General features: G+C 41.2%; 2 protein-coding genes across 2 annotated transcripts; one reads left to right on the forward strand and one right to left on the reverse strand.

The window, feature by feature from the left end:
• The first annotated feature begins 8,921 nt into the window (after positions 1–8,921).
• Positions 8,922–95,837, forward strand: LOC119742552 (girdin-like). The gene is made up of 26 exons (XM_038218587.1): positions 8,922–9,632; positions 10,609–10,688; positions 12,854–12,892; positions 27,239–27,347; positions 48,854–49,066; positions 50,260–50,394; positions 54,974–55,213; positions 64,115–64,273; positions 66,876–67,161; positions 68,137–69,521; positions 69,913–70,040; positions 70,981–71,070; positions 71,913–72,041; positions 72,729–72,804; positions 73,419–74,071; positions 74,897–75,002; positions 75,321–75,466; positions 76,860–76,946; positions 77,260–77,302; positions 78,474–78,651; positions 79,172–79,309; positions 80,341–80,451; positions 80,912–80,998; positions 82,757–82,912; positions 86,236–86,492; positions 93,322–95,837. The coding sequence occupies exons 1-26, from the start codon at positions 9,579–9,581 to the stop codon at positions 94,135–94,137; spliced, it is 5,901 nt and encodes a 1,966-aa protein (XP_038074515.1). The 5' UTR covers positions 8,922–9,578; the 3' UTR covers positions 94,138–95,837.
• A 6,040-nt stretch (positions 95,838–101,877) lies between these two features.
• On the reverse strand, positions 101,878–112,027 carry LOC119742553 (D-glutamate cyclase, mitochondrial-like). Its single transcript, XM_038218603.1, has 10 exons — positions 111,808–112,027; positions 106,928–107,084; positions 106,491–106,689; positions 105,984–106,134; positions 105,055–105,177; positions 104,628–104,810; positions 104,187–104,447; positions 103,403–103,630; positions 102,802–103,064; positions 101,878–102,262 (listed from the first exon to the last, which is right to left on the reverse strand). The coding sequence occupies exons 1-10, from the start codon at positions 111,914–111,916 to the stop codon at positions 102,122–102,124; spliced, it is 1,815 nt and encodes a 604-aa protein (XP_038074531.1). The 5' UTR covers positions 111,917–112,027; the 3' UTR covers positions 101,878–102,121.
• Between the last annotated feature and the right edge of the window lie 6,707 nt (positions 112,028–118,734).

Raw genomic sequence — 118,734 nt, forward strand, 5'->3', positions numbered from 1 at the left:
CGTGATCCAAACTAGCCTGAATAAATCTAAAATTCATCAGATGTAGGTAGTTCAATATTTGCGTCGTTATCATTTTCGTGCTCACACAAGTACAAGTACGCGGTTGTGAAAACAGACGTGATCAAACAAGGAGACCTAGGTACGAAAATATGTCGTAAGTAAAATTCGTTTTTACCCATTTCCAACCAACTTATTTCTCATCAATTCCGAGGCAATTTTGTCAGTGTGTTTAATAAACAGATCTGATAATTTAACCCTGTAAAACAGTTGATAAAGTCATACACAAATCGATACAGGTTTGCTTTCTGAATTTCATGATTGATTTCTTCCTGTTCTTTCATCTTTGCCGTATCCCAATATTTTTTTCGAATTTTACAAGCCCGCCGCTGTTTTGACTAGCATTTGGCTAGCGGGCTACCGCTAATTTCGATACCTGCTTGTGAGCTTCGAGCTTGTGAAGCGTCGGACCTGTGATACGGCCCCTTCTTGATAATAACAAAGCATACCGAGAATTGGGAGATGAGTCATTATATGTTTGTTTACAAAGCTTGTTTTAAACTCTAAGGGTTTTTTTTTTTTTTAGATTAAAGGCGCATTAGGCCTATTGCCTTACTGCAAAACTTACGCAAATGATTTGATTTTAACACTGTCTTAAAGCCTTCCGTTCGGAGATCATCAAGCTTAGTTTACCTGCCACAATGGGCTGGGTGACAGAAAAGCAACATAATGTCTCACACCGAGAATACTGAAAATCCCCGTCTGTTTCAAATAAATTTCAATCGCTTTTTTTAAGCCAAACTGTCAACATAACACAGGCGCCGCGTAAAACATGCATATCACGTAAGTAACAATTCACTGAACGTTAAGTAACACACATAATGATCCTTTTGATAAGAAATATCATTGTAACTGGATTGACGACTATAGCTCTCCAACGGCGTGACTTTTGAGGTCCAAATGCTGTACCTTGGAATTTGTCCACGCGATAGCTGCATAGAAACCGTCAACATTCAGGGTTCTATTGCATTATACTAATACTTGTCAGAGTAAGTAGTACGATTTTGTGTAAAATAAAATGCCTTTTAGAGCGCAAAAAAGCGCATTCCACACGAAAATTCAGTGTTTAGACTGTTTTGATATACTCGCATTGTTACTAGAGTGGTAGAATAGATGTTGTTGTTTTTTTGACAAGTGATAGGCCTGTCCCAGTCGGCTAAGTAAGTTACTCAAGTTAAGTCACAGTTAACTGTTTACCGACGTTTGGTGAAACAAACATACATTGTACTAACTACATGTACAGATTTAATTATTGGCTCAGCACAACTTCATTTTCTTTGAGCGGAATGGTGTGATTTTGTCTGACTCCATGTTGTAATTTTGCATTTAAAAAAGTGTGATTGTAATCGATGGGTGTTGATGATTGCACAACATGGGCCCTATTTTCGTCATTCAGATATTTCTTGGCTCTCAAATAATTTTTGATAGTTTCCTTTCACTGGCTAGTTGTTAAGCTCAGACAGCCAATCTAAATCTGGCAAAATCAACTTCAACTTAAAGAAAGATCAACCATTAGTGTTAGTTTTAAGCTACCGTAAGAACAGCATCCATTGGATTGGTTACTTTTCATTAATCAGTAAAATTTAAACATATATATTAATTTGGGGCCTACAAAGATATCATACTTTTGTCAATATTAAAAAAAAAACAGTGAGAAGTCTTTTCTTTGTAAGCGGGGCTGTAAAGAGGATTGAGATTTTCAATTTCATCAGCATACTTTTCCACTGCAAAAATATTACCACTCAATAAGTCCATGTTTACACTCTGACATCTGAAAAGTTCATGCCCTGAATTCTTAAATTATGAAGTGTTAATAAATTAAATATGAAATTAACCATTGAAATACAATTTCCATTCGTTTAGATGCGGTATAGACGAGTTTCGAGATTTATCAGCAAAGCCGAGACCCCCCAATGCAAATTAATCTATTGTATGGGACTCGTTCGCCCATAACTTGTTTTATTTTTCTATCGGATGAGGGATGGTGTTATCAATAAATGATCCACACTGATCGACCGGCTGAGGGCGCCATCTCGTCTCAACGGTTGAGCTTCGATTCACGTGATTAAGGCATCAGGTCACAAAAGGCATTGTTCATAAATATGTAATTTGTTTGTGCCTTTAATTAATTTGTGCCTTTAATAAGAAAAAAATCGGCCGAAGACAGTTCATTGCCCCTTTCGCCGCGCACCAACTTATTCCTAGCCTGTGCGTTGACTTGGTCTACGCCTGGAATGGGACCAATCAGGGACCTAGAAACTTGCGCCAGGTGTCCAAGTGGTATCGAGTTGCTCAACTGTCAATCAAGCCATAAAAAGGCAAACCCAGCCATACGCGAGCCAGACAATACACGAGTCTACGAAAGCCCTGTAGTGCCATCAAGTATATATTTTGTCCAAGTTCGTTTTTATGAGATACATTTTCTCGAAGTTCGTTTTTATGAGATACATTTTCCCCAAAGTTCGTTTTTATGAGATACATTTTAGCGAAGTTCGTTTTTGTGAGATACATTTTGTCGAAGTTCGTTTTTATGAGATACATTTTCCCCAAAGTTCGTTTTTATGAGATACATTTTAGCGAAGTTCGTTTTTATGAGATACATTTTCTCGAAGTTCGTTTTTATGAGATACATTTTAGCGAAGTTCGTTTTTATGAGATACATTTTGTCGAAGTTCGTTTTTATGAGATACATTTTCCCCAAAGTTCGTTTTTATGAGATAAATTTTAGCGAAGTTCGTTTTTATGAGATACATTTTGTCGAAGTTCGTTTTTATGAGATACATTTTGTGTAGAAGTTCGTTTTTATGAGATATATTTTACGGAGTTATGGAGTTTTATGAAGTTACGGAGCCCCTAAAGGGACATCCAAAATTATTTTTTTATCTCGTGCGCACGACATAATATCTCGTGCGCACAAGATAATTATCACGTGCACACGACATATATCTCGTGCGCACGACATATATCTCGTGCGCATGAGATAATTATCACGTGCGCACGACATATATCTCGTGCGCACGAGATAATTATCATGTGCGCACGACATATATCTCGTGCACACGACATATATCTCGTGCGCATGAGATATATGTCGTGCACACGAGATAATTATGTCGTGCGCACGAGATATATCTCGTGCGCACGAGATAATTATGTCGTGCGCACGAGATATTATGTCCTGCGCACGAGATATTATGTCGTGCGCACGAGATAAGAAAATAATTTTGGATGTCCCTTTAGGGGCTCCGTAACTTCATAAAACTCCGTAACTCCGTAAAGTATATCTCATAAAAACGAACTTCTACAAAATGTATCTCATAAAAACGAACTTCGACAAAATGTATCTCATAAAAACGAACTTCGAGAAAATGTATCTCATAAAAACGAACTTCGCTAAAATGTATCTCATAAAAACGAACTTTGGGGAAAATGTATCTCATAAAAACGAACTTCGACAAAATGTATCTCATAAAAACGAACTTGGACAAAATATATACTTGATGGCACTACAGGGCTTTCGTACGAGTCAGACAAAACCGAGCCAGACAAACGCGACCCAGACAAAGATAATGCAGACAGGGAGTGCTCAAATATGTGAGTTTAGGATCCAAAAGGTTTTTTTTTAATAATACCCATGACAGTTCGTCGGCCCTCTCGCTAAGCATTCACATATTCCTAGCCTATACGTTGACCCTGGTCTAGGCCAGGAATGGGGCCAATCAGGGACATAGAGATTTGCGCCAGGTGTCCAAGTGGGATCCAGTTGCTCAACTGTCAATCAATCCATACAAAGGCAAACCCAGACATACGCGAGCCAGACAATAGACGAGTCAGACAAAAGCGAGCCAGACAAACATGACCCGGACAAAGAAAATGCAGACAGGAGTTCCAGAAATACGTGAATCAAAGATCCACAAGCTAATTTATAAGACCCATGACAGTTCGTCGACGCGACCCTTCCACTAAGCATTCACTTATTCCTAGCCTATACGTTGATCCTGGTCTGTCCCTGGAATGGGACCGATCAGGAACCTAGAAACTTGCGCCAGGTGTCCGAGTGGGACCGAGGTGCTCAACTGTCAATCAAGCCATACAAATGCGAACCCAGACATACGCGAGCCAGACAATAGACGAGTCAGACAAAAGCGAGACAGGCAAACGCGACCTAGACGAAGAAGAGGAACACAGAAAATCTTTTTTTTTTTTTTTTTTTAAATAAAACCCGTGACAGTTCGTCAACTGTCCTGCTAAGTATTCACTTATTCCTAGACGTTGACCTGGCCTGGGTGTCCAAACGGGCACGATATTTTCACTTGTGAATCAAGCCACACAAAAGCGTGCTAGACATACGAGCCAGACAATTGGTGGGTTAAACAAAAGCGAGGCAGACAAACGCGAGCAAGACAAAAAAAGAGGCAGCCATGGAGGTTTAGAAATGATGAGTAAAATTTCCGATGGATTTGAAACGCCTATTGTGATGCTTGCTTAATTGCTATCTTGGGCACGTCGTACATTGCTAAACCGATTGTTTGGACTTTTACATTAGTGGGCCCGGGAAGGGGGGTGGGAGGGGGACAAAGGGAGCGGGAAATCAGTGTACATGTGAGGAAAGAAGGGGACCTAAGTTTATTTTATGTTAAGGGGAAGTATTGACAGTTAGGGGAAAGAATTGACAGTTTGGGGGAATTACCAACAGTGGAGAATGTTGAATGTACAAATTTTTGGCCGCTGTAGAAGTTGCCACAATTTTCCATTAACTGGAAACGATATTCATTGTTTTGCACACATAGAAAACGATGCAAACGTTTTTGCAAATAACCGAACTTGCAGATCACCAGAGATGCCTTTTGAAATACTTTTTCTGACATTTCCCCGAGATTTTTGAAGTGAGAAACAAAAATGATGCCGATTTCGGGATTATCTAGTAACTTTTCAACAGTTCAAATTGATTGAATAGTTTTGAAAATGTAAATAATGTGTGTGGGTTTTTTAATGTAAGTTTAAGTAACTTAAGCGCGCAAGTTTGCATTACATGTACATTTGTATCTTGAACAGCGCCCCCTAATGCCACGTGGTGTCACCCTCTCCCTCCTCCGCTTTTCGAATTTCCACGGCCGGGCAATTTGAGGTTTTTGGCATTTTGGTCACCCTCCATCCCCTATGCTCCAACATGGATTTACGCCACTGACTATGTATGTGGAATGACTCGGGGAGAAGGGCAAGTGAACCAAAAGCCGTTTGGGGACTCTACATATTATTGTGATGGACACTTAAGCACGACACAATAACGGCTTGGGTTTCAGTAATTTCAATTCGAGCATTTTCTCGAAACTTTAAAATGGACTCATTAATTCAAATTCTTAAAAAAAGAAAAAAAGAGTGACTTTCAACAAGAAAAGTCACAATTTGCTCGAAATATATAAAAAAAATTATAAAAATAGCCCAGTCAGTTATACTTCCCTCGTACTGTGGGCAGTTTAGGGACCGGCACATAATTTGCATGAGCGACGCCGTTGGTTCGCGTTGGAGCTGTCCGGAGGTGATTGTTTCATCACCGAGTGGTTATTAGCGAAGCCATAACGTACTGAGAAAAGAAAAGAATCGTAACTCGCGCGGTCTATGCATGTTGAGAAAGCAGGGTAGCCTAGAATAACTCGGGGGAGAGAATCAAAACAAGTTGAAAGGCGTTAGGGGACTCCACATATTATTGTGATGGACATGAGGACGACACAACAACGGGTTGGGTTTCCCCAATTTCAATCAAGCAATTTCTCCAAACTTTTAAATGGACTCATTTGAAATTCTAATCATGTTATCGGAACTTTTAGATATGAAAACTGACGCAGCTTGGGAAGCTCTATGTGATGAAACCGGGGAATGAACTTAGATTTATTAGGTTTAGAAATCGGTGGAAAAACAATTGTATGGATGCATTGAGCTAAATCCCAAATGTTATGGAAAATGTTGGACTGCTGATGTTTAAATGACTCACCAGTGAACAAAACAGCATGTTTTGCAAAATGATTGTCTCCAAATGTCTCCAAGGCAACAAGACAGGATAATTATCATTTGATGTACCGGCATATCCTAGCCTTACACACTGCAAGCCATAGTTTTAAGTGTGTGTGGGAATGATAAATGTGCGCACCTACATAGTATGCACCATTTACGCCCGACTTTGTAAATTAGTGATAAAAACGCGCAAATAGAGATGTTGACAATGGTGAAGGTTTATGCTTAAAGTTAAGGTCGCCTGCACTTTTCCGTCACTGAAGAGGAGCGATGTGGAGTTACTACTTAAAGGGACTTTGCTGACTGGTAAGCCAGTATATCAATGACAATGGTAAGTAGCTCATATTTCAGATATTTTGTTCAGAAAAAGTCAGACTTGTGGGTTTTATAATTATTTATGCACCAATAATGAATTGTAGATTAAGACAGTATAACCACAATCTTGAAAGGACCGCGTCAGGTTCGACCCGGAATCCTTGTCACTTTGACCTTACCATCATCTGGGTCAAAATAACAATTTCGTGTAAAAATGTAACTTTTCTCGGTCGACACTATTTTTTATTTTTATTTTTAGATCGAATGACCCGGAAAAGTGACCCAGAGAAGTGTCATTTTGACCCGAAAAGGTGTCTGGTCAAATCGGGGTCCGCTTAGAAGTCCGACGCCTCATAAGTCCGAAATTTCGGACTTATGAGGCGTCGGACGTACTATGAGGCGTCGGACTTATTATGAGGCATAAATTCCGCATCATATAGGTAGGTCCGACGCCGCATAAGTCCGACGCTTCATAGCTCCGACGCCTCATAAGTCCGAAACAGCGTTTGTCCATTGTCGGACTTATGAGGCGTCGGACTTATAATACGGCCCCGTCAAATCAGACCCGTATTATTTTCTGACCAATATAATAACCTCTACGAGCGCTGCAAATGATCCCTGAACGGTGACAAATTCTTCAAGGAAATAGGCTTTTGTTTTGCCAGAAAAGAAGCGCGCCATTATGCATAAAACAACAGCAGCTTCTTCCCCATCCGCGATGATGGAAGCGGATAACGGTCCGTTAAAAAAAATTCTAAATTCATTTCAAATGAGGTTCCGGTCTAGTTGTCTTCTGATGGGGTTAAGAGAGTGTTTGGGCTTAAAACGCAGATCGGCTCCATGGAATAAATTTGACGCACGATATTTTATTCAGTGCGAGTGTTAAAGGGGTCATGAGATCTTGGAGCGTGGATGACAAATGTATTTAACAATTTGAAATTCTGGACTTAAACATCTAGAGAGAGAGACTTCAGCATCTAATAATCTGTACGGCCGTAATTTGGAGAAATGATGTATCTCGCATTAATTTGTGGCCAAAAGTCTTTTTTTTGTGTAATGTAAGGGTGCGCTTTTCATTTGTACAAGATTCAAGTTAAATGGGTGAACCGTTTAGAATATCAAATGATGTATCCTGCGAGTAAAAAACTAGTCCCTCTGAGCTTGTTTACTCGATAGAATAACGTATGTCCCACAATTATAGCATACATAATGTACCAAAATCTCATAACGTTAAAGCAATGAAATGCTGTATCTCCAACATGCACTACTTTACCAATCAAACTATTCTGCCATATACAAGATTTCTTCAAAAAAATAACCCCACTTATTGTTTCCAACACGTTCACCATACGATAATTGTTTTCCCCTGTTGGATTGAAATGCCAAGATTTTAATTGTGCAGGCCTCAAAACCTCCAATTGGTTTCAAGGTTAGAGAACAATGGCCCGGACAATGACGAGTGTGCTCCTGATGATGAAGTTGACTAAACTCTTCAAAATAGCAGTTATGTCTCAAGCAATTGCGCTCACAGGCATTTTTGTTTTGAGTGTGATTCTGTTGATGTTTGGGCTTTCCATGCCAAATTAAAATAGGCTTCTTACAAACCATATTTGAATCCAATTACACCAGTAGGCCCTGAGTTCTTCACCTATCGCACGGACGAAGACGGTGTTGCTCCTCGGGAAGTTGACTTCAAAATTGCGCTCACAGGAATTTGTTTTGAGTGTGATTTCAAAATGAAATAGGCTTCTTACAGACTTATAGACCAATCAGCCAGCCGTATTTGAGCTAAACTACACCGTCCGGAGAAAGAAATGTTGCTCCACAAGGAATTAAAGGTGCCAGTAATTACTAGCAAATCATCGATAGAGGGCGCATTACAACTTATGCGGTGGGGTGGGGTACTGGGGTACAAGTGAAGTACATGAAGTAGATACCTAAGTCCAGTTCGGGGAAGATGTGTAAAACATCATTGTAGTCCTAATCATAATATCATGAAATTTAAGATAATTGTGGGGAAAAGACGTCTTCTCGAGATACAGTTTCATTGGACAGGCGTCATACGCAAGGATATTGAAGGCTTGGAACCGTTACGGTCTTAATTGTCTCCTTAGGCCTATTCTATCTTTCCGTAATCCCCCCCCCCTTCCCTCAACCTCCCCCTCCCCCCTTCCCAACGCCGAACGTCGAACAATGACCCTCTAGGGTCGGATCTGGCCTTGGCTGGGGGGGGGGGTTAGATCTCAAGGGAGGTTTACAGACATGGGCTACTTATTTTCTGCAACTTCCTTCTGCAAGTTAAAAATTATTTTATAGCGGCCCGAGTGGGGGGGGGTAGATCCGCCACTGCCCTCGTGTCGTAAAATGGATAATGGTCTGTTACTCTGTAAACCGTAGATTTAAAGCGAAGGATGTTAAATCCGGACAAGGCTCTGGTAATTTTTCTGGTTCTGATATGTAGTTCTAGAATAACTGTCAAATATAAATAGCGCCCTCTATGTGATAATTTAAACCGAAGCGGCAGTCGGATGCCCTTGCATTTATAACAAAGATCACCGTAAGTAAACACGGCCAATCGGTCTAGGTGCCGATATAGCCAATACATAACACACAGAACTCCGTTCCCGATACTTTCGGTTTTTATGACACTGAAATCCGGACAAATGTTTTAATTTTTGATTCGACAATCAGGAAAAGCAGTTGTTTTGTTTCCCAAGAGAAGCTTTGCGTCTTCGGTACTGTACAGATGGAGGAGTTAGTGGCTTGTAGGTGCCGGAAACCTGTTCGATTTGTCTGACCACCACCCACCGCCCAGCCCGCAGCGTACGTTGACGGTTAGTCATACAGTCACACACGGCGGCCAGCTGCAGCCATCGGCACGGCCGAGTGTGTGAGACCAGACCGTGTTTATTGTCGATGATTCATTATGTTCAGCAGTTGTTCAGCACCATGTAATTAGTTCTTCGCCTGTTGTTGGTGCATGGATGGTGGCAAAACAGTGTTTGGCTGTTTGTTGTGACACGCAAGGGGAATATTGTAATTTTTAATAATGAATTAGGTGTAGTTGAGTTGATGAAAAACATTGACTAACAACTGTGGACTGTGTAGTGCAACCCAAATGATCGATTTTTAAGTCTGTGATACTGCGATGTCAACTTCAACTTCAACAACAGAAATGTATACAATCTGAGACAATGTCAACCATGGCAGCATTAGAGGAATTCATGTCCCACCCTCTGGTTGTGTGGGTAAGTAGATTTCTTATTTAAATCAATTATTTTTATTATTTCAAAAATAATAAAGGGATGTCATCATGGTCATTGTGTCTAGTGTTGCAACCTGACGCCACTTTTTTCTTCATATATCATCTCAATAAAGGTCTGTCATTGCAAAAGCTAATGTGACGTCAGGACACTACATTCTTTCCATGTACCGTAGAAATTAAAATGTTGAGTTTAACTATTTCTGTACACTTTTTGACTTTCTGAATTGTAAAAGCAAAGAAAACGTCAATGTTGATTACAGTTAACATGATTAATTTAAGACTTGGTTTAAAAATATTGCATATGTTCATCTACATGTACGTCATCCGATGAAAACATCTTTCATTTGCACACCATTCATTGGTTGCTAGGTGTAATGCTGTTTAGCATGCAGACTCAAGTACCATTGAGTTTCAAGAACATTGAGGTCTGGGAGCTAGACAAGCCAATGTAAAAGTAAAAAAAAAAGGCAGATGTCCGCACCCGCATATACTGATATAGCAATGGCCCAGTATAGTTGTGGCAAAACACTAACAGCTAAATTGATAATTTTTGTCCGATGGAATTGCGTCGGGGAGATGTAAATTTTATCGTAATGGTTGTCATTACAGCAGCCGTAACGCGTGTTTCATCTGCTATCTTACATCTGAGTATCTTTGTGTTTTTCTTTTAATAGTTTCATAAATATTAAAAATCCTACTTTTTATGGAATTAGATTTCAGTAATCCATGGCTATGAAGGATTTTTTTTTTTAAAGGAAAATGAAGTCCGAGAACCATTCGGTTGATAGTCTGGTTCCAAGTGCCAAAGATCTTGAAGTTGAATACTATCAGGTCAGGGAACCAAATGGTCAACTGCCCTAATAGTAGCCAATGCGACATGTTATACATGTATGTCGGCAAAGGGGAAAAACCAAGTGTAAAATTGAGATTGGTAATGTTTGTCTTTACTTCTCACACAGGTGACGACATTTAAAGATGGCAGTTTGGATTATATGGATCTCGTGGATGGCATCTTCCTGAATGATGTCATGGCCCAGATGTGAGTATCAGTAATACATCTTCAGTGATCTTCCGATCCTAAATTGCGATTTCGTTTTTATTTTTTTTATTTTTTGGCTGTACTGAAAGTCTGGCTCGTATGTATGCAAGAATTAAAGTTTTACGAACATTTCAAATGATTTTGAAGTTTAGCCAAGTTTATTCCATATAGATATTCCTAAATGTACAAAATGTATAGGCCTACTGTCCAATATTTCCAAAACAAAAATGTTTACCATAATTTCATCCAATTTGTTTTTGTTTAATCGATTGGGCAGTTTTCAGTTAATCACTTACAAAGTTACATGTGCCGGTAGTATGCCATGCATGTATAATACATGTACTTATGAATGTTTTTGTAAACAGTTGATGTATTCTTATCTTTTTGTTTATCATCTCAATACCAAGATCTCGGAATTGAACTTTAAGCTACCCATTTCGAACCCCTGAGTAAATTTCTTGTAAAACATGACCCCAGTATAAACTTAGTTTTTCACTTCAGTTGTGCGAAAGGAGGGCAGAACAGAAAGCAAAACATCAAGGCAACCTTGACCTCCAGGTGCAAACATAGAATTGCTTGCATATTTGCTGTCATTGGCCAAATGTGAACAAACTTTAGCAACAACCTTGTGTTGTGGTACACTGTCCTCTTTCTGATGAACTGTGTTTCATAGGGCTGTATTAAAAATGCCAAATTTCCGAGCATTCGGTTTATCACCAAACTTCCAAATAGCATTTTACCAACTAGAAATGTGAGGCGTTCTATCAAAATGAGAAGGAAGTGGGCACAGGTCTTAATTAATAGTGGAGAAAAATATTGTAAATTTTTTTTAAATGCGTGTAATTTTTTGTCTTCAATTTTCAGATTTCAGATTGATTGATATTTGTAATCGTTGATACGTGTATGCCTACTACACATATTTATAGAAATAGTATAAAAATTGTGGAATAAAAGGGTTTTTTAACCCTAATTTCCAGAGGCATTTTTGCTAGGATGCAACCTCAATCCTGCAAAATCCTCCAACTGCCTCCATGTCAAAATTGCATAGAGCCTCAATCCTGCAAAATCCTCCGTTATTTCTTGAATGTGGTCCTTGGAGGGGTGACCACTGCCTCAATCCTGCATAATCCTCCAGCAATCACTGTCAATATGTTGAGACAGAGCCAGTGACATACTGGACAAGTGCGGAGGATTAAAAGTATAAAGGCCTAAATTTGTGCTTAAAGCAAAAATAATGCAAGATCCTGCCCAAGACCACACGGTGCATCCTCCAAAATCAGCCGCACCTTTTGCCGTATACATGTAGCCTCAATCCTGCAAAATCCTCCATTTTGCAACTAGGATTTGGGAAGGTTAGGGTTTAAGGAAAAAACGGAAAGATTTCCATATACGAAGTTCACTCAACACCCTGTGTACAAACCCTATGAGATTGGACTGAACAATTCTAAGTGTTTTCTAAGAAAATGCTTGTATTTTCTCACTGCTCAAATTGACTTTGATGACATGAAATTGCTATCTGGGGGCTTGTTAGTCAATACAGAGGAAAATTAGTGAACTTCGTATATGGAAATCTTTCCGGAAAAACAATCTGCATCTTCCATTTTCAAGAATACAAAACTCGCGTTTTTCTCAGTATTTTACTTTTTTGACATGTTGATTAATGTGAAATTTACACAGCAAAACTTGTCTTTGGAATGTCTGATGTGCAATAAACAGTATAGAATTTTTATCTCTTATATAATACCCCCAAACCCTCATTTCGACCTCTGCCCAGTTCCGTCTCATTTTGCCAGAACGCCTCACATACCTGAAGAATGTGACCCATCTCGAAAAGATGACCAAAAACTGTTCAGGATGTAACTTTATTGGTATACAATTCAGTGGTTTTTAAAGCCCAAATTTGATCTTTAATATTTGTCCAACATCAGCTAGTCACCTAATTGATACGTCCACGATATTCATTTAAAGTTTTCTCATCAATGTCAAAGTTTGATTGTATTCGAATATTCAATCGAATCCAAGTCCCAACGATCGAATACTAAAACACAGCACTATAAAATTGGGTCGTGAGGGTGGCCCACTGCGGTTTCCCCAGATCCACCGCCCACTCCTCAATTAACCTCCCAAGAACCTCACAGTGGTCTTGTGGCTTTTATTCGGTTCAGCTTGCGAGGCCACGTCGTTATGGGAAAAGTGTTTGTCAGGTACGTACATTTGTACATAAGGCGGCGACCTGAGGATTCTTTATTTTGTTGCCCCGTTCCCCCAAAATTGCCTGACTGCACCACTTATCATAGCGCTCACTGGTGGTGGTAGTGGTGGTAGTGGTGGTAGTGGTTATAGGTTCAACGTTTTTTTTCATTTCAGTAAAACATGTTGCGCACTTGTTACGGTATGAGTTTTGGCATTGTACATGTAGCGGTTCGGTATCATGACCTAGAAAATGAGAACTTAGAGGTAATATGCAACATTTTGCTTTTGCTGTAATTTTCAGAAATGGATGGATTTGGGGGTTAGCATTTTATAGCAAATATTGGTACACTGAACTGTTTAAAGTTTTGTGTTCATAGACGCTGGAAAAACCAAGAAGAAAAAAATACTGTTGTGGTAGTCTGGTTCCCTGAAAACGAAACGGAGCAATTTATACGTGTAGATGTTGGGGAATTGTCGGTTCAGGGAACCAGGCTAGCTGGGTTGCACCCGTCCACTGATGTTGCAAACAAAATGTGGAGTAACTAAATTTGGGGCAGTATTTGGAAAAGTCAGTCGGCTGACCATCGTTGGAAGTTGATACAGATATTCCAGTTTACAGCACGCCAGGTACATGTACCATGATCTCACAGGATGCTTGAGGCTGTTATTCACTTACAGTGAAGCAACGTACAATGTACAACATGTATTTTTTTTCATAATAATTTGGTAGTTTTGTTTTTGATGTGTGCAAATGTTGAATATTACCTTTAAAAGGGGGTTTCCTTTGGCAGAGCATACATGTTGTACATACTTGCGTAGCTTTACCACCTGTTCACCACAATTGCACTCAACACAAGAGTCCCCTACCCTTTTCCATTAGTTATCCATATTCGAAAGAATGATTAGATTTAGGAGTAGAACACTTCCTGGGTAGTTTACAGTAGCGTACACGTGTTGTCTACATACTGTATGTACATGTACACATGTCCTTTTGATTACCACTAGCCATTCACTCAGTAGGGTAACATGTTGTTTTCTGTTGAGTAAACTTACGAATGGCCACAGTATCTCAAGATTTCATATTGAACACATACAGAATGACTGGAGGGCGGAGGCCTTGGTTTTCGGTAAAAAAATGTAGTCATGGGGTGTCCAGCGTAAAAGCACCAAGAACAGTGTCTGTAATTCTATAACTTGGGAAAATAGTTCCTCTGTATGGGGTCTACATGTCTAGTTTCCTGCTTGTGCCAAGAAAATCCCAGTTATGGCATGCACTACTGTTGCACAAGTTGAACCACATGTATAGTGCAAGCGTACATGTAGAAGCATGCAATGATTTTATTGAAAGCCTAGCCTGCAGTGTACTTTAGGCCAAGTAAAAAAAATACACCAGTTTCTTGTCCCCGCCAGCTTCCTTTTTTCCTGCCGCCTCCTTTTGTTTTTTGTTTTCTTCTTTTTTTAATTCATACATTTATATAGTTTGCACATTTTGTCCTTTATTTGTTTCCAACAAAATTGTAGCTACATTTACATTGTATGTAGAAAGGGTAAATGGCTCTTTTGGACAGCAAAATAGTTGAGAAAATTGAAGAAGTACATGTATGGCTAGTATGTACAACAAATCATACCAGCATTTTGTGCGCAGAAATTTGTCCTTGACAGTAAGATGTCAGTAAAATGGAAAATTAATTTAACAGCTGTGACTAATAAGGGATGGACTGCATATTACAGAACGTCAAAAACATTTAAACTATGCATAACAAGCCGATGATGTAAATTTTATCTAGTGTGCTCAATTTAACACGACACTATCAACATATTGACATTTTGTGGTATTGACTATTGCCTGTTTTGTGCGTCACAAAAATAGAAAGTCAAGTTTTTCTACACTGCTCGTTTGAAATTGAGAATTGCATGAAAAGACCATTCCTCCCCATATTTGTTGAATGCAAGAAAGTAAAGATTGCTGCATGTTCATTGCTAGATTTGTTCATGAAATTTCTGCATGAATTTGGGGAATGCATGTTTTGTGCACGTATTGGATTAAATTTTTGTCTAATTTTATACTTGTAGCATGGTTATGATTGTTGAACATAATGACTGGTCAGCTTGTGGTTTTACATCCTGGATACCTTTACGGATTAACAGGAATGAGTAAAGAATCAATACACAGATTATGAAAGACACTTCCCACTGTCAACATCATAAGTACAATAAACAAGGATTATAGCACTAATTGTCAGGCTTAGACAAAGCTTTTGTGGTTGATACTCATTCTTGACTTAAGCTCCTTACCTTAGTTTTTATACCATGGTAAAATACAGCCATACAGTAAGATCATGTGCATGTATCCATGTACAGACTACAGACACTGTACATGTAGCCCTTTTCACACCAGACAACCCTGGTTGAAATTCTTGCCAGGGTTCAAAACAGTAGTGACTGAGCATTATAAGCGGGATTTGCATGAAACAAGTGTGCAACGATGCGGGGTTGAAAAATCAAAAACTCAACCCGGGGCAGCACTGGGTTCGCCCAGGGTTGAGTTCAACCCGGGTTGAGAGGCTCTTGTGTGAAAAGGGCACCACAGTATTGGGGATGTTAGAAATGGTAAGTGTACCTGATACGTATGCATTTTAGAAAAAGTTGCTTGTTAAATCACCATTTTGCTGCTTATCTCGTCTGGCACACTGTGGACAATGTGTATTTCACATCAAAATTATGGGTTTGATGAAAAAACCACACAAAATGGCAATATAACCAGCAAGTTTTTCGGAGCCGCTTACGTATTCTGTACCCACGCAGTTTCTAATGGTCCCTTTTGTATGCCTTTACGTGTACATTTACACTGCACTCACATGTCTACCGGTATGTGTTAGGCCTACAAGTTCATCCGTGTAGATTTGAACACAGGTTTACAGCTTGGGCATCTGACATTTACTGCCTAAAAATAAATCTAAATTAGTAAAGAGTCACATGACATTCACTGAAATTAATTCCACCTTCATTTACTTTAGTGATCAATAGGCCTACTATTTGATTTGAATACAAAAATCCAAAAACCGATTTATCAAAACTTCAATTGCAAGATATCCTCTGAACTGCTGATCGTTTCAGTGTACACACATGTATACGCAAAAACAGTTCATGGTGTGTTTACACAAATCACACACACACACAAAATGTCGCTCTGGATACTGAACTACCCCAAGCTAAGGCAGTGCACACTTTGTTGTTTCTGAGCAACAGGAAAGGATTATAATCCAACCAAGATAAGATCTGTGCATTTGGTCCGACCATTTATAACTCTTGCCCTATGGTAGTTTGACAAAACAAATCCAAACACACAATCAGCTTGACATGTACCGTAAAGTATTATCGGCTAGTTAGGTTCACTTTTGTAGATGATCATTGAAGTTTGTTGTGATTGGGCCAACCACCCACCCTGTCCTAATACAAAATTGACGCAAATGTCAAATGTTCATGTACATATGCATGTGAGGTCCGTAAGGACTTGAATATATTGAACACCACACAATATGGTTATTAAGAATGCTTTCAAAATACTGTAGCGGACTTTACCAGGCGGCGTCTGCCGCTGACTAAATAATGGGCTTCGGCCTCCACGACGAGCGGTAACCGCAGAGGCCTGAGGGGCGGACTCGTTTGGGGGAAGTCTACCTCCAGGCGCCTAGGTCTGCACACCACGCACACACGCTCACCACACAAGGGTAGACACGTCAAGGATTATGCACCACACCAGGCTTATATACTTGAACTGGTTGATTTATTCAAAGTAATGCACAGGTTCCTATATAGGCGCTAATTACAGGGTTGATTCGTACACCAATGATGATTATCTCTTGGGGACTTTATAATTAAGAATCACAAACAATCACCAATCGGGTAACTACAATAGACATCGGGACCGATAAGCCTAAGACGCAGCTACTCACCCCGCAACTAGGGTTCACGGGGTACAGCCTAATCCCACCAATCCAACAGCCAGCGAGCAACGGCAGAGCGTACTTGCTTTCGTCCGCACGGAGCAAGAGCAAGCAGCGGAAAGACGCCCGCGACGCACGTGCAGCGCGCTTATATACACTGCACGCAGAGCACCAGCGACGCGCACTGCCGCACGGAACGCAGCCTGCGCACCAGCGCTCAGCAGCTACGGAAGCCCAGTGCGCGAAGCAATATTTCGTTACACAGCCGCACCTCAAGGCTGGTCAGTCCCCTTGACCATTCAGCTTAGCAAAACTTTAAAAGAAATATTGCGCCTTAAGTAAGGTGTCCTAAAGTCTCTTAGGTGTTTGTTTAAACAAGAACAATACTGACCTAATTTCAAAAAGTCTTTAAACTTCAGAAAACTACGTAAGGCTTTCTTATACAAAAATAAAAGGCTACAAATCTCTTTCATAAAACTTTAGGTAAAACAACAATAAGACCCTATCCTCAAGAGCCTATACAGGTTAAATTTTAAACCTAAGGTTTTTTTACAAAAACTCTTTCATAAAACTTTAGTCAAACAACATTAAGACCTTATCCTTGTAAGAGCCTTTACAGGTTTGACTTTAAACCTGAGATCTTTTCTTAGAAACATTGACGCCTAACGCTAAAATGCCTAGAAGGTCGAACTCGGCAACACAAAAAAGGTCCTTCAAGGTATTAACATCAATCTTATAAGTTTAAACGTCCCTGTACAGCTATGGTTTTCTGTTCACTGCAACTCCCGCCTGGAAACTGCAGTCGAAGACCCGCTTTGTCTTGTCCTTCGTTACTCTCTCTCCATCCACGTAGACTTCCCGTACGTCAGTCTCTGCCACCCGCTGAACATTGCCGATCATGGCGTCAACTAGGTCGTTATCCTTGTAGGGTGCTCCTGCTTGGTCACCCTCCGTCCTCACCAGCCTGCACAGGTGTCGACTCTGACCAGGTGGTGCGATGCCCGGCTCTTTCCCCTTGGACTCCACTTGCTCAGCATAGGGCCGTAAGTAAACAACATCGAATTCTCGAGACGTTTCACCTTTGATTACCTTGTCGTCGCCCTTGTATAGGTAGGTCTCCTTTACCTCCCTCCAGCGGACCATTTGTCCAGGCAGCAGCTTGTTGATCTGGAAGGGTGTGGATGGCATGCGCAGGCCCTCCGTCTCTGCGGCGCCTTCCTCGGGATTTTCTCCCAGACCACGAATCAACCTCATCATGCTTAACGGTTTTCCTCCTGGCCTGACAGGTCGCCATTCTCGCTGTGGGCTCCCGGACCCCTCATTCTCCCACATACTCGGTGATGCAGACACCATTATCTCCGGCACACTCTCATCCTCACCATCCGCTGCAGTTGTGGGTATCTCGACCTCTGTGGCCGCTTGTGGCACGTCTGTGCCCAACAAATCACCTCCTGAGGTGTTTCCTGCTGCTACAGATACCACCACCTGTGTAGGTGACTCAGCTTTCTCCTTTGCTTTCTCAGAGCTGGAGAGCTCCATCGCCTCGTCGTCGGGGGCACGAGAGATCGTGGAAGGAGCCTTCACCCTGCGCGCCCTTGTGGCCGGTCGCTCCTCCTCAACCTGGCGTTCATTTGGTGCTCTTGACACTGTTGCTGGGGCACTTTCACCTCGAAGGCGCTTCTTTGATGGCTTGTCCCCGGCATCAGTCGCTCGGCTACGCTTTCTCTCGTTGTTACCGGCGTCCGGGTGGTCACTGCCCCGTCCAGAAGAGCCTGACTTTGTCTCTGCCTTGCGTCTGGCTTCATTATCCCTCTCGGCTGTGGTAGGGTGGTCCTCGTGAGAGCGGTGGCCTGACTCTTCGATGTTAGAGCGCCTAGCACGCTCTCTGGATTCGTACGTCTCAGCTCTAATCTGGCTTACTTCTCTCTGTGCCGATGGGTGACAGTCGCGATAGTGGGCCCGTAGGTTATCCCGTCTGTTGTTTCTGTGCTCACATTGCCCACACCAATAATATTCTTGCGGGCCATGCTCCACCTTGATGTGTCGCTCCAAACTGCGCTTGTGCAGAAACACATCATGGCAGGTGGGGCACTCCACTGTCGCTGCTTCATCAAGGTCCCTTGGTGTCTTCTTCGGCGGTGATTTTCTCATGATGATGACTCTGTCGACAAATTACAGAATGAAATTACGGTTAATCCTCACTGCTATCTTAAACCTTTAGGGTGTCTACTTTTCACAACTCATTCACTCTCTTCTCACACATCCACGCCTCAGAGGAGGTGATTCCCTGGGTTAACCCTACGTAGGTCCCTCTTTCTATGTGTGATGTTACAAGTAACGTTGTGGTTTACGGCGATGCCTAGGTGGATTTCTTCTCCCGGCTACAGGTTCTAGAGTCTCTCTTTGGCTTTCTTCTTGCACTTCTAGGGTTTCTGGTATTTCTTGCAATGGTTCACTAAGCTCCCTAGCTTCTTCCGCTTCCACTCCCTCATATAGAGTCTCTTCTAACGCCTCAGCGTTTTCCACTCCTACTATCTCTGATTCTCCTTCTTGTCTCTGTGGTTGACGAGGTGTTCCATGTGGTTCTGTCCCATCCCAAGGCACGAGTGGGCGACCTTCATAGGGCTTTAGTCTGTCGAAATGAACAACTTTCTTCTTGCCCCGTCGGTTCCTCTGAATTCTGAAAGTGACCTCCGATAGCTTCTTCAAAATAAGGTAAGGTCCCTCCCACCTCCGTTGCAACTTAGGTGACAGGCCTTTTTTCTTACTCGGGTTGTGTAACCAAACAAACTGCCCGGTCCTTAGCGTCGTTGAACTTGTCTTGTGGTCGTAGTATTTCTTCTGCCGCCTTGCACTGTTTTTTAGGTGCTCCCTAGCCTTTTCGTGCGCAAATCGCATTCCTTCCCTTAAGTCGTAAGCATAATCGCTTCTGACATCTCCCTCATCCTTGTCTGAGGAAACCCTAGTGGTCAAGTCTAGAGGCAAGAGCACCTCTCGGCCTAACATTAGCATGTTAGGTGTTTCCCCCGTGGATTCGTGTGGTGTTGCCCGGTAGGCGAACGTTGCAAGTGCCACCTTCTCATCCCAATCGCGTTGACGTCGATGGGGTTCTATCATCACAGCAACCATACTGAGCAAGGTCCGGTTGAAGCGCTCTATCATCCCATCCGATTTTGGGTTGTATGGTGTCGTACGCGTCTTTTTAATCCCCAGAACCTTGCACATCTCTCCAAACACCTGGGATTCAAAGTTCCTTCCCTGGTCTGAATGTAGCTCGACGGGGACTCCGAACCTACACACAAATTCCATAACTAACTTCTGAGCCCAGTCACTGCTCTCTCGTCAGGCACTGGATACGCTTCTATCCATTTGCTAAAGTAGTCGCCAACGACTAACACATATTTGTTGCCACGTTCAGTTTCTGGAAGAGGTCCAAGGATGTCCAGTGCCACACGCTGCATTGGGGAACCAACTACATACTGTTGCAGTGGGGCTCTTCGACGTTTAGTAGGCGACTTCTTTGAGGCGCAGGTGTCGCACTGCCTGACAAAGGACCTAACATCGGCATTCATCCCAGACCAAAAAAATCTTTGGCGCACCTTTGCCAGTGTTTTCTTCTGACCAAGGTGTCCTCCTGTCAGTCCCCCATGAAGTTCGTCCACTACCTCCTGTCGATGTGGTTTTGGCACAATAACCTGGTATCTTATCTGCCCGCCATCATCCGACTCCCACCTCTTACACAAGAGTCCTTTTCTAATTTCTATCTGGTCCCACCGCAGCCAATACGACTTCACTGAAGGCGAACTTGATGTAATCTCTGACCACTCTGGTCTAGGTGTGGCAGCAGCCTTCGCCCTTAGGATCCAACCAAGTGTTTGATCGTCCTCCTGTTCCCGTCTCCATGATTCGTGTGCTACTGTTGGTTCTATTGTCACAATTCGTACTGTAGGTTCTTCCACGGGTTTCGTCTCGTCTCCTCTTTGGTTCACGTCGCCTGGATAGGTCTTTGCTGTTATATCTCTGTCATCCATACCACACTGTGGACACGGCCGGCGCGAGAGACCATCCGCGTTTCCATGGGAACGTCCTGCCCTGTGAACTATGGTGATATCGTACTCGCTGAGTACTTGTAGCCAACGTGCTATTTGGCCCAGTGGATCACGGAAGTTGAGTATCCACCGGAGTGCCCCGTGGTCAGTTCTTATGGTGATTTTCTGTCCGTAAATGTAAGGCCTATACTGCTTCAAAAAGACCACAACTGCCAAAAGCTCTTTGCGTGTAACGCAATAGTTCTTCTCTGGTTTGCTCAGGGCCCTGCTTCCATAGGCAATGACTCTTTCCTGTCCATCCACCAACTGAGAAAGAACAGCACCTATGCCTACGTTGCTGGCGTCTGTATCAAGGATGTAATCTTCTTCAGGGTTAGGGTAAGCCAATATAGGTGCCGCTTGGAGCAGTCCCTTGAGCCGTTGAAACAATGTTTCACAATCGTCGTCCCACATAAACTGCCTTCCTTTCTCCGTCAAGCGATGCAGGGGTCGGGCTATGTCGGCGAATCCCTTTACGAAACGCCTATAATATGACGCCAATCCTATGAAACTTTGCACCTCGGTTACAGTTGTTGGAGTCGGCCAGTCGCGTACTACCCGTATCTTCTCTGGATCCGTAGCAACGCCCTCGCTTGATACGACATGCCCTAGGTACAACACCTGCTGCTTGAACAACTCACACTTTTTTGGCTTAAGTTTCAAACCCGCGCCACGAAGGCGTTGAAAGACCACCTCAAGGCGTCTTAGCTCTTCTTCTACAGTCTTGGCAAAGATGATTACGTCATCGAGATACACTAGGAGCATGTCCCATTGGAGGCCCGCCAAAACCCGCTCCATTAACCTCTCAAATGTGGAGGGGGCATTGCAGAGGCCGAATGGCATGACCCGCCAGCAGTACAGACCACCGCGGACCACAAATGCAGATTTCTTCTTGGCCTCATCGTCCAGCTCTACCTGCCAATACCCCGCAGCGAGATCCAACGTGGAAAACCACTTGGCCCCTGCCAAGGTGTCTAGTGTATCATCGATACGCGGTATTGGGTATGCGTCCTTTATTGTCAATGAGTTCAGGCGGCGATAGTCAATACAGAATCTCTTTGTCCCGTCTTTCTTGTTTACAAGCACGACGTTTGATGCCCATGGACTGTCTGATTGTTCTATCTGTCCACCAGCAAGCAACTTCTGCACTTGACGTGTTATCTCATCTTGTTCTTTTGGCGAATATCTTCTCGGTCTTTGCTTCACAGGCGCTGCATCGCCCGTTTCAATGTGATGCTTGACACAGTCTGTCCTACCAATGTCCTCATCGCCTCTGGAGAACACATCTTGATTATTCTGCAATAACTTAGCAATGTTGTTGTGGTATTTTTGGTCCACTCCCTGCTTGCATCTGCTAAATAAATCTGCAAGGTGATCAGGAACGTCTTGTGATCCAGCCGCTTGAGAATGTGCACCTTGTGTCTCCTCTATCTCGTCCACCTCTACAGGCGTAAGGTAGCCAGCCATAGTCCCTCTACGGACTACGCATTCACGCCTACCCGGGTTAAACACACGGATCGGCAGAACACCCTGTTCTGCAGTCACCACTGTCCGTGCTACAAGCATTCCCCTGTCGGAAATATCATTCCGGTCAGCCGGCTCAATTACTCCAATGCCGTTAACCTGCACCTTGCCAGTTACGTGCCCTTGTAAAATTGCCTCGTGTCCAGCAGGCACCCTTGTAGTCCGTCCAATGACGATTCTTGCACAAAAAGCTGACCCCATTCCATCACTACACTGCACCCGCTCGCCACTGACGGATAGTTCTAGTGTTCTGAAGTTAAGTGTTCCGCACGTCGGTAGCAAAAAATCCATGCCCAGGATGCCATCCATTGTCGGACAGGCTCCAAATGTTGCATATACAGCGTGCGTCGTCTTTCCTACCTGCACCTCCATCCAGGCGCTGCCCAGTGTCGCTATAACTGAACCATCAGCATTCTTAATGTGCGTTCCATCTGCTTGAAGGTGGGGTCTTCGTTCGGGTGAGATTTTATAATACAATGCGGATGAAAGGAATGTGTCCGTGGCTCCGGTGTCTATTAGAAGTTTCGCATGCTGCCCCCGTATCACTGCAGGAACATACATGCCTCCCTTTGCGTTCGCCTTTGGCAATATTGTGTTTTTGTCTGCGCGCTCGCCTGTTACTGGTCGTGCGTCTTGTTGTTTTGGCCCTCGTCTCCAGGCAGCTTTCCCTCGGGCCTCTGGGTCGGCTGCAGCCCGTTTCCCGACTTCTTCCCCTCTTTTGCAGTGGCTCTGCAATTTCGTGCGAAGTGCCCGTTTCTACCACACCTGTAGCACACTATGTCCGCCATAAATCGCCGTCTATGATAAGTGTTACTGTCTTCGTCTTGTTTCTCCTTCCGTAGTCCGTCCGTAGATGTTGCCTTGGCAAGCTGGTGTGTCACCCAAGCTCTTGTTGCGACTTGCGCCTCTTGTATGGCCTGAGTTGTTCTCCGGTAAATGTCATCGGCAATCCCCTCCAGCCCATGCTGCAGCGTGTCTGTCTCCCCACCGAGAACTCGAGCGTGTTTCTGTCTATGACCACTCCGTTGTTCCTCTATTTTCAAGAAACTCTCCGTCGCCATGGCCGCTCTGATTGCCTCATCGAGCGTATTTGGCCTCGCCCGAAAAATCCCCTCCCGTATGGCTTGGTCCTCAATTGCATCGGAAAAATGGCCTCTCGCTAGGCGGTCTTTCCCCTCGTCTGCAATCTCCGGATAGGCTAGTGTAGCTAGCTCCCTTATCGCCTGACCAAGTTCCCTTAAGGTTTCTCTCGGGCCTTGCCGCCTACAACGAAGTTCCATTAGATGATTTTCGGACAACTGCCCCGGACCAAATCTCCTTTCTAGTCTGTCTTTCATGTCTTCATACGTCATTTCTTCACCAGCCGGTCCGTTACTCAGCACCTTTACGGCTGTCCCCTGCAGACTGGCAGCTAAGAAAACTTTCGCCTGTTTGTCATCCCATTGATTAGCAAGTTTGCAAGCCTCAAAGTGGTGCAAAAAATCTCTCCATGAGGTTTTCCCGTTGTATCTATCCGGCACAATATTTGGGCGGCGAATTGTCGTAGTCGTACGGCTCTCATCTTTCCCCTGATTTCCCTCGTGTCTCCCTTCACGCTTCAAATCTTTTCTAACTGAAGGCTTCTCTAATTGGTCGGTCGTTCTTCCTGTTAGCTGCAAGGAAGGACTCCTCTCCATCGACGAACCAATGTTCATGATGTCTTCACCGCCTACTCCGTCGACATCAATTACTGCGCCCATCGCTGTGGATGATGAAACTGGTGAATTAACTGGCGCCATCATCACCAATGAAGGTACACGACGACTTGTTCTCGGTTTAGGTGTCGGCCTGCTCCTTGGCACAGGTGTAGGTGATGAACTGCTCCCCGTGTCTCCATAGTTCGCCAGCGTCGAGGCCCTTCCGGTATAATCATCATTATACCCTCCTCTCGAAGGTGGTGATTCAAACTCCATCATCCCTTCCGGTACTCGTGGCCTCTTTACATCTATTTCACCTAACTGCACTCGTAGTTGGTCTAACTCTGAGTGGAGCTGCGTATACAACTTCTCCAACTGCCGTCTCTCTTCAAGGGACCGTTGGCTAATCTCCAACCCCTCAGCCCGTCGCCTCTCATCCAGCGACGCCGTCTGTGGTCCTTCCGCCCTCTGCTGCTGCTGCTGTTGTTCCATAGCTCGCTAGTGTCTAATGTAGGTACTAAACAGGCGATTGATTTAATTTGTCCTATGCAGGTGAAGTAAAATTGTGTGTCCTATACAGGTGAAATGATTGTGTCCTATGCAGGTGAAGTAAAATGTGTCCTATGCAGGTGAAGTAAACCCAACGCCTATCCCACTTCTGACACCAATTTGTAGCGGACTTTACCAGGCGGCGTCTGCCGCTGACTAAATAATGGGCTTCGGCCTCCACGACGAGCGGTAACCGCAGAGGCCTGAGGGGCGGACTCGTTTGGGGGAAGTCTACCTCCAGGCGCCTAGGTCTGCACACCACGCACACACGCTCACCACACAAGGGTAGACACGTCAAGGATTATGCACCACACCAGGCTTATATACTTGAACTGGTTGATTTATTCAAAGTAATGCACAGGTTCCTATATAGGCGCTAATTACAGGGTTGATTCGTACACCAATGATGATTATCTCTTGGGGACTTTATAATTAAGAATCACAAACAATCACCAATCGGGTAACTACAATAGACATCGGGACCGATAAGCCTAAGACGCAGCTACTCACCCCGCAACTAGGGTTCACGGGGTACAGCCTAATCCCACCAATCCAACAGCCAGCGAGCAACGGCAGAGCGTACTTGCTTTCGTCCGCACGGAGCAAGAGCAAGCAGCGGAAAGACGCCCGCGACGCACGTGCAGCGCGCTTATATACACTGCACGCAGAGCACCAGCGACGCGCACTGCCGCACGGAACGCAGCCTGCGCACCAGCGCTCAGCAGCTACGGAAGCCCAGTGCGCGAAGCAATATTTCGTTACAATACTCAACAGGCATGCAACTTTTCCTGAAATCAGAGCTTCACTTCACACTAATGCTATTAAAACTTGAAAAACACATATGAAATCTGTCAAGCTTGAAATGTCATCTCATTCTGTTACTTCCTATGCCCGTAGGAAGAAGCAGTAAATTTAATGGTTTCTCGGTTTCTATGTATCATGGGTCCATGTAACTTTTTGCCATTGCAAAATGTTCATTCGCATAAAACTATATACTCAAACCACTCCCAGCTCTTACAGTCTGCATTGGAATGAAACGATCCGGTCCAAACCCTGTGCCATTATAACTAAATAGTTAGAGCTACACTGTACATAGATCATTTTCAATTACTCAGAAAAGTACCGTACCCGATTTAATGACATAATAATAATAATAATGGAGTCTTATATAGCGCACGTATCTACCAACAATTAGGTACTAAAGGCGCTGGAAATTATGTCTTAAAGAAAGGTAAATAAAGTTTATGAGAAATATGAGACCCATTATGTAGCACCTAATAAGGGTTTACAAGGTACTGCGGCGCATATTGCAGCCACTGCCAGAAACACTAGGGTAAACCCCTTCTCTTAGCGATTAGTGTTACTGGGTTCTTTAACGTGCATTGCACAACACACGGGACAGCTTCATGTCCCATCCGAAGGACGAAGCAATAATGGTAAAGTGCCTTGCTCAAGAGCACAAGCACCATGTTCCCACAGTCAAGATTTGAACCCATGTACCACGCACGGCACACGAGTCGAACACCGTAACCATTGGACCACAGCACCCAACATACTCAAAGGGGAGATACATGTAGGACTGGCATCAAACACTATGTAAAAATATTCTGCCTGAAATAGTATCAGTTGGAAGAAAACTAACATAATTTGAAGGTGATTTCAAAACAAGGTGCCTGCAGGCACACCTTTTACTTGTGTTAGCAACTGAATCCAGTTTCAAGACCCCAAAAACCTGTGCGTTATGTTTCTGTATTTTTTTCAAAATGTTTCCATGTAGTATCCATCGAGCTGAAACCTCAAAAACTCTTCTTAAGATTTTGAGCAATTTTGTTGTTTCAAACCAAAAAACCAAATGCACCAAAAAGTAAATGATCCTAAACTTACGTTTAAAAAACAAACATTAAAGAATGTTGTTCATTTTTTAACTTTTCCGCAAGTAAACCACAACTCAAGCAAGCTTCATGTGCATTTTGTTCTTTATGCACACGTGTTCCTGATGTGCAGCATCCTTATTCATGGCTTAAAGGGAATATACATCATTTGCTTTTGCTGTAATTTTCAGATATGGATGGAATTGGGGGGTTAGAAATATAAAGCAAATATAGTTACACTGACTTTTTGGAGGTTTTGGGTTCGAAAATGCTATAAAAACCAAGAAAAACGATCATTTTCCTGTAGTCTGGTTCCCTGACTCCATATAAGAAGAAACAGAGCAGTTAACATACATTGGGGAATTGTAAGGTCAGGGAACCAGTCTAGCTGGCTCGTACCCGTTCATGGGTTTGTAATCGATTGCAAACAAGTGCAATGGTCAATTGGGGCCAGTATTTGAAAAAAAGCCAGTTGTTTCCAACGCTGATCGGCCGATCAGCGTTGGAAATTGATACAAAAATACCACTTTTCTTGAAAATGACAGTATACCAGGTGCCATAATTTTACAGGATGCTTTAGACTGTCATTTACCAACATCCTATTAAGGTATTTCGCAAAAACTTGGTAGTTTTATTTTTCGATGTTTGCAAATGTTGTATATTCCCTTTAATGTGCTCCCATTATTTTTCTTTCATCTCCAGTGACCCCAGGCCAAATGCACTCAAGGTTAACCACGAGGTCAACGGAGAGGTCAACCTCAGGATCCAGAACCTGGACACGCTGATGAAAAATATCAAGGCCTTCTACCTGGTAAGAATGTTGAAATAAACTGTGTATATTCAGTGGAAATTTAGTACATTTGTAAACTTTAAAATCAAACCCAAGATTTGTTCAAACTTTTTTTTCTGAAATCAGACCTTTCAATCTGCGAGAAAGGCATTATCAATATGAAAACAAACACATCTTCAAGACCCATTCCTCCATTTTTAAGAAAATTCCCTTAAAAGAAATGCCCTGCAGAGCCTACTTCCCTGGAAATGCCCGGATGAATGTTTTCAACATGTTAACAACATGTACCGGTACATTTGTTTATGTACCTTAATTAATGTACATGTGTACCATGTACCATGTATACATGTATAAGTACGTATCATGTAGGTACATGTACATGAACATGTTTTACAGGTATACATGTGTGTTCCCTGTAGAAAAAAGTCATGATTAATATCATACACATACATATCCTCCACAAATAAATACAGCCAGTTAAGATAAATACAGCCATGTCACTACATGTATTAACACCTGCGCATGTTCCGGTATGTTTACGTAATGTGATTTGTGCGCTGGCTCAGTTTACAGTGCAGTGTCGCTAATTAAGGAATCCACTCCAATACTGAACTGTATTGATTGATGACTGTAGTCTACACCTCCTAGCCATGGAGACCTGGTTGTTTACACTGACCCAATTACACTGGAAACACACGTACATGTACATAGTATAAAGTAGCATCAAGAGAAACAGTTGATGCATGGTTTAATGTCCTGTACGGTTACACCTCTATGTTCCGACACCCCCTATGTTCCGACTGCACATATTCCTATTCCTAACCCTAACCCTAACCCTAACCGGGAGTAACACAATCTAGGTTGTCGGAACATAGGGGTGTCGGAACATAGAGCAGTCACCGTCCTGTACATGTACATGTACATGTACATGTACATTGTGCATGTAGATTATCTCTTTCTTACAAAACCCCACATGATGCCATTCAGATTTATTCATAAATATCTAAGACAGTTTACCCATTTCTATTGGTTGAGAGCCTGCCACATTGGTGGTTTTAAACCACTGATAAACCATATGCACAAACAAATTTTAACCCTCCTACTATTTAAGCAGACGCAGACTGTCAAAATTTCCATCCACTTCCCCTGCTATACTTTTAACACAGGCTAGTCACCAACAGTCAGATCATATGACAAGCAAGCACTGTGTCTAGTCAAATTCAGTCAACAGATAAAGCAGGCAAGTTGTGGGCACAGCTGGCTTATATCAATCACCCACAGTTCAAGCACAGCTGTATCAAGTTCCATAAACAGTCACAGCCAGTCAATCCTGCTTTATGTAGGCTGGGGATTCTTAACTTTTGAAAACAGTTACTTGATTGATTTTGAGTGCAAGGACAACTTGGCATGTATGTTTGCATAGGAGGGTTTATGTACATGTAAAGCCATGAACAGCGGAAATAGGCAGCTTTCTATATAGCAATAGTTTAGAGTGGTTGATTCTTAAAGTTTCACAAACATCGATACCGATACACACACCAAAAGCAAAGCAGTTCACCAAAAGAATTTTTTATGGACTTTTAATTTTTGGGTTTTCATCCTTCAAAGATGTTGGTGAAGGGTAAAACCCAATGCAAAATAAAGGATTTTTTTAATGAGATTATGATAGGAGGCTTTACATGTACAGTGAAACACAATAACAGACTGTAATGAACATTTGGCTGTAACGAACATCCCCTTGGCTCCTGAAATAGTAAATTCTATTATAATGCACAATCACTATAACGAATGACCACTATGTAAGGAACATTTTTTTTATGGATCCCATCGTGTTCGTTATAGTGGCATTCTACTGTATACATATTGTTTAAAAAGCTGAGATTTGTACTGGATTTAGCCCCTTTTCTGTACCCATTAAATACATGTACATGTATGTACATTGTGTAAAAAAAATGTAAAAATGTAAAAATGTTCTAAAGTAGATTTGCATAGATTTACATGGTAATAATAATCTAGGAAAATGTTAAACATCTTTCGTACACTCACATTTAAAAAAAAGTAATATTAAATCCATGTATTCACTATTGATGCTGCATTAATTGTCGGTGTAGAGACTTTATTGACTATTCATAAATACCTCAGACAGTTTAGCTATTCCTATTGGTCGAGAGCCCGTCACGTGGCCGGTATTAAACGGATGATAAAGACATGGCTAGCTGGTCTTAAACACTTTTCCAGTGTCACAATAAAATGTGGACTCCTAAAAATCAGTGCCTCTTACCGTTTCATTGGTTGAACGTTCACAATCCTCACGTAGGCATGCGCAACACTACAAGCGAGTCAGAATTTTATAGTTCTAAATTCAAAACGCAACGCCCCAGGTGCGTTCTGCGTGACATCGCGCAGAACATGTTACGCGCGCGTCAATCTCCATAAAAGGGTTGTTTACATCTTACTTGCGAGCTGAACACTCCATTATTTTGCTAGAGGGATGTTTCGAAAAGCATGAAGTGAACTTGTTGAACAAAATCGGGATTTTTGAACGAATTATTTGAATTTTTTTTACGGATAAGGTATTTATGAATGGGAATAAATATGTGCTCGGTCGGTATTTATCACTCGTTTAATACCGCTTAGAGTCTGGGTGCTGATAATTACCCTCGCCTCCGGCTCGGGTAATTATCAGCACCCAGACTCTAAGCGGTATTAAACGAGTGATAAAAACCTCCGGAGCACACATTTATTCCCTTAATATAAATGCCAGAACAATTAACGGTTTTTGTAGTGCAAAACATCAATGAAATTTACACTTGTGCAAACTGGTGTTCACACCCATCAATCTAAACCTACCTTTATTCAATTAAACAAGAAATCACACTGCACAGATTAAATTTTGTGATTTGTCAACTTCATTCCCAACAAAGTTTATTGGGGAAAAAAATAAAGGGAAGCAATAATAAAATAAATAAAAATAAAAGCAATTTCTCAAAAATTTGTGTTAAATGTGTATGGATGTGCATACATACATATACTTTATGTACACGTACATGAACTTTGTAAATAAATTCTATTTAAAAAAATGATCCATTAAATACAGGTTGTTTAGTGTATATGTGTGCGTTTTATGTGTACACATACAATGTGAAAGCCTTTAAGTGAAAGCCTTTATTACTGTTGTATGCAGTGAACGTGGGAAACTTCTGGCTGTGTGGTACAGTGCTTTATGGGATATATTGGAGCACAAGGCACAAAGACGTGCTGCCTTGGTTGGATGGTCTCATTGTCCAGCAATTACGTGAAAGACTGCGCCAACTACATGTTGGCGCTTGAGTGTTCATATACTTGATTTCAAGGTCATTGACCTGACTGACCCCGTCAGGTCGCAGGTGTGGATGTTTTGGTAAACGGAGTGACCATCTAGTACTTAATTTGATGTCTTCACACATGGAGGGGTGTCCCTGTCAACCTATTGTGAATTAGAACAATTTTGAGCAACATTGTACATCTTCATGGATTTGAGCTTTTGTACATCATAAACCAAATTGGAGTAGATTTAACTATTTGGACGATACACAGTCCATGTACTTACTTTTCTTTTAATTACTAAATACATGTCCTGTTTCCAAATCCTGACCGTGTGGTAACCATTTGCAAGTATTTTTCTTTTGAAATCCGCACTGACTGTCAAACTTGTCAGTGCTAAACAGGAAGAAACTAAAAATACTTTTTCAAAGTTGAACAAAGGATTTGACTTGAGCGGGGTTTGAACCTGCGACCTCCGGATTGCCGTTCCGGTGCTCTACCAAGTACAACTGAGCTACATGTACAGGTATTCAACCCTATGTTGGCAGTTCCCCAATTTGTCAATTTTTTCCCAAGAAATACCTGTATGGTGTACATGAAAAATTAATGCAAAACTTTCACATTGCCATCTTTCCCTAATTTACATACAATAGTTGTTAATAACGTGTACGTACACACATGAACACACATGTGCATGCACATACCGTTTGGAGTGAAATTTATGCATAAAAGTATGGTAACCAAATACATCGTTTTGTTATACGTTTTTACAACGTGTGTCACATGCAGTGTTGTACACACTTAAAACTTTTCATTGATAAAGGTTATCTATCAATAGATGTACCTAATGACCTTTACATACGTACTCCATTTATTTTATTCAAGTGTAAAGCTCAATCAATTACTTTATGTGTGAAAACTCCATAAACCGTTTACATTTTTAGGGATGACTACTTCTCGCAAGAAATCTGAACCCCGGAGTGCTGTCTGCAACGCGATGGGTTCTGTCAAGGCGTGCCGTATTTGATGTGCGGTGGTATGATTCATATCGCTATGGCAATCACAAACTCCACGCCAGCATGCTGCAATGAACATTGCTCTACATGCGCCCACAGAGTGTAATAAAGATCTAGGGCGTTGCCATGCTTTCAACATTATTTTTACATGTACGTACATCTGCACGGTGTGTACCGTACATGTACACATGTATGTATTCCATAATCTTAAGTTATTATTATTCATTCGGCATTAAAAATACAAACACAAAAACATACAACATGATACGGTGCAAAAAGACATGTATACAAAATAGCCAGCGGCAAATGCCAGAAATTGTATGGCCTTCAATTCCAGTGCCAGTGGCTACACAATACAAATTTAAAACCCTTAAAAAATGAAAATGTTGGATAAAAAGCATGTTTTTACTTTATAGTCCCATCAAAATTCCTTGAATTTTTTGTTAGTCACAACAGGTGGTTTCAATTGTATGAAATATTTACATACAATATTAGCAATTTATGCAAGTGAATTAATAAAGCTGCTGGTAGTAAACTGTCAATCTTTGTTAATGTACTTCTGACAAAGTACATACATTTTTTGCTCAGGAAAGAAGAAAAATGTATATTTCAGACTTGGTTCTATATAAATGAAAGTGCCTTCGAAGGCAAAAGTGATCTACATGTGCATGTAGTATGTACATGTACCTTCAAGTAATTGTATACAATGTATATGTGCAAGTAACACTTATTTGTATTTATGCATGAAATAAAATGTACATTTGGTTTTTTGAGAAATTTGCCAAATTGTGAGATTTCATTTATGGGACAACATGCTCACAATCGTTGGATTCCCTCGTGTACAATGTCTATAGGCCTACATTATTATTTTTGGTACAAATCCACTGCATACCGGTATTTAACCTGTTTCCCCTGTTTTGCTATCATGTAATTTGTTAACTGGATCAGAATCATGCACATCACGTTCCGGTATGTACGGTAACATGCTTACACTGTGCAATAATATACACAGTATCTCAATGTACATGTACATGTATATTTGGGTTGGATGGACATGTACATGTACATGTACATGTACATGTAAATTTTCCATCTTGAATGCCAGTCACATTACACCTCCTGGGGCCTCAGGGCAGGTAATTTTGGAATAAATTCCCCAGATGAAACTAGATCCTGATGAGTAATGGCAAACACCTTGCTACCGTTTCAATGTCCATCCATCAGCCTGTCTGCTTGACATGTACATGTACATGTATGTCTGTGCTTGTACGTGTACGTGTACATATGTACGTACATGTTGTAAAAAGAGGTGACGTTAAAACGTTTAAATAAAAACTAGTCTAAATTGATTTACAAATTTTCCAAAAACGTTTTAACGAAACCCGAATTATAAAGAATGGACCTACATGTACGTTCACACAGTCTTCCTTTGAGTTAAACCTACATACCGGTAGCACAAATAATTAATGATGTTTTCAAAAGTATTTAAGTTACAAAACATTTGAAGCACTTCAGTACTTTACTTGAATACATGTACCGGTATGTCGTGTTTTACTTTTTAATGACTACTATTGTTGATTTTTGTCAATCACGCTGGTCTGCCGACATGTAATTAGCATGCGTCAGCCTATATGAATGGCTAAACGTTTAAACGGTTCTCAAAATATTTGCCAGATGTTTACAAAATTAAACGCAAAGTCAGTATGTATCCCTAACATGTTGTACATGTATGCATGTGTAAAGTTAATGTAGTGAAGAAAGTATAGGTAGGTTCTTTCTTGAATTTATTATAAAATATTGTAAATACATTATACTGATACATGTACCGTACATGTCATGGACTTACAGTATATAAACAATGAGTTTGTGCAATACGGGCTAGTTGGGGAATACATTTGTTTAAAATCAAAACATGTTTGTATACATACATATGTATTAAATGTTACAGTATGTACATTATGAACAATATACATTTTTCTCATAATGAACTAAATATTACTAACAGATTTGCGCAGCTCTGGCTATTTATACACCCCACACCATATAAATGCTACAGTGTTATTTTTTCACATAATTTTATTATGTAAGATTCCAGTATACATTGTACAAGCAAAATGTGCATGTGTACATATTTACATGGACCTCATGCTTTTCGTTTTTGTGAGATTTGTGACTTGCTACTTTTTGGGTGAATGACAGTTGAACTCAAAGTGCCTCCTTTTGTGATGGATGCGCATAATTAATCAACCTTGCCGTTCCTCTGAAAGGGGAAATAAATAATGCTTGGAGGTTGACAAGCATAACATACATATTTGAGCATCTGTTGACGTTTCCTGCTGTCACTCACTACTTCATAGTACTTATACAAATATGTATGGTTTGTGGGTGGACAGTCATATTAGCTCCCCGAGGTATTGGAAGTTGACAAACTTTGCCTGGGGAACTACATTGTAGTTTGTCAACTTCCAATACCGAGGTAATATTGTAATATCGACTGTCCACCCGAAATAAACCTGAACATTATATTTGTTTTACTACATTTTGTGTAGCTAATGTATACATGCATTCAGCGGCCGAATTTTCCCGTTGCAGTATGCTCCTCGTAGGCATAAAATCTTTGGAGAAACTTGTCCAGCTCACCAGAATAATATTATAGCTCGACCTCAGAAAAGTTTGGTTCGTTTGCAGTACAGTAGCTCCTACATATGTACATGTACACGAGTGTTAATACCGCATTGTGGACAACTTTTTAAGTAGAGGAGGCATCTTTATTGTCCACAATATTCTCCAGTTCAGCATCCAGTTCAGCACATGTAAATTAACATTTACGTGTGCCGCAATCTGTTCATGTAGCTACCGGTCATGCCGGTAAGGCGATGTTCGCGCGTGCGTATTGCACCTGTACGACAGTTCCCCGATTGATTCGTAAAGTGCATGCGTAGTCGACTGTTGCACGGGTAAGACAGTCTTTTACGCATGTGTATTTCCCTGTGCGTGAATACTTACGCGCGTGCTTGTAAACAGCAAAAATATGTGCGACACGGTAACCGATGCGACAGTCTTCTATGCATGCGTATTTACCCAATACTCGCGGGCGTGCTTGGTCAGTTGGTAAACAGCAAAAATAGCATTGGGCACGTGATGGTGAATGGACCAGTGAGAACTCGGCTCTCGATCATGAATATATGAGGTATAATAATGCGTTTTGTGGGTCACGCCTACTGTATGCCCTGACCTGCTTCACATTTTGCACGGGATGAAACTCAATATCATCATACAGTATCATACATCTACTCATCAACACAAAATGTTACAGTTAACGCAGGCTTTTCAATGTGTACAAATTAATAACCAATGAAGGGATGCACTGTAAAAAAAAATGTACATTTCCCTGAGGAATCAATGCGTTTTATAGTGAGAATCCAGAAAAATTTTGAAACACTTCTTTCTCAGCAGTCAGCTTCCAGATGGAACTGGCAGTTGCCAGATATCACTACCTGTCCGTAGACAGAATCCAACTGATTCAATTGTGATGAAATGCTCTTCCTTTGACAGATTTGGTTATTTATTATTGATGGGAACTCTGGGGAATCACAACTGACAACTCTGGCAAATTCATTTACAGCGTCTTTGCACAGCTACCATACCAACTTGACCTTGCGTAACAAGTTCCATTAGTGACCCTGAATGTAAAGACATGTACAGTACTGCTAAGTGCAGGGTGCCCTTTACACAGATGAAATTGCTATCTAGTCTCTGGAGAACCATCCTAGGAATTTGAGATGCCACTCATTACTGGGCATTGCTAGCATTTCTGACTGTCATGTGGGACGGTATGATACCAGCATGGCGAAGAAAGACGCAGCGGAGGTCTAGGGATAAAAAAGTACTTCAAGATGGCCCGGGAGTTGGTGGTATTCGCATTGACATTCACCAATCGTCCCTGTCTTCATCAAGGGACGGGCATCTTTTTGAAAATCCAGAACTACTTTGGTGTCAAATTTGACTTGCTTGTCCCTTCAAGTGAAAAGTGTGACTAAATGTAACCTGCTGATGAATTTTGAAATGTAGAACTCTTTACACTTCGCAACCTCACAACCTGTATTATTTTCCCATGCTGTGTACATGACAAAATGTATATTTTACATGTTTTATTAAAAACTTTGTTTACATACATACAATATTGACATACCATACACCTGTGTAGTAACCAGATCTCACTTAACCCTAACCCCCAGAGGATATTCCTCCAAAATGTTCCAGACGTTTTTGGAGGATTTTGGACGATTGAGGCTGAATGGCAAAAAGTGTTGGTTGATTTTGGAAGATGCATTGTGTCGAGTAAGTAGGTCTTCAGTCATACATACAATTTTGAGCCCTGCGTTATGCTCGATATCATCTGCTCTGCTTCTGGATGTCCCTGTCTCAATCCATTAACAGTGATTGTCGAAGGAGTTTGAAGGATTGAGGCACTGAACAAATTTGGTATGTGTACTTGTACAGTCTTCTTCCAAAGGAATACCAGTACATATTTTTGTATTGATATTCCGGAAGTCTACCGGTACATGTATGTAGATGTTCAATCATGGAGCTATTGCTCCATGGTTCAATTTACAAGCTACATTATGTATGTTTTTGGATTGATGTCATGAGCCTGCTCCAGTCCAGTTGTCTCCACACACCTCATTTTTTACGATATCCAGGAAGCGTTTTATTGATCCCCTCATTTCCAGAGAGTCAACTAAGGTGGGGCAGTGACTCAGTCTCATGAATAAACAATGAGGACATTCAACTACGGTATGCGATCCTGAGCACATCACTCGCTCATCTTCCTTTTATTACAGAATTTTATGTTGGAGAACTTTGTGTTGAATTCCTGCATCCTTATCATATTCATCAGGTGGTGTTTGGTTATTACATGTATTTGTATTGAAAGGCCATTTAATGGAGGGCTGGGATAAGTACCGGTACACATGTACTTGGTACCCAATGCCTGACCGAAAATATTGTATACCAATTTCCATTTTGTCACTTTTAATTAACCAGAAACCTCAGTGGATTCAAACACAAAAACTTTTAGAATTCTCAAATGCAAAATTCTTCAAATGAACTATTCAAAAAATATTTTTTCGAAAGATAACCAGGAACTCTTCTAAGGTCGTCCCGAACTTACAGAATAGTCCAATGTTCGATCATCACCTAAATATTTGAATAGCTTTTTACCGGTTTAAATATTAAAGGGGAAAAAAAAAAAAAAAAACCTACGCACATACACACACGACTGTGATGTTATTTTATCGTAAAGTTGCTGTGCTTTATAGTCAGGTGCCACGTTTTTGTCGACTGTAACTTTTTTGTCAACGGCGGTTCATTGTTAACATCCTCGCTGCATGCAAATTTGAACTGGCACACTCTTCTTGCAACTTTTTACAGTTTTGAAGTGGGGAGTTCGCATTTTGCGCATATAGAAGGTGCCCGCTGATTGGTCAGTTTCTCGAGGTCATACGCAGTCTATTTGCATAATTAATCGCCTAATCTGCTCACATGCATAGACTACCTAAACTCTTCTGGCTACAAACTAAAGTTTCCAAGTTTTCTGAATTACATGTATGTTGCGAAGGGCATAAATGTTGAGCACAACTGTCCTAACAACTTTCAAAAGTGTGTGGGGGTTGTCGCTACGTTGTATTTTTATTCACTTTTCAAATAACACTATTAACAGTATCTCAAAGCTGAAAATTCTAAACCTGCAATTTTGAGATGAAGTGCACCAATACACATGTATATTGTGCAATATTTTTGTCTTTCTAATACCATGGAACTACCGTATGCTAATACTGTTCTGAATAGTCATTCATGAAGTGGACTCTAGACGGAGATTTAAGTAAACACTTATACTGTTTGACGACCTCTAATCCATCCCTCAACAAAGCCTGCTGGGACTAATAATCATCCAGCAGCAGACGTAAGCAAAAGCAGACAAACCAGAGGTGCAATCATGATCAAAATGCCACAGAGTCTGGCGACACAAGTCTGTGGAGATAGTGTCTGCGCACACACAGAATCTAGTAATACGGTGACATTTTGCAAATGAAATGTATACTTTCTTCAATCTGCGCTTAGCTTGGCTGATATTGGAATTGCAGAACTTCCATGAATTTATTGACCTAAATTGGTATTGTGATTATCGGAAAATGTACCATACAGGTACATGTTGTACATGTACTGCAAGATTTACATGTATTTAGTGTACGTGTATACATGTACATGTACATACATTCACTATACAGTCTGACACATGTACTGTGTATACATGTTGTAAGGAGTATTGCAAACAGCAGTAGATTAAGTTGTGCCAACAGAGAAATTCATTGTTGAAACATTGCAAATTACAAATCTAAGAAATAAAACAAGTTGTTACCCAGGAATGATAAAAATGAAAAAAAAACTGTGTGGTTTTTCCTCATGGAGAATAAGATTAAAAAGATATGCCAAATTTTCCACATTGTTAAAGGGATTTGCAAACATCAAAAAATGAAACTAACAAATTATTATGAAATACCTTACTGGACTGTTAGTGAATGACAGTCTAAATCATCTTGTAAAATTATGGCACCTGGTGTGCAGACATTTTAAAGAAAAGTGGTATTTTTGTATCAATTTCCAATGCTGGTCGGCCAAGCAGCATTGGAAAAATAAGATATTTTTTTTCAAATGTATGTATTGTAATGTACTGTCACTACTGCAATGTGTACAATGCCAAATTTTCATACCAAACACTGTATTGTTTTAATCAAATAAATTACAAATCCTGACACTGGCACTGGGGCAGTGGCTTTTTTTTTTTTTTTTTTTTTTTTTTGAGAGGTCCCTAATACATGTATGCACATGCATGTATGCAAACACAGCATGACTACAGAATGTCTTGGCTGTTCAGGGGTTTAGGCACATCGTATCCGTCATTCCCATCTTTTCTGCTTCCCTAGACGAATAAATCTGCCCATCCAACTGTGACACATGAGACGAGGCAATTTTTTGATGAATATTTCAACCTCAATCGACTTTTTTTTTTCCCAATAGAAAAGTGCAGGTCATCTGTATTCACAGGTTGTGGTGCTCATAACCCAGACTGGCTCAGACGAGCACTTTTTTCAGCTCAATTCCTCTGTGATTGTCATTTGACAGGAGAGGGGAAAAAAGCAATATATACACCCTTGGCTTTTCAGTGAGAATAGCTCATAGAAATAGCTCTGATCTCATAGAAATAAGGTCAGTGGGGAGATATGGTATGGCTGTCTCGGAATGATCTCACGTAAATATAGATTGGCATGCATAAATTTAGGATTTTTAACACCGTAATTTTTTACATGACATGCACTAAGTTTTCCAACAACAATTGTGTACAAATTACATTTTAAATCCTGACCTACATGTACCGGTATGACTATGAAAAATAATTTAACAATAACAACTAATAACATGTATGTACATGTAATCTACTCTGATCCCTCTATCCCCAACGTTAACCCTCCTATGCAAACATACCGGTATTTTGTGCCAAGTTCATAGCTGCCAACTGTTACTAATTTTTCGTAATTATTATGAATTGTTTGTTAAATTACGAAAATACGATTTGCCACTAAAACATTACGAATTTCCCATTTTCTACCTAATGAAAAAAAAAATACTTGTAAAGTATCGTTTTTGACCGAAAACTTCTGGCGAAATGTCGCGATAATGGATGGACTGGTGACAAGTCTAATAAGAATGCAGTCAAGCACCTGATAGACATCAATGCAGTGTGCGCAGTGGAGTACTTGAGGACCAGACTAAAACTATTTTTCAATGGTGTGTCATTTGTGTGCATCTCGTGGATGTGTGGTTGTGTGTACTGTATGTGAGTACTTTTCAGTGACGATCGTGAGCACATTTGGTCGCTTTTTGCCGGGTTGAGACCCATCAGTGCGACAATTTAATCATGGAATTTAATAAGAGTATGGTTGGAATAATTGGTATTACAGTTTGAGTTTGTCACAACGGACAGAAAAGATAAATCAGCATGCGTTTGCAAGGTATGTTGGCGGGTAGCCCGACTGCGTCTGGCCGTACAGTACTATCGCAAGCTCTGTAGTACGGCCAGACGCCCGATGCTTCCACAGAGACTGAATTTTGTTGGCCGCCGATGTAGCGATTTTGCTACATCTTTCGATCGCGATTATCTTTTCATCCAGGACCCAAATTTCCAAAGTTAAGGTTCGTAGTCGTAGAGCAACTCATACCTTTTCGAAAAAACGTTGTTTGGTCTCAATATTTTCATCCATCTGGCCACAAGACGAATTTCAGTCATCAGATTCCACAAATATCGTCCCCCATGCGATCCCCCATGCGATATCAAAATGGCGGCCGCGCTGTAATGTATGCATTAGGCGAGCGCGCTTGGGCAAGATAATGAATGTGCATCATAGTTTATGACGTTTGTCGGACACTCAGCGCGGCTGGCCATACAAACACGAGGTCATGAACTAAATAATGCATATTCATTATCTTGCCCAAGTGCGCTCGCATAATGCATACATTACAGCGCGGCCGCCATTTTGAAATCGCATGGGGGATCGCATGGGGGACGATATTTGTGGAATCTGATGACTGAAATTCGTCTTGTGGCCAAATGGATGAAAATATTGAGACCAAAGAACGTTTTTTCGAAAAGGTATTAGTTGCTCTACGACTACGAACCTTAACTTTGGAAATTTGTGTCTTGGATGAAAAGATAATCGCGATCAAAAGATGTAGCAAAATCGCTACATCGGCGGCCTAAAAAATTCAGTCTCTGTGGAAGCATCGGGCGTCTGGCCGTACTACAGAGCTTGCGATAGTACTGTACGGCCAGACGCAGTCGGGCTAGTTGGCGGGATATTTCTATTGCATACGGTCATGACGGTGGCCCTAAATCATTGTGTGTAAAAACATTGATACGAACTCGAAACTCCACATCGATAGCATGCATCTCCAAAAAAATATGCGCATATTTTATTATTGTTATTATTTATTTGACTCCAACAAACAAATACAGACATTAAAAAAAATTAATTAAAAAAAAAAAAAAAAAAATATTATTATTTTTTTTTTAAAATTATCTTTTGGCCTACATTACATTATTATTCACAAGAAGAAGGGTATGCACATGTATGTGTACATGTAAACCATGTACCTGTACTCGATGTTGGTAAAGCTTTTGATAAAACGAGCAGTTGAAAATGACCGCGCCGGTTGATTACTAATTGGGATTTTGAAATGTTGGCAGCTATGCAAGTTGTCCTTTCAGTCAAAACCAATCAAGTTACCGTTTTCAACAGTTAAGAGCTCCCAGCCTACATAAAAGCAGGATTGACTGGCTGTGACTGTTTACGTAACTTGATACAGCAATGCTTTGGTGGTACATTTGTAGGTGATTGAAAAGCCAGCTGTGCCTACCACTTGCCTGTTTTTGTCTGTTGACTGAATTTGACTAGTTACAGTGCTTGTTTGAAATATGATCTGACTGTTGGTGACTAACCTGTGTAAAAGGCATGGCAGGGGAAGAGGATTGGTTTTTTTTTTTTTTTACTGTCTGTGACTTGCTCTATGCTTGAAATATGCTGTGACTGTTCAGATAGGAGGGTTAATGCCTGGTACATGTACACGTACATGTACATGTATACCCCTGCCGAAGACAAATTTTCACCTTCAGCACACTAAGTTTCCCCTAACCCCAGTCCTTCCTTTAGGAAAGAAGGACTGCATGAAGTCCAGTTCATACTCGGTGCGAAAGTGAAGAGGAATGGTAATTTGTGATGTCTGGGCAAGTATTCGCGCTGCGAATTCGCACATTTCAACTCAGGCGATTTTCGCAGCAACTGCTTCGTGACGTCAAATACACATCGCATTTGTGTTAGCATTAAGTATGAACCGGCCTTGAGAATCAACTTAAAGGGCAGCCAGAAATATAAATATACTTTACAGTATTGCATCAACAATTTTACATTGAACTTCTGTGTTAAGAATACGTGATGGTGTGCGAATTGGTCTAGTGCCAAAATATTTTGATCAAATTCACCAAGAATCAAATAAATGGCATTACTCAACCTTTCTTTTCTTCCCCCTGTTGGAGGGGCAATCAGACAGAGGGCACCAGAAAATAGGCCAGGGCTTGGATTAAGGTACTTCAAAGGCTTTCAAGGGGATTATCTGTAGGCTGTTTGGCCATTGAAATGGGAAACTTTCTATGAGGCCATATATGGGTATTGTGCTTTAGAACAGCCCATGATATTTGACAGTTATATTCTAAACAGCTTACGAACTGTTCATGTAGGTCCATGAATGATGAAGTGCATCAACAAGTAAAGGGATATTGGACCCAATTTGGAGATTGAAAAGCATTCCTTTCCCGTCTGCTGGGCATCACAGGCTCCAATTGCAATGAGATGGCCAATTGAGAGTGTCACATTTGCTGTTGAGAGCACATTTATTAATAACCAGTACCAAGACTTCTTTGATTTAAACAAAGTTTGAAATAAATACTTGAAGAAGGTACATGTAGGCCTACATAGGCCTATAGATGACTTTGCGCTATGCTGAGTATGAGTATGGTTGATTGTTGAAGCATTGGTTAGGAAAGGGTTTAGGGCTGTGCTGAAGATACCAAATATCCGAATATTTGATCATCCACCGAATATCCGAATATTCAGTCATTTCACTAAATATCTGAATAACATTTTACCACATTAAAAATGAGTGGTGTCATTGTTTGTCAAATGGCACATTTTTGTGGACAGCCCCTGTACAGTGTTCACGCACGATGTGAAAGCTTCCATGAGAAATATCAGCCTAAAGATCTGTCAGATAGGCCTATCAGCTAGTCGGCTATCCCGAAAAAAATTGATACATAGTATAGGCTACCTGTTCATGATATTCTTGTAAGGTTTTTATCTCAATGTCAATATTTGAATATTCAATCAAATCCAAGTTCCGATCAACTACTAAATTATTTATAAATTCACAGCACCAAAAGGGTTTTGCGATTATTTACAACAAGCTGATTTACCCGATCATAGATCGGGTAGGGCGTATTTGTGTTGGGGTTGAAAGTGTGGGGAGTTAAATGTAAATGGGGGATTTAGTTGAGAAGACATGTAGCTATAGAAAAGCAATTTACGGTGACGCGATCTGAGGCAATTTCTGACCACGTACGATAGTAAAACAAAAGATCATCTTTTAAACATCATTTTCGAGTTTGGAGTCATTGAATCAGCTGTTCTGAGCAAAAGAATATTATAGTAGGCTACAATTTTTATTCGGGGAAGAAAAAGTGGGGGTAGGGAACCAAACGATATTGCCCGCTTTAAAATGTTGGGGTGGGGGTCCCCCGTCCCCCACCGATTGACGCCGCGCCCATGATAATTATGTACCATGGCATGTATAACTGTCTGTAAATTTTCCCGTTGGTCTGTTAAATTGCATTTTGTGAGGCAGTCGCGTTTGTTAATGTGGGAAAATTGAGTTGAAAGACTTACCGTATAGTACACAGGCGAAGGCTGATTGTACTGTTTTGATAATAAATCATAATGGAATAAATCGTGAAGGTGGCATTTGCAATAAAAATGTTGAGTGTGTTACCATAAAATTACATAGTCTGAATCATGGAGGAAGGTCATTATGAAGGTACAGTATTGGACTCTTCAACAAACGTAAACTTGAACTTCTTACAATTTGCGAGACCTGCGAGGAAAAAGTCGATTTAACTATTTTATTCAAGTTGGCATGGTTCAACCATAATATAAGCAAGGCCAAACAGCCGACAACCGCCAATATTATTATTTATGCACTTATTCCTCCATGGTTATTCCAACCCAACATAGTTCAAAGATCACAATATTTGAAGCAATGCATCGATCCCTCGTTGATTTACCCGATCATAGATCGGGTAGGGCGTAGAGTTGGGGATGAAAATGTGGGGAGATGAATGTAACTGGGGGATTTAGTTGAGAAGACATGCAGTTATAGAAAAGCTATTTCTGTGGTGCGATCTGAGGCAATTTCTGACAACTAACAATTATGTACCATGGCAACAGTCTGTAAATGTTCCCGTTCTGTTAAATTGGCATTTTGTGAGGCAGTGGCATTTGTGGGAAAACGTACTTGAAAGGCTTGCCGTAGTACACAGGCGAAGGCTGATTAAGAAGGTCATAATTAAGTTTCAGTATATTGGACTCTTCAACAAACGTAAACTTGAACGTCTTACAATTTGCGAGATTGTCTGCGAGGAACTTGTCGAGTCAACTGTTATTCAACTTGGGGCAACCATCTATATAAGAGCAAATTTTACTCGGCCTCCGAGAAATGTTTGCTCCTGAAACGATCTGAGACCGCGGTCTTTCGCGACGCCTAAATCGCTCCACGTCCGTGGAAAAATGTGGAGGGTGTCTTCCGCCGGATCGGACACATTTTCGTTGATTTTTTGTGTGACTGCGTTTAAGATCTCGATGTTTGAAGCAATGCATCGATCCTTCGTTGATCCCAGACAGGCCCCCGAAATTATAACGCAACACTGTGGCGGGCAGCGATCACAACGCTCAGCCTTGGTGGAAGCATGGAGCTGTATTAACACACGATGGAAGCAACAGAGCACTATACACGTCACTCACATGCTTGTGCTTCAAATCATGCAAATAGTGAGCACCGTAGACCCAACCTCGTTTCCAGGGTGTGGAGCAGGCTGCAGTACGCGTTGCCATCGACAGTTTTGCATAGCCCGGATATACTACGCAGTGTAGACTTTCGATTGGTCAGACCGCGCAAGGCATACTTAATGTGTAGTCCTTCTGAGTATTCGTTGCACACGGCGCAGGGGCGGCAAGCGAAGCATATGAAAGAATACGGGCACTTGGTGGCCACGCACCATGGAGAAAAAATATTTTACCAAGGTCACCCCATAACACAATTTGGTGAACGCTTTTGCAGAACGGCTGAGTAGAACACGTAAACGGAACCCCTACGTTGACCTCGCTGACCTCGCACAGTCTAGACACGCAGAGAAGCCAGCACAGGGGGCGGCCAGGCAGTCAACGTGAAAGCGCACACGACGGCAAATTCCTGCGAAAAACGCAGTCACGAAAAATCGACGAAAAGGATCGCCGGTCCGTACGGGAAAATCAGGACGACCCGAAGTGTCCGACCCGGCGGAAGACACCCTCCGTATTTTTCCACGGACGTGGAGCGATTTTCGCGCAGCGGGAGCCCGCGGTCTCGGATCCTTTCAGGAGCAAACATCGTCTCGGGGGCGAGTAAACTTCTCTCTTATATATATAGATGGCAATGTGCACCAAACTTTGGGTACATTTTTTAAACCAGGAAGACCCTGATTCATCAGGTACTGGTACATGTATATGTATGCACTTTTATCACCAGATTTTAGACTGATAGACATCCTAATCCAGACATTTTTGGTTGACCTCTGTTTGCGTCAACACCCTCTCAGCCAGCCAGCTCAACCACAATCAAGGGTGAACTTCAGCATTTAAATCCAAACCAAATGTACAAGACCTGACTGTTGAGGTCAGCCTATGGTAGACAACTGCACATTGTTAAGACCGCAGCCTCTGGATTGCTTGGCTACTAGTACTACACCAGTCACAGTCTGGTTCCGTCTGTTTTGATTTTTATGAAATAAGGTCAGGTGTATGGGTAAATGAACAACTACCGAGTGTGTTCAGTGTGCCACTAGATTTGTACATATTTGCACGTTTTGAGCCCTAGGCATGGATAAACTTGTTTTTAAGAAGAAATTTGTTGTTTACATTTACAGAAGTTATCAGGTCTTTCTGATAATTTTTTATCTTTATTGACTCTCAAATGTTTGGCTCTATTTCAGAGTAGGCGCAGGATCACTTGTAAGTTAAAGGGAATATACATCATTTGCTTTTGCTGTAATTTTCAGAAATGGATGGAATTGGGGGGTTGGAAATATAAAGCAAATATAGTTACACTGACTTTTTGGAGGTTTTGGGTTCGAAAATGCTATAAAAACCAAGAAAAACGATCATTTTCCTGTAGTCTGGCTCCCTGACTCCATATAAGAAGAAACAGAGCAGTTTACATACATTGGGGAATTGTAAGGTCAGGGAACCAGTCTAGCTGGCTCGTACCCGTTCATAGGTTTGTAATCGATTGCAAACAAGTGCAATGGTCAATTGGGGCCAGTATTTGAAAAAAAGCCAGTTGTTTCCAACGCTGATCGGCCGATCAGCGTTGGAAATTGATACAAAAATACCACTTTTCTTGAAAATGACAGTATACCAGGTGCCATAATTTTACAGGATGCTTTAGACTGTCATTTACCAACATCCTATTAAGGTATTTCGCAAAAACTTGGTAGTTTTATTTTTCGATGTTTGCAAATGTTGTATATTCCCTTTAATATTTTGTGTTGGAAATTAGAAACAAGTTATATAGTGGTCTTTCAATCAATCGTTTGTTTCAGACACATTTTCTTACTAGAACTTTTCTTGAAAATGTTCTGTTACTGAATGGCTACTGAAATTTCAGATTTTAAATTAGAATATTGACCTATCTTGGCCCCGTCATTAAAAATGAAATGGATAAACTTGGGAGAAAAATGAAGTCAGTGTATTTGCTTGAGTTGACTTAATACTGTCTGTTTGTTCTTCTTAATATGTTATTGAACAATTTTAATTGTGTCATTGATCTTTTTTTCTTTGAAACCAATCATACTCCGTAGAAATTTGTTAACTGGATCAACATTGTTTTAACTTCACAGAACGCAGCAAAGCTAAGTCCACAGGTGGCTTACATACTGTGCCACATGCGGCAGTGTTTTTATACAGCTGTCACAAGGTCTGCACTGTGTTTATAAAAAGTCATGAACCAGCATTGCTCACTACATGTATGTCTGTCATTGCTGACATACTGTACAGGGAAGTTGTTCAGTCATAAGTGATCCCACCGGATTGGCATGGCGGTTTTCACTTAAAGTAATGAGTGGTCAGAAATTGTTCATGTGTTTGACTTGGTCTTGATTTACAGAGTATGTTTAAGTCCAGTATAAGTGCATGTATTATTTAGTACTCAATTGCCTACCCTTGCAATAATCCAAAACAATATAACACACTTGTTAGAAAATCAAGAACACTTAAAAGTGGTATTTTGAGGCTATAATTTCATCGTAGGTGTAATTTATTCAACATATATTCATGAGAATGTGAAGCAACAGCTCGCTTTAATTTGAAATAATAACAGGAAATTTAAAGGGAAAAAACAACATTTTGCAAAAATTACAGCAAAAGCCAACGATGTACATTCCCTTTAATAGTATTTATCCCTAAAATAGCTTTTTTTTCCACCTCAAAGTCGGGGGCAAGGGGGATTAAACAAATGTAGCAGGGTAAAGGGGTAGCTTCCATGTATCCATTGTGTTATGGTTAGTGGTTATTTTGTGTATTGACATTGGATATATTTATTCAATCACAAATAATGAGTGTACTCAGGACTCTTACAGGTTAAATATGAGTCAATGTCTGAGTCAATTTTTGACATGAGCCCTAGCCACTAGTCTTTGTTCAACCCATTACAGTTACATGTGAGGAACATGATACATTCCTTCTTCTATGCTTCTGTGTTGGACATTTTGATCAGTAACAAGTGCCATGTGGGATATATTTTGAAAAGGAAGTGGAACTACCACTGTTTATGCAATGGCCATAAATCTAAGAGGGTTCCTAAAGTGGCTGCAATCCTATACATGTACTTGAATAACCTGTTCTGTACAACACATAAGGGACCTATCAATCACACCACTGGCATTTATGATATTCATAACATACCAGTAAGGGCTGCTGTGGTATATATGCACACTGTACATGTTGGTCCATGTGTTTGGACACTGCAGGCATTTCTGGAAATGATATATGGGGTCTTGTATTTTAATAAAAAAAAAATTGGGGGGGGGGGGGGGGTTGGCTTATACACAGTCCACTAAAGTTACCCGGGGTTAGGGTTATTAATGGTACATGTGAAACTGATTGAAATGCTTAAAAGGGAAGTGGTATCAAGTCTAGTTGGAATCAAAACAAACAATTCAATGCTTCCAGTAACATTTTGAAATATTGTTTTGTATGTGAATATCATAATGTACAGAAAAGGTGTTTATTTTGTAGATCACCTACAGTATTCACAATGAGAAATAGTAATTCTCACAAACAATACACCATGCACGTTCAGTTACATACATACACATATCCCCTCATTTAGTTTGCAACTGATGTCTCACCCACTAAGAGATACCGGTACTAAGTAGATTTATGTATTCATAAGATGGGATTGTATCGGGTTTATGTAAATTCAATATTGGGTTTAGGCCGTCACTATTTATGTATTTTATAAACACTGTACATGTACCAGTATGTCAGAGTTTGTCTTACAGTCGCTATGTGGACATGTGAACTAAAGATGTCCACATAATGCAGGTTGTGTTGACGTTATGTGGACTAAGGCGTGTCCACATAACGTTTCGCCCTCTTTGGAAAACAGGTTTACAGGCATTTTCGGGTTAGAGTAAATCCATCGCAGAATGAAGAGAAACATTCAAGGAAATCAAAAAACAAATTTGGGGCTGAAAGAGTTTTCACAGTTTAAGTAAAGTTATTTTTTGTACCGAGTTTTCTTAACTACACGAACACAAAGGAATGTCCACATTGAGTATGAAAAACAAACATCAGTGTGTTGTCCTAAGTGATTGTGAGGAAAAAAGTCACAAGCTATTCAGGTGGGACTCGAACCCACGACCTCCTGCTTTCTGTGCAGACGTCCCACTACTCGACCACTAAGCTTGCCGGCTGGCTGGTTCGAATCAGAAATAGCAGCGGATGCCGCAACCAAACCATTCATCAGATGGATTTTGCTTTGGGATGATGTAAATTAAATATTGGGTTTTGTCCTTCACTGACGTAATGGTATTTTATAAAGAGTTCTCATACAGATCTACATGTATGTACTTGCTTTCAAACAAATTGCTGGGAACCAGTAACAGTAACACATGGCAAAGCACTGTACAGTTGTATTGATTTCATGAAGAAGTAATTAGAATGTGATACAGCATACTCCAAGTGCTACATGTATAATGGGTCAAGACACTCTTTTTCTGCATCTTTCTAGGACATCTTAGACCAGCTGCTGGTGATGAAGCTGCCCAACGTTCTGCTGATCAGCAAGGACCCCATGGGTGAGGTGGCCATCGCTGAGATGCAGAAGCTCCTGTTGCTCATGCTGGGCTGTGCTGTCCAGTCCAGTCAGAAGGAGATCTTCATTGAGCGCATCAAGCAGCTGGAGATTGACGTCCAGCATGCCATAGTGGTGCACATCCAAGAGGTACACATCTACACTAGTACAAAAAGACATAAGAGAAACAGGAACCAGCGCTCGATTTCATGAATCTCATCGTAACTTACGATGCATCGCAGCGCTGTGACTCGTTGTATCCCTACGATGCATTGCAGCTGCGACGCGTCCTGCGATTCATTTCACAAAACTTGTAAGTGCAAAGCGTAGTACATGTAGGTGTATAGACCATTATCATGTTGCAGCCATATGAATTTTTTCCCATTCAACTCAATGTAACCAAAGCGAGGCTGGAGGGATAAATAGTCTGGTTCCTTTTTGCACAAAAACATCATTCAGTACTGTTATTGGGTACAGGGAACATGACTAAAATGGTGGAAGCATGATAAAGGTCTATTGGGAAGAATTCCATACATGGAGATCACTCATTTTTCCCTGCAGTGACCTATCAGCCATCAGAAAGTGATAACATGTCCTAAAAAGTCAAATTTGGCAGGGAAAATATTGAAACATTTACTTAGAAAACACTTGGAATTTTTCAGACCAGTCTTAAAGGGTTTGTGCACAGGGTGTCCAGTGATGTCCAGGTATGGAACTCTTTCATACCTGAAACTTGTATCGTTAGTCACCAGAAATATATTTTCGCACAGTTTGGGACTCCAGTGTATAGCCTTTGACTCAAGTCGAGTCTTCTGATGAGGGACTCAAGTGGAGTCGAGTCATTTGCTCGCAGTGAGTCGAGTCAAGTTGAGTCGAGTCGCTAAAATTTGTGACCCGAGTTGGACTTGAGTCCAGTCTTCATTCCAACTCTGGTTCCAAGCCTCACTTTCAAATCACAAATTTTAAATTATTCATCGGATCAGACTCTTATTAATTTGTAATTAACTTAATTTCATTACTTTCATTTCTATTCAAAAGTTCCAAAAATGAATATCTTACCTTGCTTTCATTTTAATATGGCCGAGTCGTGAATTAAGCCCCTTCATGCATGGTGTCTGTCGGGTTGTTTTTACATCAATGTTAGTTACAGTTCTTATTAATCAAACAGCTGATTTAGTTTTGGGTCAGTTGGTAAAAATAATTGAACACACAAATCATTCAACCACCTTTCATTTTATTTTATGTGGCACCAATGCAAGTGAAGTAACTACATTTTGTAACTGCACAGTGTGTGAACATTGTCCAGTAAATGTGATCTGCCATTATTTCTCACATGTTCACAGATTACAGACAACGCAGAGAACGTGGTGAATCTGCAGCTGGGAGAACTGATTGATCAGGACCAACAGGACAACCTGTACAAGAACATGTTCAGCCATGTCAAGAGATTAGTCATGGAGAGAGATGATTATGCTGAGGTATATTCCCCTGCCCTGGGGTTATATTATTCCCCTGCCCTGGGGTTATATTATATCCCTGCCCTGGGGTTATATATTTCCCTCCCCTGGAGTTATATTATTCCCCTGCCCTGGGGTTATATTATATCCCTGCCCTGGGGTTATATATTTCCCTCCCCTGGAGTTATATTATTCCCCTGCCCTGGGGTTATATATTCCCCTGCCCTGGGGTTATATTATATCCCTGCCCTGGGGTTATACATTCCCTCCCCTGGAGTTATATTATTCCCCTGCCCTGGGGTCATATATTCCCCTGCCCTGGGGTTATATATTCCCCTGCCCTGGGGTTATACATGTATATTCCCCTGCCCTGGGGTTATATATTCCCCTGCCCTGGGCTATACACGGTGGTGCAAAAAGAAGGAAACCCACTTTTGACAGCAATTTTCAACTAGAATATTGTTTTCTCGGAATATACAGCATTTACTGAGCTGAAACTTAATCAGGCTAGTTGTTCAGCACCCTTCTTTAGAGTTCGAGCACTTTCGCTGTTTCAAACGAACATAATGCACAAATCACAAAAAGGAATTGCCAAGGAAAGTCCTTTTTTAAAAATTTTATCATAATTTTAAAGGAAACAATCTAAATATTTTAACAATATTTAAGAGACCCGTTTACAACCTGCTTTCCAGAAGAGTCTTTTTAACAGAAAGCAGAGTTCAATTTCCTGTATCCTTCCCTGCTTCCCTGAATTTCAATCTCCCTGGGTTACTTTTCCCCTCCAACTATTCCCTTCCCACTGTTTCCCTCCCTATATGACCTCAGCTGTGGTCGTATATTAAACTTTCCTTTCCTGCTTCCTCTCTCTAAGTCATATACTCTCACTCTCCGACATTATTGCTGGCCTGAGTTATGCATATATTCCCCTTCCTGAGGTTTTTTTAACACCTTCCCCAAGAGACCAGCTCTAAACCCAACATTCGTCTCCTAAGTCATATATTCTCACTCTCCCACATTATTACTGGCCTGAGTTATGCATATATTCCCCTCCCAGAGTTTTCTTAACACCTTCTCCCCAAGACCAATTCTAAACCTAACATGAACTGGGGTAATGAGGTATGCCTTTGATAGTTGGAGCTCGTTAGCCTCAGTTGACAGACTTTAGTCTGCTAGTGTGCCAGCTAAACTGGGTCAAGCTTGTCATTTTTAGGTCATGATTCGAATTTTCAAATCGCCTGCTTCTTTCTGAACCTTGCTCAACCCTACCCTTCCTTCCTTCCCTTCTGGTCCGGAAAGACCAAGCCCGCCCGGAAATCATGTCAATCATCAGTGAACTGCATTTGATAAGACCTGTCAAAGAGAAATGTGATCCTACATACATGTATTTAACCCATTAGCTACCGGTACATATGTATGCATGAATAAAATCACTTACTGCTGGGACAGTTTCGGGTGGTACCTGGAGTAATACTAGGCAGGGTGGTTTTGAGCGTTGGAGTGACTGATAAAGGGTTAAGTAATTTGCTTACTTGCAGATAATGTGTAAGACGGGCTTTTTCAGAAGAGAACATTTGTAATATTTCCATCTTTTCTGAAATACACATTTTGGAATACGCTGATGTATGGCCATAGCTCAAATAAGTTTTGAAAAAAAAAAAAACTTAAATGTCCTACAAAAAAAAATCTCCTGTGGTTAACCAGTTCACGCCGGCATTATTTTGACAAGAACGGAATGAGCGGCGAGATTACTTTTCACTCGACCTCAAGCCAGGCGGGTTAAAGCCATCACCCTCGGGCAGCACACTCATAGTTCCGGCCTCGCTCGCTGCGAGCTGGTCGCTGACAGTTATTTCCGGCCTCGCTCCCTGCGTGTTTATCCGTCATCGGTTCAGAATACTGGAAAACCTTTGCGTGTTTACATGGCCTCCGGCGCGAACCGGTTAAATATGGTGCCCTTGAAGATTATTTTTCTTGAATGTACATCTAAGTAGGTTCTTTTTATCAGTACTCAGTCATTACTGTACATGTACATCAAGAAGTTTGAAAAGTTTTAAACACGCAGGAAATTTGAAAAAAAAATGAATAAAACTATAGCAAACTGTTGCAAAACTGACTACAATGTACCTTATAAAACTATTGCAAAACTGACTACAATGTATCTTTGAGAAAGATGCTGCCAGGATCAAAGCGTCGGGCCCTCTAACACAGGAAATTTAAATCAATATTAGGTTTTGCCCTTCACGATGTATAAACACTGTATACTCAGTGTGTAACCTCCCGAGGGAAAGTTGGGGAAAAAAATCACTCCGGTGGGACTCGAACCCATGACCTGTATTCTAGAGCAGACCTATTACCACTCGACCACCGAGCTTGCGGGATCGGTGGGCTGGTTCAAATCTGATGTACATGTATAGTACATGTAGCAGGGGGTACCGCAAGTAAACTATTCATTTTTTTCCCAATTTTCACTCGGGAGGTAACACACTGAGTATATATGTTCAGTGTTTATACGTCTGTGAAGAGCAAAACCTAATATTGATTTACATCCCCCCCAACGCGAATTCCATCCTATGAACAGGAATTTTCAGTAATTTCATATGCGTAGTAATACTCTATAAATGCCAATATTACTTTTGGCGAAACAAGTGACTTCCCACACTTCCTTAGACATTGTGTCCCCCCCCCCCCCCCCCCCCCCCCCCATGAAAATATAAGGAGACATAAACACATGGAAGAGATTGGTTCTCCCCAACAGTAGATATTTAAACCTACATGTATATTCTTCGATTGCCAAACCAGATACACATTTTGTAAACATGCTAGACCTGAAACATATCAAGTAGCCTCAAAAGGTCACGGCGAGGTCAGGCCTGGTTACTATCAAGTGAAAGCTGTACAAATCTGACTTCCTTAGAGAGCTAAGGACAACAGGACATTCCAGCAACATGATTCAGATTTTAAAAAGGGCGCAGCCACATGTTTTTCCAATACAGACAATTGTGGACAATGTTTCTGAGAGTTTACAGATCATGGCATAAGGTTACTTATGGAACACATTTGGTCTGGAATACATTTGGACCTAAAAGTAAAATGACACCGTCTGCCAACCATCACGTCAGAGTCTGCTGACTGTTTTTAATCCCCCCCCCCCCCAACAAAAAAGTGAGAAAATCTTGGAAAGTAAAAACTGTACTTTATATTTAGATAACAGATTTTCCCAAAACATGAAGGGGAAAAACAGGCAGCCTTTTTTTTCTTCTGGTTTTTGGGGGTTTTTTATAGATGGGAAAATTTAGACCGAATTTTTTGAAGAGTGCATATTCCAACTTAAACATCTGAACAGGATGGTTGTGATTTTAAATTGGCATGAAAAAGTTGAAACTTGAGTTCTCCCCAGCCTTTTCATTTTGTTTGTTTTGCCCTGGAATGGCACAAAGGCTCAGGGGGTTTTGGCGATTTGGCTTGTTCTTCTTATCGTGTCCACACACAGGCAAAACACGGTTCAGCCATGGTTCAAGTCAAAGCTGAACGCATTGCTTAGCACTACCATTATGTATTGCAAAGTCTTCACATTTGCACGGTTGCTCCAGTTGAAGGCAGCTTGGCAAATGTTTCATAGTCTGTGGTTCAGTACCACATTCACATGTTACATCTTGGCTGTCCTGATATCCCCACTAGCGAAGGGTCACCTTAGAGCGTCCTGGACCAGTCCTCAGTCTGGTCATACATTTCCATTCAATCCAACTTGAGTCAGCTCCAGGAGGAAGTTCCTTTGTTGCATTTAAAGCCATTGTGGTGGTTGATGGGAGCTTGGCAAGCCTTTCCTTTCATAGAGTGACTCTGGCACAACTTGTATTTGCTTCTTCAAGAGGTGCTACACTCTGAACAAAGCTAGCCCTGGAGTTAAGCCGACTGTCTGCAGGCACATGACCAAATAGAGGATGCTGCTCGTCTGTAGTCTGGCGCTGGCGTTCCTTCTTCCTTACTGCACTGTGTCTTATATCTGGTGGGGCTATACCAGCTAGGATGTATAGGCTCTCAGTTGGTGTTGGTCAGAGACATCCTGTGATAAGATGACAGCCATGTCAGTCTGGCATTGAACTAAGTGGAGTGGAGGCAAGCTATCCAACCAAGAGGACATGATCAGCTCAGAGTCCAACCCTCGAGTTCGGGGATATGCGAACTATAAACAGATAGATGTATCATTCGGTGACCCTTATTGTTCCCTTCTTTTGTTCCTATTGTTTGGAGTTAACTTTTCTCGGCGCGTCCCATAAGGTTTGTTCATGGAAAACTTCCAAGGACTTAGCTCAGGTCCTCTGGGTTATTATTGTAGGTAACCCATTGCACAAAGTCCTCAGACGTAAAGGATATCAAGATCCAATTTGTGGAAATTTAGTATAAATTGGCCTGTCCAGATCAAATTCTGTATTTAGGCATGAATTTTTGCCTGAAATTTATAAAACCTGATTACCTCATTTTATGATAGTTCATGCCTGATATTTTGATATTGGAAAACACTAGAAAAGTCTTGTTAGTTTCTAATTTGTCTTAGTTACTGGTCAATTCCATGCCTGTGTGTTCTGAATTGCTTCCACAGACCATTATGGAACTGAGCCAAGAAAAGGAGATCTACCAGGCGACCATCGAGGGGCGTCGCATCGTCCCCTCACCCACCAGCCCCGGCTCGGACCGGCGCCACATCACGGTGGAGCTGGCGGAGAGCAAGGCCAAGCTGAGACGAACCCGGCAAGAGCTGGAGGAGAAGAACGAGATGGTGCTGGAATACAAAGAGGAAGTTGACAAGTATAACCTGACGGTGCAGAAGCTCAGACAAGAGGTCAGTGCAGAAACGCTCGCGTGTACCTAGTGTAGACCAATCTGGGCACGCTGTCAATTCTATCGCGAAGGCCCCCTTCAATGGCGAAAGCATTGTGCTAGCTATTGTTCAGGTAGTTGCTCCATTGAAAGGGGTCTCGTGAGTGTACAGTGATGCCCAGATTCATCTAGATACAAATACAACATGGTTCGAGGTTTGGGCAGTTTTGACTATGTTCTGACAAGAACCGGAGGGAGGTAGTCAAAATTCTTCCTCCCCCAAAAAACACTCAAGGGACAAGTAAATTTGCAGTTCTTCCTCGAAATTAACTGTGCTGTATTTGTTTTATTACGCCACATACATATTTACTTTAAAAATTATGAGGAAATCTCTGACACGGAATGCGTATAATTGTTTGCCTAACGTAAAGCCGATGGTACCACCAGCGTCTTCACTCACGATCGCAACCGTTTCATTGTTGAGATCATAGGAGCTACTACCAAGATGCCTCGTGCATGCATGCGTGCATGGTAGCCACTTTTACTTCCCAGATGCATTGGAACATTGGCCAATAGCAGAAGTTTTTTTGTCTCATAATATGTACGAGGTCTAATTATTCATAATCCAAGCCATTCCTGAAATCTCGGCTGCTTAAGCGCAGGACTAGCTCAAGTTCAAACAACCTGCTCAATCTGTGTTCATTTTCTGCTGCAGGAACATCAGATTGAATAAGATTAAAGAGAAGATCGAGCATTTCTGTTGAGATTAAATGCTCACATATGGCTACATGTATGAGGCTACAGATGAAGGGGAGTGTGGCCTAGTGGTTAGGACCTGTGACTCATGATCAGAGGGTCAGGGGTTCAAATCCAGCTGCTGGCCGTATGGTGTGTTCTTGGGCAATCCACTTCACCCCCAGTTGCCTCTCTCCACCCAAGAGTATAAATTGGTACCGGCATTAGCTGGAGATTACCCTTCGAATGGACTAGCATCCGATCCAGGGGGAGTAGAAATATTCTCAATCATTTCATGCTACTGAAACTGGAGATAAACGGCGGCCTGATGGGCCACTTGGCTCGTGACAGACTCTACTTTTTTCTAAAGATGAAGCCAAACGTGAGACTGGGACCTTGAGGTTTTTTAAATGAGCCCCAGATGTGCCATTCCCCTCACAAACCAATGCCAGGGATGATTTTTTTTGGTGGTATCGCTCAAAGTTTAAAGCAAAATATTGTGCTTACTACAGTTGAGAAAAGTCTGTAAACCTGAAACGGATATGGTGTTCATGCTGCCTGTGCTTGGAGAGCCATCAGAAAACCTTTTGCAGTGTTCTCCAAGTGAATTTCAAACTCAGTAAGGCATTTTGATATGTACATTCTACTTAGATAATGTATGAAATATGTAAATACAGCTTTTGCTCACAAGATGGGCACACGGTAATTTTCTTCTTTGATTGGGTGGTGAATTCCATCAGTTGGCCCAAGAAATTTGGCATGGCTGGCACAGTCACAAGTCAAAATAAATAAGGGGGCGAAATCTACTCCAAAGTACCCTAGGTTTGATGAAATGGCGAGGAAAAAGGACAGGAGGATATAGTCAAGGATCTTCCTGACAGGAAATGACACTTGTCCTGCCTTCTTAGACAATCTGAGCAAATTTGCAAATGCACTGATCATGTATTAGAGGGTCCAGAATGATCTCCGTAGGGAATAGTTCTTATTGACAGGACAAGGAATGATTCACTAGAGAGTAGCCAGTGTCCTGGGCAGGCAGAGTGCAGACTGTGTGCTGGTGTAGTAGGGGAATGTAGTCAACAGGATATTGGCATTTCCCCAGTCCTAGATCCCCTTGCACTGTCATGCAACCGGGGCCTTATTTATGCCAAGGGACTGGGGAAGGAGATTTCTGGGGTAGGGGATTTCAGTAAGCAGATCTCATGGTTAAAATACAAGCAGTCCAAAGTGACAAAAGTGCACATGACAGTCCTGTGGCAGTGATAGTTTACATGTAAATTTGCACTGTTGACGGGCGGGTGCTCATACCGGTATGTGCGCATTCTATGTACATGGGCGAAGTCCAGGCCTCTTCACACTGGATGCATTTGAGTAGTTCACCCGGATCGACTCGGATGAAGGCAGACGGGTTAGCCGCAACTGGCAGGGCTAATCAAACACTCAACCGTGGGCCATGATGATCCTCACGTGATATCCGTAGCCAGGGCCGTAGCCACTGACAAAACGCCTGTTTCGGACTGGGCCTTAGTCCAAGTTTTACATTTATTTAGTCAGTTGCAAAACTCAAAAAAAGTTGGGCTGGAATTATAGCCGCAATGAACTCAATAAACAATTACCTTTAGACTTCAGATAAAGTTGATTTTTTGGTCCATTTGAGATTTCCACTGTCCGACCGCCATGTTTGTCTGTTTCTAGGAATGAACAACCTATTGGTGATGTATTTCCAAAACGCTGACTCTGCTCCACGAGCAGGGTCTGTGTTTTCTGACCTGGGTAAGCCCAGAGAATGATGTCAGAGCTAATCGAATGGCACATGTCTAACTCTAGTTGATCCGGGTGAGCTACATGTACTCGAACGCTCCCCCTATTGTGTTCCCTATCCATGTTGAAATCGACAAGGTCCACCGTAAGCGGAGCCGGATCCAATCCAACATTGGCAGGCAAGGGGTACCGTTCACACTCACACTGGTGTGTACACTGGTTTGCAGAAATCTCTGTGTTGGCATAGGGCCTATCATAGGCCCTTGTGCTGAGGTTTCAGTTTGGCAGAATTGGGGTTAGGATTTGGATTACATGTAGATAATGTGAAGGGTGTACATATACTGTACATGTAAGGTTGGTTCATACGAGGCACAAAAGAAAACAGGAGTGCGAATCATTTGTTACATCACAGCAAGCATTTGCACTACAAATCGCCTATTAAGTGGAACACATTTCAACTCATATTAACTGTTGTGTTTCATCAACTTGGCTTCACATCGGTAAGATTGGGCCTCAAGTCATTTGTTTTAAGAAGTAGATATACAGGGTGAGTTTAAAAAAGCGGAACCCAAACCTAAAAACATGTATTTCATATTTAAAAGACTATGTAGCACCAACAGTAATAATGACTGGAAAGCCAATTTTATAAACTACGTTTAGATGAAAAAAATTACTTAAGTTGCTCAATCTGTTCAAAGTATATCACCATTTAAACACAATGACCCTAAAACCTCTTTCGTCCAAAAATGCGATTTCAAGAATCGTCGTGACAATTGGCTTCAAACAACACCAGCAATAAAACCTCAGTTTAAAAGTTAAAAATATTCAACAAAGTCCTTTTGAAGGCCCGTCTTTTGGAAAAAAAAGTGGATTTTATAAATCATATTGTTTGCCTTAGCAGGGTTGCTAATAAAGATATTGTGTTCTACAGTTGTTGACAGTTGTTGAAACAAGTATTGTGTGTCATTTTCTTTGTTGTTCCAAACAGTCAAAACACACAATATATTGTGGGTTTTTTTTTGACGAAACAGGTTTTAGGGTCATTGCGTTTAAATGGTGATATTCTTTGAATGGATTGAGCAATTTCAGTAATATTTTCAGCTAAAAGTAGTTTCTGAAATTGGCTTTCCAGTCATTATTATTGTTGGTGCTACTTATTTTTTTAAATATGAAATATATTTTTGGGGGTTTGGGTTCCGCTTTTTTTGACTCGCCCTGTACAATGTAACATGCGGACAAGTTACATATATACATACCGGTACATGACAAAACATACATAAAACAGCTGCCATAACTTACTCATAAAATGCTCTTGCCTTAGGGACATGTACCATCATGACTAAGTGCATAGAACAAATGTACAGATGCTGCGTAGCACTGTGTAGAGCATGGAAAAGTTAATAGTTAATGTGGAACAGTGCTCATCGGATTAGTAGTAGTACACAAAATGCATAGTGCATATATAGGCCTACATGTTATAAATATCATTTTTGTTAAAAATAAAGTGCTACCGGTATTTACTTTGGTCCAGAGAGGCTGGGATTTCCCTCAATTTAATTTAAGGTCGACAGATGCGTCATTCAGACTTTTCTTTCAATCCATACAGTAAACCGTCACTTTCCAGTTGGTGAATCATAGCATATCACCGTGGTTACGGTCCCATTGTTCATATTGTACATGTGTAACTATACCAAGGGGAAGGCTTTGTTTGGGATATTAGAAATGTAAACACTCCATGCCTGACTGGAACTGTTGTGTCCTTATGAAACGGTATTGCACGCTTTTTTTTTTCTTTTTCTTTTTTTAGTTGCGGTATCTGAGTCATTTCGTATCATACGATTGTTCTGTGTGGGTGTTTGTAAACTACATGTAGTTCCTGCACCCAATTTCATGAAACTCATAATTTACGATGCATCGCAGTGCTGCGCACATCGATGCGTTCTGTGATATCATTTCACAAAACACGTCGTAAGTGCAACATGTGTCGTAGGTGTATTTTTAGCACAACTCAGTGACCTTTATAGGTATTTATTCAACGTACAGTAAAAAGTCATCTGATATTCAGCAAAAAGTCGTCGGATCTCCTCTCGAAAAGTTCGCAGTGGGCTGTTAGCTACTTTGAAATTTCATTTGCAATATTCCAAGCTTCATTTGTAATTTATATTTACTTTGATGCATTTTCCATTTACAACTTGACACACATTGTCTCGATATTATAGTCGCGTGTATGTATATTATTAATAATAATAATAATAATAATAATAATAACATTTATAAAGCGCCTTTTCCTAGGGTTACAAAGTGCATAAAAATGGCTAAGACCTTTCTTATTTTGCGATGACCGCTAGACATGTTGGAACTTGCGACGTGGTTTAAGCTGTTGTCAAGGAACTTACAACGCGTTCAACACATCGTTAGTTTTGTGAAATGGATTATACGCATTAGGCGTCGCAAATGGAGTTGCGACACGTCGCAGTGCTTCGTGGAATCGGGTGCTGGGTCTATTGGTTAGTAGACGTAGAGAAGTGCATTGTGGCTTAGTCGTGTCTTTTGTGTTTTTCAATTCAATTCAATTCAGTTGACATTTATGTAGCACTCTCCAATAAACCAATACAAAGTTGGATAATGTAAGTGCAATACAGTTATATTTAAACAAACGATTACAAATGTGAAGGTAATTACCACCAGAAAAAGTGATACCAAAACAATATAGCAACCACTTACTGCTTTGACCAGGGTTAAGAAAAATTCAAGAAGGAAATGAGGATTGGTCATTTTCAAAATGTAAAGTATTTAATACACTTGTACGAACTTCTAACAATAAATTTTGCGATCTACAATGACTTTTGATGGAGAGCATACGTATATCCCAATATTTATATTCACATCTCTCCTTCATAAAATTTCATCAAACGTCACCTCAATTTAGTTAGCAACAACATGAGATCCAACAAAATTGTTTCAATTTATATTGCTTCAGCTGCAAAAAAAATAAGATAAATGGGGGAAAATTACAACCAAGTTGATGAGTTGTGTAATGGCCATCTGAATATCAGCCCAAGTAACATGCATTTTGGATTGGTGTCAAAAGTGAACTGCAATTGTTGGCGTCATTGATGGGGAAATGAGATTAGGAAGGGAGAAATGCTGACAGACGTCTGACCTGTCCCGTCAGATGGACACACCCAAGCATCCCCCTACCCAAGCTTTGCTACCGTCTTCCGCTGAACTGTTCTGCAATGGTTTGGTTTAATAAGTGACAGGTAATGTTCTTCCTGGAACTTCAGGGTTCTAATTCTCTGTATCCCTCTTTTCTTCTTTCATTTTCCTCTTATAGACTTAAGACTCATAATAAAGTGTTCGCATCTCCCTGCAATCTCTACACATTCTCCAAGACAAATTGGCCTCTGATTGTGGAGCACTGTGGTCCAATGGTTACGGTGTTCGACTCACGTGCAGTGGTATGTGGGTTCAAACCGTGACGGGGAACGTGGTGCTTGTGTTCTTGGGCAAGACACTTTACTACAATTGCCTCGCTCCACCCAGGAGTATACATGTAAATGGGTACCTGTGAAGGTAGAGACCAGAATGCACTAATCTTGAGCTGCTGCAAAAACTGGTCTCGTGGCCTGATGAATAGGGGTAATAATTGTGAAGCACTTTGATACCTTTGGTATGAAGCGCTGTATAAGCACCACCGCACTATTGTCTGAGAAATCTCCAATTAAAATATGTACATTTTTACCTTTACTTTCACAGTAAAAGAAACTCAAATGAGAATAAATTACAAGAAAATGTACATATATGTCTTTGTGCTTATAACATACTGAAGAAATTCTGCTCTAAAATATACAATAGCAATCTGCATGATTAAAACTAAATAAGCTGGTCCCAACTCAGATAAAATCACAAGACACCTGTTAAAATAGTTAGTGAATGTGAGTTTTAATGGAGACACTTGAGTTACAGTCACTGGCATTACAATGTAACACATGAAGAATATATACTGTATGCTGTACATTGTATGTAATGAAAGAGCTGTGTATAAAACTGGAAATAGCTTTGATTACCTCATGTAACAGTCATGCCACTATGCCAACTGCAGCCTGTGCATGAAAAGTGGAATGACCCTGACTATATTGCTAATATTCCACACAATGAAGACAATGGAAAGAAACAGAAACTTGGTGGTATTCTGAGGAACATGCACAATGTACCTGTATGTAAATGTACAATGTATGTATACATCCATGTACGATGTATGAGGTCATATGTTTATAATGGGTTTTTTTAACTACACTAAATCAAGTGTCATGACACAGCCGAAATACATTGTAACTGCACGATTTTGCGACAATTGAAGAGTTCAGCAGACATTTCAAATAAAAAAAAAACGTAAAAAGGATTCGTGCTTTGGGTTTTGTAACATTGAAACCAATATTTGACATGTACATATACATGTATCTCCACGCAGTATTTGTACATACATGTATATATACATGTAAATGAACATGTAAATGTACATGCACAAAGGAAAGTTTGGCCTCAATTTCCTTTTATTTGACCACGCTGGCAGGCGCGGTTCTACAGGGGGGCTAGGGAGGGCTGTAGCCCCCCAAAAATTTAGTCTAGCCCCCCCAAAATAAATTCCAAAAAAAAAAATTGCATTAGCAAAAAGAAGGATTGTGATGTACATGCGAACGGTCTCCCCCTAAAGAAAAAGTCGTGACAAGGGTGCATTTGTAGTTAATATAGTGTGAATGATTTTAGGATTTTATTGGCGCTCCCCATTGAAAATATGGCATGAGGCCCCCCCCCCCCCCCTATTGATTTTCGGAGGCCTAAGTGTCTGGAAAAAATAACCGGTCTACATTTCAGCACGCCTCCCTGAAAAAAATTCTTGATCCACCGTGCTAGCCCCCCCAAAATATTGGTTCTAGAACCGCGCCTGCACGCTGGTCTTGAAGGGAAATACAGTTTACAAAATTATATAGGGGTGAAACTGCATGTGCTCAGCCTGTAATTACATGTGTATGTACCTGATGTTAATGGGTGAATACTACCCAGACAAAATTGAAATTGATTTACATGTTATTGTTTAACACCTTTGTGGAGTTGAGCCATGTAACAATAGAGTACCTACCAGTACATGTACAAATAAGGTTTTTAAAGGGAACATTTGCAAACATCAAAAAACGAAATGATCAAATTATCACGAGATACATGTACCTTACTGGATTGTTAGGGAATGACAGTCTAAAGCATCCTGTAAAATCGTGTCTCTTGGTGTGCTGACATTTTCAAGAAAATGTGTATTTTTCCAAGGCTTGTCAGCCGACCAGCATTGGGGAAAACTGTTTTTTTTTTCAAAAACCACTGCAAATTTTTCATGACAGTTGTTCTGCATTATCTTTGCAATTGGTTACACACCTGTGAAGGGGTACAAGCCTGCCAGACTGATTCTCTGACCTTACAATTCCCAAAAGTCTATAAATTTCTCTGTTTTTATCTTAAGTCAATGTAAGTGGGGGTCAGAGAACCAGACTACAAGAACATGATTGGTTTTCTTGGTTTTTCCAGCATCTGCAAGCCCAAAACGTAAAACAATTCAGTTTAACTATACATTTGCAATAACATTCTAATCATCCAAATCCATATATTTCTGAAAATTGCATCAAAAACAAATGTTGTACATTCCCTTTAAGTAGAGTGCATGCATCCAGTTGGTTGCTAACCAGAACTTCACACACACACACACACAAAAAAAGGATAAATGAAAAAAATGCAATTTAGCTCTAACTTTCTATCGCAACATGACAAGGAATGTGCAGTTGTATCAACTACATATCAAAAAAGGTTTTCATATGTATTTTTGCATTGGGAAGAGGTACATGTACATGTAATGTTTTGCCCTTCATCAACATGTAGTTTTTTTAGCAAAGTATACTCGGTGGCCAAGTGGTTAGATGTCTGCTGAGTGGTTTAATGTCTTCATTAGAGAGCAAGAAGTCATGTAGTCCTCAGTAACAGGGATACGTGTATGTCCTGCTGTTGCCTGATTTCAGTCTTTTTCCAAATTGTAAATAACATAATTATTGGCAGCGTACCGGTACATGTGTGTGTACTTTTCCTTTATACCTCCAGTTTTCAGGCAAAATTGTCAGCGTCCACTTACGTCCCTGAAGTACATATAAGTTTGTTTTTCCTCACAAGCTATTGGACAGCATACAGTATACAATACATATAAAATTAAATTTCAGTAAACACCAAAACCCAACAAGAAATTTCATAATTCTCAAAAAATCGCGGACCTCTTTATGACAAATCACAGCACACACTATGACAAGACTGTGAAATGGGCAGGACAAAAGCTGAAATGATCACAAATCAAATTTCTCTTCTTTTCATTTGTCTTGCTACTGTCCAGAACCTGGAGTTATCCCAAGATGCCCGATCGGCGCGGTCGTACCGAGACGAGCTGGACGTGTGGAAGGAGAAGGCATCCAAGGTGGAGAAATATGAGAAGGAGATTGCCAGATACCGGGAGAAACTCAATGAGCTGGAGTATCTCAAGAGACGAGTCGAGGTAAAATATCAAACGTACACGACAATGGGTCTTATTGAAACAGTTATCCGACTTCAGTAACTTTTTTAAATCAAAAAATTAAATATTGAGAAAATGATGTTTTGAACCGTGGCATTATGTTAGCCCTAATTCCCTAGGCCTTTTTGCTAGGATGTAGCCTCAATCCTGCAAAATCCTCCAATTAGCCTCATGGAAAAAAAGCATATAGCCTCAATCCTGCAAATTCTTCCATTAATTCCATTCTTCCATTCAATTCTTCAATTCTTCCATTCTTGAATATGGTCCGTGGAGAGGTGACCACTGCCTGAATCCTGCAAAATCCTCCAGCTATGACTGTCAATAGGCTGAGGCAGAGGCAGTGACATCCTGGAGCAGTGCGGAGGATTTCAAGTATAATCAAGGACTAAGTTTATGCAAGACCTTGACATAGTGCGTGCTCCGAAATCAGCAACGCACTTTTGCCATGTAACCTCAATCCTGCAAATTCCTCCAATTTGCAAAAAGGATTTAAGAGGATTTGGGATGGTTAGGGTTAAGTAACGCCAACAACCTTCGATTCATGTAGGTTTATAGACTAACTCGGTGACAGCCATTTTCTGAGGTGGAACCAGGCTCGCGAGAGTCGCACTGAGGTAATACACACGCACTCTGGGCTCCTTCGACCAACAGGGTTACCAAAATGCACGCGCGCCTTGTCTTTAAGAACGCGTGCGGCATGCGCGCGAACGTGGTGCCACCTCATAAATGGCTTCTAATTAGTTTGTTGAATTGGTCTATATGCACAAAATGGCATCTTTACAGGGCCCTCATTGGCTCAAGATACAGGAGTGATTCACAATACAGGGCGAGTCAAAAGAAAGGAAACCCAAATGTCAGGACCATTGTTTTAGTGAAGTTCTGCATGTAACACTTTCAAAATCTAGGATATGAAAGCCCAATTAATAAGCTTTCTTTTAGTACAAGAATCATTCAAATCACTCATGTACTTTTCAAGTTACGAAATTTCAAACACAAACAATTTCAAACACAATACAATGAAGCTGGCAACATGATGAATACATTCCCAATCTTTCAGTCACCTGAAAAATGAGATGTTTTTTGTCTGAAGTGCAGGGTTGTGTTCCAAAGATGTTTGCTTTCTGTTCAGAACTGTTGAACTATGCCGTCCTTTTTTTGGTTTTATAGATAAGGAAGTAGCTTGTCGAAAATTAAACAAATGGAACTTATCATTGACTGCTGTGCTACAGGAAGCATCCTTAACATTTGTTTCCGGTGTTTCCAAGTGTCAGATTGTCATCTGGAATGAGGCCAATCAACAGACTAGTGCAATTCTGTTAAACTTGTGCAGGTTTTGGTGAACTGTGTGTTTTTGTGATCACTGACTTATCACCCTTTTAATGATTCCATTCTCACTTTGCATTGAGAGAGTTAAACGTTGTTTCTGTTCAGTTTTGTCTTTAAAACAAAATTCAGTATATGGCAAGTTGTATTCCCCTCATTCGGTGTTTGAAAACGTTTATTATTGTTAGTATTTCTTTGTTCTTTCAGAATCTTTGTTCTGATTATTATTTCTGGTACCAAGGAGTCCTCAAAAGTGCCCTAGGCACTGTAGCTGACAAGCCTGAAAAAAATCTGTAGAGAGAAAGACAATGAGAAGAAATTACAGTTTTAGAGGTGGGAGGAAAACCCCAGAAGAATATTCTAGGGAAAACACAATCCACATGTAGGCCGAGGCGGGATTCGAACCTGGGTCACAGCGGTGGAAGGCGAGGAAAGTACCGCTAGGCCAACCTGACTCCCCTACTCCTTTAACCCTAACTCCCTAAGCCTTTTTTTCCAGGATGTAACCTCAATCCTGCAAAATCCTCCAATTGGCCTCATGGAAAAATAGTATGTAGCCTCAATCCTGCAAATTCCTCCATTATTTCTTGAATATGGTCCGTGGAGGGGTGACCACTGCCAGAATCCTGCAAAATCCTGCGGCAGTGACAGTCAATATGTTGAGGCTTGGCCAGTGACATCCTGGAGCAGTACGGAGGATTTCAAGCATAATCCAGGCCTTTATTTATGCATGGCTGAGCAAAAAACAACACAAGGTCCGGCCCAAGACCTTGACAAAAAGCACTACGAAATCAGTAACGCACTTTTGCCATGTAACCTCAATCCTCCAAATTCCTCCACTTTGGCAAAGAGGATTTTGAAGGATTCAGGGCGGTTAGGGTTAAAGCCAAATATCGCACGAATGATTTATTCACTACTGGTATGAATTATGAATTGGAAAGTCAATCCTGGATAACTTAATTCCTGCAGAACAATATGGACTCTGTATGCAAGTGTACCCCCTCAGTTACAAATAGACTTCAAGGCATTGTCATTGTATGCCTGGTGCTCACAAAAGAAGATACAGGTTTCTGCATGCTGGAATAAAATCAATTTTGTACTTTGGAGCCATAACGCGGCAAATAGTGTTAACATGCCATTGTCACTGCCAGGGAGCTTTCAGAGATGGTCATGAAGTGCTAATCTATCGTTCATGCACAGAGTCCAATGTCTCTTGTAGAGAGTCCATAGCTGACCATTTTGTACCTTCTAACCCAACCAGGAGCTGCGAGAAGACAACCAGCTCCTGCACGAGACCCGAGGGCTCCTGGAGGACCAACTGGAGGCTGCTCAACACAAGGTAGAGAAGGGACGGGAGGCGGAGGCCGAATGCCTGAGGCTGCGGGCCCAGCTGGAAGCCATGGAGGACGAGCGAGACTCAGACCGGACCAAGATCCAGGAGCTGGTGGCAGAGGTGTCCAAGCTGCAGCTAGACCACAAGCAGAGCCTGGACGAGTCGGCCTCGCTTGGGGTAGAACTGGAGAAGGCCAAACACAGCTTGTCGCCACGTTAGTATCCGCATGTGTATTTTGTTGTTGGTTTAGTTGGGGAGTGTGGGCTGATGGTTAGGGTTTGTTACTCGTGATCAGAGGGTCAGGGATTCAAATTCAGCTGCTGGTCATATGTTGTGTCCTTGGGCAAGCCACTTCACCCCTTTACCTCTCTCCATCCAGGAGTATAAATGGGTACCGGCATTAGCTGGGTAGTAACCTGCGGTGGACTTAGCATCCAAACCAGGGGGAGTAGAAATATTCTTAGTCGTTTCATGCTACTGAAACCGGAGATAAACGCCGACCTGATGGGGCACATTGGCTCATGACAGACTTTACTTGTTTTACTTTTACTTAGTGCATTGAGACCAACCTGGGCTCAGAATCACTCTACTCTCACAGAGGGACCTCGGTAATTGTGGAAGCATTGTTCCCAGATGCACGACAAACAAATGACAGCTATTCAGAACAATAGCTAGCACAATGCTGTTGCCATTGCTGAGGCACCCCCTGAGTGCACTGTGTGTCTGAATTTGGTCTCCGTTGTAAAAGTGGAATAATTTTCTTGTTTTCAAAAATCGTTTCAAAGGACTGTTAAGGCCTGAGACACAGATTTCTTCTGAAGTCCCAACGCATAATGATACCAGACCCTGTTAACATGTATGCTCTCTTTTGGGATTCTAGTACCAGACATCCCCATCCAATAAAAAATATCTGATGCATCATTACTTCATAAAAGTGTGACATTATTCTCTAGTTTGTGCTAGCCAGTTTGTTTTCTAAGCAGCAGGAAATATTCATAATTGTTGGTAAATGATGAAGAAATTTTGTTTTCATCAAATCTGAGAACTAACAGAAATCCAATAACACTCAGTGTCTTGGTGGGAAAGACAAGTGATATGAGTGGATCAAATTTCCTTAATTTTTTTAATATAGAAAAAAACATTGATTGAAGGAGTTTATGATATAGTTTTCATCAAATTTAATTTGCAGTTGGGAACTCATTGTCTGCTGAGTGTAATGAGTCAGCCTCTTCACGCATCCTGAGACTTGAGAGAGAGAACCAGCGCCTTCTCCAAGAGATTGAGAGCCTCAAAGATGTAGCTTCTTTACAGAGTAACAGCCAACTCCTCGAGATGGAGAAGGAGAACAAGCGACTAAGTCGCAAGGTGGACATGCTGCAGCAGACAAGCAAAACGGACATTCAGAACTCCCTGGAACTTGAACAGGAGATCAACCGGCTTAAACGAGAAAAGCAGCAGCTGGATGAGACCATCAACACCGTCCGGGAGAACGCTGAGCGTCAGAGCAAAGAGTGGTCCATGGAGAAGGGCCAGCTGGAGGAGACAGTGGAGAAGCTACGGGAACGCAACAAGAAGGATATCGACCAGCGTGTCCAGGACGTGGAGAAGGAAAACAAGAAGCTTGCTGAGGAGAAGCGGGAGTCCCAGATGCAGATCTCTAAATTGGTGTATGAAAACAAGCAGCTAGATCGCTGCCAAGAGAAGCTGAAGGAGCACAGTGCCAGGGTGGAGACCCTTGAGCAGCAAAACACGGAGCTGGACTCGGAAAGGGACAAGCTGAACAGGAATGTCCAGACGCTGAAACTAATGTGCGAGAAGTTTGATGAGGTGGAGAAGGCCAACTCAGTCCTGCAGATTGAGAAGCAGCGGCTGGAGAAGTCGGTGGAGACACTGCGGGCCAATTGCCAGAAACTGGAGCAGGCAGAAGGTGAGAACGTGCAGCTGAGGGCAGAGGCACAGAGGCTGCACCGGTCTCTTGAGTCGCTGCGGAATGCCATGTCTCGTGTCACTGAGCTGGAATCTGAGAAGGAGGACCAAGACCGGAAAAACAGAATCCTTCAGAAATCACTGGATGCCCTGAAACCCACGCAGGACAAGGCCACCCACTTGGAGGTGGACAACATGAAACTGGAGACGGAGAAAAAGAAACTGGAAAGCAGCGTCCAGCTCTCCAAGAACAAAATAGAAAAACTGGAGAAGGAAAACCAGGACATGGACAGCGAGATCGAGCAGCTTAAGAAGAATCTGGATGCCGCCAGCCTCATTGCCAAGAAGGTGGAGGAGCTTGAAACCGAGCAGAAGACCTCAGATACCGAGAAGATGGGACTGGAGAAGGAACGCAGCCAGCTAAGCAAAGAGAACAAGAGGCTGAGGCAGTCACTGGAATCCAGAGAGCGGCTTGTAGACGAAGCCAACGCACGTGTCCACACCCTGGAACAAGAGAATCGGCAGCTGCAGAAGGCCATCAATAAGAACAAGGAAGCCAGCGAGAAGCTGAAGGAGCTAGAGAAAGACAACAAGGAGTTCCTGAAGCAAGCCACAATAGACAAGAAGACACTCGCAACCTTGAGGGAGGTGAGCTTGTTGGTTGTAATATCAAGAAGAAAAAAGTAATCTAAGCAAAAACTGATAAAAACATTGCATTAATAATATGTGCATTTTCATGGTAGCAAAGAAGTAAGTGCCGTAGCTTTATGAGCATTTTCAATGCCTCAAGATTTTACTCTAAGAAAATGAGGTCATATTTTATAAACCATCCACATCAGTTCAGTTGAGCTGGGTTTAAGTACAACTGACAGTAGAGACATAAGTTTTTCTTTATTAAAGTAATCGGTCATGATCCGGTCCTACTTCACTTGTTTATTTTAGATATGACAATAATATTGTACTGATCAATGGTGTTTTAGCAATTGCCAGACCTTGCGAAAAGTTTTTAATCCCATTTTTTTCCTTTTTTTTTACGTAGGAGCTGGTCAATGAAAAGATCAAGGGGCAGCAGCTGAGCAACGATCTGGAAAAGCTGAGCACGGAGCTGGACAAGATTGGACTGGACAAGAACAAGCTATTGCACGAAGAAGTTCGGTTGGATGAGACGTAAGTCTTGAGAACAGAGTGGTATTCTGGCCCAACGGTTTTTCCCACGGCGGGTGTAAAACACGCCGTGGGCTTGAGCTGCTTATGTTGGTGGGTGGTTGGTGGGTTGGTTGGTGGTCAGTTTACTCGGCCGTATAATGTATTCATGCAACTCAAGTATTGCACCTTTGCATTCGAAGACCAATTTTGAAAACACTGATGCGCATGTGTCTAATTTGCATATTTTTGCATATTAGATAAGGCCCCATTCGGGTGCACGGACGGTGCCGTATTAAAGCCGTCTTCACACTTTACCCGGCCGTCGTAGGGTTGTACCACTTGGTACTTGTTTGCCCAGTCACAGCCATGACTTTTGTCAGATATGCGTCCACAAAAGTCTGACATGCATGCACGCGCATAACATGCCCAGCTGGAGCATGCACTGCTGCATCGGAGAGGTGCAGATGTTGTTTCCCACGTGCACTGTGGGTGGATCCTGTTGGGTCGGTCTATTCAGTCACAAGCCAATCACAACGTCAGGTCACAGTAACAGGTGATGAACAGCAACAGAGGAATGTCTTTACCAATGTTCATTCGAATAGCTGGACTTTAGACTGGATTTGCCGTGTGGTTTGTGATTGATTCATGATGTCCTATATACTCAGGCATGCAACTTTTTCTAGGATCAGCTGACGTCATCGTTTTTCACTTCTCACTTATGCCATTAAAAATTGAACAACACTGTGCAAAGTCTTGTAAAGATTGAAGTTCCTCTCTTTTTGCTACTTCCAAGTTGCATGCCTGTGTGTTCTTGACTATTCTTTACTCTATTACAACTCTGCTGAAGAGTGCATTCTGTTCTACATATGCTTGCGGACAAACCATGGAAAAAAATTGCTCTTCATCACACTAGATAATACTTATCAAGGTATTTGTTATTATTTGGTGGTTTTTTTTCCAGACGTTACAAGACTCTCCAAAACAAGATGGAGGATGCCTTCCAGAAGAACCTACAGATCAAAGAGGAACGAATTACTGCCTTAGAGACCAAGTAAGAAATGAACTCATTCATTCATCTGAAGTCAGTTGCTTGACCAGCAGTAACTCTGCTCATTGATGTTCACAGAGCACCTTTCCTTATTTCACATTTGTTGTCAAGAAGCATCCTGTAATCCAACAGCTAAAACCGAGACCAGTTTGCATCCAGCCTTTGTCCACAATATGAATAAACTATAAAGTTTTGTTTTTTAATACAAAAGCCAAAACTTGTTATCCTGATTCAGGGGCCATGTTTATTACTGGCCAGTGTAAAGAGTTCTCAGCGGTGTTTAAACAGTAGTGCGAAACTACCCATGTGATAAGCTCTCTAATAATAGGATTGGACAAACAGTATCTATTGAATATGTATCATATTGTATTAAATGGCAAACCAGGCATGAGATTTTCAGACTTCTGTCTGATTTCAGACTTTTTGAATCTGAGAGAAAGACATTATCAGTATAGAAAGAAATGCATCTTTCAGACCTTTCTGATCCGTGCTGCAAACAGTGAATGTTATATACGTGTAAGATGGAACTTGCATCAAGGAGATGTAAATTTAATTTGGTTTTGCCCTTCGCCAACTTTTCTTTTTTATAAACATTGTATTCTCTGCGTTGTCTGAAGGTTTGCGAGAAAAATTCACAAGCTTTAACACTCGGGTGGGACTTGAACCCACTACCTGCTGCTTACAACTGCAGACGTATCACCACTTGACCACCGAGTTTGTGAATGTATTGCTGGATTAGCTGGATCGTCACATTCATAATACTCTATCTTTGTTGATAGTTCAGGAATGATTATTTCAACATCTTCAAGCATAAACTAATTCCAAACTTAATGTGATTATTCTAGGTTGCAGTTGTCTGAGAGTCAGAAACAAAAACTAACTGTGGAGTTGAAGGAACGAGGAGTCCAGGAGGTGTTGGTTCAGCGGCAGGAAGAACAGAGGACTATGTCCAGCCCTGGAGACGCCAAAGTCAAGTAAGAGACCCAAGTTTGATTGAGGACCGTTGGTCAACCTTAAAGCATATAGGATCATTGGCAGTTATCCCAAAAGTAATCTGGCAAATTATTATACAAATGCTTACTTGGATTAAAGATGGTAGTGGTTCTAAACACCTGGTGAAATTATTCCGTCTGGCTTGATGCATTTTAAGAAATGTAGGTGATATCCAACAATCAGTCAATTGACTCATCGTTGGAAATAAAGAGTTTTATGGATGAAATCGTGTTTCGCGAGCAAAAGGTTGTGCATGGTTTTTCACTGTTTTCACAAAAAGTGCAAGATCCGCTGAGCTGAAACTTCAACTGGTTAGGTTTGCATATTTTCTTTTTGCGATTTTGAGTGTTGTTATTATTGGAAACAAACGAAATGTATGAAAAGCAAATGATTCCATATGCCTCTTAACAGACACATCCCTTCTTACAGCAATGTGCATAAAAATGTAGTCTGCCTGCCTGTCATATGTTACAATACATGCATGTACAATTTTATACAATTTATATACATTTTCACCAATTAGTCACTGTTCCAGTCCAAACTCCTTCGCTATTACTCCCTTATTCAGTGGAAATATGGATTTGTCAGAGAGTAAACACAACTTAATACAATGTAGTACTAATGTGCTAATGGTTTAACACCAATCTTCATTCCTTGTTATAATTCAGGAGGACGGATAGTGATCGCCTGCATTCCAAGCAGATTATGCAAATGAAGGACCACCTTGTCGAGTTGGAACGATCTGTAAGTGCTGCTGTCATCATTTCTACATTTTCGCTCCACTGACTTCCAAATGTTGAAAACTGCCTTGGTTCTATTTCTGTAAAGGTGTTCTCCAAATTGACCTACCGTGTCTTGTATGCTACCTTTTTCATAAAACAATCTGACCATCAAGGCCCTTTGGACAGCAGTAAACTGCGGCCATGGGTAATTTGAAATGTTGTGTCTTGCAGTGTAGTGTGCTGGCCATTAAGTAACGTTAAATATCCCCTTAAAAATATTAGGAAACATGGTGTTGGTAGTGTTTTAGGGTAGTCACAAAGAAAGCCTGTATCCTTTGCATTCATTGCTGAATATCAGTGAAACTTGTACTGAATGTGGTCAATACCCAGATCAAATTTTGGTTGAAGAGTAACAAATGTTAATGTTTCCTGTTTTTGTGGGAGAGGACTTATCCAAGGGGATATTTTTATTACTCACCCTGTATATCACATTGTTACTATTAATGCTTCACCATCTTTGACGTTTTAAATGATGGTACAAATTGTGTCAGATTTGATTGAAATAGTGCAAAAGTCATTGCAGTATCAATAATTAAAATCACTGTTTTTTTTGTTTTTGTTTTTTCTTGTTGCCAGAATGCCACCCTCCTTGCCGAGAACAATAGCCTCAAGACCCAGCTCGCTAGCTTACAGAGCCAGGTGGACTCCCTCCGCTCAGAGAACAAAGCTCTGCAGAACAAGGTGGAGTCGGTCCAGGAGAAGCAAATCTCCATGCAGTCGCAGCAGGCCAAGCTACAGGTGGAGAACAGCACACTGCAGTCCCACAACGCCTCCCTGCAGTCGCAGTACACCGCCATGCAGGCCAAGCTGACATCCCACGAGTCCGACTACGAGAAGGTCAAGGAGCGGCTCAACGAGCTGCTGACCAACTACGAGGCACTGCTGGGCGACCACGAGACTTTAGTCCAGCTGCACGACACACTGAGTAGCGAGTACGAAGCCCTGACGTCCGAACACAAGTCCCTTAAGACCCTACACAGGGAGATGAAGAATGAGATAGGGGATCTTCGTAACCGCTGCCGGGACGCTGAGATGCAGTCTAAGGAAGTTGAGCGCCTCCAGTCATCGGTTCGGGAAGAAGAGAAGAAAGTGAAGAGGATGCGGACGGACAACCTGTCCATGAGCTCCCTGCAGCTAGAGTTTAACTCGCTGTCGCACGCACATCTCCGACTCAACCAAGAGTACAAGGAGGTGGAGGATGAACTCAAGAAACTGAAAGCTCAACACAGGTTAGTTCCTGTCTTTGGAATCAAAGAGGATCCTGTTGGGAAGTAGAGATGTGCATTTCTGATACAAACCTATCTTTTGCTACTTCCACAATAGGGGGACATTTTACAACAAAAGATGTAAAACTTAACTTAACAACAAAAACTTATTTACTCCAAAGTTAAGAAATGTAATATGTTATTTCATGGATCAAAAACTAATAGGGTAATTAAATTCTTAACATGGTAGGAACCAGACCTGGTCGTGTGACATGTGCCAGCTAAACGAAAACAACTCTGTAGTTACAAGCAAATCCCAGTGAAATTTCTCGCTGAAGGACGTGAGCCCATTTCCTTATCAATTTGGAGCCCTCGTTCAATATATAATACAGCTTATATCGCCTCACCCTCGGATTCTGTATCTTGATTGGCCCAGTATTGTTCCCACGTGCTACAGAGTTGGGTTCAAATATTTCATGAAGGGTCACTTTGGGAAAAGTGCAAGTAACTTTTCAACTATATCAAGCAGAATCTGTGTGTGAGGCATTATAAAACAAGTATTGACTGTTTTAACTCTTGGTTTAGTAAAACTAGCCTCCCTTGGTGATCCATGGAGCTTTCCATTTCCCTTGGCTACACCTCTGGAAAACAGAATGCTCAATGGATCACCTTCAGAAGCTAGTATTACCACACCACTCAAATCAGTCAATATTTGTATAATATAACAATTTTCCCACAGCCCATGAGAGCTTTTCCTTGATTATACAGATTTTTGCAAAATGAGTTTAATTTCTTGCATTTAAACAATCCTGACGAGTAGATACTTTTGCCCTATTTGACCTGTGATAGGAACCTTCAGTTGGACTACACCTCCCTGCAGGGCTACCTGAATGAGGTCAAGGACAAGTGTACATCAGCTGAGATGGACAGCTTGAAGCTCAACCATCGCTGTGAGGTACGCCTTATAGGTCACCCACCCGTCCAGAAATCACACTTAGAAAATCTCAAACAATGAAAACTCTACTTCGGCTATGGTGTTCCTGACATTGCCCACTTCTTTTTGTTGAAATTGGCAATAGTTTGGTAACCTCACAACAACGACAGTCCTTCATTTGGAATAACTAGATAGTTTTGATATCTACAATTGGTTAGACTTTCTGGTTCCTTCTCAAAACTAACTTTTTTTAGTATTTTATCTCATAATGTCGTTATTGTCTCCTCTTGTCTTTTGTAACTTTTGCCATCACTGCCTTTTTCTATCTCCATCTGACAGATGCTTAACCAGCTTAACAGCAAGCTGGAAGAGGAGAACCATAAACTCATGGAGCAACTGAGCCAACTTCTTGCCCAGAACTCGGAGATGCTGGTGGATGCCCTGGAGACTAAGGAATTTCACCACGAAGAGCAGCATGTCTTAGAGTGAGTAGTTTTGGGGCACTAAGGTGGTCAATAGGTTAGGGATAGGGAAGGGGCTTTCTCGTCAAGACCTTTGAGATGGTTGTCGATAGGGTAGGAATAGGGAAGGGTAGTGCTTGCCAAGACCCTAGGGGTGGTTGTCAATAGGGTAGGAATAGGGAAGAGTCGTGCTTGCCAAGAGATGGTTGACAACAAGGTAGGGATAGAAGAGGTTAGTTCTTGCCAAGGCCTTAGAGATGGTTTTTGATAGGGTAGGGGTAGGGAAATGTAGTGCTTACCAAGGCAATAGTGATGCTTGTCGATAGGGTAAGGAATAAGGAAGCATTGTGCTTCCCGAGATCATAGAGATAGTTGTCCATTTGGTAGGGGTAGGAAAGGGAAGTGCTTGCACAAACCTCAGAGTTGGTTGTCGATAGGGAAGGGGTAGGCAAGTGATTGCAAAGGCCTTAGAGATGGTTGTCCATAGGGTAGGGATAGGGAAGGGAAGTGATTGCAAAGACCGTAGAGATGGTTGTTGACAGTGTAGAGATAGGGAAGGGGAGTGCTTGCAAAGACCTTAGAGATGGTTGTCCATAGGGTAGGGGTAGGGAAGGGTAGTGCTTGCCAAGACCTTAGAGATGGTGGTCAAAAGGGTAGGGATAGGGAAGGATAGTGCTTGCCAAGACTTTGCAGATGGTTGTTGATAGGGTAGGGTACGGAAGGGTAGTTCTTGCCAAGACATTAGAGATCTTTTGCAATAGGGTAGGGATAGAGAAGGGCAGTGCTTGCCAAGACCTCAGAGATGGTGGTCAATAGGGTAGGGATAGGGAAGGGAAATGCTTGCCAAGACCTTAGAGGTGGTTGTTCATAGGGTATGGGTAGGGAAAAGTAGTGCTTATCCAAACCTTAGAGATTGTCGTCGATAGAGTAGGAATAGGGAAGGGTAGTGCTTGCCAAGACCTTAGAGATGGTTGTCGATAGTGTAGCGTTAGGGAAGGGTAGTGCTTGCCAAGACCATCGGGATCATTGTCGATAGGGTAGAGATAGAAGAGGGCAGTGCTTTCCAAGACCTTAGAGATGGTTGTCGATAGGGTAGGGATTGGGAAGCTTTGTGCTTGCCAAGACCTTAGAGATGCTTGTAGATGTCTTAGAAACAAAGGAGTTTTGGGGTGCTTGTGTTTGAGTTGGGGATTCTTGACACCCTAGATTTAAGAGATGGTTGTTGATACTTAGAGATCCAGAAAAATGAACATAAAGAACAATGTCAAGTCTTAAGTGATGTTCATAAGGACACCTACTTTGAGTTTTACTTAACAGAACAGAATTTATCAGTTGCAGAGGGATGGCAAATTGGTTGCTGAAGAACTACTTCTTGTACAATCATACCTTTATCTTTATGTCTGTTTCGTCTAACCAGAGAGCAGCTGCACAACCTCCGGAGGCAAAAGGAGAAACTTGAGGAAAAGATCATGGATCAGTATAAGCACTACACACCTCCAAAGAAGTAGGTTAAGAAGTTGCTTGTTTTGAATGATAATTGAAAAGTTTAATAAAAAGTAGTGTTGGAACTGTTGGTAGTCAAATCCATTATTTGTCTTTATTACAAAAAGTCCTTTTATAATTTCTTCAAAAGAGTACCAATATAAAATAATACTCAGTTGTAAGCAGGAGGTTGTGGGTTCCATTCCTACCCGATACGTTTTGGATTGTCATTTCAAGTTGCACTTATGAAAAATGTAAAGTAGTGTGGCTATTGAAATTTGGCTTGATGGAAAAACCATCAATAAAATGAGGAGTGTTGTGTTTGTGTTACACAGATCCAAGGGGCTGAATCTTAACTTCATGAAGAAGATTTACAAGGTGAGTCTGTGTTCTTGATTTGTTGATTTATTTTACTACTTTGATTATTAAACCTTATGTTATTTGTTTCTTCATGCTAGATATGAAACAAGATTTCTGTTGGTCTTGATTAACCCTCCCATGCAAATATACATTCTGTGCCAAGTTGTCCTTGCAGTCAAAATCAATCAAGTGACTTTTTTCAACGCTTAAGAATTCCCAGCCCACATAAAGCAGGATTGACTGCCTTGGACTGCTTAAGTAACTTGTTACAGCTATGCTTTGGCTCTGGGTGAGTGATAAAACAGCTGTGACCACAACTTGCCTGCTTTGTCTGTTGACCCAGATTGACTAGACACAGTGCTTGCTTGATTATGATCTGACTGCTGGTGACTAGTCTTTGTTAAAAGTATGGCAGGGGAAGTGAAAGTGAATTGTGACTGTCTGCGACTGCTTATATAGCAGGAGGGTAAAAACGCTTGTAAAAGTTGTGTGTGTATAGTTACCGTTAATGCAAAATTATGTTGCAAAATTGTCATTCGGAAACAAATTTTATTTCATGTGCAACAGGAGTAGTAAAAAACTTGTAAGCAATTTTTTTTACATCTATAAATGATGAAACTGCACAAGGCTGTTCCTGAATCTTGTGTTATGCTTTAGATAGAAATTGATAAAGTTCTAAACTACATGTAGAGAGTTGACTTAATAATACTTGAACCTTGACGGTTCTTCACTACCTGTATCCTGATTAACCTAATTGTGAAGTAGCCGTACATGTGGAACAAAGTGCCTACTCATGTACATGTAAATATTTAAATGAGTTGACTGGGTGTCAGAGGTCAAAAGTCGCAAAGCTGCACCGGTTGTTCTCTGTCCCTGTATCCGCTCCATTAACAAGTACCCCCTCACCGGCAAAGAAAGTACAGTACAGTTGGGGATGACCGACCAACGCCATTTTGCCTGACTGCAGTTTTGCTGCAACGCGCAGCCGTACCACTGCGTGTACTTCATACAAATCCCCTGGTGTACGTGCGTCACACACAAGGAACGGTGCGCGCAAACCAGCTAAATGTCCTGCCCATGGGTCGTCGTTGCTAGGTAAAAGGGTGCCCTCTTTCGTTGGCGCCTGGAGCCCATACATGTACAAGTGAGAGTTACAGAGGAATGAACTTGTTGGTTGTGATTGTCCTAGCGAGGGCGCTCGACGGACCGAGACCGTCGTAAGAAGACACAGGAGCTACACCAGGACCCAGCAGATGGACTGAGCGGGGCAGAGAAGGACAGCCTAGGGGAGACATCCTCAGCCGGCTCAGGGATTGACTCGCTGGATGGATCAGCTGCTCTGAACCCCGACGGAACACGAAGGACCGGTGAGATAGTTGTTATGACCAACCCCTAACCAGATCCCAAATCAGCGTGGCAGTTTGGAAGGTTTTTGTCGGAATAAGGAAGATAGCATCTGGCTGCTGTAGCTTCATGCAACTTGATACCACATGAAAGTTACTGTAAAACAATTGATGATATGAAAAAGTATTGCCATCCCTGAAAACATGATTTTCATTGATTTTAAACATTAGTATTCAAATTATAATGTCTTCGGAGTCAGCTGGATATAAAACAGGTTTACAATCAAATTTGATCAAAACAAATTGTGATTAACATAAGGGGAGAACGCGAAGTAAAACGGGCAGTAACTTGAAGTTTACCTTAAGGTTTTACAGGGTTCAATCACATGATATTGCTTGTTTTTATATTGCACTCTTCCCTAAACTTACAGGCTATTTATTAACCTGCCAACCCACTTTGAATCCACTTTTATTGCTTTGAATGCGAGAGAGAGCACCTTTTGACCAGTCAAACATTCAATTTCTGGTTCGTTTCTGGCCACAGACGAGAGACGTGGTAGTGACGACAACCACCCTGTGCTTCACAGGAAGCGAGAGACCTCAGGAACGCAGGGTCACTACAGGAAATCCATGCCAGCTCATGTACTGGAAGCTCATGAGGACCCCAACATGGCTAGTAGAGGTATACTCGCAATAATAATAATAATAATAATAATAGTGGATATTTATGAAGCGCACATATCCACCAGGACTGGTGCTCAAGGCGCTACATCATTATTACCCCTGCTCATTGGGCACATGAAACATTCCAGATACCATCTCAGCTCCCTGGGGAGTATACAGCTCGATGCAGCCTGTTAGGCGCAAGGAAGCTAATTCAATCACAATAACCATCTCTGCCCTCACAGGTACCCATTTACTCCTGGGTGGAGAGAAGCAATGAATGACAAAGTGCCTTGCCCAAGGGCACACGCACCATGACCCCGCCAGGACTCGAACCCACAACCTGCAGCTTTACCCGCAAACCACGAACCAGTGCCCTTAACCACGAGGCCACAGTACTCCACAATCTCCGCAATCTGTGGCTGTACCAGAATTTTGCATTTCAGGTGGTGGCAACAGATGGTAGACTATTGCCTAAGTGGTAATATCAAGCATTAACCAAAAAATGCCAGATTCTGACTTATCCTTAGGTGCGCTATTTGTACTTCATGTAAAACCAAAGCAGATTGTATAATTTATTGTGCTGTTAAACTTTCAGTTAAAGAAATTTCTTTGCTTTGCTGAAATTTCCATGATTATGAATTGCCCATTGGTTAGACTAGTTATTTTGTGAACAATTCCAACCACCTATTCGAAACGAGGCTCTCCCCAGCTTTCGCGAACCCCCTATTTTCCTTTATCCTCATTCCTTTGTTTGTACTTTTTAGCAACAGCTCTCATTGGTTTTGTATACGAATTTCAATCGTTGACTATCGCTCGATGGTGGACATATCGTTCGTGTCCTAACCCTTTTGTCCTAGGTCCACGATTGCTGGTGTTAACATACTCATACACACATACACCCTTTCTTTGTTATAATATTGTGGTGATGCCCCAATCTTGTTAACCACATCAGGAAGTTTTGATACAATTTGCTCAACATATTCTGGATGGAATTTGATAATTTAACCCATTTTTAAGTTCAGTTTTCAAATGTATTTCTTGTTCCAGGTGGATATAGCATGTCCGTGGAGGACCTTAGACGAAGCAAGGAAACTCGTAGTCATAGTGTCTCATCCATGGAACCCAAGCACCAAATCTACACCTCCTCGCTCAGAAAAGGTGAGAGTTGGTGGACAAGTCCTTTCTTGTTTTAGTGTTTTGCATGATAACTTTGTACTTTGCATGTATGAAAGCAATGAATCAATTGTTTCATTGATTTTATGTGTCAACTTGGCATCTTTTACTTATCACAGATTTAAAGTTTGTTTTCCATTTCACAATTTTTTAGAAAGAAAGCACGTGCGGGGGCAATATTTGCTGATTGTCTTCAATTGTTTGATGTATGTTTTAGATCTTTCTGCAAAATTTGCACCAAACAAGGAAAGACTTCATGAGTTCAAAATGTGTAGATTTACATATGACCATTATTTCTTTAATTAAAATGTAAAGCCTTTAGCTTGCGAATAGTACTGTATCCATTGTTAATTTGTGGTAATTGACCTCTGACCCAACCTTGTATAATTTGTGTGACACCCAACCCCCCCCCCCCCCCCACCCCCGGAAATGTTCTCTGTCGCAGTTCGTCGCCGGAGTATGTACGATTACGACCAGCCAGCCAGCTTATCGCCCATTTCGTATGGATACCGCCACTCCCAAACGTCCTCTGGTACAGTAGTCGAGCGAAAGCCTTCATGATTAAGTTTGCATCATATCCCAGAATGCTTTGCTACCCATAATCCCTCTTCTTCCTCCCTCTGTTGTGGGCATGGCGGCACTGTGACCCGTTCTATGGTGGTTTCGCATGGCGGTGATTGGGTGCATTAATTTGTTGTGTATTACTCATATGTTTGGATGTTAATCTGTTATTACTAACACTTTTCTCCTTTTTTTGGCAGCACCCTCTCTTGTTTTGAGTAAGAAATTGGCAGGCATAAATCTCAAGGGAATTTTAATGGGTATTTTGTGGATTTCGTCGTTTGTCAGTTTGGGATGTTCCTGAATCCAGTGCAAGGCCTGGTGTTAGACCCAATCGTTTCGGGAAAAAACAGTCTGTTTTGAGTACCTGAATTCTATCAAAAGTTCTGCTGAATTAAAACCAGTTTTACTTTTAACGAGAAGCTAAAATTGGGTGGGGTTCATGTAGGTGTATTTGTATGTTTTTAAAGGGGGTATATCTGCATACATGTGAAAAATGCCATTTCAGAACAAACCATATTGAGCACAGGAATACTGTTGTCGTAAAACAAAAGTTTTCTGAATTTCTGCCTGCCATATTTTACAACAGAAACAACAGAGGGCGTTATTACAGGTCTTGTTACAATTGTGGTTGATGGAAAACTAATTGTTTTTTGCAATGTGAATAATATCAGCTGTTATGCTGCAACACGGCGCATCAAAACTAATGTAGATATGAACAGTTTGTTTCAAAAAAGAGATAAACGTCATTTTGTCATCTTTTTGAATCCCACCCTCGCCTGGTTGCCCAAAGTCAGTTTCTATGGCTGTTTAATTAAGAATACACTAACTTAAGAATTTAAGAATTCACTAAATTTATCTTTTTATTTGTGCCTGTATTGGCCACCAAATGTAGCACCTGAAAACACCTCGGCAAAAAAAATTGTGGAAACTCTTAAAACTGTGCGTTATTAAACAGCCTTAGAAACGACAAATGCATTTAATATTTCAAGAGGAACTAGGCTCAGAAAAACATGGCCAGGTTTCAAATTCAGACCCGAATGGCGAGCGTGTCTATTAACTCATTAGCAATTGTGCTACATTGTATTACATTGTGCTTATTCACTGATGAATCCATAGCAATCACAGGGTGCAGGGGCAGTTACGGGCGCTACAAGGAGTAATAGGGTGCGTTCGAGTAGCTCACCTAGATCGACTCGGGGAAAGGCAGACGGGTTAGCCACAACAGCCGGACTAATTGAAAGCTCAACCGCAGGCCATCATGATCCTCACATGACATCCGTAGCCACTGACAAAACGCCTGTTTTAGATTGGGTCTTAAGTTTGAAATTTACTGCTTTTCAGTCATTGACAAAACTCAGAAAAGTTGGGCTGGAATTATAGCCTCAAAAGTCGCAATGAACTCAATAAGTGATTACATTTAGACTTCAAATAAAGTAATTATTAAGTCCACTTGAGATTTCCGCTGTCCGGCTGCCATATTTGTCTGTTTCTAGGAATGAACAATGCATGCGTGTGACGTGTTTCCACCACTGACACCATGAGTAGGGTCTGTGGAGCCCTGAGAATGATGTCAGAGCTAATGGAACGACACAGACTGACCCATGTTGACCCAGATGAGCTAAACGAACACACCCTTAGTCAGGGCAGTTTAGGGTGGCAGATTGACTAATGGGTTCCATTGTATTTCTCTCTCGCTTACTGACTACTTGATATTTTCTACTGCTAGATGTCCAGCCTAAGGACATGAAGGAGGTGGAAGGGGAGGAGTTTCCAACATCTCCCACCTGCCACTCCCCGACTGACACGCCCCCTCATCCCTTGCTCCTCCCCTCCCCTGCCTCCCCTGGCCAACCCACCGGTACGTCACCACATTCTGGGGATGGTATGCCTCCACACTTCTGCCTCTGCTTTTACTTTTCAATCCACTCATGATTTAATTATCATTTCAGTCCATCAGATTTTTATTATTTGTGGCTCATTTTAAACATTTTTTTATACTCATAATAATCTGTGTCAAAACAAAATGGTTGTAAAATATTTTTTGGCTGGCGAGCCTGGAGTAAGCAGCAGCAGCAGCTAGTGCATTTTTTAACTGGCTCACAAGTGCATGACTTTATTACAACTCTTGTTTGCTCCAGTGTTAAATTAACTGGCCCTGTGCAGTTAAAACTGGTGCATGGGTGTTTGTGTGCAGAGCTTTGCAAAAATGTGTTTTAAGCTGATTTGTATTCATGTGTCTAAGTCACAAGCGTAAACGGTGGCGATTTGAGAGATATTACTTAACTGGAGCAATCGTTTGAGTAGTCCTGAATTTATTTGAAATACAAATTTTTTTTTCAACACACGAGGGGCGCCCCGAAGGGGTTAAAAACAGCATATCCCACATTACAGCAGTCAACAATTGTTTTGTTATATCGTGCCAATAAATCAAAAGGATAAATGGTTGTAACTTACTATGCAAGAAATATATTAAATCAGTGCGTTGTAACCCTTGCTAACTGCAGGCTTTCCTGCCAGACGTGTGTCTGAGCGGTTTCAGTTGCGCATTGCATGCAGTTCTCAGTCGCAAGCTCGCGGCAGGTTCTACACGTGCACGCACTTCTGTCGTGCTTTGTATACGAGGTTAACCTGTGTATATGCATTTTCGAAGACTGGACACGTGGCCGTTCTCAACCAATGAAATGCAGTATTCAAGCACACGATATAACAAATATTTTTGGGAACGTTATCTGGTTATCAGACATGCGCAATTTCGGCCGTATGTTGCAAACTTGCTTCAGCCGAGCTAAACCTGTGTTGTGCCGAGTCGGTTGATGTGGACAGCAGTTTCATGAAACAGTCATCTGCAAACTGCCCTGCTTGCGAGTGATTTTTGAACAGCACAAGTTTGAAATCAAGCTGTCATGTCTGTTGGAAAATGCAGAATTATTTTGACACATCATAGCAATACGCATAACCATCAATGATTTTTTTTTCATTCTCAGATCCATATCCATGCAATATCCAACACATTCAGTGTAAACATGTAATATTGTTCTATTAGTATTGTTTTTTGCTTTACTAATTGTTTTAGAGATTATACTTCACAATGAATTTATTAGCACGATGTAAGCTGCATCATCTTCATGCTGTACAATTTCTTTTGCCTATTTGTTTTATTTGTTTACAGCATTCATGCTATAAAGGTGCAGAAAACGAGGATGAGTTGAAAGGGAATGGGATGAGGAAAATTGAAATCTGTTCCCTTGAAATTTTACAGTACATTCTTCAGACAGTTTGTTAACCAGTTCGAGTCAGCGACATGATGACATGCTCTGGCTGTTTTTGTATACAGGCACGGCTGACGGGTTAAAACCGGGTTAAAGATTGCCTCGACTCGCCTCCGGGTGATGTCTGAACATGCTAATCCCTTGTGCCTTTGCCTTTTATACATACAAAGTCTGTGTAGTCTGTGGAGGCGGACCGTGTACTGACCTTTGTGTGGTCCTTTGTGCACGGCCTATTGTACAATTTCTGCTCTTGTGCGCACCCTGGAGAGTTGAAACATATGAGGTTTCAGCAAGCAATATCATACAAATAGTATTGAAATTACTCTTGCGAATCAGTATTTGTGGCGGTTGGCTGTATATCAGAGGTTGGCTGGGAAATGTTTGCCTTTTGAAAAATTTTAAATTTTCAGCAAAAAAATAACCCGGCGCGAAGTGGTTTAAGTGCATCAAATCTATACAGTCAAATCGGACTCGTATGATTTTACAGTATGCTTGCTTATAAAAAAATCCAAATAACCTAGTCTGTTTCTTTTCGCATAATTCCTCAAAATGGGATTCCTTACTAATGTACTGGTACTAATTTTAACTAAAAGTAACTGAAGTTAAACCCTTTAACCTTTTAGTTGGTGCACTGGCGCTTTTTGACTTGAGATATTTTTTTTTCATTTGGGCACATAACAAGCAAGCTTTTGCGTTGCTTGTTTTATGTAATTTGTTTGTTTAGAAGAAATAACCAGTGAATACCTCAAACAAGCACAGAAACTGAGAGGCAAGTATTGCTCAAATCATTGGACCATGCAGTATTTTTGCGTGGATTGTGTTGGCCTGAGGTATGCACTGGCTTGTTCATTCCATGAGTTTGCAAACAGGACCATGCATGAACATGCAAGACTTGCTTTCTGAATGTGTATTGCTATAAAGCACATTTGTTTGAATTTCTTTTTGTTCCGTTGAAGGTTGAATATCTTTTATCGCAGACTTTTGCAAATGCAAAGTTTTGTCATAGTTGTCAAGTTGTAAGGGTCACAACTTAGGATATGAAACTACAAGTACATGTACTTTAGATCTTTTCGAATAGGCATGCAACTGCTCTTCAATTTGGTCTTATTTTTACTTTCCAATGAATTGGACGTTTGGAAACAGAGAAGGAAGTCGTGTGCATCTTGAATTCTCCTCTTTATTTATCTGACTTCCAAATACATGACTTCCATGGCAAATACATGAAGCAGAATTCACTTAAAAACAATCACGCAACAATAGAGACGTCCATGTGCTTGCAAGCATTAGCACGTGTGCTGCATCTAAACTGCTTAACGTCAGCACAAGTTTTCTGCTTATGGTGATCAGCTCAACTTTCCTGCTAACCATTAATGGTGCTGTGAAATTGGCTCCTGTTGATTGTGTAAACAGTTTAACTACACTTTGACCCAAAACATTTTGTGGCCACTGCAATTTATTGGGAGTTTACGAAACCTCGGTTTTGTCTGTGGCTTGGCTTCAGAAGGTTAAAAGCCTCTGACTAATAGACCTTTATCATGCTGCCACCATTTAAGTCATGTTCCCTGTATCCAATAACAGTTGTGAGTGATAATGTGTTTTGTGCAAAAAGGAACCAGACTATTTTTCCTTCCAGCCTTGCTTTGGTCATGCTGATTTGAATGGGAAAAAATCAAGATGGCCGCAACATGATAATGGTCTATGGGATTTCACCTCACTGTGGGTGTACATGTATGTTCTGAAAACAGAAACATGTATGTTCTCAAAACATCTGACATGAGGCCTAACCTTAGAATATATCCAATTGGCTCCCATGAAAATAATCCATATTCTGAGATACAGCCACAGCTGAAAATGACGCCGAGGTTTTGGAAACTCCCATTGTCTGGGAACAGCACTTCTGATTTATTTGAAAACAATTGGATATCTCTCCTCATAGACAACAACACAAGCTGTGATGAGGATTCCCATGCACTGCGTGATTCGCCGCGGGGCTCCCCGCGTGATGGATTACCGCCGTCTGGCCGCTCAGCCAAGAAACGCGCAGCGATGCTGTCCCGCATCAAGAGCCGGTCCCGCGAGATCCTGGACGACATGAAGATGTATGGCTCTACGCCCAACCTGGCCCGGGACTTCTCCTTCACCGAGGAGGACTCGCCCCGCTCAGCCGACGCCGACAGTCCCCGCAGCGACAAAGTAGGTGGTAAAAAATCTGTAAGGTGGCTCCGCAAGTTCTGAAGCGATAAAACTTGGTGTGTCTGTAATGCATGCCTCCCCTCTCCCTCCCCTGTTTTGCTGTGTGCCGTGCTGTATGTGCTTGCATGCCGGTGTTTGTATGTAGGGGCAGCATGTTGTCAATTAATTGGAGTGATGTGAAACTTGGCCCACCCCAGCTTCCTCGTACCCCGCAGTGGCTTGCAAGATATTTCCCTTCTTGAATTAAAAAATGAATCATTATATGCAACATGTCAATTGTGATCACTGTCTTGAATTGGGACTGTTTTCTGTGATGTGCACTTTGCCCATGACTCTCTTGTTACCATGAGTCCTACATTATACCTGTCCGTGTAGCAGCTCCCAACAACCATCAATGCCTTAGTGTGGTTACGGAGAGTGCAGACGCAATTCCGCTGTTGTGTGTGTACAACGGAGGTGGCCCAAGCAATCCCGGTAAGGCGCTAGTGTGCATGCGCGTGTGCATGCCGCCTTGGTGTGGCTGCCTGCTGCATCGCATGAGCAATGGAAACGTGAGATTCTGATGAGATATATGCACTCGTTCCGTGTCATCACACTCTAAATAACTATCAAGAGTTACAATGTTTCAATGGTTTGAGCTGTTTCATACTAGGCAGGAATGCGTACACCAATTTTGCAGTGAGGTTTTGCAAATTTGCAAAAGTTGAACACAGTATTAACTCGGGTGAAGTTTGACATCAGTGCTTTTGATGTCCAGGTTGTTTCACATTTGCGCAAACCCGAAGTATGACAATTTGTAAAATGTTGTGATTGACCCATTTCAAGTAGTCTGCCTGGACAGTTTATGGAAATTCTCATAAAATGCCTTCCAACTTACCAAGTGTCTGATCGTACCACATACCATTTTACACACTCCATTCCACACATGCTCCACTCATTTGTGCAATTCCAAGTTAAAAGACCATAGGCGGACCAAATGAAAAGAACTTTAAATGCCTTTCTAAACATTTAAACTTACCTTCCTTTTTTTAGAGAAATAAGTTGTAAGTAAAAGTTTTGTCAAATTTTCAGGTTACTTGTCTCTTTTTAGAAATTGTCTTTTTAAAAAAAATAGGTTGTTTTGTTCTCATTTTACCTTGTATTGTTGTTTTGCATTGGGAGATGTTTATATTGATGTGTCACAAAAACACTAAAGGATACTACATTGTGATCAGTTTTGCACTTTGTGTTTGGACGGTATTTCTTTATCCTGTAATGTCCTTAAGATCCTGAAATGTCTGTAGAATGTAGATTTTAATGCGTTTGAAATACGATGCATGGATCATTTTTGTCAACAAGTGTGGTCCTGATGAATTTACTGCACTACCTTACTTTTGTAAAAACATGAAGAAGCCTCAACACGCAATCAACACTTGCACCACTTTTCCCACCAGCCCTTTTCGAGAAATGTACATAATTGTAGGTTTTTATCATTTTTTATTAACTTTTTAAAGTATAATTCCATTTTTACAAGAGTAAACTGTAAACATTGTAAATATGTGTACAATTTAAAAAGACACCAAAAATTTTACTACAAGGAATTAATAATTGAAGACACACATGGCATCTGAGTTTGCTGTGTATGTAGAACTGCATGCGAACTGAAAGAAAACCATTATCACATGGCAATCCTTTAAAATTCTTCAAGCGCAGTGTTTAAAACTCAACTCAGGTTTAAGTGTAGTGTTTAATTTTGTTGATCAGATGTCACGATTTATGCACTATTTTTATCGGGACTTCGAACTACAGGGTGAGTAAAAAAAAACGCGAAACCCTAATGTCGGGACTATTGTTTGAAGTTCTGCATGTAGCACTTTCAAAATCTAGGATATGAAAACCCCATTCATAAGCTTTCTTTTAGTACAAGAATCATTCAAATCACTTATGTACTTTTCAAGTTACGGAATTTTAAACACAACAACTGTTTTAAAGTTCTGTCCACGGATCACATAAAGGTGTGCGTTCTTTCAGCAAAACGAAAACAATTCACACACATCCTTATGTGATTTGTTTTCATTTTGCCGAAAGAACACTTACCTTTTTTGTGATCTGTGGACAGAACTTTAAAACGGTGCTTGTGTATAAAAGTCTGTAACTTGAAAAGTACATGATTGATTTGAATGATTCTTGTACTAAAAGAAAGCTCATGAATTGAGCTTTCATATCCTAGATTTTGAAAGTTGCTACATTCAGAACTTCACTAAAACAATGGTCCCAACATTTGGGTTTCGTTTTTCTTTTACTCACCCTGTAGAGGGGTTTTGCAAAGTCAGTTTTTACTTCAGCCAGCATCGTAGTCGAGACCATCAAGGGTCTCAAAAGTCCCCACAAGTCATCCAGTTCCAATGCTAGTTGCAAGCTGTTCAAGTGAACTGTGGCAAAGGCACTCATTTGTTGTGGTTCATCCACTGTTTAGTCTGTTACTTGTGACTGGACTTGTGATTTACTTGTGACCGGACTTGTAGTGGACTTGTGATGGACTCGACTACATCACTGTCTCAGCTTCACTTTTGTCTCAAATCAGTTTTAAAGCTTAAATGTCAAAATCAAATGGACATTCTGTATACTGTGGAATATAGTGGGCCGGAGTCCTGAAGTCAGGCTTAACAATTTGCTCAAGCTTAAACTAGAAAAAAAAGCAAAGCTTTTTGAAAACCCCTCTACTTCCAAGTATAGACTCGCTACCTATGCACAAATCAGCCTTCTTATGGTGACAACTTTTGCAAAAAACATTGTTGGGTAGGGCACTTCACCGCCATATTGTCATACGCTCATGTCCTTGTGTATCTCTGATGTAAATATGTTGCATACGGTACTCGTTCAGAAAACTTGGTTTCACAATGGTTTCACAATGGCTCGGGCTCACATGCACATGTCATGAAAGTACCTTCAGTTGGCTTTTGTAAATTTACAGAGCAGTATATAGAGAGAGTTAATAATATGCCATTATAGGTCCAGCTCAGCTCACGTAGTGTCCGTAACGCTAGGCACATTTGTGCATAATCACCAGTTTCTCCAATTTTGAATCACTAATGCTGACAATGCCATTGAAATAGCCCCAGAATCTCATGACAGAATGTCCTCCCCATTCTTGTACTTATAATGGCGTCCACAATTGGTACCACGCATGTCACAACTCTCTCTATACCAATCCGAGCACGCTAGCAATCCTATCAGGAAGGCCCCCTTCAATGGCGAAAGCATTGTGCTAGCTACTGTTCAGGTAACCCATCACAGGGCACTTGCTTTGTACAATAGCACGCACAATGGTTTATCCATTGAAGGGGGCCTAGTGAGTGTACAGTGATCACGTGCACGGATAGCTCTGTGAAGGTACATGTACCGGTAGGCCTAAAAGCGTCCGCAATTCATGAGCAAATGCTTATCATGCAAACTCACAGCACTTTTTAGGCATGGAGTGAGTTGCAACATTGTATAGATAAACATGTACTGTACTATACATTTTTGCAAAATCCTATATATGTTTCCCCATAGTTTCCTGTGATGCATTTACATGTACACGTTTCCTTGATAGCAGTAGCTGCATGTAGTTGCTCTTTGCACCCATGTTGTTTGGAATAGCAATAAATCCTTGTCTAGATGCACTGTCATGTGTTCAGCTATATCTTTGTGCACCATGTGTTGTTTGTGTGTATGTGTTGGCTTGCATTGCACTATGTGTGTCTTTTTCTGCTTGTGACAAGAATCAGTTCTGTATCGCTCTCTAGCTCTGAAAACCAGAAGAAAAAACATGAACCCCAAAAGACATACATGATCTCCCAAAAGTTATAACTTATATTAATTTTTTTTGTGCACAGTAGATTATTCTGTTCATAATTTATTTAGATGTAAGCACATTCTGAAAATCACATCTTTTCAAGATTCTCTCTACCTTTATTATTTTGTAATTGAGGAGTTTGCTTCAGTTTCTGCAGAGCCGTTATGTAATGTTCAGTTGAGGGAACATAATTCTTTTGGTTAAACAACAAGGGATTTTCAGTATTGGTTCAGCAGTTATGTTTTCTAGGTGTCGCACCACAGAGTTAGTTTCCCCCCCCCCCCCCCCCGGGGACTACAGTGGAAATTTCTTAATATAAAAACCCTGAATGTGAAGAATGGTTCCAAAAGCTAGAATTCCATAAACGATCAAATAAGGAACACAAAATTTCATCTAATAACCTGCCAATGTATGTACCAAAAACTAAAATGTACAAACTCACTTTTAGATTTGATTAATGGGAGTTGAGATATTCAACTACCAAATATTTACAAAGCACTTTAGAAAGTAGTTATGCGCCAAGGGCGGATCCAGGGGGGGGGGCCAAAGGGGGCCATGGCCCCCCCCCCCCCCCCCCCCCCCAAAACGAAACCAATTTTTTTTTTTTTAATGTGACATCGCAATAAAGGCAGGCAATGAGTACACCACCATCTTTTCCTCAAAAAAAATTGGTTAAAGTGGTCAGAAATTGCCTCAGATCGCACCACAGAGCATCTAGAATCCAAAAATTTTTCGGGGCCCTACCGGGCCCCGAACCCCACGCCGTAATTTTTTAGACCCACTTTATGTTCTGGATCCGCCCTTGTTATGCGCACGGTGAACGTGTGCCTTTTGAAGTTTAGAAGAGTTTGTCCATTTTCATTGTAGATACTTTAGTCCATTTATGTCATATAATCAGTCACTCTTGTAAAGTTTGATTTCTCTTTTCTCTTTCTGCTTGTTAATTGCTGCATGTCTGCTACTCATTGCAACTACTAATCTAGCTTTAACAAGGGTTCCCACTGAAGTGGGATGTTTGTTTTCTTAAAAGAACTTGGAATTTAGTCCAAAGTTTCAACCTCATCAGTCCAGTGGTTTTGGAGGATAAAAGCTATGTCACAAACAGGCTTCCATGAATATGTCTATTACCAGCTTTTCCTAATGTAGTTGTAATTGTTTCAAAAGACTTAGCCATTAGCTCTAGACAAGAGATTTTGATTCACTCATCCTTCGAGTAATTTAAAACGGCAAAAGTTTGGTTGGTTGTGGTTCTAGAAGTAGGAACTCCCCTCTTCTTAATGCATTTACTCAGTAATAACTGTCATCAGCATCAATTCATTCATCTCAATCCCATCCAACTCTTTGTTCATGTTGTAGCATGCAAATCATAAAAAGTCTCCCATGTGTACATTGTAAGTTACACTTGACACGCTTTGAGCTGTCACTGCCTCTTGCATTCAGGGTTCAATCAGAGAATTCTGGCCAAAACAATTTGCTCGTGCAGATGTGAGAAGGCTTGAGCCATGCTTTCTGATTGGTCCAAAAGTTTGTGAAGTTCGTGCGCAATTTTAAAGGTAGAGTCGATCATTTGCAGCTATCCATAGAGTACCTGACAAAATTATTGTTGAAAAGCTTGGTTTAAAGATAGTAATGGCACTAAACTCCCTGTGAAATTATTCTTTCTGGAATGCTGCCATTTTGAAGAAAGCAACAAAAGAAGACAATTTCCAAAGTTGAGTCAAGTGACACATTTTTGGACATTTCCATTAGTAGTTGGTTTGTAATTCAGCGAATCAGTGAATGGGTGCACACGAGCTTTGACACGACGTGCAAGTGGTTGCTATTATTCGTCCGTGAATTGCGTGGCACAATTCTACATGACTCGGCAACTTTTGAATTGAAACGGAGATCCTAGAATATTGTTTTCTTGGAGTACACAGCATTCACAGAGCTAAAACTTCGTCAAGTTAGTTGTTAAGCACCCGTCTTGTTTGTCACCATTTGTCCTATCAGCCAGTGGAGATGATACGCAAAGAAAAAAAATTCTCTCATATTCCAGTTAAGTGATTGTTAATATGCACTTACCATTGGGTATTTGGACCAATAAGAGAGTAGATGTGATTTGCCGGTTTAAGTTGTGGCAACCACTCCCTCTAAAAAATTGTCAGATGAACATAAGAAAAGAGCTCCCGTTGAATGGCTCAGCTTGGGCTTAAGGACAGTTGGATAAGAAACTCAACATAGGAAAAGTAGCACTGTTAAGTACAATGTTGATGGTTGTTTGCTTTGACTGCTGCGAAGTTGTTTCTTATATTATAATTGGATTTGTCCAATATACAAGTTTCTGTGGTTGCCCATTTAAGTTGTGTTTTGTCTCTAATTAATGATTATTGTGTAGCAATCAAGTCATCACTTAGGGTAGTGACATGTAGACATTTCAGTGGTTCAGTGCTGTAAGGTCCCAACTCGAAAATTTGGGTGAGAAGGCAGACATCAAAATGCATTCCCTTTAGTCACCGTAGCACCCCAAACTGCCATGCCTATTACTCACTGTTGCGCCCGAAACCACCCAAGCACTCTATGGTTTTATTGATTTTTTAGTGAATAAATACAATGTAATACATTGAAGTCAAGGTGCTTTTGGGTTAAAGGTTTCTTTCATTTTTTTCATACAAGTTTTCTTACTTTTCTTTTCTCAAGAAGCAAAATAAGCAATACAAAATACAATGGTCTGAAAATCATTTTATCTTGGTTTTTATGGAAGCCCACAATTTTTGTTCATAGTTCAAGACTGTTTGAAAGAAGGCACTTTAGTATTAAAGAACCTTACAGCACTGTACCAAAGAATACTTGTATGGCTTTGGAACTTTTTCTTACTTGGTGTTTTGTGTGCATGACCTCCTGTGGGTTCTGTGCTGTTTGCATGCCGACTGTTTGCAGTGCAAGTGCTTTTAAGAAGGAACAAATCCCGGAAATAGCACGCCAAAAAAGACCCCATCCAAGCCAGCCATTGTACATTTTCTCTATCCACAGTACAACAGGACTGCCAACGGTGAGGAGAGTTCCAGGCTACCGTTGCCCGATGCTGAACCTTCGTCTCCACATGACAAGATGGAAACTGAAGATGTCATCACTCCGATGCGACAAACTGGCGAATTGCAAGCTACCCCGCCCCAAGCCTCAGAAAGAAGGCGCGGTATGACAGCAGAACGCAACCGGCATCACCGATACAGCATGCCGGATGCCCCCAAGCTTGTAGCTTTGGCTCAAGAGTTTAGCCATTCCCCACCCGCTCCGCTTTCAACAAGTGCCAATAGCAAAGGAGCTCCCCTCGCATCACCTGTGTATTCAGCCAGACCCTACCCAGGCAGAACCGAAGCCGTGGTTGAGTCCTCACCGATACCCCCACCTAGGAGTGCTAGTGCTCACAAAATTCACAAGCCTAAGGCGCAGTACCCTTCTGAGGGTTCCCCTGCTGCTTCAAGAGAGGCATCCCAGAAGGAGCACACTCCTGAACACCACCGAGCAGGCAAAACCAGCACCCCAGAGACAAGGTACCGATCCAGCAGCTCCCGCTCCCCAGAAGCCAAAACGAACAAACCCCCGATGGCCGTGGTCTCACCCAATGCCAACAGTAATTCTAATAACGCCCCCCTGGGCTGGGCCGTGCCATCCTTTGACGAGGGGGAGACCAGAGATCGGTCGGTGTCGGAGCCATCCAAAATGAAATCCAAGACTGGGACGCCGACAAAGACTGAGCAGAGTCCAGCACCAGAGGAGGATCAAAATGGAGAGAACAAAAGTGGAAAGAAAAAATCCTCCGTGTGGTACGAGTATGGCTGTGTCTAGCAAATATGAATGTATATAAATGTGGTCTTCTGAAGAAAAAAAACATACATCTCATGCAATATATTGTCAAGAAATATTTGTGTGATTGTTGTCTGTTGATTGAACAAGTTTGTGTGGCATTTTTAGAGTATTATTGTCCTCACTAGCCATCTGGTATTACATTAGCTTAAAAACCTCAATGACATTGTCATGTTTACAATAAATAATTGTGCTTGATGTTCAAGAAATGTTCTGTACAATGTAATGTATGTCACAGTCTTACTGAAGAGTTCTGAAATTGCACATTTGCATTTTCTTTTCAAACTGGAGTGATAACTGATAATTAAAGCACTTGTACAGTCAAGTACTTTGGCTTATATGGTTTGAATGTGGTTTGCAGAGTCAGTATTTCTGTATACATTGCTACACTGTACTATCTTGTAAAATTGGAATGTTGTCATAAAAAGAAGGATAACTTTGCGAGTGGGCTGCCATACGTTCCAATGCAGTACATGTATTGACAAAAATGTGAATGATGTAGATTACATGTATGTCAAAGAACAACAACCTGTTAGTGGGTGGGAAAAGGCGAATAAAGTCATCGTACAAGCTATTTATTTCAATTGGTGGATCCTAACCGTGTTCATATTGGTTCTTTGTGAGCATGCGTAAATTGTAAGCATTTTACATCAGTGTGTTTCGTTGAACTGTTCAGCAGAAAATAACCCTCGGGAAATTTTTTGTACTAAACAGGTACAGTATCTGCTGAAAACCAGATACAAAAGCGGCATATATTGCAAAACATTTCCGTTGGTCGCCTTTTTTGGCTAAGCAAATATTTTCAGCGCTTAATGAATTTGCACTTAATATAGCTTCATGAAAGTAGCCTCTTTTCTACCGCAGAATCCATGATACCCAGAGATGCTTTTTGGAATTTAATTCCTTGTGACCTTGTGAAGTAAATATCTGGTGGCCTTAGTCTGAATGTTCCATAAACGCATTTATATCTCAAATCCTGTCGTGGTCGATTTGTAACATTTGTAACAACCAAAGTGTTTTTAATATGCAAAAGTCAGAAATTCGGTGTTAACAAATTGTGTCTTATTACTCATGGGTGCTTTAGTGCATGAACAGTATCGTATTGATTGGCAGCTTGACAAATGTAAAAAAAAAAAAAATGAAATGCTCAACCTTTTAATAAGATTTATCAAGTCATCAATTCGTGGAATAGTCAGTTTGTATTCGTGGTTGTGTAGAGTTGTGGCATTTTTGAATTTTAAGCAGTTTGCTTAGAGGCACAACACAACTTTTCCTCTAATGAACCATTGCTTAAAAGTTTCAAAGCTTTTGAGTCTCTTTGTACATAATATTGTGGTGCATTTCAGAAACTCAAACTCACACACGAAGAATCAAATGAACGTGCCCCCTAATTGGTCTTTATAAAATGGGAATTCTTTAAGTTTATAAACGTGAATGTATTTATTTCAAATCTTTTAAGGGAAGAGGATTATCACAAGTCCTGTTGGTCAGTTCACTGTAATACACGTTAATTTTTACTTTGAAGTTTTGCAATTAATATTAATAAATAACCTTATTTTGTACAGAAATAGAATGAACATGCAGAAATCACTTTGACGGTTAGGACATTATATGTATTTGCATCAGATATTAAAAGTTTTAAAAGTTCAGAGCTTCACAATGTTGTAACTGTCTTTCCATAAGCAGCATATGTATTTGGGGTAAAATTTTTATCTAGAAAAACACAGTCATATCAATCCGTCTTAAAACCATTGGACATTAATTTCTACCAGATTTTGTTGTAAGCCAAAGTTGTGATTATACTTCCAGACAATTGAAGCCTTCTCAAACTGTTGGTGGCAGTTTCTAACTGAGAGTTTACATGTATCCGCTCCGTTCACAAGTACACCCTCACCGGCAAAATAAGTACAGTTGGGGGTGACCGACCGACGCCATCTTGCCTGACTGCAATTTTGCCGCGACGCGCGGCCACCACTAGCACTGCGTGTACATAGTACAACTGAATCCCCTGGTGTACGTGCGACACACACAAGGAACGGTGCGCGTCAACCAGCGAAATGTCCCACCCATGGGATGTTGTTGCTAGGTAAAAGGGCGCCCTCTATCATTGGCGCCCAGAGCCCATATATTGTATTCATTCAATTCAGAATGGTTATTTTTTGAAGTCTTTTTCATGCATGTGGTGTACGTTGGCATTACTGGGATAATTCTATTTCAAATTTTGGGACAATATGAGACTTAAGACACTATCACACAACAGATAGCACTATTCAAGCATTGCCTGTAGGGGAGAGTATTACTAACACTATAATCGGCTGTGAGAGGATGGCACTTTGGTCTATTTAAGATCAAATAATCGCAAAATGTCGGGGGGGGGGGCAAACTGCTTCCCCCCTGGCCCACAGTGGATATGTCACTGTAGTCCAGTCCCAACTGCAGGATAACAAGTGCCTGATTCATAAGAACTTTCTGGAGCCCCATTGCTACAGGGGTAGTGAGCAGTGATACGGCAGTATATATATGCTGCATTCCACATACAGGGCATATAGTGCTTCACATTTATCATGTAGAATGAAGGGTGCCTCACTGTCTCATGAATAAAGGATGCCTTAAAACAAAAATAAAAGTGCTACCACCAATAGTTAGAAAAGCCTTCAATTGTAGTTGTCTTCCTGAAACTACCCAATGTTTCGCGTGGGAATTTGTGTGCAAAATGAGCCAAAGGATACTTATGTATATCTGCTTTTGAATGCCAGTCTATTTTAGGAAATTCTAGTCGCAATATACTATTTTTTTGCATGTCACAATCTTTCAAATCAACTTTCCAATATCAGCACGGTCATATTGTGTTTTTTTTAAAGTATGGTAATAAAAATAAAGTTCATTGTGGGTCATTTTTGTATTGCTACCATACATGTATAACATTGGATTTTAAGGCAATTAACACAACATTCATCTGTACTAAAATAGGTGAAGGGTAAATTGATCCATTGGAAAAATTAATCCATTTATTAAAAACATGATACAATGTGTGAAGTCCAAATCAAAACAGACTGAGAAAAATGTACTAAAGGGCTCTGTTACAACTGATAATGTAGTAACCAACGGATAACGTATCACCAACCGATAATGTCACACAGATTGACAGATATTGTATCACTATGAAAGTTACTACACTATCAGTCAATTTTGTTACATTATCGGTCAATTTGTGTGACATTATCAATTGGTTACTACATAATCAGTTGTAAAAGGCTGCTGGGATCCACTGGAATCACTTTCAAAGTGTAGAATGGTCGTTAAACTCCAATGAAGACTGGAAGACTATTTGTTAGAGTAATTTGCTTGTTCTGGAAATATAAATTTGAATATGTCAGTATTGTATTTGTGACCACCACAAGTTCGCACAAGTCCTCACATGTCAATCGTAAATCAATCTCAAATCATCAAGTCACATTAAGTAACAAGCTACATGCAATCAAATGAACTGTGATAAGGCCACAAAAAAAAGTCTCCGGTTTCTGGTATGCACGCGCGTCGCCGTAGCCATGCGCGTCGGCAAAATGAAAAAGTAATTTTTCAATGATAGATGATGTCTCAAAACCGCCAAACTCACTGATTTGACTGAAATTCTGCTGCTGCACGATTTTAACATGTTTTTAGATGGGGTGACGATCGAGAATAAGCTTTATGTGGCCTCTCTGGACTCCCATATAATTGCGCTAAAGTTTAGTCGGGCACCATTTGCAGTCATCAGCCGACATTTGAAGCAAAAAAATCGGGTAAAAAAAAAAAAAAGCCGTGTCGCCGCACCACTATTTGGGCAAGCTCCATACCAGAAACCGGAGACATATTTTTTTTGGCCTAAAGGCATAATCATCCCCTGTGACTTGTGTATTGTCTTGTGATTAATTTGTGACCGGACTTGTGATGGGCACGACTACCAACTGGAATACGTGTACTTGTCAGGCTCAAATAGTGTTGCCTAAACCAATATTATTGGTCGTTTTTTTGGTTATCGTGGTTCCATTTCGTGCATTCAAAAGAGAAAATTCAGTTGTGGGAATTTTGAGATTTTTACCCACAGAAGGGATGTTATAAAACAAAATGGGAAATTATAAGTGGAAACATGCATTGTGAGCCTTGGTATTACTTGGCTCAATATTGGTCATGACCCCCATTGGTTTGTACACAGTGTGCCAGGAGGTGAGAAGAAAATTTTGACTGATTGTGACCTCTTAAATAGTAGGAGGGTTAGCCCTCGTTATTTTTTAAAAGACAACCATGGAGCATGTCTGAAAACCAGACGGAACACATTTTTGTCATATCTTAATCTTCTGTGTTCTACAAGAAGCAAAAAGGGTTTGGGGTGGTTCAACAGTCATCTTTTAAAAAAAAATGTTTTTAACATTTGCATTGTTTAACATTTCCAAACACTTTTTGTTTCTCTAACCAAACTCAGCAAACTTTAAACTCTGAATTACCCAAAACCTCTGATAACATTTCAAAATCTTTTTGCTGTCTCATCAACCAATCATATCACTGTATGCCAAAAAAAGTTGTTGTTTTTTCTTGCAGCCTTTTCTTCTTTTTCTTCACATTTTTGTGTTTGTTTAGTTTTTTACTTTGTATTAAGATTTTCTGTTCAACATTGTACATGTTTTAAGAGCTGGTTGATTTTTTCACCCCTTAAGCTTGAAACTAATCGCTTTTCAAAGCACACACAAAATAATAGTATATCTTGTGCAGCGAGAGGGAAATGTAGCCGTTTCTCATTTTTGCCACGGGCTATGGATAGTCATACTGGTGCACAATGTAACAGTAGACAAAGTCATCGCAGCAAATGCTTGATTTTAACACACATGGCCATCATGTTCCAAAACATGTGCCAAAACATCATGTGCCTTCCATCCACACTTGCACCGTTGTGTCCATGGGTTGGCTGCAAATTTTTGAATTTCTACCCGGATAAGAACCTCAAACCCTTGGTACCGACCAGGGTTGGATTTTACCAATGTAGAGAGAGCCAGACGCATGTAGAAGCCATGTTTGAGTCTTGCTAGTATGAAAGAGGTTCCTGAAGTCTCTGTGTTGGACCGGGTCCAACACAGGAGATTTTGGACAGTGTGAAAGGCCATTGTTTGTGCATAGTTGTAGCTTGCTTTCATTTGTGCATCTTGATTCCTGCTGTCTGCATCGAGTCACAAATGTATAAATCAGTAGGAATACCATTTTGTTGATTAGAATGCGGGTTACCAGACCATACACAGTATGGTAGTATTTACAAAGCAACCAGTAAAACCATTTGTGAGAAACACAAAAACACACACACACACACAGATTGTTCATTCTCATGGAGGACTGCCTTCATATTTGTCAACTCAAATCCAAGTTTAAGACCACTATAATCTGGGAAAAATTGGCCTTTTTTTTGTAACTTTGTGTCTCCGAGTTCAGGGAAGGATTAAAAAAAAGCCTGAAAGTCATTCTCTGGATATTGATCTGTTAATGCCATGTACTTTCCAGATGATTGGTCATTAGAAACTCAATGCTCTCCTATGAAAAACAGATCCAGGGAAAATGTATATGATCAAAACGTCTGCAGTTTTTGCCATTTTATCAGTCTAGACTTTGTTTTAAGGAATATTTGTGTAAAGGTTATCAGTTAATTTGATAAAGATGACGAAATATACAATGTACATGTATGTCTGTGTGATACACCCACCATATCCTAATCTGGGTCCTGTTGGACTTTGACAGACTCCAGCAAAGGACTTTTGTTTAATACCTCCATGTTAATGAGACAATGGCATGTTTTCAAGTGTTGTTATTGTCAAAGTTCTATTCCATAAATTGTTTGCATTGTGGTCATTAAACGCAAACTGTCAAATCGAGTCTCCGGTGCCATACCAAGTTGTATATGTAATATATATAGGTAATGACTGTTGCATTCAAATTGTGTAACTTTTTAACTGACGGAATCCATTCCAGCTTGTGATTAGAGTATGCTGAACATTTTGTACAAAAGTTATACGTTTTTTGAGTTATGAATTTTGTTCTTGTAGAGTATGCGTGCATTATTGTAAGATTTTATTGAGAAATTAAGAACAAAACCATTGACTGGAATGCCCAAATTAAAAATCAGGAATAATTTGAAACTCTACTTGTTAATGTTTCTTTTGTTTTTAAAGGCAGTATACAACATTTGCAAACATACAACAACAAAACTACCAAATTATTATCCAATACCTTACTTGACTGTTAGTGCATAATAGTCTCAAACATCCTGTGAAATCAGGACGCCCATGAGTGTTCCACATATTGTCTACGCACTACAGATTTGGGACAAACATTTCACAAAGGAGCAGTTTGGAAAATTGCAAGTAAATTTCAACTCATTGAATCTGAAATAGAAGTACATTTGTACATGTACATGTACATTAGTATTTCATTTTGGTGTAAACAATAAGATATCTCTAAATACGCTAAATCTGTGGCAGAGGCATTACAAAACAAATATCGATATCAATTGGTGTAGTTAAACTAGTGTCCATGGGGGATCCATGGATCTTTCTTTTTTTCCCCACAGCCACACCTTTGGAAAACCGAAACGCTCTACGGATCATCTCCGGAGGCTAGATGTGCCGGTACTACATCACTCGAAGTAGTCAATATTTGTATAAAATTCTCAGGAACTGGTGTTTGTCATGCGATATAGTTTTTATTAATTCCACTCATTTGCCCGGATTGTTTTTAAAAGAATTGTTTATAAATGTGACTCATAAAATTTAACAGCAATGAAATAACTTATCAGTCAAATGCCATTTGTCAAACCTGATTTAAACAAGGCATAATATTCAATTCAAAATTTGATTAAAAAAGATTAGCACTTTATATCCAACTTCATTATGTTTTAGTTTCAGTTTGATCATTGTGTATCTAAACGTTGATATGTTTATGTTTCAATCAGATCTGATCTCCTATGAACATGATTAATAAACTAAAGGATTTAGTAAGCAATTGAAGGATTTAAAATACTTAGTCCTGCACCAATTTCATAATAATTTTAAATCCCTTAACCCTAACCGCCCCCAATGCTACAAAATACCACTGAGTAGTAACCTGTAGTATGAATTTCTTTCCATACAAGTGTGCACAGCACATTTAGTATTCTGTGGTATTTGGTACTTGACCCCCAAACAGCCCTTTGGGGGTTAGGGTTAAAGAAGCATGTAAATACAATGAACATGTATAATTATAATGATCTCTTTTGCATATTAATTATCTTTTCCTTGAATGACTTTTCACTGTTTTCTTAGACTGGCATTTTAGTGTGACGCCGAACCAAATATATTGATGAACAATATGGGTCAACCCCAATCCATTTTAATTTTATACAGGTGAACTTCATATAATTATTAATTTCAGATTGAGTTGACTCTGGAGCCATTCTTAACCAGTTCGCGCGGGAGGCCGTGTATAAAGTGTGCCGTCATTTAGAACCAGAAAGTGCAAACGAATGGAGTACACGCGCGTGTTGGTTCACGGGCTGAATCACGCGCTAATGTCTTTCACACACATTTTGTGTGCGTGACGTATTCACTTCGGTACTCCGTTTGGAACGGATGACAGATAAACATGCAGGGAGCAAGGCCGGAAATATCTGTCGGCGACCCGCTCGTAGCGAGCGAGGCCGGAAATGTGAGTGATCACTGATGGCTTCAACCCGCCTGGTTTAAGGTCGCGTGAAAAGTAATCCTGCCCCTCGTTCCGTTCGTGTCAAAATAATCCAGGCATTATCTGGTTAATAACTGCAGCATTCACATTTGTACATACATGTAGTTGTTCCTATTTCAAATGTCAAACTTTTCATTTACTGAAATCTTCAGAATGAATTTGTTCAGCACGACTCTCCAATGCAAGTCTGATAGTAGTAGTTGACACTTCAACATCAACATCCGGCCTTCTACTCTTCAATGACGCTCAAGAGTTGCTTAATCTTCTTTGCATAGGCATCCTCAAAAGACAAGCCATCGCCATGTGGCTCGTCCTTTCCAGTCATGTTGAAGAACTTGTGACTGAGCAGGGTGTGAAACAACTGTCTCTCCTACAAATTAACCAAAAATAATTACAAGTGAACGTTTAAGTACAGCTGCAAATACACACAAAAATGGTACTTCACTGTGTGTTTCTGAGTTACATGCCATGGAACAACCGGTATTATAGTTCAGGTACTTGATCACAAGTACATCACAAGACCAATTTTCAAGTCAATCACAAGTCAATTCACCAGTCCAGTCACATCTTATCTTGGATGAGCAATAACAAAGGAATGCCTTTGCGCCAGTCTATTGGAATAACTTGGGATGACTTGTGATGACTTATGATCTATCACAGGTACCTCAACTTCAACACTGAGAACAACCTGTGCATCATACTGTTAAAAACCCTTCAAGCAAGACACCACAGTTTTAAAGTATCGCATTTAATGAGAGATGAGAAGAATGAAGACCAAGGACAACAGTTGATAACAAGTACAAATGCCTGCCTGTACTCCAAGTAGAAAAGAAACCAATCTTGTTTTCGAGACCAGTCTGTTTCAAAAATAACTGAAAGTTTAGGACCGAGGTAGAAAGCAACACCTACCCTATCAACATCAGGGAGTGCACTTCTGAAACGTTGCCGATCCTCGTCAGTGGGCGGAAACCCAACTGCCCTTCTCCTGTACCTCTCATGGATAGGGCAAGTACTGACCAGGTACAGGCCCACAGCCACAGCAAAGCCACCCCAGTTGGACACCCCAGCAGTTATGAGGAAGTCGGAGGCCTTGGAGCATGCGGTTGTGGGACCTTGCGAGATGTCGCAATGGGCAGTATCTCTGCCAAGCTTGTTATTGCCATCTTGAATACCTACAGATGACCAAAAAAAGACGAGACAAGCCTGATCCCAGAGCAATTTTTGTTATTCAATTTATAATTAATGGCTATTCACTGGATGGCTTTTCATGCATCTGGTGTACACGCCGGGCTGGATTCAGCCCATTATGGGGAAATCCTATTCAATAGCACTGCCCGGCTCTCCTCACCAGCCAACAACACAAGTGACAGACAGTTACTCGGGGAGACAGGCAGTCAGGCAGTCACTTGGTGAGTCAGTCAGGTACAAAGAGGACTATAATGTGGCCTTTTGGGGACCAGCAAATAGATGTCTACTTGACAAATCAAGGGAAGCGCAAACAAGCACATACTTGAAGTGTGAACTGTAAGCATATCAGCTGTTGCAAGGAACAGCCAACCAATGCCACGACATCCTACATCAGTGGCCTCTGCCTTCCCTGCCCTTTCAACAGCAAGGAGGTGGTCGTAGCGTGGAGCAGCGGTGCCAGGCCCCAGTAGGAACTTCTTGGCCGTCTCCAAAATGTCCTGTTCCCCCTCTGGTGGGTACAGAACCACGGATACAGGCTTTGCCAAAACCTCTGTCAGGAGAAAAAATAATCCAGTCGAATGGGCTTTCTGCTGGTATTCAATTTCAGCAAGGTCTCGCATGGACATTCTGACACGATCTTTCTTTCACCCCCAGTTTCATGCTCGAAACCATCCCTAACTTAGAAACTGTACCCCGCCTGAAATTAATGATGAGCATGGCCCATCTTCAGTGTGTGTAATAAACACCAAATGTACTGCCAGGGCAATGAACAGTGCACCAATCAACTATCCCACTGTCTACCTTTCTCTACCAATGTTCACAGTACCTTACTCATATGTGGTTCATACTTCTTTACCAAACCAAGCAGAAACCACAACATGGAAAAGCTTTAACCTTCCAGAGCCTTAAAAAAAAGTCCTGGAGGTTTTGGAAGGTTTTTGCAGGATTGAGGAAGGAAGAGCCAAGCAAGCAAGTTGAAAGTTCACAGAACGTACCATTGGTTTCCTACCCTGTTTTAGAGTATACAAATCAACAAGGTTTGAGGGGAAGTAGTGCACAAGTACTTGTCCCAAGCGAAACGGATGGAGTATATAATGTGAACCTACTTTGTTCCACTAATGCTTCCAGTACGGTGGTCAGCGGTCCATACAGCGTCTTATCCACCACCAGGTCAACCTTCTTGCCCAGTGCTTGTAGCATCTTTGCTGTGGCGATGGCACCAGGCAACCCATAATCCTCATACGGGTTCTTCTTATTTTGAAGGCAAGGGAAGCCAGTTGACACCGCAACCGATGAGGCATGTGACAGGGCCAGGACTGACTTCAGGAGATCGTCAGGGACGACAACATTTTCAAGTTGCCTGTTGCCTGCAAAAGCAAATTTATACAAAACTGAAATTTGTTTCAACAGGCCCTAAATATCCTGTTTTTGATGGAAATAAAAATCCAAAAATACAGTGAACAGCAAACCAATTTGAATCCATTTTGACAAGAACGAGTGGGCTTAGCTTCCAATTGTTAAAAAAAATACTCTCCCCAGATCCTTACCAATGAAGCCTTCTAGCTGCTTGATTTTTTCCTCGATAGCCTCAGATGTTACACTGGCCCAATAGGGCTTTTCACAGAGGGTGACCAATTTGATGTCGGCCAGGGGGCCATCTTGGCTCTTGGTGGGTGTGTCCGAGATGTACACGCCATCCTTCTCATAATGCGTGAAAGCAAGGGATGGCTCTGCAACCAAATAGAAACGACAAGACGGTCATTTTTCCAAACAGTTTTTACTCCTTTCATATCCTTTAAGCCCTGCCCTACAGTTCCACACTTTAGTGGACATTTCCAGCACGTCTTTTAGTCCCCAAACTAAGACACCTAGCAACCAAAGCCCAAATAATCAGACCATTCTTGGCTAAAAATTTGAAATGAAGAAGAATGACGTTACATTATAGATACACTTATGAAAGATAGGTTCACTTACTGACAGCTTTCATGGCTTCTATGACAGTAGTTCCGCAGGCCCAAAAGACAGGGACGTCGTCTTCATGGAATTTCATAGGACCACAATATTCTGGCTTGTCCACGTCAGTTATCCCAATCAGAGCTGTTTGTTGATGATCAGAGGTTTAAGCTTTCACATGCAAGGGGGTTCAGGGAGTTTGTTTGACCCACCCCTCCCCCATGTTCAGGGCACATAATTAGCATATACATGTGTAATGAGCAGCATGATGTCCAGTATGATGTCCAGTATGATATCTAGCTCCCGTCCTCCATCCCTGCCCTTCATAATAATTACCCTAGGTAGTACATGCATACCCTAGGTAGTACATGCATACATGTGTAATGAAGAGCGACCCCTTTTTGCATGATGTGCATACTCCTTCCCTTTCCCCCAACCCAACCCCACTCCTTCAAAATGGGCCAGCCGATCAACAGTTGACTGGGAAACTATCAACCTCTTTATTTTCAGGACCAGGGACAATTTCATTTTCCCCCTGACTTTGAATGAATTCTTGACAATTTAATTCACTTAAACAGGGGGGAGGGGAATGGCTGACAGAGTTTCAGTTCAGCTAGTCCCACCATACTCCACTAAACCACCCTTCTCTGCAAGAGTAGGACATTTTAAACAAATAGGTACTTTTATTCATCCTTGTTTTAGAAAAGTACTTATACAGATTAATATTGGGTTTTGCCCTTCACCGACGTATAAACACTATATACTCGGTGTGTTACCTCCCGAGTGAAAGTTGGGAAAAAATCACTCAGGTGGGACTCGAACCCACGACCTCCTGCTTTCTAGTGCAGACGTCTTTACCACTTGACTACCGAGCTTTAACGGGTATACAGGTTATAGGTTGTTACCACAATCTTTAACCTCCTCCCATCCCCCAACCCCTATATACCCACCAGGATCACCAATGTGCACAGGGGCACCATGGTAATCATTCAAAGGCTGGGTCACTTTGAATGTTGTCTCCACCAGAACACGTGGGATTGGTCTCATAGACGCGACCAACTGGCATTGGAATGGCCCTACTGGATGACACTCCACACTAGTCTGCAAGAGAGACAAGGTAAAAATTTGAAGAAAGAAAAAAAAAACAGGAATGCACATGCAAAATAGGATACACTCCGACTTTTCCATTTCCTTTACATTTCTGTCAGCATTTAAAATGCATCATTGGATGTACACTTAATGATTTATTAACAATGTCCAAAAATCACATCATGCTCACTCTAAACAAAATTGGTTGAGATCTCATTACTGTGCACTTTTCGGCACATGCTTACTTAATAAGCACTTGCCAAAAGCTGCAAATCAGTGGGGTTTTGTCGTAATTCAAAAAGAAGTTAGCCCTATAGTTTTGTAGATTTCAATCAGATCTTAAGCCCACTTCTGATGGGCTTCCTTACCTTGAATTGACTCACAGCACATTGTTGCTCTTGGTTTCTGAGCGGCACTCCTGCAGCCAGCAAACGTGAATCAAAAGAAAAACTGCAACCTATGTAGAAGAAAACAGTGTCCTTGAGAGCCTCACGAAATTCCAAGAGATTCTCAACTGTGTTTGTGACCACTCCACCCTTCATTATGTTGTAGGCTGGCAGGTCTGTCCTGTGTTCCAGATAATGAAAATCATTAATAGATACAATCGTATATGGATCGTTTTCCTTACATTAACCAGAACAACAAAAAGGCCCCGCATGACTCGTCCTTCTAAAATGGCATTAGACTAGAAAGGTAAGTAGGACCCGAAGATTCCATTAACAAATTTCATAGAGTACACATCCAATAGTTAATGTTACTGTTTTTGATCGTAAGGGTTTTTCCAATCTGCTAATTTGAACTTCACCTGATGTCAGAATCAGTTTGAGTGATCCCTGGAGCTGTGAACTGGCCCACATCTGACTTGAACAAAAGAGGGAGGGGCCCTGAATTGGCGGAGCAGAACTTGGCAAAGTCCTCAGCCAGGGTCTTGTCCAGCCCCAACAAATTGGTTTGCACATGACCTGGTTTTAAAGAAAGTGCAAATAAGTCATGTTAATGGTTGTTGTTATTGTTGTAAAAATCTCCAACTGATGTTCTTGCAAAAAAAAACTGCCCTAGGATGCCTCGAAGATTTCAATTATTTTAAACTTTTTCCAGCATATCCGGCAGATTGGAACAATGAAGTGTCCCTTGAAACATTAGATGCTGTAGATGCTTCATTAGATGCTTCACCGTTTGAAGACTCTGAAGTAAGTTGATAGAGCTCTCCAAGACCTAATCGAAGTGTGTACACCTCAACGCTCTTGCCCCTCCATGTCCCCTGTGCAGCCAGCGGGTCAAAAAGTGGCTTAAGATACTAGGTTTTGCCCGACAAAGGCGAATCCAGGAATTTTGAACAAACCTTTCCCCCGACGTATTTACGTATAACGGATTACTGAACTTTTTTTTCACGGAAATTGCCAGCAACTTCAAGGCCTACTACAAGTGGTGACTACAAACAAGAGAAGCAGGTCAAAGAGAGGGGAGGAATATCTCCATGCTTGAACTAGGACAAGTTATAACCTACCCATGCATCTTTCGCATAATCAAGGGAAATATAAAACTGAAAAGGGATATAAGGAAATGGACATATTTTAACTCCCTTTAATTTCTGTTCTGTCTCTTTGTTATAATAATTCCTCACTGAGTTTCTGCTTTGCGCATGCTGTTCATAGTGTCCAATCTGTGCTGACTAAATCTGGGAATTGTTTTTCATCATTGTTACATGTTTGCCACCATTAATCTGAAATCGTAAATTTAATACTTTCTTCAGGAATTTATTTGGTTTCATCACTACAAGTCATAAACCACTGACAAGGCTTCATCAAGACTTCAAACAAATTTGTCATAATTCATGTAATTCAAACCGCTTCAGCGAGCTTTAACTGAACGAGTCATTTACTGAAAACCATTAAAAGAATTTGATTTGCGACTACATGTATATTAGAATTTTTTACACGTACTATATTATTTCTTGACGGTGTGCACTAATTTACATTCCAAAGCCTTCTTCAATTTCTTTTCTTTTTCCATGGCCCGCCCCCCCCCCCCCCCATGCATGGCTACGCCAGAGTTGCGTGAATGAACTCGGGCTAATGGTGATGGCACAAGCAAACCTATCTCCATGTACATATAGGGATGACCCAGTAGGAACACTTGACATCTGTTATAGTCAAATCGCTGATAGTATCTGTGAGGACAGGGGAAAAATAATGTGGCAGCCATGCAGCCACAGTACAAGCACTTTCGTGCTACTATATGCACGCCTATTCCCACATCAACCTTTTCTCGATGATGCATCACGTCTAAGGCTGGTTGTGTGGCAACTTACATCATCCGTGTGGGAAAAAAACTTATAATAACGTCACAGGATTGCAGCTTATCGCTGTCAACATCATCATGACCATTGACGGTCCCGTCGTGAACAACACTGGCTTTAGCGACGAGCAGCGCATGAAGCTCCTTAAACCAGGCGATGTATAGGACGCTGAAGAAACAGCGGATTGCAGCTAGCAAAATATGCTCCCGTACCACGAGCTCCCAGGCGTTGCCTATACCAACAAAATTCCAGCAGATCTTGCTTAAGAACATCCTGGCAGTGGAGTCTTGGGTGACCACGGGGATGAGGAGAGTGAACAAACTTCCAATAAATAAAATTCTTCTGGCAGTCTACCAGAACATGACTGGCCAACAAAGATGGCGAGCTGAGAGGATGATAAGTGGTGCCAGTGATCTCAAAGATGGAAGTGTTCGAGTCTCTGTGGCATACAAGCAATGGAAACAAAAGTGTTCAAGCGACTTTCCCGATTAAATGTAGGTTGGCAGTATGCTCAGTATGTCGATCGTCTCCAAATTGCTCTCTACACAGGAGCAAAGACAACCAATGGTAGACCTACCCATAGCTTTGCTTTTGCGCAGGTCAGGCTTGACATGTAGGAAGCTGGTTTTCGTGAATGGAGACCTGAGGTAAAACAACTTGTCCATGCTCCCAGCCGTCCCAAGGTGATCCTGGGTACAGCAGCAGCACCTTTTACACGAGGCTGATTGCCGTGTCAAGCTCGAAGCAAGCATGCAGTTCCAAGGGAGTTGCAAATATCTTTGTGTTCAGCTGTGGAGTGGGCGACAATGGCAGCACCGTCAGCATACAAGAGCTCCCGGATTAGGGTTGAGCAGAATATACCACGATGAGTACTATTAAGTATATAGGTCTCAGCAGATATCGAACAGGATGTAGGAAAGCACAAAAACATCTGACGAACTGCCAAGTTCTCATACTTTGAGCTATTGGATTGAACTTGGACAGCATGTTGTCATGGAAAGCCATCAGTATGGACAATAGGGTAATTGGACTTTCGTCACGTCAATATTGTCAATGGTCATCGCTGTTCAGTGCACTTTTCTGGTGCACATGAGCAGACCTTCCCTGTACAACAGCAAAATGCCCCCTGTGGTTGTTGCAATATTGACGGCTGCCATTTTTGGTAGCTTTTTTTTGGCAAGACACACTGGAAAACAGTGTGGAGCTCAGTAGCCAAGATATGACCATCCTTCTTCAGCATCCCTTAAGGGATATCATTAATGCCTGCAGGAACACTGTTGTCTTTTATACCATTGATGACGCACTTCACTTCAACTAATATAGGGCTGTCCAGCTCACTCAGGGTGCGGGGAAGCAATAAGGTAGGCCTAGGTAGTTCACTGGGGTTCATAAAGAAACTATTATATGCGCTACCCACCAATTAAGCTTAATTGCGGATAGGTCTGTGGGGATATCTCCATTTCTGGCAACATCAGGCCAGATTTCTTGTTGGCTTGACCAATGGCTTCCATATTATACAGACCATGGAGCTCACACCGCACTGGATACGGGTCTGGGGTTACTGAGGCGAGACCGTGTAACTTTGTAAGGTAATACACTTAAAACATAGAACAGTGTTCTTGGCAACAATTACAGTTTTGGTGCAAGTATGTTGAGCAAGACTTGTGTGGCTCTGGTCAATGTTTACCCTTTAGGGCTACGACACGTGTGACGGCACTGTCACGAAAACAGTGAGACTGTTTCCATGATCCATTACCAAAGGCAGACTTGGCACTAGTAAAGACCACTGAGAAAAAACTGGAACAGGCACTTTCGGGGCCGACAGAAACGGTTGCTGAGCTGAAATGGCTCTCCCAAACTGCCTCGGGCGGGACTGTAGGGCAGCTAGTGGTGACAGGGTAACCTCATCACGAAATACAAGGTTGTTCATGCTTGGGGAAGCCCTGCTGGTAATTTCCTCCCAGATAACCCTAGCTGTTCCTTTTCTCTCTGGCACAAGGACAATGTGGAGTCCCTCGTTTCGGTTTTAAAAGAGGTTTATACCTAACACCTCTTTCAAAACTAAATACAATCCTTTTACCGTGCCAAGATGTTGTTTCGGGCACTCACAACATTTGAAGAGGCATTTTGAGACAAGTTTATCTATTTGTTAACCAAAGCGTGCTCAATAATGGGCCTGTGATCAGGCACAGCTGCACTGGTAACATATCATAAACCAAGAATAGGAGTAATTTTCTATGGCATCAAACTCGTGGGTTTAAACCCATGGTTAAACCTGGTGTGGATTCCACTGCCACAGACTCACAGTGACAGATTGATTCGTGACATGCCCTCCTCTTACTAATGAGGTTACCAATGGTCAAAATTTTCTTCCTCACCTCCTGGCCTATTGTGTACAAACCAATGGGGGTCTTGACCAATATTGACCCAAGTAATAACCAGGCTGACAATGCATGTTTCCATAGGAGGGAGCTCTGACCACGAGGCGATAGTGCTTATCAAAGCGACTGGTTTCATTGGCCTAACTTTGCCGCATAATGCTACATGAGGGGTCATCCCGGCCGGGTTTTTAATAGGATCTAATGATAGATGACCTCGGTCTTTGTCACCACGGACTATGTGTAAATGGTCCGCGTATCCACCATACAAACCTATAGTCTCATGTGACCTCTGCCATGTTAACTACGTGTTGGGACAATAGTTAACATAGACATGTGAGTATTCTGGATTCCAGGCTGAATCGTAGGAAGGTTCTGAGGAAATGAAGCAGTCAATGTAACTTTACTGTTTTTATCCCAAGCAGTATTGGGGGGGGGGGGTTGGGGGGGGGGCTCCTGCAAGACTTAGTGAGAGCAGTTTATTTGTTGATATATAATGTCACGAGTCTCTTAGTGCAAGTTCAAAAGATAATCAGTGGAGTTAATTGAGAGAGGGTGTTAAATGCAACATAACTTTTTGCCAAGAAGAAATACTGATAATATTTATCATTGGTCTGCCCCGAACTAGCACCGACAGTCTGAACTCATTCTGAACTCTTCAACTGGCCTAAAATTCGTGTATTTGACATGACAAGTGTCAATAAAGTTTTGATTTAATAAATGCAGACTGATTTACTTATTCATTTTGCTAAAATGAAATGGTCAAACAATTGGTGTCATAAATGTCTGGGTCACACGAAGTTCACAAAATCATGTCTTACCGGCTTCAAGTTATGGGGGAAATGTTGAAAACTGGCCTGTTTAGGTAACATCCAATTTAATTATGAAAGCTTTATTCTGCCTTGATGCCTATCCACCAGCAGCATTTATACATGTACATGCAGCAATCTCATTATTGAGCCAATGCTATACCTACATCAGACTATAGGGCCTACTAGTACTACCCACCTTCGCATATTCCCGAGGTACTCTCCTTGAAGTAAGCTCCAGATCGGAAGAGTTTCCGGGCCACTTTGGGCTCCGCCTGAACAAGTTCTGTTCTGCTAGGAACCGACATCGTGGACGCAGTATTCAACTGAACCTGGAGTACTAGGCCTAGTACGTACAGATAGCGCGGAGGTGTACATGTATATTGAGGGCAAACAACCGTGACTCCGTAAAGTAGCCGGCTACGAGGTGCATAGATCGAGTGGCGGGGTATTCTGCAGTTGTGCATAATGTACATGTACATTAAGTGGTCATAGTATTATTTGCACTGAAGAGATAAATGCAGTTGATCATATTGTAACGTCTCTCTTGGGTGGGAGACATTATCAATAAAAAGAGTCAGATAAGATACTGTAGGGAAAATTATATGAAATCCTCTGATAACCAGGAAACTATAAAGCGGCTAATTAATTATCTCCACAAGAAAAATCAAAAGGATCCCTACATTTTACTTGCACTAACCGTGTGTTAACCTTGACCAAGGCGTTGGGCTTATCGATTCGCCGATAAAAAAAAATCGCCGATAAGAAAATCCCTAATCAACTTGGCAAGGCATAATTGCGTGCACATATCGATGCCCGTACGCTGCTAGTGAGAAAGTAACTTGTACCATACAGCAAGGCTATGCTTGTACATGTACATGTACGTACGCACGTACATCACACACGTACTCGTACAACAGCCATGCACACACAGTATACGTACATGCGCATGTACATGTACGTGTACGTGTACATGTACATGTACATACACACGTACATACACATGTACATGTACATGTACACGTACACGTACACCCACACGTACACGTACACGTACACGTACACGTACACGTACACGTACACGTACACGTACACGTACACGTACATGTACATGCATGAGCTAGTCCGGTTCGACAGGCCACGCGGCGCGTATATCCCCCACACGTACGTACGTACACCCACACGCAGAACATAGTAGGCCTACATTTACTGCCTTATTACACCATGCGTACAGTCCACACTCAAGTGTTTGTGCTTGCTGGTTGTATTAGTACCAAACCGTTCGTACGGACAAGGGTCGGTGGTACGGTACACGCACGGACAAGGGTCGGTGGTACACGCACGTGGCCGCGTTGATTGTGGGTGCAGGGCCCGATTATCTCCCTTCGACAAAAAGCCGAGAAACCGCATTGAACAAGGCTAACCGTGTGTGAGAAATTAAATGATCAGACACAAATTAAATGCTTCGATGGAAATTTATTTTTGGTAAATTATTTATCGTCTGTTGCAGTGATAAAATAAAAGAAACTCTCCTCGTTAATACAAAACAAAACGAAGGAAATTGAATCACAATATTAATTATTTAGGGGCCATTCAGAATTTTCAATGTTTTAAAATTTCGATCTTTTTTCCAAATTGTGGGTGGGTGGGTCAAGCTACATAATTGAAAATCGAAATTCACTTTCCATGGGAAAAAGATTAAAAAAAAAACAAAGAAAGATAGATCTTTTGACTTGCCTGAACTACGCGCAAGCGTTCCAATATCGCGATGCGTGTTTCTTTTCCAACTTCGTCCCCTGTATGTACTGTCAGTGGCGTAGCCAGGAATTTTTCAGTGGGGGGGGCGCTGGGGGGGCTGGAACATTTGTGGGGGAGGCGACTGGGGGGAGGGGGGGCGACAAGGTTTCATGGGGGGGGCTGTCGCCCCCCACGCCCCCCCCCCCCCGTGTCTACGCCACTGCAGGTCATACAGTTAAAGTTTATGTAAACTTGTATGAAAAGTCAAAGAAAAGTAATTCCCATGATCTATTTGACACCAAGTTTGTATTAACTTGCCGGTAACGCCCTAACAAATTATCCAGACAAATATGTTTATTTTGTAACATTTGATGTTCGTCTGTCGGTCTTCTATGCTGTTATGTTTACTTTTAGGTACCTTCAATGGTACTATGTTTAATTAACCTGTTCATTTGTTTAATTAAACTAATAACGCACATATAGTTGCCAAATATGGTACTAACAAGTTTGAGGTCGGCAATTTCATCTTTAAAAATCTGGATACGTCGGGTTACTGTACACACAATTGTCCTGGAAACAACAGTACCAAAGTACAGAAAGTCGTACGCAAGAGCTCCCCAGCAAGTATCGCTGACGCCATTATGATTCCAAAATTTCTCACTGTGTCACACAGTGAAATAACTAAACAGCGTCGTTGTATTGTGAACACATAAAAGCATTCAAGTCGCGTTCTTGCACACTTTCTGCAAGTCGACATAGATATCCTTGAACCACTGCCCCTGCTTTGCATAACAAGTGCACGTGAATGAACGATTCGACTTTTATTCAAAGAAATATCTATGTACAGTCACCAGACTCTATTCAGTAAAGTCCCCGTCAAAACGAAAGTAAACAATCCACGTGCATAACGCACGGCTACACCATCGTACAGTGTGGCAGGGACACCAACAAGTAACACAACTAAAAAAAAATTTAAAAATTGATAAATATTCTGATTGAATTTCGTTAAAAGATACTTGTTGGTGAGGTATCACATATTCTAGCAAATTGATAAAAATGTACAATATTACAATATGCAATTTTGAGGGAAATGGGCAAAATACTGCATAAATAATTTCACTTGATCATATTCATAATACACAAACCGACAATTTTCATTTTCAGACCCACAACGAGAAATATTGTTCACACTGGGCTTATTGTGAGGAGTTGTGCTGGGAATCCACCAATACATAAATTCCCATAGGCACCAAAGATAAATACCCCAATTTAAACAAATCGGGGAACATACTCTGAACCCTCACAGGTGAGTAAAACATACATCAAATGAAAGCTGAATTAATCCTCTTTACCTTTTTGGGAATTTTTTTTTTGGGGGGGGGGGGTTGACCTATGACTTTTAGGTGATCTTTCCCTCCAACGATGATCACCCCATCGCCATTTTGAGAAAAAAAAACAAAAAAAACAAACAGATTCCTTCCACTCCATATCAATATAGATTCCATTCAAATGTTTTGTTCAGAAATCCAAATTCAGGAACATGGACCCTTCACTTCTACAAATACAGACCCTCAAGTGCAGGGGCCAAAATTCTTTATTATTACAGATAAACTAGTATACAAATCGTAATTTGGCCGGATTAGGTCGCGCCTATTTGGGCTGCCTCTCATATGTACTGCGATCGGGAAATCTCCAGCGTAATAAAGACTTGAAGAAACTTTATTTGATTTATTTGATTCAATTATTTTATTTTAAATCTTAAAACATAAAATAAAAGCTAAAAGTTGGACAGGCTGCCACGGATATGTAAAAGTAAAAAAAAAACAATTGTCATCAGACATTTATCCAAACCCCTGCCAAGAAAACAGATTTAAAATTCTGTTTGTACTATTGAAAAGTAAATTGTACAAATCATACGAGACGAGACATGACGAGACATGACGAGACGAGACAAGACGGGGAGATGAGACAAGACTCAGCAAAAAAATCATAGAGTGAAACATTGGACAAGCCAGACAGATACAAAAATATAAAAACGAACTAATAAATAAATACTCTTACAACCCAACAAACAAACAAACAAACAAAACAAACAACCAGACTCAATAACGGGAATGAATGACAAACGGGCTAAAAAGATTATTACAAACAAAACAAAACAAAACCGAGAAACAAAAGCAATCCCATTCCCCAGAGAGAAAAAAGCAAACCATAAAAACAAACAACCTAGTTGACATACATACGTCTACACTCACATTAAATACACACACTAAAGAAACAACAAGAAACTAACCGGGAACAAAATGAAATAAGACACAATTTTACATTGACGATAAAATAAATATGACTGCAATAATTCCTCCCTCAGTTTTAAAAGAAAAGATTCACAACCTTCCATAGTTAAAACTTTTTCTAATTTTAACACGGTGACTTCGGAGAACATCAATGAGGCAACTATAAGTGAACAGTTCTCTTCTCTTGTAATCCATGTGTCTATCAGTTCTAAGTTTCAAGTGGTGAAACGTTAAAGGCTGTGCGACGGAACTGCCCTGCAATTCATTCCTGAAATTATTGTTGCATTCCCTATTAGTTCATTAACTTTATATTAGAATCAACATTATTATCTATGATAACGAATTTGGCGGGAAACAGAGCTTTCACTCAGTGACTTTACTAGTTTATTTAACTTCGTGGGGATTCCTCCAACTTCAGGCTTTTCCTTGGTTTCAACACCCGTGTCGGATTCTCACAACATTAACTGGGGGAACCAAGTATGCCAAAGATTCTAGCTGAACCGAGTGGGCACGGTACGAGCTTTCGCTTCGCAGAGACGGCCGGACTGAAGCGGGAGCGGACCGCTACAGTGACGGGGAAGCAACAGCTGGACGGGGCCAGCGAGTGTACCGGATCACACTATAGTTCGAGCCATGGTGTGCATGGTCAACCGGGGCCAGTGGCGTAAACAGGAATTTTTCAGGGGGGGGGGGGGCGCTGGGGGGCCTGGAACATTTCATGGGGAGGCGTCATGTAGATCAATGATAATTTTTTAAGAAACTAAATATCTCAGTGGGGGGGGGGGGCGACTGGGGGGGGGCGACAAGGTTTCATGGGGGGGCCGGGGGGGGGGCTATCGCCCCCCCCCCCCCCTCCCACGCCCCCCGTGGCTACGCCACTGTGTACTGTACATGTACGTCATGTATCGCTATAAAAACTGGACTATTCAACCACTGGACTCCAAGACTACGAGGACCGCAGCCTGTGATGTAATGTCTGCCCAAACCTGATGTTTTCCGAATGAATAATTTGGAAAAAAAGTCGAAATTTTCAAACATTGAAAATTCTGAATGGCCCCTTACAATAAAATGAACAGAAAAAAAATGCAGTTGACCTCCCCAGGGATGAAAAGCGATCGTGGGGAAATGCAGGCCCTAAAATCAGTCCAGTTTGTAAGTGTTCCGGTCGGTGGGCGAGTACGGACAACGGATTAGTCCTACCTCAACAATTAGCCGTCAGGCGAACGTCGCGGTCCGAGGTAAGTCGACGTGCGCGTGGAAGAGCTGTTCAGCCGATGCGAAACCGTGATCGCTGAGCTTGGAGATCGGACGGGGAAAACCGTTCTTGACTGCTGCAAAATCTGCGGAAATTGGCCCGGTACTGGATCAGAATGGAGATCAGGATACTGCAATTGAGTGCAAAACTGTCGATGTCCCAGGCTCCCAGTCGACAACGCACGAAACAGCTGGCACGTCCCAAAACATCCAATAGATCAACTAGGAGCTGCACACCAAACTCTACGTTTATCCCACTTCATACCAAAAAGGACTGTTACAAATATTCCCTCATCCCACGTACAATCCCAGAGTGGAACCTTCTTCCACTCTGACATCTTTAAATCAGACCTGTTAGCCTTGCATGTTATGGTTATGGTTATGGTTTATTTTTTCATATCATAGCACAAACAACATAATAAACAGGAAACTATATAAAGAATGACAAACAGTGTTATGAAGGATCCAGGTAAAACGCATATGCTTGTACAAGACCTGGAACCCGTAATTACAAATTAAGCTAATAAATTAATATGTACATATAGGCTGAATTCTATCAGGTAAATACACTTATACTAATAAAATTGAAAATAAATAAAAGTAATAGCAAAAATATTAACATTCATAGTACTTTCTTACGTCCATACATTACAAGAAATAAATCAATTAATTAATTACAAAACGGGTAAGGGAGGAAGGGGCAAAGAAGCAAAAAGTGGCCAAGGAATTATAAAACAATACTAACTTTTTCAACAATCTGTGAGATGTCCTGAATATACAATTTATTGGGATACTTAATTATCAGTATAGCAACGTTTTCATGTAGCTTTTGAAGTTCTTCATTGATCTAAAGATAAGCATTGGTTTGAGGTGGTTCAACAATAGAGGTCCTTGGTTTCTGACAGTCGATAAGTAAAGAGATGTTCTAGCTTTATGGAGATGAAAGTTTGAGGCTGACCTTGTATAATGAGAATGGATATATCCGAGTTTTTGTTAAATAGCGAATGTATAGTTTTGGGTAATTTGTTTGTTTCGAATTTATACATTAATACCCCAAGAGGGTATTTATACAAGTCAAAAGCAGATAAGGTTTTCTATTTACTAAACAGTGGTGCTGAATGTTCTGTATATCTGGAGTTATCAATTATCCTAAGTGTTTTCTTTTGCATAATATATACAATTTATTGATAAAGGTGGGGTAGGTGTTACCCCATGCTAAAATACCATATTGAAGGTGAGGCAGGGACAGCGTATTATAAATTGAAAATAAGATATCTGAAGGTAATTCGTGTTTTAATTTTCTTAAGATACCCTGGTTCCGAGAAAGTTGGCAATGTTGCTTCCAAGAAAGTTTACTATCAATGATTACACCTAGAAATTTACATGTTTCAACTTGTTCTGTGTGTCATTTAAGTAAACACTGATATTCCTGTCGACTTTACCATAGGAGAACAACATACATTGTTTTTTTTTTTTTAAATTAACGGATAGTTTATTACATTTAAACCATTCGGAGATTTTGCATAGTTGTCGATTAACAGTGTCAACTGCCTTAAGTAAGTTATTACTGCTTTAAAAAACATCAGTGTCGTCTGCAAATAAAATAAAGGAGAGCATTTTGGAAGAGTTACAAATGTCATTTATGTAAATCAGAAAAAGTATAGGGCCAAGTATTGAACCTTGAGGAACTCCACAACTGATTGGTGCAAAAGTAGATTTGGTATTCTGCCATACCACATACTGTTTCCTGTCACTTAAATAGTTTTGAACCAATCCAAAGCAATTCCTCTAATTCTATTTACTAGTGCAGTGCCCGTCTAAAAATGTGCATGTTCGGGAAA

This window comes from Patiria miniata, unplaced genomic scaffold (genome assembly GCF_015706575.1).
Source record: "Patiria miniata isolate m_02_andy unplaced genomic scaffold, ASM1570657v1 HiC_scaffold_11, whole genome shotgun sequence".
Classification (NCBI taxonomy): Eukaryota; Metazoa; Echinodermata; class Asteroidea; order Valvatida; family Asterinidae; genus Patiria; species Patiria miniata.

Bases quoted from the DNA above. Each gene is read 5' to 3' on its own strand.
- LOC119742552 (XM_038218587.1), top strand. From the start codon at position 9,579: ATGTCAACCATGGCAGCATTAGAGGAATTCATGTCCCACCCTCTGGTT. The intron at 75,003-75,320 runs GTACGCCTTATA...TCCATCTGACAG, and splicing joins AGCTCAACCATCGCTGTGAG to ATGCTTAACCAGCTTAACAG. The intron at 79,310-80,340 runs GTATACTCGCAA...TTCTTGTTCCAG, and splicing joins CCCCAACATGGCTAGTAGAG to GTGGATATAGCATGTCCGTG.
- LOC119742553 (XM_038218603.1), bottom strand. From the start codon at position 111,916: ATGTCGGTTCCTAGCAGAACAGAACTTGTTCAGGCGGAGCCCAAAGTG. The intron at 106,690-106,927 runs GTGAAGTTCAAA...TCTGGAACACAG, and splicing joins CAAACTGATTCTGACATCAG to GACAGACCTGCCAGCCTACA. The intron at 105,178-105,983 runs GTGGGTATATAG...ATCAACAAACAG, and splicing joins TGTGCACATTGGTGATCCTG to CTCTGATTGGGATAACTGAC.